The sequence below is a fragment of the Watersipora subatra genome, chromosome 11, assembly GCF_963576615.1.
Source record: "Watersipora subatra chromosome 11, tzWatSuba1.1, whole genome shotgun sequence".
Taxonomy (NCBI): Eukaryota; Metazoa; Bryozoa; class Gymnolaemata; order Cheilostomatida; family Watersiporidae; genus Watersipora; species Watersipora subatra.
Genome location: NC_088718.1, coordinates 23963724 through 24105469, shown reverse-complemented (window position 1 = coordinate 24105469; position 141746 = coordinate 23963724). Strand labels below are relative to the sequence as shown.

General features: G+C 37.7%; 6 protein-coding genes and 2 long non-coding RNA genes across 11 annotated transcripts; 6 read left to right on the top strand and 2 right to left on the bottom strand.

Moving 5' to 3' along the window:
- The first annotated feature begins 9221 nt into the window (after positions 1-9221).
- On the top strand, positions 9222-10220 carry LOC137407887 (protein PF3D7_1417600-like). The gene has a single exon (XM_068094269.1). The coding sequence runs from the start codon at positions 9222-9224 to the stop codon at positions 10218-10220; it is 999 nt and encodes a 332-aa protein (XP_067950370.1).
- A 2608-nt stretch (positions 10221-12828) lies between these two features.
- LOC137407886 (uncharacterized) lies at positions 12829-13458 on the top strand. Its single transcript, XM_068094267.1, has one exon. It carries the CDS (start codon positions 12829-12831, stop codon positions 13456-13458), a length of 630 nt encoding a protein of 209 aa, XP_067950368.1.
- LOC137407885 (protein PF3D7_1417600-like) lies at positions 13459-14808 on the top strand. Its single transcript, XM_068094266.1, has one exon. The coding sequence runs from the start codon at positions 13459-13461 to the stop codon at positions 14806-14808; it is 1350 nt and encodes a 449-aa protein (XP_067950367.1).
- Positions 14809-44129: 29321 nt separating this feature from the next.
- On the top strand, positions 44130-45981 carry LOC137408634 (uncharacterized). Its single transcript, XR_010980104.1, has 3 exons — positions 44130-44679; positions 45026-45158; positions 45408-45981. It is a non-coding gene; the product is annotated as an uncharacterized lncRNA (long non-coding RNA).
- Positions 45982-47206: 1225 nt separating this feature from the next.
- On the bottom strand, positions 47207-67729 carry LOC137408572 (uncharacterized). Of its 2 annotated transcripts, none has more exons than XR_010980097.1 (4): positions 67599-67729; positions 50085-50285; positions 49784-49904; positions 47207-47835 (listed from the first exon to the last, which is right to left on the bottom strand). It is a non-coding gene; the product is annotated as an uncharacterized lncRNA (long non-coding RNA). The 2 variants fall into 2 exon arrangements; XR_010980098.1 differs by having other exon boundaries at positions 50155-50285.
- A 13384-nt stretch (positions 67730-81113) lies between these two features.
- On the top strand, positions 81114-94200 carry LOC137408555 (uncharacterized). Of its 3 annotated transcripts, none has more exons than XM_068095123.1 (7): positions 81114-81373; positions 82392-82542; positions 82722-82896; positions 84777-84979; positions 89298-89568; positions 90782-91447; positions 93344-94200. In XM_068095123.1, exons 1-7 carry the CDS (start codon positions 81198-81200, stop codon positions 93469-93471), a joined length of 1770 nt encoding a protein of 589 aa, XP_067951224.1. In that variant the 5' UTR covers positions 81114-81197; the 3' UTR covers positions 93472-94200. The 3 variants fall into 3 exon arrangements, with proteins under 3 accessions (XP_067951224.1, XP_067951227.1, XP_067951226.1); XM_068095126.1 differs by lacking the exon at positions 93344-94200 and having other exon boundaries at positions 90782-91128; positions 91277-91420; XM_068095125.1 differs by lacking the exon at positions 93344-94200 and having other exon boundaries at positions 90782-91128; positions 91272-91420.
- A 3210-nt stretch (positions 94201-97410) lies between these two features.
- Positions 97411-130178, bottom strand: LOC137407884 (uncharacterized). The gene is made up of 37 exons (XM_068094265.1): positions 129978-130178; positions 129521-129740; positions 129091-129235; positions 128848-128986; positions 128484-128716; positions 126915-127164; positions 125241-125453; positions 124937-125126; positions 123987-124149; positions 123052-123278; positions 122756-122877; positions 122125-122242; positions 121289-121498; positions 120951-121088; positions 120687-120865; positions 118718-118837; positions 117694-117934; positions 114863-115014; positions 110506-110648; positions 110228-110373; positions 109952-110148; positions 109623-109781; positions 108855-109003; positions 107320-107486; positions 106339-106522; positions 105046-105268; positions 104708-104899; positions 104416-104500; positions 103211-103415; positions 102722-102924; positions 101983-102339; positions 101618-101787; positions 100862-101037; positions 100139-100336; positions 99408-99504; positions 98562-98764; positions 97411-97963 (listed from the first exon to the last, which is right to left on the bottom strand). Exons 1-37 carry the CDS (start codon positions 130176-130178, stop codon positions 97876-97878), a joined length of 6603 nt encoding a protein of 2200 aa, XP_067950366.1. The 3' UTR covers positions 97411-97875.
- LOC137408639 (uncharacterized) lies at positions 111818-114822 on the top strand. Its single transcript, XM_068095228.1, has 3 exons — positions 111818-112554; positions 112643-113019; positions 114806-114822. Exons 1-3 carry the CDS (start codon positions 111818-111820, stop codon positions 114820-114822), a joined length of 1131 nt encoding a protein of 376 aa, XP_067951329.1.
- Positions 130179-141746: the final 11568 nt, after the last annotated feature.

Sequence of the window (141746 nt, the reverse complement as noted above, 5' to 3'; positions counted from 1 at the left end):
TACAGCTCTCTCCTGATGAAGTGTCAACAAACAAATCATATTTGATGTCGTATCACGGATAGGACAGGTAAATGCCAGAAAATTCTCCTCTTTGTTTAGACTTCAAAATTAAATTAATAACGATGAGCGTCATTTAGAACTGAATTCTTTAACCACTTGAGCGGGCATAATTGATTGCCTCATCTCTGTTGGTCACTGAGAAACCATTGCTATATCAATTGTTTATATCAAGGCTGAAAAAAGGGAATGACCTTGCCTGAAAGGACTTTACTAGACAGAAGATTCAAGGCCATGTCAAGGTGAATGGCATCATGGTAAAACGGCCAATACTGTAAATATATAGATGTATCTAATACAGTGAAACACGGATAACTCAAACTTCAAGGGACCGAGCAAAAGTGTTCGAGTTATTAGAGCGTTCAAGTTATCAGGACAGTCATAAGTGCACGTATTTATCTGTAGATACATGTACATATACAAACTATATATCAATCAAAAGCATAGATTGCTTGTTGCAAGTTAAAGGGTCTCTCGTGTGAAGTTTTAAATATTTTTAATCAGAAAGTATAGATATTTTTCTATCACTTGAGATTTGTTTGTTGCTTTAGGTGATGTGACTGCCAGGACGTTCTCGGATTAAAATTGGCAAAACTTGATCGCGGTTAAAACGCTCAGAAAAAATACATACGTATTTTTCTACCGAGGGTTAGTAAGTCAGTAAGTCAGTTATTACAAAACTGCTTTACTATTAAAAACCCCTTATCAATTTTGCCGATATTACTTTAAAGTTATCCAAATTTTACCTCGCTTTTCTTGCTTTCGGAGGGCTTATCACTAAGCGGATGTTTGGTAAAATTTGATTTTTGCAAACCTTTAGAAAAGTCATTAATGAAAATATTTGCCGATGTTGGTAATAACGAGGCCTAAGAACTACTAAAAGTCGATGTTTATCTCTATGGCTCGGAATAAAGTGATATTCTAAAGCGATAGTAACAACCGTCTCGGTAGCCGTTTGGAAAAAACTGTTCGAGTTAACGGAGTTTCGGTCGAGTTATCTAAAGCCATTTATCATTGCGTGGGAACGGACCAAGCAAATCCATTCGAGTTAACCATGTGTTCGATATATCCGAGGGCGATTTATCCGAGTTTCACTATATATAGATTTATATAATATATAGGCCTATGTATCTAATATATAGATATATCTAATATATAGATGTATCTAATATATAGATGTATATAATATATAGATGTATATAATATATAGATGTATCTAATATATAGATGTATATAATATATAGATGTATCTAATATATAGATGTATCTAATATATAGATGTATCTAATATAAAGATGTATCTAATATATAGATGTACATGTATATAATATATAGATGTATCTAATATATAGATGTATATAATATCTAGATGTATATAATATATAGATGAATCTAATATATAGATGTATATAATATATAGATGTATCTAATATATAGATGTATATAATATATAGATGTATCAAATATATAGATGTATATAATATCTAGATGTATATAATATATAGATGTATCTAATATATAGATGTATATAATATATAGATGTATCTAATATATAGATGTATCTAATATATAGATTTATCTAATATATAGATGTATCTAATATATAGATGTATCTAATATATAGATGTATCTAATATATAGCTGTATCTAATATATAGATGTATCTAATATATAGATGTATCTAATATATAGATGTATCTAATATATAGATGTATCTAATATATAGATGTATATAATATATATCAAATATTTTTGTTCTGGTGCCCACTATGTCTAAAATTGTATCTAAAACTTTGTCGGCTCTTTATCTTCCATGACCCTACAAACTCTCTATATTCTTGATAAGGAACGCAAGGGGTAGGTTTTTGAACCTTTTAGATTATGTAAATCGTAACGCATAACACATCGTTTCACGTCGGTTATGTGAAACCATGTTACGTTTAACGTGGTTTCACGTGTGTTACGTTGTAACCACGTGTGTTACGTGGCTACACGTAACCAAACTGAAACATTTAGTACTAAGCTTGCAAAATGCACTCCATTTTCGCAACCTTTTGCTCTGGTAGACACGTAACACGCCGGCACGTATCTACCAGAGCAAAAGGTCGCGGAAATGTAGTGGATTTTGCAAAGTTAGTACTAAATGCTTCGGTTTGGTGAGTAGTTGTATAATTAGTGTACCATGTCTCCGCTTAATCAAAAGGAAACAATCCTCTGTTTGATGTGAGCCACTGGAAAAAATGCTTGCATCTCACATTAAACTTAGTTTCGCTTTTCAAAGTTTTTGTAGCTATCTCTTCTTCGCGACGATCAGAAGCTTATCAGCTACGTAGGTCTCATGATACAGCTACGTAGGTTTCATGATACAGCTACGTAGGTTTCATGATACAGCTACGTAGGTTTCATGATACAGTTACGTAGTTTTCATGATACAGCTACATAGATTTCATGACGATCATTGGTTCATGATTATTGTTTTTTGATGATTATCTATCGGGCAAAAGTAGTAGTGACAGTGAGTAGGCTTATTTATTGTTATAAGTACCTAACAATAAAGCCAAGCTATAGTAATAGTAGGAACTCGTCTGACTCCAAACATGCTTAACTTGTTCACCATGATAGTATAAAGAGGACAAAACAGTGTCCAAGCTGATTCTGCAACAGATTTGCGGACTTTTTACGACATCAAATGATGTACAATTTAATGCTAATTAATTTGGTCAAATTTTATGAGAACTTACATGTATATGCACTATGTCAAATACTTGGTTTACGGAATATTTGCTTAATAAAAATCTATTTGGTAGCGAAATAGTTAATTATAATAGTGGTAACCATTATTGCTGTTTTACTTTTATTAATAAATATGAGTAAATACCGATTCGGGCCGTTAAAATTTAGTTAGCATGATGTCATTTCATTTGCTTTCAGTCAGAGCTGGACTCCCAAGTTCTGTCAAAAAATTTGCGTTGTAGAATTGGCTTATATGCGAGATATACGGTATCTGTATATTCACTATACGTAATTCAATATACGGTATCCGTTTATTCACTATACGTAATTCAATATACGGTATCCGTTTATTCACTGTACGTAATTCAATATACGGTATCCATTTATTCACTATATGTAATTCAATATACGGTATCCATTTATTCACTATACGTAATTCAATATACGGTATCCATTTATTCACTATACGTAATTCAATATACGGTATCCATTTATTCACTATACGTAATTCAATATACGGTATCCGTTTATTCACTATACGTAATTCAATATACGGTATCCGTTTATTCACTATACGTAATTCAATATACGGTATCCGTTTATTCACTGTACGTAATTCAATATACGGTATCCATTTATTCACTATATGTAATTCAATATACGGTATCCATTTATTCACTATACGTAATTCAATATACGGTATCCATTTATTCACTATACGTAATTCAATATATGGTATCCATTTATTCACTATACGTAATTCAATATACGGTATCCATTTATTCACTATACGTAATTCAATATACGGTATCCGTTTATTCACTATACGTAATTCAATATACGGTATCCGTTTATTCACTATACGTAATTCAATATACGGTATCCATTTATTCACTATACGTAATTCAATATACGGTATCCATTTATTCACTATACGTAATTCAATATATGGTATCCATTTATTCACTGTACGTAATTCAATATACGGTATCCGTTTATTCACTGTACGTAATTCAATATACGGTATCCGTTTATTCACTATACGTAATTCAATATACGGTATCCGTTTATTCACTATACGTAATTCAATATACGGTATCCGTTTATTCACTGTACGTAATTCAATATACGGTATCCGTTTATTCACTATACGTAATTCAATATACGGTATCCATTTATTCACTATACGTAATTCAATATACGGTATCCATTTATTCACTATACGTAATTCAATATACGGTATCCGTTTATTCACTATACGTAATTCAATATACGGTATCCGTTTATTCACTATACGTAATTCAATATACGGTATCCATTTATTCACTATACGTAATTCAATATACGGTATCCGTTTATTCACTATACGTAATTCAATATACGGTATCCATTTATTCACTATACGTAATTCAATATACGGTATCCATTTATTCACTACATGTATATGTAATTCAATATACGGTATCCGTTTATTCACTGTACGTAATTCAATATATGGTATCCATTTATTCACTATACGTAATTCAATATACGGTATCCATTTATTCACTATACGTAATTCAATATACGATATCCATTTATTCACTATACGTAATTCAATATACGGTATCCATTTATTCACTATACGTAATTCAATATACGGTATCCGTTTATTCACTATACGTAATTCAATATACGGTATCCATTTATTCACTGTACGTAATTCAATATACGGTATCCATTTATTCACTATACGTAATTCAATATATGGTATCCGTTTATTCACTATACGTAATTCAATATACGGTATCCATTTATTCACTATACGTAATTCAATATACGGTATCCGTTTATTCACTATACGTAATTCAATATACGGTATCCGTTTATTCACTATATGTAATTCAATATACGGTATCCATTTATTCACTATACGTAATTCAATATACGGTATCCATTTATTCACTATACGTAATTCAATATACGGTATCCATTTATTCACTATACGTAATTCAATATACGGTATCCGTTTATTCACTGTACGTAATTCAATATACGGTATCCATTTATTCACTATACGTAATTCAATATACGGTATCCATTTATTCACTATATGTAATTCAATATACGGTATCCGTTTATTCACTGTACGTAATTCAATATATGGTATCCATTTATTCACTATACGTAATTCAATATACGGTATCCATTTATTCACTATACGTAATTCAATATACGATATCCATTTATTCACTATACGTAATTCAATATACGGTATCCATTTATTCACTATACGTAATTCAATATACGGTATCCGTTTATTCACTATACGTAATTCAATATACGGTATCCATTTATTCACTGTACGTAATTCAATATACGGTATCCATTTATTCACTATACGTAATTCAATATATGGTATCCGTTTATTCACTATACGTAATTCAATATACGGTATCCATTTATTCACTATACGTAATTCAATATACGGTATCCGTTTATTCACTGTACGTAATTCAATATACGGTATCCGTTTATTCACTATACGTAATTCAATATACGGTATCCGTTTATTCACTATATGTAATTCAATATACGGTATCCGTTTATTCACTATACGTAATTCAATATACGGTATCCATTTATTCACTATACGTAATTCAATATACGGTATCCATTTATTCACTATACGTAATTCAATATACGGTATCCGTTTATTCACTGTACGTAATTCAATATACGGTATCCATTTATTCACTATACGTAATTCAATATACGGTATCCATTTATTCACTATACGTAATTCAATATACGGTATCCATTTATTCACTATACGTAATTCAATATACGGTATCCGTTTATTCACTATACGTAATTCAATATACGGTATCCATTTATTCACTATACGTAATTCAATATACGGTATCCATTTATTCACTATACGTAATTCAATATACGGTATCCATTTATTCACTATACGTAATTCAATATACGGTATCCATTTATTCACTATACGTAATTCAATATACGGTATCCATTTATTCACTATACGTAATTCAATATACGGTATCCATTTATTCACTGTACGTAATTCAATATACGGTATCCATTTATTCACTATACGTAATTCAATATACGGTATCCATTTATTCACTGTACGTAATCACTTAAAATGTTTATTCTCATTTTTAGCTTTAAACAGATCGCATGAAATATCATTCGTTGTTAAGAGAATATTTGTTCCCATTTGTTGCGGGGCTGCACACCTGCGCACTCTATCATTCATGTTATATGATCCGTTTAGGAAGTTGCTGGCTTTTTATTCTGTCATGACCTTCAGTGACCAACCCAAGAGCCATGCAGTATCAACACTAACCAACCACTAGATTACCAACTACAATATCAGTAGGAGAGAAACCAAATATGTAAACAAATGCCTGTTGGTTCATATTATGTAGCAGTACTTCAACTCTTAGGCATGTTTGAGGCTGTAATATCAAATGTTGGAACAGAAATTGGTAAATTATTGACAAGAATATAGAATGTGTGAATGAAGTATTCAAAATCAAAATGAGACCAGCGAAAAATTGCTTATGTTCGCCAGCTGGAAGACTCCCTAAATGCTGTGAGAGATGAAGGGAACAGCGTGTTTGTATCAGGCATCACTCTCTAACAGTCTAATGTAAATCACATCTAACAATCAATACGCGGAATACTACTGGACTGTTGGTTTTATAATAGATATGATGGCTGTGTTAGCGAGTTATGTTTGGAACTATAGGGATCTCTCACCGGTAGGAGGCTCTTATTGCTACTTTGTCTGATGAAAGATGATGAAACTACATGTACTGCACTTCAACCATTGATCTTCCATGCAACATTTTGGCTTTTTAGCCTAAGTTTTTCCTATGGTATATGAGGTATGGTTTAGGGTTTCCCTATGGTATATGAGGTATGGTTTAGGGTTTCCCTATGGTATATGGTTCTAAGTATTTCAGAAATGACTACTACATGTACAAGAATCCAGCAATGAACGGAAGGTTTGAAAGGTTAAGATTAATGCTAATATCCAAGTGATGTAGTCAGCACTTCATACCAGTTTGTTATAACTAATATATTACTTAAAATAATTTCAAAATAAAAATAGAAGCTTTCAAGTTGATTAAAAGCAAACTTTTAGAGATATGTTCAACCTTGATGTACTATAGAGATTCGCTCTGATATATGCTTTGTATGCTGGAGCAAACATCCTTCTAAAAAGTTATTCGTTTAATCTGTTGCAGGAAACACAAATTATAGAATTAAAACAAAATAATGTTTCAAATAAAACTGTAAAAGCATCTAAATGTTAAAATCTAAAATATACAGACAATAAATGACCATAAAACCTCTACAGTCATACTTCAATTTACGAGCTTAATGCGTTCCGAGACTGAGCTCGTATGTCAATTTACTCGCATGTTGGTGCAATTTATTTATATATAGAACAATTAAATATATATTGATTGGTTTCCATACTCTAAAAAAGCAAATAAAACACTCAAAACAAGATATTGTAACAGAAAGAACATGTTGGTTATTGTCCTTACGTACTACATGCTTTCAAAAAGCAACAAATAAAAAATAATGCAAGAAAATGTGATTAATTAAAATGTAAAATTAAATACATACAATAGCAGTTAACACTCGCATTTGCCAGGGAGGGAGATATAAGTTATCCTTCGTTACAACATTTGACTGATAAATTTGGATTTTATCAAAGTGTTAAAAGACAAACTTAGAAGCAAACCTAAAAGCAAACTTTCATTTTCAACTAAACGTAATTAAAAATTTCTTCGGCGTTCATAGTTTGAAGTTTCTCGCTGGTTAGCGAGAAATTTTTCCTTTTTTTTCGCTTTCACGACTAGCCGGCCGTTTTAAGATAAACCTAACTAAGGACGTTTGCCTTTGTCGCCCTTGCAACATGTTGCGATTAGGACGAACACAGGTGTCGTCACAAATGGTTAATGCACGACCACTAGCCAGCTTGTCCGAATGTCTATTAAACAGTTTGGATAAATAGCGCCGGCCTTTTCACATAGCATCGTTTCAGTTACGCTGTCGCCAATTGTTTGTCCAATGCCATCAGCGGTCGTGAAGATCGCGACACCGTTTAGAAACTATGGTTAGTCCTTTTGCGAACTAAATGCCCTGAATATAATCCTTCTGTTTAATAATTATGAATTTCTGTATTTCTGTCATATTGCCGAGCTAGCTCAATCACGCATACACAGTTCGCATATTTTTCAATATTTTTCCGTTTAATATCAATTGTTATCATTTGCTTTTTCTTTGTATTATCTTTCATTTTACTGGCAAACTTTTGGTCTACGCACAGTACGTTTAATTCACATAATTCTGCAGAGAAAATCGTGCACAAAAACACGGTACAACAGTATAACCTGAGCAGTTGAAAAATACAGAGTGATGCTGTTCTCATAAAACACCTCCGGCATACTTGGCAACTGACTCAAGTGCTCGTATCTCAAACATGGCTCGTATGTTAGTGCTAAAACTTGCTTAAAAGCTGGCTCGTATCTCAAGTTTCTCGTACGTTGGAGCACTCGTAAGTTGAAGTATTACTGTATTTGAACACCACCTCTATTTGAACACCATGGCGTGTCATGTCTCAACCCTTACGCTACAGTGACATTTTATTAGAGGTGGCGTTAAAATGGAATGCCGTTGAAATTTTCGATTAGCTCATCAGAAAATTTTGGGAAAATAAATTTAAGCCTTTACCGGTGAAGCTATGTTAACTTCGCTTATATTTCACTCTCCTTCGGGCAAGTGACAATAATGGCGTCAGCCTCGGCCCTTTTGCTAAACCAGTTTTCATATACGTCAGAGTATTAGACTGAGTTAAAATAGAAACTACTTTAAGTCGAAATATTAGCCGGATGCATCTATTATTTTGATTGTGTCGCTTTCAGAGTTTAAACAGAAAACTGTAAATCTTTGGAGTTAAGAAACGGACTTCAATGCAATAACAATGGCTGCTATTACGTCAAATGGTGTTGTAAGAGGGATATCCTAGCGCTCATCGAAGTACTTGGTGTTCAGGTGAAATTGTAAAGCACCTAATGGACGAATCTGCAAACAATGGATCGGATTCAGATCTTGTTTACTTCAAATCAGAGTTCTTATGATTGTTGGGATGAATCTTGTTGTTCGTAAATATCAAAGAATGTCAAAATGGCGGTCAAATAGAAATGACGCACAATTAAATGGTGCCGCTGGATTTTTCCACTGGTCTCTTGCAGTGGCGGTTTATTAGAGGCGGAGTTCAAATAAAGGTTTTACTGTAAGCCTACTACAATACTAGCTAAAACCTGTTTTATAGTTACTTTACCGTAGAGACATGTATACAAAAGTACAGACTAGGCAATCTTCAGGTGGTAGAGAAGAGATTAATGTATGACAGACTAGGCAATGTTCAGGTGGTAGAGGAGAGATTAATGTATGACAGACTAGGCAATGTTCAGGTGATAGAGGAGAGATTAATGTATGACAGACTAGGCAATGTTCAGGTGGTAGAGGAGAGATTAATGTATGACAGACTAGGCAATGTTCAGGTGATAGAGGAGAGATTAATGTATGACAGACTAGGCAATGTTCAGGTGGTAGAGGAGAGATTAATGTATGACAGACTAGGCAATGTTCAGGTGGTAGAGGAGAGATTAATGTATGAAAGACTAGGCAATGTTCAGGTGATAGAGGAGAGATTAATGTATGACAGACTAGGCAATGTTCAGGTGGTAGAGGAGAGATTAATGTATGACAGACTAGGCAATGTTCAGGTGATAGAGGAGATATTAATGTATGACAGACTAGGCAATGTTCAGGTAGTAGAGGAGAGATTAATGTATGACAGACTAGGCAATGTCCAGGTGATAGAGGAGAGATTAATGTATGACAGACTAGGCAATGTTCAGGTGATAGAGGAGAGATTAATGTATGACAGACTAGGCAATGATCAGGTGATAGAGGAGAGATTAATGTATGACAGACTAGGCAATGTTCAGGTGATAGAGGAGAGATTAATGTATGACAGACTAGGCAATGTTCAGGTGGTAGAGGAGAGATTAATGTATGACAGACTAGGCAATGTTCAGGTGATAGAGGAGAGATTAATGTATGACAGACTAGGCAATGTTCAGGTGATAGAGGAGATATTAATGTATGACAGACTAGGCAATGTTCAGGTAGTAGAGGAGAGATTAATGTATGACAGACTAGGCAATGTTCAGGTGATAGAGGAGAGATTAATGTATGACAGACTAGGCAATCTTCAGGTGGTAGAGAAGAGATTAATGTATGACAGACTAGGCAATGTTCAGGTGGTAGAGGAGAGATTAATGTATGACAGACTAGGCAATGTTCAGGTGATAGAGGAGATATTAACCCTTTGAGTACCAAGACCGACCTTTGTCGGTTTACGAGCAATGTCTCAGCGTACCAAAACCGACAAACCCGACATTTTTGCCGTTTTCGATAGACCTTTTTTAAAACGTTGTATTTATTTTAAAAACAACGCTAAAAATTAAAATTAAAAATTTGAGCAATTTCAGTAAGTTTTTTACTACTGTTTTGAGGCTATAAATAATAAATTTTATGCGCATGTGCAAAAAGAACACGTTGTAAAGATTTGATCTTTCTTTATGGAAAGTTGATCAACATGGACGTTCGTAATTATTTGAGCTCGGCTAAAAAATTTGTTTAGAGGATGATATCGACTGGTTCGAAAGTGAAGAAGAGGATTTCAGGTCAAAAGAATGTGGGGAAGACGATGAAAGTGAGAAAGAAGATCGTCAGAGTGAATTGGATTGCGAAAGTGGGATTGAAACGGCCGGCGTTGAAACAGGGAATAATGACGGATATCAAAGAGGAGCTGATTTAAAACCAATATAATTACATTTTGATGACAGCATGGCAGGAGATAAGTTCGAATACTTAAACAGGTAAGTATTTTTTATTATTTGAAGCTTTTTATAACATTGGCCATGATAAATGTAATATTTAACGAAACGAATAAATATGGCTTTCAAAAACATCGCGATGCTTCGGAGCCTGTTGATGATAAACATATGTGACGAGTTATTGGATTAGTTTTGCATATAGGTATTCTCAAAAAGCATACTCTGTTGTCTTACCGGTCCACAATCCTTCATCATCTACGCGGATTTTTAATAAAATTGAAAGTAGAAAGAAAAATAGAAGCAAGTTTACCTTTTACAGACAATTTTGAAGACCCTGCTGGCAATAAATTGTTCAAGTTGAAAAATGTTTTTGCCACGATATGCGACTGGTTATATTCTGTTTTGCTGCCTGATAAATTTCTATCTATAGATGAAAGCTTGCTGGCATGGAAAGGACGGCTCAACTTCAGACAGTGTATTCCATCTAACAGATATGGATCAAAGTTATTTGCTCTCCGATGCTGTCTCCGGCTATGTGCACAAGTTGTCTGTATACATGGGTGATGAGCAAGTAAAGCTGAAGGTACCGGCAGCAGATTCTCTTGTGGAATACTTCTATGCGAGTCATATTTTGATCCCGACCATGCAAAATAAATTTATTTACAAATTGTATTTTATTTAGTTTCTGCAAATGCTTCCTCGCTTTGTATTGCTAGCTTTTGTATATACGTTCGCTGAAATGTCATTATCTATTGTATTTGTTGTGTATTGATATGTTGTATTTGATGCCCATTGCCCTTATCACCCACCTTATCAAAAGAGTTCAGTTCTCATATTGCTTTGCCATCTAGCAGAATGATTTCTCCATCATTTGCTGTAACTGCTCATAATAAATGTTGCTTCCTGTCTTTTGCTGCTTCACAAAATGTGTGAATACAGGCTCACCACTCAATTCTTGTGCACAACCAGTTAATCCTTGCTGCAGCACACATTGATCTTAGCTGCATCACACCTGAATCCGTGCAATGAGTTTATATGCAAAATTGTTACTTGAATCTATAATTTCAAGAAATGCACATAAATCTGCCAGTAAAAAATCATATATGTGAATATATTCATATCAAGTTGCAGTCTCGACAAGCTGCTTGAAGGAAAATGTCTCAGCTTTCAGATGCATATTCATTTGCAGTCTAATGCCAATTTTCACGAGAGTTATAGCAGAGTTTGAGAAGCCATGTCGGGTAACAGTTGCACTGCTTATCGCCATTGCGATATGAGCATTTCGAAGGTCTGCTCCCGCAATGCACAGAAGCACCTAACTCAACTTTTGATGCGATTGAATAACCCAATTTTTTTGCAAACTCTTGTAAACATATGACACCGTGCATATGTTTATCATAAACCAGTTTTGGCAGAGATATTGCTTTTAAAAATATATTTGTAATCGATATTTCATGATAAAGAGGTGACAACTTTATTAAATCAGATTTTTGACTAAAGTGTGCACAGCCGATTTGCAGGGAATAAATGACTGTCCGTTGAGAAATTTCTAAGCTTTCAAATGCATATTCATTTATAGCTCCATGCTAATTTGCATGCGAGTTATTGCCAATTTTAGTCGGCCATGTCAAGCCTCGATTTTCGCAGGTCGTTAGGGTCACGCGGTGAAAATTTGGAAAGGCGCTCCTGCATTGTAACTGAGCTCATATCTACACTTTCAATGCTCTTTGACGTCCAGTTTTTTTTTGCAAATTGTTGTAAAGATATGAATCTATGCAAGAATTATTTAGACAACACTGTCAATTGCCTTTATCAATTAGAAAAATACAATTGAAAATGACGTACAAAAATAAAAAAATCATTGCTTCAGCAAATTGAGACTTCTGTTGGTAAATATTTGCAAGCTATCTACATAGAAGAAGCATCAGCTTGTAGATAAATTTCTCAGCTTTCCTATGCATGTCAATTTATGTAACTGCCACAATTTTGATGTAAGTTACTGCAGTTTCTATGCGGTCATGTCGAAAGCTCAAATCGCGCCAGTTATTGGCTGGTACGCTAGTGGTTTTTCCATCGTAACCTCGCGGTCGCTAAAGGGTTAATGTATGACAGACTAGGCAATGTTCAGGTAGTAGAGGAGAGATTAATGTATGACAGACTAGGCAATGTTCAGGTGATAGAGGAGAGATTAATGTATGACAGACTAGGCAATGTTCAGGTGATAGAGGAGAGATTAATGTATGACAGACTAGGCAATGATCAGGTGATAGAGGAGAGATTAATGTATGACAGACTAGGCAATGTTCAGGTGATAGAGGAGAGATTAATGTATGACAGACTAGGCAATGTTCAGGTGGTAGAAGAGAGATTAATGTATGACAGACTAGGCAATGTTCAGGTGATAGAGGAGAGATTAATGTATGACAGACTAGGCAATGTTCAGGTGATAGAGGAGAGATTAATGTATGACAGACTAGGCAATGTTCAGGTGATAGAGGAGATATTAATGTATGACAGACTAGGCAATGTTCAGGTGGTAGAGGAGAGATTAATGTATGACAGACTAGGCAATGTTCAGGTGGTAGAGGAGAGATTAATGTATGACAGACTAGGCAATGTTCAGGTGGTAGAGGAGAGATTAATGTATGACAGACTAGGCAATGTTCAGGTGATAGAGGAGAGATTAATGTATGACAGACTAGGCAATGTTCAGGTGATAGAGGAGAGATAAATGTATGACAGACTAGGCAATGTTCAGGTGGTAGAGGAGAGATTAATGTATGACAGACTAGGCAATGTTCAGGTGATAGAGGAGATATTAATGTACGACAGACTAGGCAATGTTCAGGTGATAGAGGAGAGATTAATGTATGACAGACTAGGCAATGTTCAGGTGATAGAGGAGAGATTAATGTATGACAGACTAGGCAATGTTCAGGTGATAGAGGAGAGATTAATGTATGACAGACTAGGCAATGTTCAGGTGGTAGAGGAGAGATTAATGTATGACAGACTAGGCAATGTTCAGGTGGTAGAGGAGAGATTAATGTATGAAAGACTAGGCAATGTTCAGGTGATAGAGGAGAGATTAATGTATGACAGACTAGGCAATGTTCAGGTGGTAGAGGAGAGATTAATGTATGACAGACTAGGCAATGTTCAGGTGATAGAGGAGAGATTAATGTATGACAGACTAGGCAATGTTCAGGTGATAGAGGAGAGATTAATGTATGACAGACTAGACAATGTTCAGGTGATAGAGGAGAGATTAATGTATGACAGACTAGGCAATGTTCAGGTGATAGAGGAGATATTAATGTATGACAGACTAGGCAATGTTCAGGTGATAGAGGAGAGATTAATGTATGACAGACTAGGCAATGTTCAGGTGATAGAGGAGAGATTAATGTATGACAGACTAGGCAATGTTCAGGTGGTAGAGGAGAGATTAATGTATGACAGACTAGGCAATGATCAGGTGGTAGAGGAGAGATTAATGTATGAAAGACTAGGCAATGTTCAGGTGATAGAGGAGAGATTAATGTATGACAGACTAGGCAATGTTCAGGTGGTAGAGGAGAGATTAATGTATGACAGACTAGGCAATGTTCAGGTGGTAGAGGAGAGATTAATGTATGACAGACTAGGCAATGATCAGGTGGTAGAGGAGAGATTAATGTATGACAGACTAGGCAATGATCAGGTGATAGAGGAGAGATTAATGTATGACAGACTAGGCAATGATCAGGTGGTAGAGGAGAGATTAATGTATGACAGACTAGGCAATGTTCAGGTGGTAGAGGAGAGATTAATGTATGACAGACTAGGCAATGTTCAGGTGATAGAGGAGAGATTAATGTATGACAGACTAGGCAATGATCAGGTGGTAGAGGAGAGATTAATGTATGAAAGACTAGGCAATGTTCAGGTGATAGAGGAGAGATTAATGTATGACAGACTAGGCAATGTTCAGGTGATAGAGGAGAGATTAATGTATGACAGACTAGGCAATGTTCAGGTGGTAGAGGAGATATTAATGTATGACAGACTAGGCAATGTTCAGGTGATAGAGGAGAGATAAATGTATGACAGACTAGGCAATGTTCAAGTGGTAGAGGAGAGATTAATGTATGACAGACTAGGTAATGTTCAGGTGGTAGAGGAGAGATTAATGTATGACAGACTAGGCAATGTTCAAGTGATAGAGGAGATATTAATGTATGACAGACTAGGCAATGTTCAGGTGATAGAGGAGAGATAAATGTATGACAGACTAGGCAATGTTCAGGTGATAGAGGAGAGATTAATGTATGACAGACTAGGCAATGTTCAGGTGATAGAGGAGAGATTAATGTATGACAGACTAGGCAATGTTCAAGTGGTAGAGGAGAGATTAATGTATGACAGACTAGGCAATGTTCAGGTGATAGAGGAGATATTAATGTATGACAGACTAGGCAATGTTCAGGTAGTAGAGGAGAGATTAATGTATGACAGACTAGGCAATGTTCAGGTGGTAGAGGAGAGATAAATGTATGACAGACTAGGCAATGTTCAGGTGATAGAGGAGAGATTAATGTATGACAGACTAGGCAATGTTCAGGTGATATAGGAGAGATTAATGTATGACATACTAGGCAATGTTCAGGTGGTAGAGGAGAGATTAATGTATGACAGACTAGGCAATGTTCAGGTGATAGAGGAGAGATAAATGTATGACAGACTAGGCAATGTTCAGGTGATAGAGGAGAGATAAATGTATGACAGACTAGGCAATGTTCAGGTGATAGAGGAGAGATAAATGTATGACAGACTAGGCAATGTTCAGGTGGTAGAGGAGAGATCAATGTATGACAGACTAGGCAATGTTCAGGTGATAGAGGAGAGATTAATGTATGACAGACTAGGCAATGTTCAGGTGATAGAGGAGATATTAATGTATGACAGACTAGGCAATGTTCAGGTGGTAGAGGAGCGATTACTGTAGCGAGTATATGACTTCATTTTTGCATTAAATTAATTTGATTTATATTTTAATTTTGCAATTCAATTTTGACTTCTAATTAACAGCTGATATTCAGAAATTTTCACAAATGTAAAAAAAAAATAGTGCTTCAATTTTATACCGCATATCGTCCAATTTCTGTATAGAGATCGTAAATCGAGATTTGACTGTAAATAACCTTTAGAAGGCTCATCAGCATCATATATTGATAAATATAAATGCCTAAAGAAGGTTAACAAATATATAAAGTACTGTTAGTAGTTTCGTAACCTGTGAACCAACTTTGCTTTCAACAATAGCCTAGGAATTATATAAAGGTGGCCACCTCCGATTTTCTCTAACTCTAGAGAAAACGAAAAACCTCTGACGAGACAATTATTTTTGATAAGGAAAAACAGCTCAGATGTGCGACATCGTCAAAGCATACAAAAGTAGAGAGTATGATCTGTGATTATAACAACCAGCTTCTTGACATTAAAAAACTAAAAATATAATTATATCACCCTATGAAATTACTTTTCTTCTAAATGAATTTCAATGTGGTATTTAAACGGTTTTACGAGTGTAGAGGGAAGCATGTCGGCCAGTGAGAAATAGGAGATGATAGATTTGTGGTATTACTTACCCTGCGAGAGAACTCCGAAGCCTGGAGAACAAGTACTGTGTTTCTCACAGCTCAGATCGTTTGGGGATCTCAAGTAGTACCCGGATGGACACCTGCAGATGAGGTCACTAGTTTTACCGCATTCCTTGTAGACTTCCTGCTTGCGAATCCTACAGCGGAGGGTGCATGAGTTGCACTCTGTACTGTTGCTGCAAGGATTCAAAGGTAACACTAGTAAAACAACAGCATTAAGCAAACAAAATTCAAACAAATATTTGACTGGCATCAAACGTAATTATCAAGACACAAAGTTTACAGTTTCCTGAAGCACTCAAAGTGGCCAAGTACGAACAGGGCAGTCGATACTGAAGATGACAATTAAAAGTAAACTAAAAAGAAACCAAATTAATTCACACATGTAAGTAGAGTAAGTAGAGTAGGTAGATTAAGTAGTCCAAGTTGGACTAAGTTACCCAACATAATGTATTTTCACCAGCAAACTTACAAATCACCATGCGAATACTTCTGTTTGCGTGTCTCCTATGTAAAGTAATAATAAATGTGTTATATTAGGTACTTGTCTGTAATATCTCCGTATTGATGCCCTTGTTTAAGTGTTGTGTGTAAAATTAACTGCAGTTATTGTTTGTTAAAAAGCTGTCATAGGTTTTTTGGCTATGAAACAAATTCAATAGATCGATTTATTCATGAAATACATATGTTAGGCTTCATGGCCAGTCAAAACTCTACTTACAACTGCCTTAGCATATAAATAAAAGTACAGCACCTCAAGTTTCGCACAACATTACAGCTTAGGACATACAGGATATGGAAGGAGGGAGATGATTACCAAATAAAATGAAAATGCTAAAAGTTAATAAGAATAGGATTTAATTAAAGTTAATAAGTTGCTAATAATTAGCGGATATCCCAAACTTCACCTAGTTTAAATCTATGCATTGCCATGACAACACTTTCCTCCACATGTTGTTATTGGAAAGTAACAATAAAGGCCTCCTTATATCAACTACAACTATATTTATTTAGCTTTTTACATAAAATTTAGTTTTTCATGTTTGAAAATACTTTTATATCAACTATTTTTAAGCATTATCATGTCTTTGAGCGTTGGAAATAATTAAATGAACTACAGTATGTTGCTATAGAAATATACCTCGGGACATGGGATTTAAAATTGAATGTTTTTCTGCCATCACCAATGGTCTTTTCTGAGTGTTGAATTTTGACCTCTTGTTCGCGATTCAGGCACTTTAGGCGACGGGTCGGGTCGCTGTAATTCACATGACTCCACTCGGGTAAATTTTAAAAATTATTTAATTGTTGGACAAACACCTGTTAGTACTTGTAAGAGCACTAATGATTGGAAACAGCCTATACATTGCCGGCACAGACCAGGATCAAGGCACTAGAACCTTCAGAACTGTAATAATTACTTGAAGGAGAGAGACCAGAGCCAGCCAACGGCCAACTGCGTGTCTCATTATTTTACATGAGATTAGAGCACTATACCTGGCCAACACTCACTCAATCGCTTGGCCTGTGAGCTAATTACGTAAACGTGCACATGAAACAGCATTTAGTGCATTACGAGTAAGAACATAAAGTTCGCTCAGCGCTCAGCTGCATCTCGCCTAAAATACTACCAATTTAATTACACTAAAGATATTTTTACATCAGTGTTAACAAACAATGAGTATCCAGTAGCAAAAGCCGTGCAGCAAATTAGAAATAGGTCTGGTAGGATTGATGGAGAGTTAAGTGAGTTAGGTAAACACTGGCAGCGTGTCAGCTCACACAGACCTGCTCGGCTTGTCAGCTCACATAGACCTGCTCGGCTTGTCAGCTCACATAGACCTGCTCTAGCTCAACATCAAATGTTTAAAAAGAAATACAAACCATGTTATGTTTCTTGCTTTTATAATGAAATGCAGGAACTATATTCAACCTCTAATATCAAGTAGGAAGCATTCGTTGGATGTTTAACCTTTGTTAAGCTTTCTTTGAATCGGTGAATTAAATATGAAAATGTATATGCCCAAACTGAAAATAAATTTTATTGTTTGAGGTGAATGAAAATCAACCATGCAAAGTTTGAAAATATTTGAAATAACTATAGTGCCTAATAGTACTACACAGCTGAAATACGAATGCATTTACAGTCTTCTATTCCGTCAACAAAAAACACAAAAATAGTAGAAATAAACTGGCAGCATGAGACTTTTACCCGAGTTGCCTGTCTGATCTGTAATGTAACGACATCTGCAACGTATCTGCTGAACCAAGATGCTCAGGCCATACTAGATATCCTAACAGACATTTGAGAAGCAGTCCCTTTAGCGCAAACTGGTAACATACCCGATTAGCTTTGTATGTTCCTACCTCGGTGATGGGTTAAATGTTCCTACATCACACGGAACACACTGTGGATTAGGGGAAGGGCACTCAAGAAACCTTTTTGTACCAGCTGGACACGGATCACATTCAGCCATCCAAGCGGTGGTTGTTATGGGATACAGCGACAGCGCTAGAAGGAGAATCAGTAGAATGTGTTTCTCTAGCCCTCTCTTGTCTAGCGAAAAACCAAAAATAAAAGAGTTGCCCATTATAGGCGTAAGATTTCAAATTTCAGCCTACGTCATATACGTCCCACACAACATACAAATCTAACAAAATGATTTTTTCTATGCTTCTGTTTCAGGGCAACAACAAAGATAATAAAATGAGACTCAGTTATAAGGAACTAAACTCTACAAGTAGAAAGCAACCGTTGACATTGTAGTTTAAACTCCCAAAAAGTTCTCTCAAAAACATGGTAAATATGATAATACGGTAGTTCGCTTCACTTCAAATACTTGGATGAAAATGCCAAGTGTGTAAAAAAATCTTGCTTAGGCTCAAAATCAATGCCCAAATGCATTCAAAGAGATAGCCTAGCTTGGGATATTTTACTGTCTGAATTTCTGTAGCTTGCAATAGCAGTTGTGCGAGTAACTGGTAGACCAACAGCAAAAACATTTTATATATAGTTAGTTTAGATATGGCCTATAATGCAGCTGCCTGTCACTTATTTCAATTGCTACAAATCATAGTGGCTTTATCAAAAGGTTATGAGATAAATGACTATCATATCCTTCTAATGTGTCATGTATCACACCCATTAAAAGTAGGTCTAAGAATGTTTCCTTGTAGAGAAGTTTCTAGGAGCCCTCTAGCTTGCTTCCAAGTTGGAGGGCTCCAAAGTCTTGCAGACATGATACCATAGTCTAATAACGAGACAGTCTCGAATAAATCAACTGTTCAGGTGGCGTGTTCACTAATAATTTTTCAACACTGTTTGTGATTAAAATCAATAGGAAGCTGCATCTCTCTAGACTGTCCGCTTAAAATACAAGCATACAGCCAGTCAGAATTTAGTACTGCAGCAGAAATTCGAGAAAGAAAGAATACGCCAAATCGGACAAGGTCAGAAACTCAAGCATAGACGAGATGAATACAGCCTGATGGTTTGCCTTTTACATGCCCAAATCACGTGTTTAAACAGATACACAAGAGAAGCAAATTTTTTAGTTATAGATTCCATATCAACCTTTGTTTATTTTTTCATTTTTTAAGTGCTTGAGAATTAATGACCATGTACATTTATTTCATAAGCTTCATTATGTGATGGTTACAATAACTTGGATGAACATGGCTGTTCTACATATAGGTCCTCAGCGGTGCTGACTCGGTGACAACGTCAGCTCCGAGTATAGCCATCTTTTCTGCTGTTTTTAGGTTTCCTTGTTACAACTACTGAGGCAGAGCTTAATAAAGCACTATTGTGCAACTAGTCGCCATTATATTTCTATGGTACGGATTATGCAGAATTGGAATTGTGCGCACGTTGACTTAGCGTGCAATGAGTGTTTCAATGAGAATACACATGTTGCGGATTGACGAGGGCGTTAGGCTAGAAACAGTAAAGAACCCTACGCCAGATGTCACAGCGTCACATTCTTGTCTTATTTAGCAGCATTCTCTTTGAAATAGGAATGACTGAAGGGTGGGAAATGTTTAAAATCAACAGCTTGTGCGGCAGTTTCATGCAAACCAGTAGTAAGTATCGTTTCTATCTTTTGCAAGCATGAAACATTCGGTATAAATTTGCGAGTAACAAAACTCGCTTGACTTGCGGGTTTTGACCATTTCCATATTGCGGATGCAAACTTCGGATGAGACAAACTTGCGGTTTAGCAGCATCATGAAACAGTGATTGTATTATCAAACTGCATTTAGCCGCATCCGTAGAAATAGCCGAGGGCAACTTCAACAAGTTTCTCAAGAGTAATCTACACAAAAAATACTTATTGCGCTAAAGGTACTCGCAAGGGAAATTGGCTAGGACATGCGGAGTGTGTGTAAAGAAAACTTATATTTGATATGCCATAGACATTGGATTAAAAGAGCCAACATTGTGCCATGACAATATGAGATTAAGAGAGCCAACATTGTGTCATGACAATATGAGATTAGGAGAGCCAACATTGTGTCATAACAATATGAGATTAAGGGAGCCAACATTGTGCCATGACAATATGAGATTAAAAGAGCCAACATTGTGCCATGACAATATGAGATTAAAAGAGCCAACATTGTGTCATGACAATATGAGATTAAGAGAGCTAACATTGTGCAATGACAATATGAGATTAAGCGCATAAGATACCGCTATGATAGCTACAATATTATTAGCAAGCAAAAAATAACTCATGATTAGTTCGAATGTTTTATTCAGCATTCTTGCAAATGTTATGGCTATTACATTATAGTATGCGAATTCAATAAGCAACAAATATAACATAAAAACAGGTAGTTCCAGCATCTGACCAAAAGAGAGAGAGAGAGCGGAGACTGCAAGTAACAGGACTTTATACTAGTACCACTACATACATGTTCTTACTCTCTATATATTCAACACTTCAACTAACTTCTACATCATGTACTAGCCAGAAAAATCATACAAACACCATAGTAAACTTTTACTTAGAATGTTGTGTTATTTATTTCATTTAGTCGTTATTTACTATACATCAGATTTTGCTAAAAATACTATTATGGGGAGTTCAACTTTTGCTATATTTCATTTTCTGTCTTTTTATCGCAAAATAGTCACTGATAAGGCCGATCCTTCGACTACTACATCGATGGGAGTGATGCCAATTATTTCAAGGCTGACCTGTGCTCTTACGTATTGGATGGCTTTACAGTTTAAACACGCATACCAATGTATGTAGCTGTCAAGTTATTTGATAGATTAGAACACTTCCTTTTTTATAAACACAATTATATTTCTCTGCATGAACTGTTGGAAATCAATAGAGCTTACGAATGAGTCAGCTTGAGCCAACCCACGAAAGGCCATGCCAGTAGCCTAGTCATTTTCCATGGATGTCTCCATTACGCATCGAGTTGGAACCTTACACCATATTAAAACTAGAAATTCCCCTGTCATACAGCCCACGACCATGTGATATTAGAAAAAAGAAAGGGTACTGATAATTGACAAATGCAATATTAGCAGTCAAATGGCACTGCAGTGCAATAGGATAACTGCAATGGTAGCTGTAATGTACTGGGTGTGGGTGTTATTATGTACAACAAACAGCAATAATGAAAGGAAAAGATTATATGTTTATATTTTCCCCCTGCAATAGGAGAAATGCAATATTGGCCAATATTAGAAGTAAAATGCACTGATATTATTAGAATAACCAATATTATTAATATAGTAAAACAGTATAATGATAGAAAACTAATGCACAATTTTGTTTACATTTCAAAACGTCATAGCAACCAATATCAAAAAGTGATATTTATCTAGATTTTTAGAAAGTCTATTTAACAAAATTATTTACAAAAATAATAACAGTAACATATTGCCCAACATCGGTCACTATATACTTCGATCTTGTAAATTCGAATGACTATTCTTATAATTAAATCTTATAAAATCGAATAATTTTTCTTATAATTAAACATCGTACTAATATTATAAAAATCATTAGAAAAATATCATCGTCATTTCCTTTACTTTCACTGCTTTGGACATCAGTCGGAAGACCAAAGTACTCATTATAAGTGTCTAAAATGTCAGTTACTTTGAAATCGGCAAAAAAGAAAAGATTACTTTTCAGTACTTCTACGTTAGTTACAGAAACCTTCAGCAACTCGACAATGCTATAGACTGGTGAAATACACACGTTTTTCTCGTGACATGCGCACGACTTGATGGTTCTACTCTCTGTCTCACGGCCTTCTCGGCGTTTCTTTGGCCGGTCTTAATTTTGATTAAAAAAGGCTTGTCAAAGTTTTAATAGCGATTTTAGACCAAATTAATCTGTCTATTTATGTATAATCCAATCAGATGGGTAAGGTTTAGGATATTGTCTACAAATTTCAAAAACTTGGTAACATATTTAGATAGGTTTATATGCGTTTTGTTATAATCATGTCTGTCATGATCGTCTCTGTTATAATCATGACTTTAGATTGGGGACAACCAATCAAGTTGTAAAACTCAACTAACAACACTAGCCAATCAGATATTTCGTAATAAAGCATGTTAGGTTTACACCAATTTGGGTCTTGTACAAGATTTGCGTTACACAGATTTGTTTAACACAGATATATTGGCTAAGTAATCGTTACGGATACAACATTTTCGATGCAACATAGTCATCTATATCAACTGTTTAAATTGTGTTCTATACAAACTGCACCATATTGTGTAACTCAGTAGGTTGGAGAACCTACATTTACAGTAATGCATATATCCATATATATTTACATGTATGTAATATTATATAATATATATAATGCATATATATAATGCATAAGTAGATACTGTTAAACAAAACAGAGCAATAAAAACGCTATTTAGGGACAACAGCTACATGACTATTACAGCCACTAACAGGTCGTGGCCAGACATGACCAACTGTATAATCGCTAAATTTCCACTTTAAAAACTCACTCCGAGGCACGCAAAAATGAGAAAGTAACCGTACTAAATACGTAGCTACGCACTCTGTTTGCTCCTCTATGGAAATGCAGAGAAAGCCAATGCTTACACAAATGAGAACAGTAACAACTGTAACTACAAAAAAACTAACTGCACATACTGTTCAAAGGACTCAAGCCTTCTATTTTGTATCAGCCAACAGCTTTGGTCCTAACAGCTTACTTACTAACGATGCTCAGAGTCAAACTCATATAGCCTTGTAGAGCTTCCATCACCAAAGCCACAAAGCTAACCCCTTTAGACGGCTGGATGAAATGCTTAAGAATTAATTTTCCCAAAAATCTTAACACAGAAAATAGATTGCGCATATGAACACTAATGTTGGAGATGATAAACTGGAAACATCGGCTACCAATTGATTGCAACTTCAACTAATGAAGCAGAGAAAACAATGAGCAACTAAACCACACATACCAACCAGCAGTTCCTCCTTCATAGTGCAGACCGTGTGAGAGATTAGTAAAAAATTATGAGCTCTGACGCGCGGATTTGAATAAGGACCTGTTCAACACTGCTCTTTTCAATAAATGAGCCGCTTCAACAAAGCCTTACATCGTGCAATCATTAACAAGTACAGTCAACGACCGCATGAGTACAGTGAAAGCCCATATAGTTGGCTTGAATGAATTGTTGGCTGTGAAAGCAGAAGCTTCTCTCACTGAAATAAATGTTTGTATATGGCTTGGCGCTGCACGGCTAAGTGAGTGTCAAGGTTCAAGTTCAGGAAGTTTTGGAGGCTCCATTATAAATGGCAGATGAACTGCAGTTACTTTATATCCCAGATTACTTTTTAATACGCAAACTATGGCTCCAGCTATTAAGTTAGAAAGTGCATACCAACTACAAGGCAGCTTGACGATAGCAATATACGTACATAAAAAGTTATAACAATTCAGCGCAGTATGGCGGCCATGTTTTTATATGAACTATTGTTATAGAAACTTGTCCACGGTTGCTGTACAGTTAATACTAATGTACATGAGCGACTCTATTGCTACAATAAGCTTATCAGCTGCTAACAAACTGCGAGCTCTAGTGTATTCTGCCATTTCTAAAAAATGTTCTGGCACTATTGTGACATTTCAAAAATCAGTTTAAGCGATGCATTCAATGAATCAGCTATCATTGTTACATAAATAAAAATGTTGACTTCACTCTTACTAACCGATCTAAAAAAAAAATGTAGATAAATAAGGATCAAGTCTTAACTGTTAGCCACAAAAGTCTGCATGCATCATGTACAGGTTGCAGGTCTGCACTCATCGTGTACAAGTGGCAGGCCTGCACGCATAATGTACAGGTGGTGGGTCTGCATGCGTCGTGTACAAATGGCAGGTCTGCATGCACCGTGTACAGGTGGCAGGTCTGCACGCATCGTGCACAGGTGGCAGGTCTGCACACATCGTGTACAGGTGGCAGGTCTGCACGCATCGTGTACAGGTGGCAGCAAAACATGAAAAGGGCAAAGGTAAAAAGTGCCATCACGCAAAAAGCATAAAAAAACGCTCACAATGTTAAAGCACAAATATTAAGATTAAAAACTTATTTCTTGCTAAACCTTTATGTAGTCTCTCTTACAGCACTTCGTCTAAGACTGTAATATATTTTTAAAATGATGAGTTGTTTGCTAAGGATCCAGTTTCTTCTACCACAAATACCAGCTCACTTACGATGACTTTTAGTATGGATCTTTGAGGTAAATCGTAAATTCAGTTGCTTTGAAATATAGCATTAATACTTATAAAAAATTATAACAAAATCCATCAAATACAAGAAGCGTGCTATCAATCTGAAATACCTGATGGTATCCTACATTCAATCAGTATATTGAATACAGTATATTGAATATACCATATTCAATATACTGTATTGATTCAATCTTTATAAATGATTTAAGCAAAAAGACTGGGTCAATGAGAATCAGTGGTTTACATAGAATTAGGTTATAGATTATATGTGGCTACTGAGTACTGAAGGATTCATTTAATTACGGCATGTTTATGCATCAACATTGTCTGACGTCTTCCGTAAGGGTAAGACCTTTATTAAACACGAAGATGCCCGTTTGATAATAAAGCACTGCCCAGCTAGAGTCACAGAATCACATGTAAGAGCCAATCTCGGAACCTCCCAATAATAACGAGTTTATTTGTTTTTATTTATCATACAATAAAAGTGAAGCTTTATGCATTACACATTAGTTGTTGACTAGAGATTAGAATTGGCCATTTAACGGTTATATTAGACTTCAAAATAAAGAACAAATTATTTAATTTTTAACCACCGAACTAGTCGGTTCAGTTTAAAAAATCAGCCAATGAAAGTGTATTTCAATGTACCAGTCAAAATTGGCAAATTACAAAAACTTGACCATCAGGTTAGACAACATGGAGCCTTGAAGTAAGCAGAATGACAAGTGTAGCTTAACACCAGGACCCAAGTTTGCTTCCACATTTCTCTATGATGGGACCTTAAACACCTTTCATGTTTGAACATTCAATGTTTACAGCTTATATAATATAGTTGTAAAATAAAAATCTAGCATGTATTGTTAAACCTCTTAGACCTAAATAGATTGAATTCCACTTTGATTTGCAGTTTACACAATGTTATGTCAGGTGTCCAGATATTTTTGCTCAAATTTAGTCACATTTCAGCACATTTGATGAATCACCAACTTTTCAGAAAGCATGAGCATTGCATTTTCCACAAAAAATAGTCAAAGCTTAAAATAGCCACAAGGACTTTGCTAATAAAAAGTCATACACATTGATTATCTATAAGTTAGTTCGTTACTTTGACAATCAGTTTTATACCTCAGCTGGCTAATCCTCAGGTAGCTAATCCTCAGGTAGCTAATCCTCAGGTAGCCAATACTCAGGTAGCTAATCCTCAGGTAGCCAATCCTCAGGTAGCTAATCTTCAGGTGTAGCTAATACTCAGGTAGCCAATCCTCAGGTAGCCAATCCTCAGGTAGCTAATCTTCAGGTAGCTAATACTCAGGTAGCCAATCCTCAGGTAGCCAATCCTCAGGTAGCCAATCCTCAGGTAACTAATCCTCAGGTAGCTAATCCTCAGGTAACCAATCCTCAGGTAGCTAATCTTCAGGTAGCTAATCCTCAGGTAGCCAATCCTCAGGTAGCCAATCCTCAGGTAGCCAATCCTCAGGTAGCTAATCCTCATGTAGCTAATCTTCATGTAGCTAATTCTCAGGTAGCTAATCCTCAGGTAGCTAATCCTCAGGTAGCCAATCCTCAGGTAGCTTATCCTCAGGCAGCTGCTCTGCTTCTACGTATAGTACTACTATTAATTTTCAATTCCATAATAACCTGGTTATTTCACGTTTGCATTAGTAATCAATATTAAAAGTGTTGAAGTGTCAAGGACAGTTTAGTTTTGCCACTATCTACTCCTGTTGATTGAATAGCAATAAGTCTGTTGAAGCAATGAGATGATGCGGAAACAAACATAATTGTACCATAGAGTTCTTATAGGTTAGTCTATGAAAGGGGATTATTGGCTATGCATATTCGGTTTGTCTGACAATTCTAAGTATAAGTATTTCAGTTGAGCTTGTTTTGTAAGTGTCTTAACGGCTTGTAATAGGAAACAAGTTAAAAGTTGAGGAATCCTAATTAAGTAAGCATCATCAGTTCTTCCCTATAATCCTTCCTAATTCTACCTATAATCCCTACCATGTGCAATAGACGCCATTATTACATGGAGTGTCCACGTTAGCAGTAGTGAAAACTTTTGCTTTTATATTATAAGGCAGTCTTGGCAATATCTGCATGCTAATTCTTATTTTTAATCGCTCTTGGAAGCAAGAGTTCTTAGTTATATAAATGCTGTGAAAAATAGTGATAAGGTACGACAGCGATAGAAAAAGGTGGGGTAGATAAAGTGCATTAAAGCACAATTAGCACAAACCGACAAAGTGTGTTGTGATGGCGATGACAACATGTTATACAGTATACAAGATGTTACATTAAGATGCCACGACATTTTATATAAAAATAAATTCACTTGTAACAGATATTGGAAAACCACCAGTATAAGTTACAACATTTTACATTACTCTTTTGGTAATTAATTCTGTCGAAGCCGTTTTTCTACAGCTTTAACACCGTCATGAATGGAGTATTTTTATATTTTATTATATTTGTTCTCATCATTAATGTGCCACATTTTTTGAGCATAATATAACTAGAAATTCCACTGTCATACAGCCCACAACCAAAGTTATATTGGAAAAAAAGAAAGGGTACTGATGGTTGAGAGATGCAATATTAGCAGTCAAATGGCACTGCAGTGCAATAGGATAACTGCAATGGTAGCTGTAATGTACTGGGTGTGGGTGTTATTATATACAACAAACAGCAATAATGAAAGGAAAAGATTATATGTTTATATTTCTCCCCCTGCAATAGGAGAAATGCAATATTGGCCAATATTAAAAGTAAAATGCACTGATATTATTAGAATAATCAATATTATTAATATAGTAATAAAATAAAACCAATGCACAATTTTGCTAACATTTAAAAACGTCATAGTTAGCGATATCAAGAAGTTGTGATATTTATATAGATTTTTAGAAAATCTGTACTACGTAGTCATTGTTCTGTAGTCATCCAAACTTATAATTAAATATCGTAATCATCTCATAAGAATCGTTAGAAAAAATATGGTCATTTCCTTTACTTACACTGCGTTGGACATCAGTTAGAATACCAAAATACTCAAGTGTCTAAAATGTCAGTTTGAAATCGGCAAAAATGAAACGATTTCAGTACTCCTACATTAATTACAGAAACCGTCAACAATGCCATAGACTGGTGAAATGTGCACGTTATTTTTTCGCGAAATGCGCACGACTTAATCGTTCTATTCTCTGTCGCCCGGCGTTTCAATTTCCGATCTTAACTTTTATTAAACCAAGCCTTTCAAGCGTTTTGTGACGATTTTCGTCCTAATAAATCTGTCTATTTGTGTATAATCCGATCAGATGGGTAAGCTTTAAGGGAATTTCGATAATTTACAAATACTTGGTAACATATTTAAATAGGCTTATATGTGTTTTGTATACTACTGTTTTGTATCATTATATTTTAACTAATCTACAAAACGATGGTTAAATTTGTTGATGAAATTTCGAGACAAGGGTTCATCTCAGTGTTGATGAATAATTTTCGTAAGTTGTGTGCACATGCATTTATCATAAAAACTCTCATACTTCGCTTCCGCTCATTTGTTCGTGGGACAATGCAAATATTTGCACAGATGATATTACTATTCCAAATTGTTGATGATTCATATTAGATAATAAGAATGCTGACGATAGTTTAATGACAGCACTAGCAAATTCAGCAAGAACGTCAAGGCCTTCACATGACTGAAATGAATTCTCATTGGTCAATCTAATTGTCTACACGACACATCCTTTAGTAGCACCTATTTGTGTAGCCACAGCGAATACCTACGCTATGCATTTCGCCAGAATGTACAGTCAGGTCTTTAAACTTATTAACATGCTAATAAAACAACAGCTAACAAGTCTAATGTCAAGGAGATCCATGGATCCCACCAAGATCAGCGCAGCTAAGTTGACATGCATTGCCATAAAGTTTTAGGCCTTCAATTCCATGTAACAACTCAACGAAGAAATATTAGGTCACTTATGTAAAAAACACAAAAAACAATTGTTCAAGCCGGAACTTCAATAATTGTTCAGAAAAGAAGTTGCAGTCTGATAGTATAGATAGTGATAGTATTAGCCAAAAAAATGTGACAAAAGCTAGTAAATAGCATGTTTGCTTCATAGCCTTAAAGATGAGGTTATATAAGGCCGTTCAGGTAAAAACTGCACGAAAACCATAAGAAAAAATTACTCCAGGGTAGAAATGGCCTAAGTCATAGATAAGCTTTATGAATGCGGAACAAATGAGTCATGGAAAACATCCCTGAAATATTGACCAGATGCCAGTATTTCCTAACTGATAAAAAGAATAAACATGTATTTCAGATTAGCTGTCTTCGCCAATGCTAGCAGATAATGAAATTGAAGCTTGCAATGTACAGTCAAACATGGATAACTCGAACTTCACGGGACCGAGTGAAAGTGTTCAAGTTATCAGAGCGTTCAAGTTACCAGAGCACTGTCACAAGTCCATGTATTTATTTATTAGTAGATACATGCACATATACAAACTATAATAGAAATCAAAAGCATAAATGGCTTGTTTAGAATTAAATGCTTCTAATGTAAAGTTTAAAACTTTCTTATCAAAAAATGTAGGAGATTTTTCTATCACTTGAGATTGTTTTGTTGTTTGAGGTGATGTTATTGCTAGGACGTTTTTTAGATTAAAATTGGCAAAACTTGATTGTTGTTGAAATGCTCAGAAGAAAAGACATCTTTTTCTTTTGAGCGTTTTAACCGAGATCAATTTTGCCGATTTTTCTTGAAGTTTATGCGAAGGTCACCTCACTTTTCCATGCTTCCGAAAGGCGATCGCTAAGCAGATGTTTGGTAAAAATCAAAATTCACCAAACCTTTAGAAAAGTCATTGACAAAAATATTTTGCCGACAGTGGTAATAACGACGCCTATGATTTACGAAAAATTGAGGTTTACCTCTATGACTTGATTTTCTAAAGCGATAACAACCGTCTCGGTAGTCGTTGAGCAAAAAACTGTTTGAGTTAACAGAGTTGAGGTCGAGTTATCTATAGCAATTTATCATTACGTGGGAACGGACCAAAGAAACAGTTAGAGTTAACCATGTGTTCGAGCTATCCGAGAGCGAATTATCCATGTTTGACTGTAGTTGAGAGAATAATAAAAGAAATTGTATGTAATCTCATGAGAATCACTCGTCTCAAGATAGGTAACTTTAGTCTGAACAACTATGAAGAATTAAGCAGTTTACATGAGTGAAGTACATGTATTAGTAACAGCTAGTCGATAACTGAGAGACTAGGATGCAGCCAAGTACCCTATTGAACTAAAAACAGCCTAAATTAGCCTCAACTGACAAGAAAACAGAAATATGTGCTAGTTAAAGATTTGTAATAAAATATAGCAAGGGAGGAAAAAACATACATATGCGTAATGGGTGCCTTTAATATCTTTAATCACACCACTGAGATTCGTGTGAATAGAATATCCACCATTGAATAGGCTATGCAATGAAGCAGATGTCAAGGCCTGTGTGAATCGATATAGATATAACTATTCCATAATCCATACCCACTGCTTTCACTGATACTCAATTGAGATGGTACATTGTTTACCAATTACAACACAAACTAATTATAACACAACACTAAACTACAGACCAATTCTACTGAAGCATTTTTATATTTACCGAACATGTCTGTTATATGTTAGTAAGTCACTCACTGTATCACACAAGTGTAAAATATCTTCGAAGACCTAAGTTCATGGTTACCTGTTACGCCAAATTTGATTCAACTAAAAACTTTCCGGGGATGTCATAAATATACTCCCCAAAATTGATTAATCAAACAAAGAGCTCTAAGGAGACAAAGAGCTCTAAGGAGACAAAGCTACAGAATACAACCGAACAAGTTAAACAAATGGAATGCGAGATTAGACTAACGAATATACTGATCAGCAAGTATACCAGAAACTATACCAAAAGTGTTAACTAGGCTAAAGCTCTACAACGAGTATTAAAGTTAAGAGAAGCTAGCTATTTTCTGAACTACTCTGATCGCAATCATTTATGATGGTATCAATTCATTCTTTCTTCCTGACCATATGACAATAAAGAAGACAAACGATATTATCAAAGGCATCATGCTTGAATGTTGTTGTGTATAGCTGAGTCTAAACTGTTGCTAGCGCTAAAATCAGTATCTAATAAAATACCACATGATATAGCTTCTCATTGAGCGATGAGAAAGTGGTCATATAAAAAACCAGCTACTAAAATACTACGATTAAGGATATGAATGAATTTCTTGCTGAAGCTTTTTCAGCTTCATAGGGTAGATGAAGTTAAACAAAAAAGAAGCATAGTCACCTGTCAGCAAGACTTGTAATTTGATGGATAACGTATGACAATAGTAACTGGATACGAGTCTATATTCTTCTATATAAAAACTGATGTTGCACCGCTATTGATTGTACTTAAGCTGCTGATTAGTGACACCCAACTATATGACTGATGAGTTCCTGATGGTTACTTCCAATAGTCATTAAGCTATACAGAACTCAGCCGGTGTGACAGCCAAACAACATCAAAGACTAATATTTCGATGTAGTATGTAAACTATTTCAAGATCTATTGATCGGCTAAATTTGAAGGGAAGTAGCAATTTTCCGTGATCATGTTGATGAATAATAAGGCTATTGACACGATAATTAAAGCAAACATTTACAGGTTGTGTTCGTTGAAAATTATTGATTAATTCTGCATTATACAACATACCAACCTATATATGAGATATAGTACTACCAAGCAGATATTCGCTGATCAGTACAGCACGAAACAGGTGGCTAGTTATTATTGACAAGCATACAATCAAGATGATTTGATACGTTAAACTACGTTTTCAAGCCCGCTTTCAATTTTCAAGTTTTTGTATGTCGGTAAAACCATGTTTCAATAGACTCCAGGATGCTACGTCGCTATACCGCACCTTCCAGGTGTTCAAGTCCCTTCACATGGTTCGTCTATATAGATGCGATGGTATTTCTACAAATACTAGTATGCAAAAAAGATTTGGTATTAAAAAGGCAGAGAGCGTGAGTTAAACTTAGTGTCAGCATAGCATACAAGTAGCATTATTAAAGCTGAAAAGGCAATGTTTCTCAACCCAGCCTTTTGATACTGCACGCCAATCTAATCTATTTACACTTATAACCACAGTATTGGTTACTACCGTTTCATACACCGAAGAGTTTCGTGTGATTGTTATTATCTATGAATTAAACATAATTGTGAGTAAACGCAATGCAGACAAAATCGAAAATTGTGAAATAATACGGTGGATTAATGTAGATATTATTATATAAAGTGGATGCCCATACAACATAAATAACTCGTTTCGAAAACTCTTACGTTATACGGTATATATGTTTACATATACATTTATATATTATTGTATTTATATATTATACCATAAATGCTGGTTTTTATGCCCAAAAATTTAACACCAAATTTTAAGCTTAAAAATCCATCCTTGACTTATATGGCAGTGACGATTTCCACGACACCAAATTTAGTATAATTCAAACTCGATAAAATCATTACAAATCAAAACTATATGATAAGACGTGAAGGGATTTATCTATGGAACAATAAAATACTAGTAATCCTACTGAACATGAGATGGATCAAATGATAAGTTCCATTCTTCACTATTCAATTTGTCATTGCAATGATCCTCTTTTGAAATTTGCTTTTCGAATTTAAATTCTTTGTCCGTAGTAATCCGCCCATGAGCCACCACACTTCGATAATCTATTTGACACTTCCTCTATTGTCCCTCCACTTTTCTCTTCAAACATGTTCAAGCACATACAAGCATGTACGTACTTGTAAATTCTCATACATACACATACCTGCATATACATGCAGGTACCTGCGCGTACATACATGTTTGTACATGTACATGCTTTTACATACACATACATACTCGTACATTCATGTACAATCACATCAATGCATGAACATACTTGTACATACCCATACATACATTCGAATACACGAATCATTATTCTTAGATAAAACCTGTCTTGCAGTATTGCTTTTCCTTTAGAGCATATAAATTACATAATTTTTTTATCATATATTTCAATACATCAGAGTTTTGGCTTTTGAATGAGCCATTGTGTGACATGGTGAGACAGACAATGGTTGGTGTTTATAGGATTTCCCCAGAGCTCTAACGCAAAAATGTTCAATGGTATAAGCTCGAAAATTGTGACGTCACAATTTCTGCAGACAGGTGTGCCATCTACTACGACACACAGCACACACACATAATAAATAAACACCTTCATTTAAAAATTAGACTGGTGAATGTTGTATATATTGATTAAAAAGTACAGTGAACCCTCAAGATACGATTATCTTGATATACGACTTTTTTCACTTCACCTCACCTTTTTACTTTCATCCTGTCGTGTCACTGTCACATGTCCTGTACGAATCTTTTATTACTAAAAATTTTTACATATCAGTTTCTGTCTACGCTTTCACTATAACTTTTAGCGAACTTGTTGAAAACCTCTTTAATCTAGTTCGGCAAGAAAGCCTGAATGATACGATGCTGCTTTCGTAATGAAGTAGAATTGTATTAGCAGGTTAAGGGAAGTTGTCTGACCATTGACTTGTTTGAAAGAATCGCAACTCCAACTTTGCTACTGGTTTTAAGAGTTTTATAAATGAGAATTGCTGAACTGAGAGCAATTGGTCATTGCATCTTTTTCGGGCGTTGTGAAAATATTTTTGGTGAACAGCTTTTCAGTGTCTTTGTCTTTTTGACATCCGCAAAAAGCACACCGACTTCCAAATTTGAACTCGGCAAACATTTTGTTGAATTCGTATGGTGAAATAAGATTTGTATGGTGAGGTGAAAAATGATCATGTTCCACTTCGTAAAGTGAACAAATTATATGACAGAGTAATTGTATCCTGAGGATGCGCTGTATCTAGATATGCCTGACCAACCGTATCAATCGCAACAAAAAATAATGGGCTCAAATATTTCATAGCGCCTTTTTATGTCTTCAACTTTTAATCGCTTTTTGTGTAAAATTGCTAGTAACTCTACTCGGCTAACTTACATGTAGTTTGCCCATGGCAAGTTTATATGGCTGTTGAATATAAAAAATTGTCAAATTAAAGCATGCGGTCACTAATAATGAAAAATGGGTTCACCAGTATTTTGATGCACAATGCAGACAATTTGCATGAGCAAAAAAATTGAATTTATTAAAAACATGGCAAGTGTTTAAGATCCGTGACAGGAAGTAGTGTTTTATTTCCTAAAATTGGTGAATACGAACATACATATAAAGGCATAACAACAATTCTGATGAATATTAAATATCGTAACAGCAAGCATCGAAAAAAATCTGATCTTTCCTATTTAAAAGAGTTATGTTTTTGCTCCATCTCTGAAAGTCCCAGATACTGTAGATTTTACCAATTTGGTGCTACATTAACGATCTGCTAGCTGGCGTGACAGCGATCATGCTTTGTAGCAATGGATATAGTATAGATTGATGGTAAACACATGTAGTAAACCTAAAAAACGTGAAAAATGAAAAGGGCCATGGGAAACAACTTCATGCAGTAGGCCGGACTGGAATGAGGCATTAATTCCCGATAGACCAAGGAAAAGATGAGACAACTGAGCCGTTATATATCAACTAAGGACTTTTGGAACAGAGGTTGACCTAGAAAAGACAGATGCTTTTTATCGAGATTTATAGAAGTTTTCACACAATTGACAACTATTAACAAATGTGTTCACATTGATTGCATGTTCGTAAACATAAATTATGTTCGTGATTGGCTGTCAAAAAATTGTAGGTATTTTAATTAGTTGCTAGCTGCTTGCAGATCTTGATGTACGATTTTTCTGTTTTTGTTTATATATTTTTTTGAGATAAGGTTTTGTGTTTATTTATTTTTGTTTTGAGTCCATGTGTTAGTGTTTCTCAATAGTACCGTTCTATTTCATTTTTCACAGGCTTCTTGTTGGTGTCTAATTAGTTGCACCATAAAGGCTACTTGTCACTAAATAATTTTTTGTTGTTGCTACTGCAGCAGTCAACGAAATGATGTAATTGGTCAATTTGACCAATGAGTGTTAAGCCCTAGCCTATTCGCTTATGCAATATGAATCCTGTCGCAATTTCTTATACAGGGCAGCTTATGTTTAGCTTTTAAAAAAGACACATGATGTTATTGCTATAATGGAATCATTATTCCCTGGAAAGTGTCACTTTTGATTGTTATTAAATGACTAGCAACAAGCTTGGACAGGATTGCAACAATAATTAGATAGCTAAGAATTATTATTCCTAAAGAAAGTTCAATTCACTCTTGTTAGATTCAGCAGGTTGTATTTTAGGAAGCGTCGGGCTCAGCGCACTCTGTTGGTTTCAGCAAAGCACAAGTGAGTTGGTTTCTGCTCCCTCCTGTTGGTTTCTGCAAGGTTGTTATGTAGGAAGTGTTAAGTTCTGCAGACTGTTGGTTTCAGCAGAGCATAGGTGAGTTGGTTTCAGCATGTTTTATTTTAGTAAGTGTTTGGTGTAGCGCACTCTGTCGGTTTCAGCAGAGCATAAGTGAGTTGGCCTCAGTGTCTTCCTGTTCGTTCCAGCAGGTTGTATTTTAGGAATTTTTGTGTTCAGCGTACTCTGTTAGTTTTAGCAAAGGATAAATGAGTTGGTTTCAACAGGTCGTACTTTGGGACGTTCTGGGTTTAACGCACACTGTTGGTTTCAGTGGAGCATAGGTCAGTTGGCCTCAGTGCCTTTTTGTTGGTTCCAGCTGATTGTATATAGGAAATTTTGTGTTCAGCGTACTCTGTTAGTTTTAGCAGAGGATAGGTGAGTTGGTTTCAGCAAGTTGTACTTAAGGACGTTCTGGGTTTAAAGCACGCTGTTGGTTTCAGCGCAGCATAAGTGAGCTGGTTTCAGCTCCCTCCTGTGAGTTCCAGGATTTGTATTTTAAGAAGCATTGAGTTCAAAGCAATTTGTTGATTTAATGAGAGCACAAATGAGTCAGTTTCAAGAACGAATCATACATGTAGTTACGCCAAAAGGTGAGAGTTGCCACCACCACATTCTACTGAGTTTTTTTACACAACAATTACAGTTGCCGAATGCTGCTCTCAAAACCAGACCAGTGTTGACGTAGAACAATACAGCAAAAGGTATTCATGACATCATTTAAGGCGCTGGGAGTGGAAGCAATCAACTTAAACCTAAATTTATTTAATGACATTACCCCATTACATCGAGAGAACTCTTAATTTACGGCAACTACGTCCTACAAAACTATAGAATTAAAATTCAAATGCAAAAACCCGTTTGGATAAAAAAAACTACATTATGCATGCTATTGTATCATGTATGAGGCCGTGTTATACGTAGCAGTTAGGTTTCTTATACATGCACATTAATCTTGACGGCTGTCTGCTCCGCTGAACTGTCTTCGATTTAGTACGTGCTTACACTGTGTTCTTATCGAATTTTAAAACTAATGCGGTAAGACGTGTAAAGTCGAATGAAAAGCTAGAATAGGAGCTACGCAACGGTCGCAAAATATGCCGAGTCGTACACGCTATGGAAAGATGGGGCCTTGAACTTGCTGTTTTTTGGTCAATGTCTCATCGGTACATTTCGATCATAGAGTTAGCAGTTAATTCTGATTCTGATTCTGATTAAAAAGAGTCTCGAGACCTCAAAAGGAGGAAGTGGAGACCGTTTGCATGGATTGTATAAGAATAAAAATTTATCTATTTGAACAAGTGAATTTAAAACATCAATTAATAAAACTTTCCTGTTCTAATGATCTCCCAATCTAATATCCCGAGAAGTTCGTGGAATGAAGCTGTTAAAATATGTGTTTGTGTTGCAGGCGATTGCCTTTGGAGCGTTAGACCGAGATGATCTGGTGTCATACTGGTGTGGTTGGGACATTAAAAAATTAAAACTTTCAATTAGCGCTGAGTGTGTGCTATTAGATAAAATGTTTATTAAAAGGTTGAGTCTTGCTCGTTTTCTTCTGATCTCTAAAACTTCCAACTGGATATTCTCTCGAGCTTCCGTTACACTAGCAACTCCTTTCAAATTACATATAAATCTCACGGCTCTTCTTTGTATAAATTCAATTTGAGATATGTGTTTGACTAAAAAAGGGTCCCAGACCTCACAAGCGTACTCCAAGGCGGGTCTACATAAAGTCAAATATGCGATTTTCTTTACTTTATTAGGAGCATTAAAAAGAACCCGTTTTATCATTCCCAAGGTTTGTAATGCTTTGGTACAAATCGATGTTATATGGTGGTCCCAGCTCAATGTATTTGTAATAATCACGCCCAAATATTTAAAGCTATCCACAACTTCCAGATTGGTATTATAAAGGTTGTACTCAGCTGGGACGCCAGAGTCTGACGTGAAATTAAAATTTACAATTTGACACTTTGTTACATTAAAAATCATTTTGGACTCAGAGGCCCAATTTTCCAAGGCAGTGAGGTCAGACTGAAAATTTATGCAATCATGGTGATTATCAATTCGACTGTACAGAAGAGCGTCATCAGCAAACAGTCTGATGGTGGAGTGTTTTAAAACTGATCCGACATTGTCAATATATATTAAAAAGAGTGTGGGCCCCAAAACGGAGCCCTGCGGCACTCCAGAGTGGACTTTTAAGGGTGCTGATGCATGACCGTTTATAATAACTTTTTGAAATCGGTTGCTTAAAAAATTTTGAATCCAATAAACAATCGATTGATGGACCCCAGCACCTAAAAGTTTAACTATAAGCAGAGAATGTGATACCTTATCAAAGGCTTTCGAAAAGTCAAGAACTGCAGCGTGTATTTGCTGATTTTCATTATTTGCATCCATAAGATCATGGACAACAGTGACCAGTTGAGTGGTACACGACAGTCCATGCCTAAAGCCGTGCTGATGCGAGGAAAGATTTAGGTTCTTATTGATATAGCTCAAAATGATGTGTTCAAGCATCTTGCACGCTATTGATGTTAGTGAGACAGGGCGATAATTTCCGGCGAGAGTCTTATCGCCTTTTTTATAAACTGGTGTGACATTGGCTAATTTCCATGCAGAAGGTAAACTTCCGGCATTTAAAGAGTATTGGTAAACCAGTGTGAGCATTGCTGACACTGTGCTGACGTCAACCATGAAGTCCTCTTTTCTTAAGCCGTCGGGCCCAGGGGCTTTGCCCTTTACAAGACCTACGATCATTTTCTCCACGCCCTCACAAGTGACTATTATTGGACTGGTGCTGGTATCCGGTAAATCGTATTCAGGAAAAAATTCATCTGCCTTTGTGAAAACACTTTGAAAAAACATGTTAAAATTATTAACCATCTCCGACTCTGATTGCATATTAGCTAGTAGGGCGGAGGGGCTGTTCTTGCGACCCTGAGTGCGCCTCATAAAAGAGAAAAAAGGTTTGCTTATGCCAGCCCGGAGTGGTTCGTACAAAACTCGATTATAAAAATCCTGCTCAATTTTGCGAAACATCTTTTTATTTTCGCGTCTCATAATTTTGTATTCGGCCATCAAGTCAGGAGAGTGTGTTTTTTTAAACTTATTGTATAGTTTTCGTTGTTTGCACACAGCCTTACGTGCCTGAGAGTTGAACCATACTGGTTCCCTGTTATTTCGTTGTTTTATTGTCTTTTTAGGAACAAAATCATTGACAGCAGATTTAACGGCTTTCTCAAAAATATTCCACAATTGGTCAATATTGTGTCCTGTTTTTATCGCATCCTTGATGTCTTCCAAAGCTTGAAGTAAAAATTTCCTGATTGCCATGGTATCTGCTTTTTCATATACAAAATAAAAATCTTTGCTAGCTACCTTGTCAGTTTTTGATATGTTGAGCTCAACTTCTACTAAAAAATGATCACTCAGACCAGGTTCCACAACCTCAACTTTTTCAATAAATTCTGAGTCCGATGTTAAGACCAAGTCTAAAATATTTCCTTTAAAATGTGTCGGCCTATTGACCATTTGTCTAAGATTATACTCCGCCAAGCAGTTCAAAAAAATTTGATGACAACCTTTATTGTTTGAGCTTATTTTTGTCGAATAAGACTCCCAATCAATATCGGGAAAATTAAAATCACCCATGACTAATATCTGTGATAACGGAAAATGTGAAAAAACAAACTCAAAAAGCTGATTCAGGCCTTCAACAGATCTAGATGAGTTCCCGGGTGGCATATATACGCATACGATGACCAAGTCTAGAATAAAAATAGATTGCTTGGGTATGTGCACTGCGACAACTTCAACAGGGTATATCGACAAACTCAAAGGAATCAAACTCGAATCAATTTCCTATCAATTAAGATAGTGAGCTAACAATAGCCTAGAGCGCTATGTAATTATCGGGTGACGGCCCGTGACGGCTCACATGGTTGGCCCCAGACATTTGTTTACCCTATGAACTACCGTTGATAATTCATAATGGAACGCAGGGAGCTTGTTAATTTAGTACCCTCAGTGTCGTATAGGGAATTTAGTACCCTCAGTGTCCTTATCTGACACCGAGTACCCTGACCGTCTAGGAAAAATATACATGTAGTTCCCATCACAAAGTCCTGCAGTCTCGGTGTACGGTATAAGAAAAATCTGTTCACATCAGAAAGGTCTCTCAACAACCAGTTTTTTTCTTTTTCAATTCCATCTTGCGTGTACACGTACATGATTGAGAAAAAGATAGATAATCGTGTTTTATTCAGAATAGTGCATAATATTTATTTCGCTACCATACCGAACTGAGGTGAGTAATTCATGAGTGGAGCCTTGTTTTAAACTGATGAAACAACAACAACCAGTACATGACTAGCCTCTGCCCATACCTGCCAACTCTCACGCTTTGGGCGTGAGACTCACGCAATCGCCCCAAAGAAAAAATGAAAATGCGTGAGATTTTTGCCCCAATTTCCACAATCAGACAGAACAGCAGCCCATGGGCACCGGCTCTGCTCACATTAAAACTTTTAGCTCAGTAGTCAAATCACCAAATCAGCCTGATGCCACACTAGTGAGCCATCCAAAAACGGCTAAACTTCGTCCTAATAGAGTGGATTTTGATCCCAGCAAATGTGTTGTTGTACATAGCTTTGGCAACAAAGCTCTGGCGCTCAATCATGTGGCCATCAGGCACAGTATCAGCAACCTGTTAGACAATCCGATTATTATGTTTTTGAATCGGTTTGAACATGACAAAAACGACCCTAAACTAATGATACAGTTTGAGAAATCTTCATCTGTTGATCAGCTACTGGAAAAATGGAATCCCACAACTGAAAATTGTAAGCTAAGACGCCCTCAAAGACCTTCACCGCGCATGGAAGGTATTTGCTTTGGGGTCCCTGAAAATATTTCCGAAAATGAATTACTCGATTATGTTAAGTTAACTTACCCTTCTTGTGATAAGGTTGTCAGATTTATGTCTAGGAACAAAACAGCTTCCGGTACCGTAAAATTTATTTTTAAGGAAATGAATGATCTGCACAATGCAATTGAGGATGGAATTTATATCCAGCAACTTTGCTTAAAGCTAAATGTCGAGAGGGCCCGTCCATCCAAGCCAAGGCCTCTTCAGTGCTACAAATGCTGGGGGTATGGCCATCTCGCATCAAAATGCTCTTCTAACCAAATTTGTCGCCGTTGCAGTGAGGAAATCCCTCCAGAGAATGACCACAAAAATTGCACTAACCCTCTAAAGTGCTGTAACTGTGGGTCGTTGGATCATGATGCAACGAGCCACAGTGACTGCCCCTTGTTTGAGAGGGTTCTCCAAAAATTATCAAATAGGGAGACCATTAGAAATACTCAGCCATGACATTGATTTTATGGAACTGCAATAGTATCCGAAATAAAACACACTATTTGGAAACCCTTGTCCGAGACTACAGTCCACTTGTCATCGTACTCACTGAAACTTGCTTGGATCCACTGGTCTCTAGCAATGAGCTAAAGTTAGGGGATTATGAAATTTTTCGCAGAGATCGGCCAACAAAAGGCGGTGGCATTTTAGTCGCAATAAAATTAACTAAAGATGTCCAAGTATTGAGTTCCTTCATTGATCCCCTTGAGGAAATGCTTGTTGTCAAGTTGATCATTTACGGCATCCGTGTTTGTTTCGTGGCATACTATCGTCCTCCAAACTCAACTCAAATGAGTTCGCTTTTTAATTTTTTTGAGGATAGTACAGATAGTAATTTTGTTTTACTGGGTGATTTTAATCTTCCCGAGATCCAATGGACCCTTGATGAGCCGGTCGTTTCGCAAGGTGGCCGAGGGCTAGCCAAACAGTTTTTATCTTTTGTTTCAAAATATGATCTCGCGCAGCATGTAACTTTTCCCACCCATAGCAGAGGCAATATACTTGATTTGATTTTTTCGAATTTTAAGCCCTGCCCTATTTTTAAGGATGCCGATGTTGGCCTCTCGGACCACACAACCTCGTGCTATGATTTTTCTAGTTTTTTGCCACAAACTGTTCCTCAGGTTTCCCGCACGACTAGAATGCTTTTTGATTTTGGCAAGGCTCAAGTAGTTAGCATAAGGGAACAAACAGGAAATCTTTATAACCATCTTCAAGCTCTAGTGAGTTCAAGTACAACAGATTTTTTATGGAACATTTTTAAGCACAACATTTTAAACATAGCTAATTCACTAATCCCAGAGCGGAAACCAAGAACTAAGAGATTTTGGCTGTCACGAGAGGTCAGGACAGTGAGTCGTAAGAAAAGAAGACTCTTCCACACTTTCAAAAAGTACCCTACCCCCAACAATTTACAACAACTAAAAGCGATTGGCAATTTATCCAAACGCCTCATTAAAAGGGATTACAACAAATTTTTAGAATCACACATTACTGAAAGCCTTAATAATGGGGACTCAAAGCCTCTTTTCCAACTCGTATCCAAGGCAGCAAAGGGGGGAAATAGCTCAAACATAAATCACTTACACAATTGTGTAACTGATTCAGATATGGCAATGTGCTTCGCAGAGAATTTTAAATCCGTTTTCACTGTCGATGACGGCCTCACTCCTGAGGTCTCGGCCACTATGTCTGATAGGGCTGTTGACTCGCAGGCAGATATTGATATTGGTGAGGAAGGTGTTCTGGCCATCCTGAAATCTCTCAACCGCCGTAAAGGCTCAGGCCCGGATAATCTCAGTCCTGCACTACTTAATTTTTTAGCTACAGACATAGCTCCTACTTTGACACTAATTTTTAAACATTCCCTAAATACAGGGTGTGTTCCAAGAGACTGGAAATGTGCAAACATCGTACCTGTTTTCAAAAAAGGCGACAGAAAAGCACCGCTTAACTACAGGCCAATTTCTCTGACTAGCGTCCCGTCGAAGTTAATTGAGCATATTATTGCTCACAGCATACGCAACTTTCTCGATCATAACAACATCCTAAGTGAAACTCAACATGGTTTCCGCAAAAAACACAGCTGTGAATCACAGCTTATTCATACAATATCAGATTTAGCTTCTTATAACAATCACAATACTCAAGTAGACGTTTTAGTTCTAGATTTTAGTAAAGCCTTTGATACGGTCCCTCACAATAAATTATTGCATAAACTTATATACTATGGCCTAAATCCAAACATAGTGGCATGGATCCGAGACTGGCTCTCGGGTCGAACATTCAGGGTCATCGTTAATGGTTGTCTTTCTCAGCCGACCCAGGTGACCTCGGGTGTGCCTCAGGGTTCAGCGCTCGGACCACTACTTTTTCTCATTTACATCAATGACCTGCCAGATGCTTTAAACTGTCCATCAACATCTATACGCTTATTTGCCGATGATGCCATCTTTTACAGGCCTGTTAGTTGCGTGTCCGACAGCCAAGCATTGCAGGACCAGTTGAGCAGAGTTGCTGCGTGGGCCGGATCTTGGCAGCTGAAATTTAATGTAGCTAAATGCACATCCACGTCAATGGAGCTGGTTAAATTTTTGCATACATACAGTTATGGAGGCACTCCGCTTATTTCATCCCATTCCTTTGTATACCTGGGCATACAGGTTTCTAAATCGCTCAATTTTAGTGATCATATAAATTTTATTATGCGTAAGGCTAATGCCACCCCTTACATGCTTATGCGAACTCTCAAAGGAACTTCCCATGCTGTTAAGAGAACGGCTTATTTTAGTGTATGTCGTCCTTTACTGGAGTATGCTTCAGAGGTGTGGAGTCCACATTTTATGCACATCATTAGGGATTTAGAAGCCATAAACAGAAGAGCGTTCAGATGGGCAAACGGTTTTAGAAAGTATGACAGTATTACATCTTCAATGGAAAACATGTCTTGGCACACTCTTGAAGAGAGAAGATGCACTAAGGATAAAAACACTTTACTGAAAATTTTAAATCAAGACCTTATGGTCGATTTTAAAAAGTTTACACTGTGCAACTCCGCCTATTTTACTCGTGGGTCTAATATTAGGCACACTATTAATACAGATGCCATGAAGTTCTCATTTTTTAACCGAGTCATGAAGTTTTGATATATATATGGAACAAGCTCAATAGCAGATTTTATTTAACTCTCGATTTTACAAGAATATCTGATCTCTTTTATCGTTATAGTCGCATCTTATCTCTAAAGGCTTATCGGGCCACAAGAGATATTTTATCGAGATAGATAGATAGAATTTTATATATACTATCATTGATACATCAATCGCCCCAAAACCAAATCTCACGCATTGCCCCACTCTTGGGTCGGCAGGTCTGCCTCTGCCTGTATATAAACCCCTGTTTGGCTTGCATATAGGCTAGTTCATCACATGAAGAGAACACAAAGTTCAGCAACAATTGTTATTGAACTTTGTGTATTTCTTCTGTGATAGGCTGGTTTCTTCGTTTATTAGGCCTATTTATCACGAGAATCATTTTATTACCGAATATTTGCGTTAATATCCCAAACCCCTACCTCTTTTCTTCGTTAATATTGTCATTTGTTGTGTGAGAGGTTGCTTGTAATGACAAACTTTTGATTGTGACTGCATAGATTTATTAAGACCAAAAAATGGCTTAAATCTCAGTCAATTGATAAGTAGGGCAGGCCTTGCTGAAAACCAGGAATAATATTGTTCCTAGCCAGAAGTAGGTACAGTTTATCAGTGTTTATACGCTGCACATTACCAGCTAACTTTAAGCAACTGCGCCTTTTTCTGGTCAGCATAACCCCTTAATCCAAGTTGACATGGCTCTGTAAATATGCAGTATGTATAGATGTTTGTTAATAGTAGTCGGAGCGAATTACCGATATGTATTAGTTCCTAAACTACTGTTACAGTACTCATGCTGTATGTTTCCAGCTTAAAGGTGGTGTCGACTCCATTAGGATGTATACTGTAGGGCCATTCAGCAATTTAGTTGATCTCCAAGAATACCTAAAATAATATGAGCTGAAACACACGATGAAATATGTAGTCAAACAGCAAGATGAGAGCTTTACCCCTTTACTCAATGCTGGTACGCTCTGAATGCTCTGAAACTGTGGTTATTTACTAGTTTGAATATGTAAACACACACATATATACATGTATATATATATATATATATAATGTTTAATTAGGCCTACCTTGACTAGCCTTGAGTCATGAGTGACAGACTTTATTGCATGTATAGCTAGTGTGATTGATCAGCCTTCTGTTTTTGTTTAGTGATATTACACTAGGTTTTTTAGTTTAGGTACTAATAGCGTACGAATCAATGAACCCTAAAAAGATTACGCAATGTATAGATATATATATATATAAGCCTTGCTTCTGTTTGGGGCACTCTAATTTTTCTTGTTCAGTTTATCTTTTTATTGCAGAATGTCTTACAAAAAAGGTTAAGGCATTTCATCGTAAAGGTCCCAAGTGAGACTATTGGTTTGAAGATAATGTTATGCAAACATGGCCAAGATACCAACAGAAGGAAGAAGCAGCAATACAAAAAAAGTGCAAGTGAGTGACAGCGGTATCTTCGTATTTAAGGGAATGACGTACTGCACTTATATATGTCAATAGCAATGGTAATTTTCTACATATATCAGACTAGTCTGTTTTTTCCTTACCAAAATTATAATATGCATTTTGTTAATATTTGTGATGAATTGCTATTTTTTGTTGTTTCCACGTAGTCTCTGTATTCGCTTCTCTCACTACATTCATGCTTTGTTGTGTCATATGGAAATCTATACAACTGTGTTGTAGAAAGAGATTAACTCTGAACATTTCATCAGTGAGAAAACAGTAAAATCTGATTCAGGGCACAATAAAGATGGATTGCCCTGCCAGATTGACAAAAAGAAGTCAGAATTGTGCCCTTCAAAGTTACAGATGAGACATTGTGGCTCATGAGCCTAACAACAGTTTAAGCGAGCACCACGGACCTATAATATCACTATCAACAACCAAATCTTACTGGACAGTATCTACAACCTAACATTGTCTCCTTTTTGTTTGCATATATGGAAAATCATTTGCTTGAAAATAGAATATGCATGTTAGACCAGCGTAACTCACACAATATCGGTGCTATGGATGACATTTTATTATTATAAATTCAGCTCGTTACTGTTTCGTAGAGCGAGTTGCGTTCATAACTAATATATTAGCAGGCATGCACACGGTCTTCTTTGGATAAAGAAACATCAATTATTACCAAACAGCAATTTTTATATCTACCCTGAGTGTGGGGCCAATGACTCAACCTCACTCTTAATACCTTAATTATGCAATCTGTGTTATACCCACAATAATATATTTTTTATTTAATATCAAGAGAAAGGCCTCATTCACTACTTCACACATAAAAAGCCTAAAATACATTAAATTACCAAAAGATGTATAAACAAGTACAGTCAAACATGGATAACTCGAACTTCAAGGGACCGAGCAAAAGTGTTCGAATTATCAGAGCGTTCAAGTTATCAGAGCACTGTCACAAGTCCATGTATTTACTTATTTATTAGTAGATACATGTACATATGCAAACTATAATATAAATCAAAAGCACAAATGGCTTGTTTCAAATTAAATGCTTCTAATGTAAAGTTTAAAACGTTTTTATCAAAAAGTATAGAGATTTTTCTATCACTTGAGATTGGTTTGTTGTTTGAGGTGATGTTATTGCCAGGACGTTTTTTTAGATTGACATTGGCAAAACTTGATCGTTGTTGAAATGCTCAAAAGAAAAGACATCTTTTTCTTTTGAGCGTTTTACCCACGATCAATTTTGCCGATTTTTCTTGAAGTTTATGCAACTTCAAGAAAAAGTTACCCAAGAGAAATCCCTTACTTTACCTGGGATTCGTTAAGAGCAACACTCCGAGGCAGTTCAATTAAAAGTTTTACGAGGTTTAACGGTACATTGTATATCACTCACGCTTTTTGAATGGATACTTATTGAATGTACACACGTATTCTGTGTTTAGGTCAAACGATGAATAGTTTTTTTAGCTAAGACAACGTATACGTTTAATAAAAACAATTTTTAAGACGTTTTAAACATTCAACATTCCGACGTTGATTCAACACGGAATCAACGTCGGAAAACTATTCGTCACGGGCTAGCCGGGTCACGCACTCAAGGATTTTCGCCACGCACATACAAAACAACATGCTGTTTTTGTTTTGTATGTGCGTGGCGAAAATCCTTGCGCGCGTGACCCGGCAAGCCCGTGCTATTAATCGTATAGCAGTATAAATCAAATTTGACCAAACCTTTAGAAAAGTCGTTGACAAAATTGTTTTGCCAATGGTGGTAATAATAACGCTTATGAATTACGAAAAGATGAGGTTTACCTCTATGGCTTTGAATAAAGTGATTTTCTAAAGCGATAACAACCGTTTCGGTATCCGTTGGGCAAAAAAACAGTTCGAATTAACAGTGTTGAGTTCGAGTTATCTATAGCAATTTATCATTACGTGGGAACGGACCAAAGACACTGTTCGAATTAACCATGTGTTCGAGCTATCCGTGGACGAGTTATCCATGTTTGACTGTACATGTATTCTAATGTCTTCCAAGATGTACATGTATATACCAGAAACATAAAAAACATTAAACATACCACACCGATGGCTTGTGTTAATCGGCCATGATGGAATCAGAAAAAGCTCCTCCTTCATCATAAAAATGAGACATTACAATATATAAACAGAAACGATACCTGTTGATGAAGGCAGAATTTAAACTTCATCATGACCATGTAAAACAAGTTCATATACCTTTATACATATGCCATAACGTAAATCTTGCATTATGTATGTAAATAAAAAACTTAACCTAGAGGATCACAACTGCATCGCCATTCATGATTCACAGCACCAGCGAAAGAGTCAAAATCTGTTGGTTTCATAATGATGTGCCAACGATGAAACCATTAGTTGCAACTGCCACACAATACCATCTCGTCACCGGATTCAAGTATGCAGATGTGTACAAGATCAGTGTTGCATCTAAGCAACGTAGCTCAACACCATAACGCTTCAGTATATGATGCCGATCGCTGGCCTGGTGCACAAACAGAAAGCTATGAGTCTCGCGCATAAGGCCTGAAGTGAGTTCGATCTTCAAAGTCTCTTTGACCAGCCTTCTACCAGTGTGGCACAGCTATCTTGGTCACTGCCGCTACCCCTATAACAATGATGGTAACTGGTAAAAATTTACATACATAGATTAGGCCTAGTTATTTTCAGCACAAACTAATTTGCCCATATGCAAATGCAAACGCAAAATTATTGATCATGTGGTTTTTAGGCATTGTGGTGAAAAATTCATGCAAACACCCAATGATAATTTCAGCTGTAGAATGAATACAACAGAAATTCAATACTAACACACTGGAGGAAAATGCACACTGTATGTGATTGGCAATGTCACAATTTATAGACCAATGTCTTTCATTAGATTTGTTAGGAAGGGCATCCTTGAACATGGCTTGAACATATTCCGGTACATGTGGCCTCATCTCAGATAAGAAATTAACCCCTTGGGACACCATAAGACGAATGTGACTCTTGAATCCATCATCGACATGCACAAATTTATTTATAACATGTATAGACTGGGCCCAGTGAATAATGTGTAATAACGTAATTGCAGAGTTATTCTATATATTACGGGAGCCAATCATACGAATATATTCAAAGACATTAATTGTGAAGATCATACCTTAACATACATTGCCAACTGGGTGATTTTTATAGCATTCCACTTTGGGTAGACTGAGTAAATAATACTCCTCTAGTCTCAATGGCCACACATCCTTCATGCACTTCAGCATCAGTTTTCTGTGTTTTGACGGAAGTGTTTTCAGACATCGACTTCAACTTAGAAACATATACAGGTGACGGCTGTTGTTGGTATAAATTCTATCATTGACAACTGCACAAATGGCCCTGATCAGACTAAGAAGCACAAATAAGTGCTCAATATCAATAATATATTGGGAAAATGTTGATGTACATGTACGAGGTCTGAACCAAAAATTCCCGGAATGGAATTGTATACACTTGCATATTTGTACGATGGAAAAATCCATTGCAGCGTTTGCTAGAAAGCACCTTCGGAGTATTGTCACAAAATTTCAGGTTGCTATGACAACGCGTTATCACATGAGCCGACGATATGTCAAAGTCTGTCAGGTGCCTTCGGCAATTTTTTAACAAATTTATCGTCATGTCTAATCAAATGGAACAGCGTATTTGCATTAAATTTGTGTGAAATTAGGAAAAACAAGTACTCAGACAGTTGAAATGGTAAATATTGCTTTTGGAGATGCTGCTCTAAGAAACACAACTTTTTGAGAGGCACAAACGTTTTTGTGAAAGTAAGACAGCACTGAAGATGATGCGAGGTCTGGCAGACCAGCGTCAGCAAGAACTTGCTTGTCAGACGACAGTGTGAGGTCACTAGTCATGGCATATCAACGTTTAACAATTAGAGAGATATCTGGAGAAACTGGACTTAGTTTTGGAACTGTTCAAAAAGTTTTAACCAATGATTTAAACATGAAACGAGTCGCAGCAATGTTCGTGCCACGCTTGCTAACTGATGACCAAAAGGAGCTCAGGATGCATGCTTGCAACGATTTAAAGGAAGCTTTCAGGAATGATCAAAACTTTATTTCGAAGGTCATTATATCGATGTTTTCCCTAATTTCACATGAAAATTAATGCAATTACGCTGTTTTGGTTTATTAGACATGTGACGATAAATTTTTTTTAAATCGCTGGAAGCACCAGACAGACCTTGACATATCGTCGGCTCACATGAGAGTGCGTTGTCATAGCAACCTGAAATTTTGTGACAACACTCTGGAGATGTTTCCCAGCAAACGCTGCAATGAATTTTTCTACCTTGCCAATGTGCAAGTGTATACAACTCCATTCCGGAAACATTTGGATCAGAGCTCGTACATAACTGACATAGGACAACACCTAGAATTTTAAAGTAATAGCATGTGATTTGTTTCAATGTTGGCACTGCTATTTATATTAGTGAATAGTTACGAAAAAGATTTATGCTGGCATTGTCACGTCTAACCAAAATTTAAAATGTTGGTCAACTTTGAAACACCAACCTAGAAATCAGGATATCTGATTATTCTTTTTGTCAATCCAGCAGGGCAATTCATCTTTATCGTGGCCTGAATCAGATTTCACTGTTTTCTCACTGATGGAATGTTCAGAGTTAATCTCTTGCTACAACACAGTTGTATAGATTTCCATATGACACAACAAAGCATGAATGTACTGAGAGAAGCGGATACAGAGACTATGTTGAAACAACAAAAATTAGCAATTCACCACAAATATTAACAAAATACATATTATAATTCTGGTAAGAAAAAACAGACTAGTCTGACATATGTAGAAAATCACCATTGCTATTGACATATATGAGTGCAGTACATCATTCCCTTAGATGCGAAGATACCGCTATGTCACTCACTGACACTTTATCTTTGTATTGCTCCTTCTTCCTTCTGTTGGTATCTCGGCCATGTTTGCATAACAATATCTTCAAACAGTCTCACTTGGGACCTTTACGATGAAATACCTTAACCTTTTTTGTAAGACATTCTGCAATAAAAAGATTAACTGAACAAGAAAAATTAGAGCGCCCCAAACAGAAGCAAAGTTTATATATATATATATCTATACTTTGCGTAATCCTTTAAAGGTTCATTGATTCGTACGCTGTTAGTACCTAAACTGAAAAACCTAGTGTTTTTCTGATTTAGATTGCAACAATATCATCTATGAACAGAAAGAGGAGAGTTAGGATTACCAGTCAATTGCACTGATAATCTGTTCAATTTTGTAACACCTGTTACAATTCCATGACCATATACCGGTGTATCTGGATATGAATACATGGAATATCCATTCAACATCTAGTAGAGCATATTTACAGAATGCTTTCCGATTGTTGAGAAATCGTTTATATGAAATTTAAAAAAATGAGCTAAATAAACAGCTATCCTCGGAGCAGGGAGTAGCTGGACGTGTAGTAGTAGCTGCCTTCTTCAATTAAACGCTGACCCCGCAGAGAGAAATCATTGTGTGACTCGGAGGGAGCTGCTAGCCGTGGACAAGGCCGTGAAGCACTTCCGGCCATACCAGTATGACAAACAAAACCTCCTATGAACGGATCACGCCTTTCTGCAGTGGCCGTGTCGCTGGAATAAGCCCTCCAAGCGAGTAGCCCGGTGGTTAGAGATCCATGTTCTGCGCTGTCGAGCGGGCCGAGGAGCCGACTCGGGAGCAGCTGGAGCTAGGAGGCCAAGAACTGCCAGCTGCATAAAATTTGTCTGTTCCCCAGGCTAGGTCCGGCGGGGTACTGGAGGCCCGGACCTCCAACCATGGCCAGTCGTGATGGTGTGCAGTATGCTCACCAGCCATTAAAGAGACAGCCATCTGGCAGACTCAGCTTTTGCTCATTTTGGGGTGGGTAGGATGATCAGCCGGCTGCGACTGACCTGGTACTGGCCAGAGATGACAGCCATAGTATGAAGACTGATCAAGGGTGGTGATGTTTGTTACGCATGGGCTCTATGCCAGGCGCTTCTGGCCGACCATAACCGTGGACCTGGTGGGACCAATGCCATAGACTTGGAAAGGGAACAAGTGGATTATGGTGTTACCAGACCATCCGAAGGCTACTGCTGCAGCAGTGGCGAGTGCATTGGATGAGCAGGTGTTCTATTGCATGGATTCACTGAAACAGATCTACACCGAAGAGGGTACACAATTCGAGAGCCAACTGATAACCAAGCTGCGCCAACTCTGTACCAACTCAATATGCACACGACACCCTCTTACCCGCAAGACAATGATGTGGTTGAGCGAAACAATCGACAGTTGGGTGACTCCCTGTAAACACTACTGCTGACCAGGTTTCAAGAGGAGTGGGACAGGTTGCTCTTTCAGCTGATACGAGCATACCATGGACCGCCACACTCAGCCACTGGAGAGATGACCAATCTGCTGATACTCGGACGAAAGCTGTGACTTGCTAACCAGCCGAAGATCAATCCTCCACCACCAGAGGCCTAGCCCTGTAATGAATATGTGGTGAAGACACTGAAAAGGCTGGAGGAAGCACACGCAACCCTCCGAAAGGAGCGGATGTTTATCCGGCAAGAGGACCAAAAAGAGCCTCCCCTATATGCACCGGGAGCTTGAGTCTAGCTTTTAAATAAAAGAAGATGAGGGGACAACCCCAAACTGCAGGTAAAATTTGTAGGGCTTTTCCAAATTAAGAAGGTCTGGCCAAACCATACGTGCTTAATAGAACGACAGGGCCAGCTCTTAGTGCAAAATGACAGGAGGCTAAAACCATTCAATGCCTGTTCAATGCCTGTTCGGAGGAGTTTGGACAGGCACCAGCCTCCATAGTGCCGAGAAAAGGACCAAACATGAAAAGGACAAGGAGACAGAAAAAGCCAAGCTGGAGCTGGCAAGGCCAAAGTAAGAGGCACCTCTGTATTCAGCAAAGAGCTGGAAAGCCGGCTGCAGGAGCTCCGAATGAGCCAGGGATTGAAGAAAAGACTGGAACAACAAGAAATTTCAAGAGCCATTTGAGCCCGCAAGCCCAGCACCAGTCCAGGTTATTAGCCCAGAGAAGAAAAGACCTGGGGTCATTAGGTACAAACCCCCAGCTAGCTAGAAACACTCGACCAGCTGAACATTACGGAAAGTGGAAGTGGTCAGCCGTGGTGAAAGCCAATGAGGAGCACAACAGGGACAACGCTGTCAGAGCCCAAGTGAGCAGGAATGTTGATGACATTATGCTTTATGTTTCTGCACTGTCAGAGCTGCCAGTCAAAAGCTGCTTTGCTCTTGCGAACAAAACCACTAAAAATTTTAGGGATTTCAACATGGTAAGCTTCGGAAAGGATTTCTACTCTCTAACGGAGACGTTGAAGAGAGTAGACTCTACTAAAAAGGAGCTGCTGGCGGGTCTGCTAGACTCAAAAGAAGAAACTGGGTTTGTGTATCAGAGCATGGGCTTGGCTACCCTCGCGAGTACAGCAGAGCCCCATGGCAGCTCAGAGAAGGGCTTTAACCAGACTGTCTTCTTGGACCAATCTGCTATCAACAGCAAAGCTTGAGTTGAGACACACATGGTCGGCACTCTAGCTACGATACAGCAGTGAATTCAGGCATGCATGCCTTTAAGAAAATGCCGCAAAGCCCATCTGCCGAGGCACCGTTAGAGATCCACGAGCGGCTCAACTGGGTGGAAGAAGTGGGGAGGGCTGAATTGATCACCAAGCCGGTTTAGGTCTCATGTGTTACTGGGACTTAGCCCATTCGGTCGCCAACCCCTACACAGCCACCCCTTTGGATCGGAAATTCGGCATTAAGCTGGCCCTGGTCCAGCCACAAAAAAGGAGACCGTGCAAATGGAGTGATACGTCAGCAGCAGTACCTGGAACTGTTTGGAAGACGCATTGAGAGAGCTGGGTACTTGTGGTATGTGTGGCGTCATGATGAGTGCACGCAAGAATAGGCAACACGAGATACAGCATTTTGCCGTATACGCCTGCCCCTGCCGTTATCAGCATATATCGAAAGACCAGCTGATGGCTCACAAGAAAGCCCACTGAATGGCCGAGTACGGCGGTGCAGTGTACCTAGTCGAGCAGGCTCGCTAGCGATTCTTTCTGTGTGCCAGAAAGTTGCCGGTCGACCTGGAGATACTGCTCTGACAACCAAAGCTGATCGTGACTGATCGCCCCCTAAAAAACAGATGGCCGACCGACAGGAAGAGCACAACCATAGGCCTCCTACAGGTCGTGCAGTAGCACAGCTGTCCCGAGTCCGACGAGACAATGAGTCCACGACTCTCCGCACAGGAACAGGTCAGCTAGAATGACGGTGATGTTAGAAAACGGACTTCTGGCAGTATGTATGTTCTTGGTTGCATGAATGTATCATTATATATACAGTGAAACTCGGCTAACTCGACCTTCACGGGACCGAGAGAAAGTGTTCGAGTTATCAGAGCGTTCAAGTTAGGAGAACACTGTCACAAGTGCATGTATTATTGTATCTATCAGTACATATACAAACTATACATAAATCAAAAGCATTGATTGCTTGTTGCAAGTTAAGGGACTTCTCGTGTAATGTTTTACAATTTTTATCAGAAAGTATAAATATTTTCCTTTTATTACTTGAGATTTGTTTGTTTGTTTTAGGTGATGTGACTGCCAGGACATTTTCAGATTAAAATAGGCAAAACCTGATCGAGGTTGAAACTCTCAGAAAAAAGACATATTTTTCTTTTGAGCGTTTTAACAAAAACTAGTTTTGCCGATTTTTTCTTAAAGTTTATCTGAAGGTCACCTGGGTTCTCCTTGCTTGCGGAGGGCTATCTCCAAGCGGATGTTTGGTAAAATTTGATTTTTTGCAAACCTTTGGAAAAATCGTTTACAAAAATATTTTGCCGATAGTGGTAATAATGACGCCTAAGAACTACTAAAAGTTGTTGTTTATCTCTATGGCTTGGAATAAAGTGATATTCTAAAGCGATAACAACCGTCTCGGTAACCGCTGGACAAAAAACTGTTCGAGTTAACGGAGTAAAGGTCGAGTTATCTAAAGCAATTAATCATTGCGTGGGAACGGACCAAACAAATCCATTCGAGTTAACCATGTGTTCGAAATATCCGATGGCGAGTTATCCGAGTTTCACTGTATATATATTTATTTAGTAAATATATATACAGTGAAACTCGGATAACTCGCCATCGGATATTTCGAACACATGGTTAACTCGAATGGATTTGTTTGGTACACCATAAGATGTGTGTATTTTGTGTGAACAAAGCAACCAAAAATTGTTAAGCAGCATAAAGCTTCAATGATGGCACACCAACCTCTCCATTGTCATTATCATTAACCACATAGTGTTACCTGCCCGTATCACAATAGCTACAAGCAACCTCTTGGCAGTCCCCACTACCATCGCTTGTGCACAAGCCAATAAACGCTCTCCAGCCTAAATTGTCATACGATGGTCTCTGTCTGTCTAGATCCTCCTCGCTGAAGGTTTCCTATCAGCGAAGGAGAAAGGCATGGCAGCTCAGTAACTCAGCTCACATGTTCTGCTTTCTTCACAGAGGCTTCTCTTGCAACACTGATTTACTGCTGTATATAAAATGAGTGCAGCTAAAACTGCCCTGGCTTTGTGTAAAAGCCAACTTTTGTATTACAAGTATTATTTGCATAATTGTACTCGACCATCACATGAAGGCGGAGTCGAGAAAAAAAAAAATCTATCTATTGTTCCACTTCCTAATATACTACCCAATACTGCCTAACACTGTAAAGGAAACTGCCCATTCCCTTTATTCTGCGCAAGGCAGTCAAACAGCAACACCGAGTGTTAAGTGCCAATGTAATAGGATATATATTTATTTAGTAAATATATAGCCTATTACATTGGCACTTAACACTCGGTGTTGCTGTTTGACTGCCTTGCGCAGAATAAAGGGAATGGGCAGTTTCCTTTACAGTGTTAGGCAGTATTGGGTAGTATATTAGGAAGTGGAACAATAGATAGATTTTTTTTTTTCTCGACTACGCCGTCATGTGATGGTCGAGTACAATTATGCAAATAATACTTGTAATACAAAAGTTGGCTTTTACACAAAGCCAGGGCAGTTTTAGCTGTACTCATTTTATATACAGCAGTAAATCAGTGTTGCAAGAGAAGCCTCTGTGAAGAAAGCAGAACATGTGAGCTGAGTTACTGAGCTGCCATGCCTTTCTCCTTCGCTGATAGGAAACCTTCAGCGAGGAGGATCTAGACAGACAGAGACCATCGTATGACAATTTAGGCTGGAGAGCGTTTATTGGCTTGTGCACAAGCGATGGTAGTGGGGACTGCCAAGAGGTTGCTTGTAGCTATTGTGATACGGGCAGGTAACACTATGTGGTTAATGATAATGACAATGGAGAGGTTGGTGTGCCATCATTGAAGCTTTATGCTGCTTAACAATTTTTGGTTGCTTTGTTCACACAAAATACACACAAATACTTATACATAAACCTTTCGATGGATAAATGGAAGAACTTATAGTCACTTATGTACAGCTTTGGGCAAATTTTGTTGGCAAACCTTAAGCTGGAAAACCCAGCAAACTATTTGAAAAAAATTAAACTGAGGTTATAAAAGTCAACACTATCCAAACGACGGCGGTCTCGTGTGGCTGTGATTAACTGTTCGTCTTTTAGCTTTTAAGAGCGTGTAATCACATTCCCACATATTTTGCACCTACAACACAACAGAGTAAGACATGGTGAATCTTTTCATATCAAATAACTGTAATGTGAATTTTGTTGCAAGTCAACCTTTAAAGATTGGGACAGACAGGTTATGGTTAGAGCTGACAGGCGTCAACATCGCCATGCAGCAGAGAAAGATAAGAGAATGGTTATAAATTTATCTTTACCTATGAGTATCCTTTGCATATATTCTAAACTAATGGTAATAATTTTAGTCGTCATGAATACATCTACTAATAAGTAACATTATAACTTTTTGCTCTCACGAATCATCGTTTCACAACTTTTTATCAATTCATCTAGCTATAACATTTGCTTAAAATTTTCTTAGGCATTTTTAGCTAGTACATTAGATTTATGATTAGAATTTATGTTCATTTCTCACTTGTAGAAAGTGAGGAACATCAATTGATCAATGCGCACCTTCAACTCTCAGAAACAAAACTTTGAATTACTGGCTTTGCGTATTTATGCTTTTGTTGAACATTTACTCATTTTGAAAATTACACTCGCAATCTAACTCCCAAATTGAAAGCTTTCAATATATACGCATTAGAACGACGTATATATGAATGACATTTGTTTTATTGTTACAATATGTTTATGTGGTTCACTAGGGGAGCAGTCGAGTCGGTCTGGAAACTGCCAAATATGGGAAAAAGAGACACGAATGTGTGCAGCACAAACCATAATATGTTTTGTTTGAGTTTGCTGCAGTAGATTAATTTGTCCTATTATATGAGATGAAACAATGTGAATGGCCACGACTTGGATGGATGGTTTAATAAAAACTTTATGCTGCAACAAAAACTTTTTGGCTTGTAAAAATTATATAAAATAATATTGTTGAAGACAATGCAAAACAAGATTTGCAGAACATATTGAACACCTCATAGCCCTGTTGTCATCTGTGCTGAAATCTTCTCTGATGAATGGATTTATGAAGTGGAAGCCGAGCTATATTGGCAGGTACTTCTGCATAGCTCGACTCAATTCCAACAGACTAAATATTAAGTTCAAACATTTTTATGCTCCGCCCTACTAAGTGAAAACAGGCGAGTCCACAAACTGCCAACCAGGTGCAAGAATGGCTTTAGAAATCCTTTGCCAGAATAACTGGGTTAATCGATTTCAAAGAAATTGACGTTGCTTTGCGTTCACCATTTCGGGCAACTCATAAAACCATTCGTTTTGTACTTGAATTAACTAATCAAATGTGACCAGCAAATTCTTTCAACAAATTGATAATGGTACTAGATGATAATGACTAGATAACGTTGACTATACATGACTTCTTGGGATGCAGTTGGTTTCGCTATATATTCGAACATATTATTTTCAAAGATGGCGGCGTGCTTATTTTGTTTAGTAGCTAGTTTCTGGTGTGAGTAGTGTAAGAGGTGTCTGATTGGTCAGACTAACCGGATGCGCATGAGAGGACGGAGATCGGGCTATGGAGGCATTCGTCAACCTGGAGGCTTACTAGGAGGACATCAACGCTAGACTACTCCTAGCTGTTCCATTCTATCGAGTTCGTTTTGCAGCATTTCTTTTTTCGCAGCCGGTACTCTCTTAGGAACAGTTTGAATGAATGGTGTACAGTTATTTTCCAGAGTTATTTTCACCTGAGCATTCATTGTTCCCAAACCTTTAAACAATTCTGGGTAGCTTGCAAGCCAATGTATATCTGTTTCCACACTATCAGTGAAATTAATAAGACCTAATTTAGAAATAGCTGGCTTTCCGAACAGCGGCGTCACCAAATTCTTAGCAAAATAAACTGTTTCACGAACTTTCATCTCCGAAGAGGACAATGTTACCTCCGTTTGGCCTGTAACAACCAATCTATGGTTTCCAGCGCCTCTGAGGATTTTGTTAGAGTGATTAGCCATATACGCAGGCACAGCTGTATCTGCGGCTCCTGTGTTTTGTTTAAATTTCACATGATGTGAACTAAGTTTGAGGTTCGCGATCCATGCTTTTGGAGTTTCGGGAATATTTTCAATCGTCATTTCGTCTAATCATTCCGAGTCAGAGCCAAAGTACAAATTCTCCAGCCCCTCGGACTCCTTCGTGAGCTCGCTAGTTATATTTACCTGTGATCCTTTTTTTGCTTTACATGCCTTAGCTCTAGCACAGTGCCCTTTCTCTTTGCAGATATAACAAGTAGCGTTGCAAGCAGGGCATCTCTCTCTCAGATGTGAGTCTGTTACAAAACAAACACTTTAGTTTGACCTGTTGACCGTAAGTTCGCTTTTTGAATTTGTCGCTAATTGCAGTATAACTTTTTACCGCATCTAAATTATCATCATGGGTTTCCCCTAATAACTTTGCGTCTTGTGCATGGTGGAATATGAAGTGCTTAGCTTTTCGAATGCAAGCCACTAAGTCTAACGCTTCGACATCAATAATTTGTTCTCCGAGTTTGTTATCAGCCACTCCTACCACAATCCTGTCTCTTATCAACTGGTCACACATGTTGTCGTAGTCACAGGTGTCTGCATGACATGAGTATGAACTTCAGTGATAAATTGGTGAATTGACCTAGTTCCTTGTTTAAGACTGTTGAATTTCACTCACTCATAAAGTAAATTTCTAAAAGTTCAAAATGATTGTCAAACATGGCGATTACATTCACCCATGTTCTTGTTGTACCTTCTTTTGTCGCATGAAAATTAAACTGGTCATAAATAGGAACACTGTCTGATCCCATTAGCATTAGTAGGTTTGCAATTTTCTCTACTTTCTCTATTTCACCATACTTTTTGGCTATTCTGAGGATATTAAATTGTCTTTTGAATGTTTTCCATGATACTGAAAGGTTTTCATCTTTGAAATTTAATTTCTTTACAAAGCGATCATCTTTACTTCTTTCCGCCATTATTTATTTAGATAACTGGTTTCTAACAACTATTTACTTAATTATTTAGTTCCTAGAATTCATCCAAACCCTCAACTTAACTCAAAAGTACCGAACAATGCAGACTATAGTTAGTATTCCTGGTAAGATTCAGCCAAACCTTCACTACTAGACTTAAAGGTAATTAACAACACTAGCATGGGTACGCTTATTCTGACACCATATAGGACTACTCGAGAGAGAGAGATATACGTGTTATTCGAGCGTTGATGTCCTCCTAGTAAGCCTCCAGGTTGACGAATGCATCCTACCTCGAAATCTCTTATGTCTTTCCTAAAGATTTGCCGGTCAACCAACATCTGGGCCCAAGAACCCTGTTTTCCTAGAACTTCTGGTAATGGGCCCCCTGACGAGATTCACACCACCAGTTCCTGGGACTCCAGTTGAACAGAGATTACACAGACCCATAGAACAGCTAATCAGTGACACTAGACCATTGAAATCTCCTGAGAATCTCTCACTTAAATCTCCTGTTAAGAGGAGCCGCTATGGTAGGCAATTAAAAAAGCCCACTAGATTAAACTTATAGTTGCAGTCATTATATCCACAGATTTGACTCTAGATATTATTTATCCCAGGAATGAAGACGCTGGTGCTGGGCAATTCCATTGTGACGGAGTTGAATGACTCCTCTTGGACAACCATTTTCATATCAGGAGCCGATTGAATAGATCTGCTTGAACACATCTTTAATAATGTAAATACTTTCAGGGATTCGTTCACATACTTGCACATAGGTCCAGTGAGATTCACTAAAATGACACATGAAAGGAAATGTATGCTTATTGACCGCCCATATGGTACACCTAAATCAATACTACATCCATGGTTAAGGGCACTCCGGGCTAATAATATTAACATAGTGCTCTGTACAATCTACCAGGCTTGCTTCAATAAGTACAACAGGAATTCTGCTATCAAGCATGAGAACAACACCGAACTGCTCAGAAGCCTAATCGTTATTGAAAACCAGTTAATAGTTGATTTTAACATGCAAACTAATTGGGCTACGCCATACCTACATAAGAGAATTTTTACTAGAAGACATCACTCTTATGCATTCAGAAACTATTTTTTGAGGGATGGGCTTCATCCTAGGAGACAAATATCGAAGGAATGGATTAAAGAGGTAAAGCGGGTCAACCCTACAACATTTAAGGGTGAATTGTCGTTAATGATATGTTATAGCTAACAAAACAAAAAACAATCAAATATCTGACTCACCTCTCATAGAACTGTATATACAACTAACATGCTCCACCATTAACTTTATCTAGCCACCGCAAAAAAAACATGCACATGATACTGCTGTTCGCATGTGAATTTATTTTAGTTATGGTGTGGGTGCACCTCTGACAGAAGACAACTCCACGTCGGAACGAACTTGGAGGGGAGGTGTAAGAGGTGTCTGATTGCTCAGACTAACCAGATGCGCATGAGAGGACAGAGATCGGGCTAGGGAGGCATTCATCAACCTGGAGGCTTACTAAGAGGACATCAACGCTCGACTAACAGGTATCTCTCTCGAGTATTCCTATATGTAGTAACTGAGAACTTACCCGATACAAAGGCCGCGATAAAATAAGTTTAAGTCGACAACCTAATTACTGTGAACCGGCAGAATCGTAGTCGGTACTCAGATGTTTACACAGCATTTAGAGGAAGCTAATATGACAAGTTTTTAATTTCCCTTATTTGAGGCGTTTGAGGCATTCATAATAATGTATTGGTAACTAGATTTACAATTTTAGTCTAGCCAACATGAGCAAATGCAAAATAAAATTTATGCAAATAGAGCCGCGTAAGACTAGACTTTTATCGCAATAGCCAATGTGAATACGAGAGATAGAGACAGGTTGTATCACTCGTTACATCATTTTGGGCAAGTTTTTTTGGCCTGAGCGTTTTTACCGCGATCAATTTTTTTCAATTATAATCTTTAAATATCTTGACAATGAGATCGCCTAACACAACATAAAACTTATCAACTGATAGACAAAGAACTTCTTACCTTTAAATCAACTCAAATTTGATGCAATGACATCTTTAATTAATCAAACCTAATTTACAATTTTTCTACAATGACACAATAGTCTTACAATAATCTAATTATGTCCAATAAACTTATTTGCTAGTGATTAAAGAAAGAGTTTAAGCATATACATGGTAACGAATATACGGTGTAAGGATATATTTAAGCATATAGCATGGCTCAAAACAAAAAGAAAAAAAGAAAGGACATGTCGTTTTATGGTGTTGTATGGAAATACTGCAAAAACAAGATACCAACAGGGAATGCAGCCAGACCACAGGATAAGCATATAATACCTACAAGCAGCAGGATGTCTAAAATACATCAAAAGATCCAATAATTAGAAACATCAAAAGAAAATTAGAAACTTCAGAATTGGAAGAACTCAGTCATGGAAACTGCGTCAACATAGCCTGCGAAAACCGCCAAAGGGAAGTGGAAGCAATTAAACCTACCAACCACCATCATCAAAAAGCCACCAGAGAAACATTACAGACAAGTCAAATGAGTCGCATTCAGATCTGCCATCCCTGTCAAACATGACCTAGATACCAGGAGTAAGTCACGAGCTCCACCCTACACACCGACATCACGTGCACCAGCTGGAAACTTACGCAAACAAAATATCTTCATACGCCTGACAGAAAGCATTGAACCTTAAACTCAACCTACACACAGGCTAACCATTTCACATGCCAGCCATCTATAAAAAAGAACAGCTCCAATGACTCAGCATCTCTATCCCTATCTTTAACGCTATCTTTTTCTCTTCCTGAGGACCTCCTTGGATGCTCTCCCCTAAGCCTGCTAAGGAGCCGCTCTCTCTCTTCTCTACCGATGGATCCTCCTTCTCCTTCATCAGCTGAGCCTCTTCTACACCACTATCTCAACTGCTGACACTCTCGACATACGGCCTCTCACGATTCTCGTTTGATTGTCAAAACTCACAGCTGTACAGGACTGATCAACAAGCATAGACGACCCTTGGAGTAGGGATGTAATTTTTATTAGCTCTCTTAATTGTTTGTCATTAATATTATTGTTTTAGAATTTTGTTAGTTGTGCATTTCATCGTTTGACTTATAGAATAAAGAAGTAACTCTGACTGGTAGATATGAGTATTGCTTACAATAGTTTAACACCTTCACTGTACCCAATAATATACAGGCCCCCATTGTGGGGGCCCCAGTGAAAATTGTATATCCCCCAGTGAGGGATCAATCCACCAGTGGAGAGATCAATCCCCCAGTAGAGATTGTATATCATTGCTGTACCTAAACCGGTAATAATTAAATTAGTTCCCACAAGTTAAGCAGAAGTGCACAAACTAAACATACTCAAAATAGAAGAATATGACAAGCAAATTCAACACTGATGTTGTGTGTGAATTCGGATTAGTTATGCGTGAAATTATTTATCCACAACCACACATAATAGTCTGGTGGCCACAGGGCATTATCGTGTCAACAGGTGGCAGAAGATGGAGTCTATGGTAACTTGACACTTTTAACATGTTTCTAATTTATTCATTACTAATTTAGTTTCCTACCGGTATTTTAGTTGATAAGCTAAGAGTAATTTGCCATTAAATGGTGAGTAGTTATACAAAAATAAATATTTTCTTACGCCGTGTGCAGTCAGTCGGACCAGCTAATCAGAGCCGTAGACCAACATTTACCTCATGTTGTAGTACGGGGGTATTAAATTACCCTGATATCAATTAGGTTTGTTGTCAGTTTCCTGTCTCATTGAGCGACCGCCGGCGTTTGGAGTAATGATCAAAAACTTTAATTTACTAATTATACCGATTTTCAAAGCTAGCTGTCATGGATTACATAATTCAATATAATCAACTACTACATTATATTAGATGAAAAGTTGTTCAACGCACTAACACGTTCAACACTGCATCTTTATGGCAAGTCTGATTCTACAAGTGAAGCCGACGCCAGATACAGGTTGTTCTCATCAAGGACATCTTATGAAAAAAAACCTTCCACCAAGAGGGTTCTCTCCGTCGGCATTTAATGAGGGTCAATTACTAAGCAGCAATACAGCAGTGGAAAATTCAACCATTAATGGTGCCCCCAGATCCCACAAACCATATCTGGAGTAAAGATGATGATGAGATTTCTGGGCAATGCTTTCCTGATGAGCAAAGAGCTATTCCTAGGCAGCTTGTCCAATGGACCAGTTGCTCATGCAAAAAAAAAGAGTTTGCAAGTCTATGCGGCTGTGTAGAGTGCAGTAATGAAATGACTGACGAGATTGAGGATGGTAATCAATTAGACGGTGATGATGAGCTTTAAGATTATAATTATGTAATAGTTTTATTAAATACTTTGCAATATGCTTTCTAAAAGCAATTAACAGTTTTTGATGTATCATGATAAACAGACTATGTACTTTGGTAAACATGCTATATAATAATCATACTAGTCTTCATAAGTCTTCATAGTCTTCATACTAGTCATCATAAGTACTAAGATACCCATACAAAGACATGATATTAATTAATCATCCAGAAAGTTGGTTGTCATCGAACATACTGCACCACACATTCCATCATACTGGTTACATTCAACATTTCAACCATAGATGGTTTCAAAATACTGCATGGTTTTAATATGCTACCAGTACAATAAATCTAAAGCTAAGCCAGAAATTTCGCATATTGATGTCAGTTAAATAAAAAAGAAATAATTTTAATAATAATAATTTCATTTAAAAGATTAAGTTTACATTAGATTGTTAGTTAGTCTGCGTCACAACCAGTGTACCCAATGAGGTATACAGTATAGCCTGTCAATCAGTAGTTGTACAGGTATCAATGTAACGAGTATGAAGAGGGTTTCTGGCAGATCAGTGGCTAAGTTGATGGCGAGAAATGTTTGTCATATCAAGTCCCTGGCGGCCGACTACAATGTAAAGAATCGCATCCATTAGAGACAATGCGTTCAAAATACAAAATGATCATATAGACATATAAGAGCTGACATACATTTATGGTGCAATATTTATCGATCATAACCTACCCGAAAAACGATCTATCAAAGCATGTAGCAATAAATTTAAAACTTGAAAATAGGAAAAGCTACAATACTGATTCGAACGTGTACGCAATGTGCATAACCCTACATAAAAGTAATAGATGTACCCCCTTTAGCTTTAACCACAACAATAATTAGTTAACTCATACATCGCATACTTCTGTAAGGTAATAATTGATATGTGAGTGCTATAACAATACAATATAATACAATTGATTAATGAAATACAACAAAATATGTATTAATATATATAATATGACACAACATAATGCAACATATCAGTCCTATAGCACAATTCAAATCAGTTCAATACAACATAATACAGCTATTATAATACAATACAATATAGTGTAATAACACAATAATACAGTACTGATAAGTTCTGCATGACACAATATAGTAACTTAAAATTAACCAAACCATCAGTTAAATAACAATCATACATTTGCATAAAGGTACTACACTTTGTGTTGATATTGGTTTGACGTTTCAAAGAGCGATACAGTCTCCAATTTTGTAAATAGGCGAGCTAAGTCTTAATAAAAATCAGCAGAGGCATTCTATATTACAAATAGTCCAGTATTACTGGTTTATTAAAAAAAATACCCAATCTTGGTATTCTAGTATAAGTAAGTATAAGTAATATAAGTAGCTTATAATGTTATGTAGTGCTACCGTTTTAGCCTAAAAATTAAACAAATTGAGTTAAGCTATTGAGTGTATGAAACAGTGAGTGTCTGAAGACACAGCAACAATACCTACGACAGAGATTAGTTTATTGTATAGTTTGTAACCAATATGTAAAATCTGGACTGAGAAGTTTGACTTGAGAGTTTGATTCATTATAATCAACACCTATCACTCATTGATCCAACTGACTACAGTACACAGTGAAGGAAACGCAAGATTTTCAATAAAGCAATGCATTTAATCTTTGATTAATTATTCATAAATATTAAGTAAATGAGTTTGCTATCATCTCACCTTATTTTTTTCAGGGGTTTGAGATTCTTTGCAACTTGAGAAGCTCTTTGTTATTTCGACTCACTAGCAATCTTCCTCAAGCATTCAGTGTGGCATTTACATACGACTAACACTGCGAGCTGCGATCTGACTGTTTGTAGATGGTGCTCTACATCTCATAAAAACTTTGGATTATCGCTTTTTTCCGTTAGTAAAACTTTGTTGACCTCTTAGCATGTAAAACTTGATTATAATGAATTATGTAACTGATAATAGCTAGCTGTGGTAATCAATTTAAATAGAAGATACTAAATTTGCGCTACTACTAACCGACGTATACGGCAGTTTCTAACACGGAACAGCGGAAACAGACTAAGGGCACAAATGTTATCGGTGAATGCAAATACACCCCGTATTAAACAAATGCATAGATTTATGTTTACCTAGCTGATTTGGCTAATTGCGCATGGCGCAAGGGAAATCTCATTTATGCATTTCTACCCATCTTTTAATGACAAATAATCACTGCTTGACAAGAATAATTCCGGTAGGTATAATAAAAAAGTTAGGAGATATTTTATTCTATCCATTAAATCTAAGATTCGTTATACCCCATTGTCGTGCCACCTTGGCAAAAAAAACGACACAAAAATGCCCTGTGGCCACCAGACTATAACAAGAGCTCAAGTAAACACATCTTGTTCGCGAAAGCCGGAATCGGAAACCAGAAAATATATCCTATCAATTTTGGCATGTTAGCATACCTGCCAACTCTCCCACATTGGGCGTGAGACTCACGCAATCACCCCAAAGAAAAAATGAAAATGCGTGAGATTTTTGCCCCAATTTCCACAATTTTATATATACTATCATTGATACATCAATTGACCTAAAACCAAATCTCAAGCATTGCCCCAATTTTGGGTTGGCAGGTCTGCACCTTAGAGGACTCACTCATTAATACGTCAAGAATTGTTATGGTATGAGTAGCACACAGAATGATGTAAACATCAAACAACAACTTGTAATGTGTGCGAACAGGGTGATGACATAAAAAAACGATTAATAGCACACAAAATAATCAATGATGTAAACTTATATGATGGTGTGGCATATACACGTAAGTAGCCATGGGTTTTAACCATTGAACTCAAAACCCCTCAAAATGAGGTTTTAAGTTCAATGGTTTTAACATTCCTATACATTCAGACAGTGACATATAGTTTCACACAGTATGTGCAGTGTTGTATAGGGAGAGCTACGCCACCAACGGAGCCTATACAAACACATCGAAAGTTCCTAACAAACATCGGCCACGCCTACTTTTATGTAGAGTTACAATGGACTGCTCTTACCTGTCTTTGTTTATCAGTTAACAAAACTACTTTGGGTAACCTTAGAGCACTATCAAGTATACCACAAGAAAGCTCAGGTTTTACTCTAACTCACATAGCAGTTGTAAAAATGAGAACTCCATATTTACAGGTTTTCCGCTACTTCATAGTAAATACCTTATATTTTCTGCACTAGAATGTCTTAGCTAAATTGTGTTTACTTGCAATTTCACAACTTTGGGCGACAGGCCTGTATTCACTGGTTGCAAGTTGGGGCGGCTAATGTTAGGCAACTAGTTATGAACACCTAGAGTGTGGAGGGGGGCGGTGTAAGCTTCCAACAGGTTTCTCTCATGTAGGGCCTCAGCTGGGCCTCTCGTATGAAGTTTTAAAAAAATTTTATCGGAAAATATCAACATTTTTCTATTTTTTGAGATTTGTTTTGTTTTAGGTGATGTGACTGACGAGACGTTTTTAAAGTAAAATAGGCAAAACTTGACCGCAGTTAAAACGCTCAGAAAAAAAGGCATCTTTTTCTTTTGAACGTTTCAACAAAGATCAATTTGCGGATTTTATTTCGGAGGTTTTACGCCTTTGATGGGACATGGCCAAGCGGGTTTTGGCAAAACTTGATCTTTTGCAAACCTTTATAAAAGTCGTTAAAAAGAATATTTTGCCGCTAATGATGATAATAATGACGCCTAAGAACTACTAAAAGTTCATGTTTGTCTATATGGCTTGGAATTAAGTGATATTCTACAGCGATAAAAACCGTGTCCATGGCCATTGGGCAAATAAATTTTCGAATAAATGATGTTGAGGTCGAGTTATCTGAAGCAGTTTATCATTGTGTTGGAACTGACCAAACAAATTCGTTCGAGTTAACCTTGTGTTTGAGATGAAATGTTACAGTTTATCCGAGGGCGGGTTATCCGAGTTTGACTGTACTTAGCTGTAAAACATTCTCAAAAAGCTGGGACGGCTCAGCCGGCCAGCCGCCCCAGGGAATACGGGCCTGTTGGGCGACAAAACAAACAATTAAATGTATTCACAATGCTAATTATATTTATAATACCATCACTTGCCAATTCTTTTGTTCATGAAAATTATAAACAGGCTTGTTTTATGCAAATTAATGGAGAACCACAAATTTGACTCCGTTCACATAGGCCTGACACGGCTGTGAATAATAGTCTACAACTATCCTTAGCTTTCCTACTAATCAGTTCAACATTAAACTTATAGTAATATCTAAATCTATACAATTGCAAACACTAAAAACAATGTGAATCTTACCTGCCCACTTTAACAATCCATGCATTCCTTCTTTCAGGATCTTTTGGGAATTGAAAAACCTGTAGGCATAACTTGTGACTTGGAATACGTATCATATGCTTAGTAGGATTAGGTCTGTCGTTAGGTATGTCATTTATAATTGTTTCAGCGCTGACCTACACTCCATCATCTATTAAAGTAATCACAATATGTTTTCGTCATTAGTCTTGCCTAAGGTATGTTATGGTATGTTATTATAAAGCAATTATGCTGTGGTTTTCGCAGCTGTTTTTGCTGTTGATGAGTTATGCTAGGAGCATTGTGTTGCTGGAGTCAGTAAAATATGTATGCTTCATCAATAAAGGAAAGTATCACAACAGAGCTGTAGTTGAGAGGCATTTAGTAAGATTAGTAGAACAAGATTCAGAACTTACAAGCTATTTCGGCTCAACAATGGCATCAGTAAAGCTGTCAGATATAATCACCAAGTATGAGGACATCTCCAGTGGAGAATTCAGTGAGTGGTTGGATAAGCTAGAACTGGTTGGAAAATTACAAAAGATTACAGATCGTCACACATTTCTGCCCTTGTTTCTTGCTGGACAAGCCTTCGCAGTGTATAAACAACTGCCGGACAGTGAAAAAGAGGATTATGATAAGCTAAAATCTGCATTGCTGATGGCTTTTGGAGTTAACTGTTATGCAGCTTATGAGCAACTGCAAAAAAGAGTGCTGCAAGAGGGTGAACCAGTTGATGTTTATCTGGCTGAAATCAGAAGGTCAGTAGCGTTAGTGGAGCAAAATGATGCGGAACCAATCATGAAATGTGCTTTCATGGCAGGGCTGCCAATAGATATTTCTATTCAGCTAAAATCCATGGCATCAGTAGAAAAATTAGGTTTGAGTAAACTTGTAGCTCGAGCAAGAATGATGCTGAGCACCAAAGCATCTGAGATGGCATGTGCAGCAGGTGCAATGATGAAACACAAACGAGGTTGTTTTACTTGTGGAGGCTCAAATCATTTTGCTCATGATTGTCCGGGTAATACTACTCCTAGGCAACAGAAAAGAAAGCCCCAGGTATGTTACACATGTGGTGAGCCAGGCCATCTGGCAAAGCACTGTGCTGTTGGCAAGGAGGCTGCACAACAGGGAAATGGTCCGGGGGAGCGTCAGCACGTGATGTTCCTCCACAACGTAAGTAATCAGTCAGGTGCTGCCATTTATCACCATCAAAATACAAGATTGCATGAAAAAAACTGTAGTGGACACTGGATGTCAACAGCCTGTGCTTATAAGTCAGCTTTGTCAAGAGTTGGGCTTGTCAAAACGTGGACCACAAACGGTAGTAAAAATGCTAAATGGTGAAAGTACAAGATGCTGTGGTGAAGCACTAGTACATTTGTTGGTGAATAATACAAATGTAACAGCTAGATGCCTGGTTGCCCCCCAGCTTGTGTGTGATGCCTAGATGATTATTGGAATGGACATTCTAACCATGCTGGGAGGAGTGTATGTTGGAAGTAATAATGATGTGCGGTTTTGAGGACAGCACTGTGCAGCAGGTGCAGTGACAGAAAATGATCCAGAGCAATTGAAAATGGATGAAAGTGACTTTACAGCTGTGTTTGATGGTGTAAAGTGGACGATGGAGTGGAAATGGGAAAATGGTGAACCTACAATGGCAAACCAGTGCAGTGAATATGCAGTGCCCAACGATTGTAGAGAGATCTTTGATGATGAAGTAAGTCAATGGATAAGCAATGGATGGCTTGAAAAGTTTAACCCCTATTTTCAAGGCAAAGCAGATAGTGTTATACTATTAATGGCTGAACGGCAGCCTAACAAGCCAAAAAAGGTCAGACCGGTCATGGATTATCGACAGCTCAACACTTTTTTAAAGAGTAACCCCGGAATTGATGTGGCAGTGTGCTAAGAAAAACTACGGGCATGGCGTAAAAGAGACAATCAGGCTTCAATTTTGGTCTTGAGGAAAGCATATCTACAAATACACATGTCATAACAATTGCAAAGATTTCAACTTGTGAAGTTCAAAGGACAACTATATGTGATGAAAAGAATGGGTTTTGGCTTGAGTGTTGTCCCAAAAGTAATGTCAAGGATAATTGCGAAGGTTCTCGCCCAAGACAGCCGCATATCAGAGGGAACTGATCCCTACATAGATGACATTTGGGTGGACGAAAGTGTCGTTACAGCTGAAGAAGTCAGATGGCTCTTGTCAAAGTATGGCTTGGAGACAAAAGAGCCTGTGCCGTTGACCAACTCCCGTGTGCTAGGCCTGAGAGTAACCAAAGACCCAAATAACCAGTACAAATGGTACAGAGATGGTGTAGTTCCCATATTACAGGAGATTCCAACAAAACGTGAGTTATTCTCTGTGTTTGGGAAGTTTATTGGTCATTACCCAGTGGCAGGATGGCTGAGACCTGCCTGCAGTTACCTGAAACGACAAACTAATGAGATAAAATGGGATGAAGAGATTCTAGTTCCTGTCAGACATTTGCCAGGGAAGTCATGAACAGAATCTTGCAGCATGATCCAGTCACTGGGCGTTGCAGTGTGAGCAACGTTTTAGAAGGTGTTGTGTGGTGTGATGCAAGCAGTTGGTTGTTGTTTGGAGATAGATGGAAGTATCGTAGAAGATGCTACATGGCTCAGGAAAGTTGATGGGTCACATATCAATGTTGCTGAGTTGGAAGCAGTGATAAAAGGGCTGAATATTGCCCTGCGCTGGGGGATTGCTAAACTGAAAATTGTACCTGATTCTGCTAGTGTATACGGCTGGGTGTGGTCAATATTAGTGGATAGTAAAAGACCTAAGGTCAGTGGCCTGAGTGAGATGGTGATCAAGAGAAGACTCGGGATCATTTCCCAATTGGTAATGGAGTATCACATCAAAATGACTATTCAGTTGGTGCCTTTAACATCTAATAAGGCAGATGTGCTAACCAGGGTACCACAGAAGTGGCTAAACAGCCCGTGCCTAGCTGTAGTGACATTAGATGATAAAACCAAGGAAATAACAAAGCTTCATGGTAAGCAACATTTGGGAGTCAAGAAGACCCTGTATTTGGCCAAGAGGATGTGTGGACAAGATGTGGATGAGAAGGTCATGAAGCAGGTGGTAGATTCTTGCAATCAGTGTTGGCGAGTGGACCCCGTCACAACTAAATGGAATCACGGACGGCTGTCGGTTGACAAAGTATGGCAGAGTGTGGCAATGAACATTGCGTAAAGTTAATAAAAGAGCTTTCCTGACTCTGATTGACTGTGGACCAAGTCGCTTTGCTATGTGGAGAAGACTGCCAAATGAAACTGCTTCCACAGTAGCCAAGGAGTAGCATAGAATATTCTTGGAACGAGGAGCTCCAGACGAGGTGCTATGTGACAATGGGCCATGCTTCAGAAGCTCTGAGATGACTCAATTTTTCAAGGAGTGGGGGATAATGCAGGTTTTCTGGTGTGCATATAAACATTCAGAAAACGGCATAATAAAGCGCAACCACCGTACAATTAAAAGAATGGTTGCCCGAACTGGTGGTCGGGTGGAAGACATGGTCTACTGGTACAACTCACCCAACTTTGACAATATAGTTCTTGCAGCTAATGTGTATCAGTATGAGGCCAGGCTATTAGGAGCGCCTAAGGCTATTGGGTTACCAGGAGAATTGCGGGATACAAAAGCCAATCCCTATCAGGCGGGCGACGTGGTTTATGTGAAACCGAGGAACATGCAAACTGTTTACGACATGGAAACAAGCTAAAGTGACAAGAGTGGTAGCAGATCATGTAGTTGAAGTGGATGGTATAAATAGACAGGTAGCCGATGTAAGACCTGTTATAGCTGACTCGCAAATATCACAGAGTTGTGACTGCCTGGTGACCAATGGAACTGTAGAATATTGCGTAGAGGATAGTGATGACCAAATCAGTGACTTTGATGTTAGTGAGCCCAGCAATGATACTGACAATATTGAGAGCAATAGTGACAGTGATTTACATGAGAATGATACTTTACCCTAGGGAGAGACAGAAGGCTACCTCCTTACTTGGTAACCATGATTTCGTTCTTTACTGACGTTGCAGGTACATTTATATGATCTATAGATCAGGGGAGAATGTGAATTGGAATACGTATCATATGCTTAGTAGGATTAGGTCTGTCGTTAGGTATGTCATTTATAATTGTTTAGCGCTGACTCACACTCCATCATCTATTAAAGTAATCACGAGATATGTTTTTGTCATTAGTTAGTCTTGCCTAAGGTATGTTATAGTATGTTATTATAAAGCAATTATGCTGTGGTTTTCGTAGCTGTTTTTGCTGTTGATGAATTATGCTAAAAGCACTGTGTTGCTGGAGTCAGTGAGCCACATATGCTTGAACAATAAAGGAGAGTATCACAACAGAGCTGTAGTTGAGAGGCATTTAGTAAGATTAGTAGACCAAGATTCAGAACTTACATAACTCTGATCTGCCTAAGCATCCCACAGCCTAACAATTAACCATTATGATTAAGATGCTGTTTAGATCACAATAAAATTTAAAATTATAAAAAATAAAGGGGAAAGTGTTGACGCAAAGATCGAAATAACTCCGCGCTGGCAGATAAAAGTTATTTTGATTTTAGCCTGGTGTAAATCTAACTAACCACAAATAAGATGATCGTGTTCGGTATCGGTATCGGTATAAATAGATCCTGCAGATATTCATATGAATATATTGTGCAGGCCTCAAGTTTGTACAATCAAAAGTATAGACTAAAATTACAACCTCAAAAACAAAAAATAAAAAAGCTTATTGTATGACATATATATCTCCGAGTTTCATATCTCGTATAGTTCTCGGAAGGAAGCTATTATGGTACTTGTTGTTATTTGCGGTTAAATTCATGGGCTGCGAGGCACGCTGACTTCTAGTGGTACAATGATCTTCATTTTTATTTTTACTAAAAAGCTCAGGAAACTTGTGTGATATTGCTCCTGGAGACTCGGAACAGGCGTCTCTGATCATTTTATATAACAAACATTTACGCAAGTTGGTTCTACGTTCCTCTAACGTCTCCAGGTTCATGTCTTTAATTAAGCCAGTTATACTAATATCGCGACCTTTAACATTGCAAATAAATCTTACAGCCTTTCTCTGAACCGCCTCAACCTGGTCAACCTCGTATCTCTTGTACGGGTCCCACACCTGGCATCCATACTCCAAAATAGGTCTAATAAAGGATTTATATGCAAGTAGTTTGAGAGCTTTAGGTGCACTAGATATGGATCTCCTTAAAAATCCTAGCATTTGACTGGCCTTTTTAACTTTGCAATCGATGTGATACTGCCACGAAAGGTCACTAGATAGCCACACTCCCAAGTATAGTGAATGGGTTTCAAACTGTAACAAACTTCCATTTAAAAAATATGGCAACTGGTCGTCAGAACATGCAGAACCTGAAAAACACATCACCTTACACTTTTCAATATTAAATTCTAGCTTCCACCTCTGAGACCAATCGAAGACAGCGTTTATGCTATTCTGAAAGTCGACAACAGTAAAGGAATTATCAATTGAGGCATAAACTATAGTGTCGTCCGCAAACAAACTAATATTACAATCAACACATTCAGACAAATCATTAATATACAATCAAAACAATTTAGGCCCCAAGACAGAACCCTGGGGTACCCCACTTGTAACACAACGACTCTCACTATTTACCCCTTTTATCGTAACTCTTTGAGTTCGCCCGGTTAAAAAATGTTTAATCCAGTCAACTAAAAAAGGACTAAGATTGTAGCGTTTCAGTTTATTAATTAAAAACATGTGAGGGACCTTGTCAAAGGCTTTTTTAAAATCTAAAATTAAAGCATGAGTTGGTACTTTTCTATCCAAAGCTTTTGCAATTGAGTGAATGGTAGATGTCAGTTGAGTCTCACAGGAGAGCCCAGCGCGGAAACCATGTTGAGAGGTGCTAATTATTTGATCTAGTTCGCTATTTAGTTTATGTAAAATGATGTGTTCCATAATCTTGCATGGAATGCTTGTCAGTGATATGGGCCTGTAATTCCCTGGAACTGTTCTGTCACCCTTTTTATGAAGGGGTACCACACTAGCCTCTTTCCATCTTGTGGGAACTCTACCAAGCCTCAATGACTCGTTAAAAACAATAGTTAGGCAGTCTGCAGTTTTTTCGGGCTGTATTTTCAACATATTACCATTAATACCATCTGGACCGGGGGCTTTTTTGATTTTAAGATCGTTAATCAATTTTAAAACGCCCAAGGCTGTAATATCGGCGGCCCAGTTTTCACACTGTTCGACATGCAACAGTTGTTCAGACTGACAAAATTGTTGCTGAAAAAAATCATTAAGCAGGTTTGTAATCTGTGGCAAGTTCTCTGTCAACTCGCCATTTGGTTGGGCAAGAGACTCAATGCTAGATGTATTGGTTTTCAAAGATTTAATATGTATAAAAAAGGGTTTAGAATTACCCTGTTCCAATGGTGCAAAAACTTTAGTTTTTAGATAGTCATTTTTGGCTACTTGTATACTCTTTCTATACTTCCTTTGTTCATTTCTGTATTTCTGCAACAAAAAATTATCACCCGATTGTTTAAACCTCTTCCAAAGTCGTTTCTGATTACGAGATTTTCTCCTTATACTATAATTCAACCACAAATGTTTTTCATTCCTTATCTCTTTAGTTGGAACCGATAAGTTAATAGCTTGGATAAAGCTCTTTTCGAACATGTCCCATAGTTCATCAATTGAAACACTAGTGGTAACTGCATGTTTTAAATCACGCAAAAGATGATCAAGAGACTGCTCGTATTGAACCAAGTCACATTTATCATATAATAGGATGGTAGTCTTAGCAGCACTTTTAATTGATCTTGCACATTTGATTGAGAAAGTAATGATGTTGTGATCACTTAAGCTATTAGGGTATATTTCTAGATTTTCCACCATGCTTGGGTGGGTGGTCATCAGCAAGTCAAGAGTGTTTCCCTTAACATGGGTTGGATCAGTAACTAGTTGAGTATATCCTAATGAGAGTGTGTCACTGACAAATTTGTTGTGAAGAACCTTATTTGCGGTCTTTGGCTTCACTGAAGCAGGGTCTGTTTGCCAGCAAATTCCAGGAAAGTTAAAGTCGCCAACTAGCAAACTTTCTTCAATACCGCTACAATCCTCCAAAAAGTTTAAAAAATCGGGATCGATGCAAGTTGGAGGCTTGTAGATACAAAACATTAAAAGCTTTTGCTCTGTGAATTCAATCGCTACTGCTTCTGTATCACAATTTAAAGAAACTGCTCTATGAGAGATTCCATTTCTGACAGCAATCAACACACCACCTCCATGAAGGTTTCGATCTTTTCGGTGAACAGTAAAATATTGACTATCAAAAAGTTCACTAGAATAGACCACGCTGTCCAGATGAGTTTCAGTAAAACATAAAACATCATACTCCATCGAAAGGTCCGATATATCGGCGGCTTTGCCCCTTATTGATCTAATATTGGTGTAGAAAATTTGAAAACAGTTTTTAGTTTCCCCTGGTCCAACACCTCCACAACTTCCCAGTTTTTTATTTTGAATGTCTTTTCCTGTGATTGTTGCCTAATTGCCTTCAACTTATCTACCAAAGCTCTCTCAGTTTTTCGTTCTTCCTGAGTTAAGTCAAGTTTCCCAAATACCCCTCCTGGCTTTATGGAGTTGAGCCTCCTTAAAAATGTCCATTTGTCTTCCTCACTTGGGAAGGAGACTTTTATTGGTCGATTATACTTGCTACTGTTTTGTGGCTTGCCACCAAGTCTCATGGCCGATTGAAATGTTTTGTCTAGTGACAGTTCATCTAAAAGTTTGTTCATCAGTGTTTCCACTGAATCACTGTGATCTTCCTTTACATTGAATACAATCGCATTAACCTTTCTATTCTGAACTTCTTGTTTGTTAACAGTGTTTTCTACCCTCTTCGCTATTTCATTGATTTGCTGAGTGGATTTCACCACTTCAGCGAAACTATTTGTTTGGACTCCAAGAATCTTTTCATCAAAGGAAGCAATAGTTTGTTCCTGATGATTCACTTTTTTTTCAATGTTTGCTACCATGGTCTTAATCTCTAATAAAGTGTCCTCATTGTGAGCTAACTTTGTTGCAGCTGCACTCGATTTAAAATTAGTATTCCTACATGTCTTGCATACATACAATACTGCATCCGGTTGGCTGCGATGCATTTCTGCATACAGCTTAGCTGACACTCCATCATCACATTCAAGGTGGCACCAAAGGTCACAAAAATCACACAGCAATGCTTTTTGACTGGGGAGCACAGAAGTTTTGCAGCCAGCCAAACACACTGATTTAGCAACACTGCCATTACTAGAACGAGGAGAGTTGCATGGAGAATCTCGACCATTCTGGGAAACTGAGCCCCTACTACTAGTCCTGCCCGTAGGCATCATCATATGTCAAAACAAAAATCAAAAAAAATTTAAAATTTAAAAGCAGTGCCCAAAGCGGCCGAACTGCCTGTCCACAGTAAAGTATCATGTGTGTTATACATGAAAAGAATGAGAAAACTCTGACGATCTTTGTGGTATATAAAAAGGCTAAGAAAACAGTGATTTCGACTGTGTATAAGTCGTATTTCTGATTCGATACCTTAATTTTCAACAGAACTTTATATAGCAAAGCGAGTTTGTTTGGAACGGGTGCCAGAGATTACGCCTACGAGTGATTTTGCCTACAGGAGATTACGTCTACAAGTGATTTTGACTACAGGAGATTACGCCTACAAATTTGAACTATCGAAAATGACGTAACTCCAGTTGGCGTAATTTTCCCTATACTGAGTATGTGAAACTATACGGCTCTGCATTAAGACAGCGATTATGGGGACGAATTGACGAGCGCCGATATTCGAGTAAATATTAGTCTGAATATGACGTAACGGATTTTCCGTTTTCTAGGAAAGGCTTGAGTAATGTTAGTGAGCGTCGGAACTTCGTAGGGTTCTATAATGAACCCGAAAAAATTTTGTAACTCCTAAGTCTTGCCTTGATTAATTTGTTTTTAACTATTTAATAAGCGTAAAAATATTGTTTTGGACTAATAAGTACTGCAATAGGAAATAATACTGTGACAAAGCCGCCTTGTCTGAATTTACGGTTTTTTGTCGTAGTTCTCAACTATTGTTTACCAAGTTTAACAAGACGGAATATACCTACATACTTAAAAATAAGACTGGGTAGTTTATTTGTTTATTTTATTGAAAATGAATCGCCTTATACCATTAAAACGAAAAATGGAAATATCAAAAGCAAGTTTTTTTACTTTGTTTGCTTTATGTTTGTACAAGAAACAATTGTCAAGCTTTATTTATGTGAAATTAGGCACGTTTATATGCATACCATATTCATATCTCAAAGTCATATTTGATTGTATATCACTGTATTTGGTTGTTGCTTACTGTTGATACTGCAGTCGATAGCGCTAACAACTATATCTCACAAGCAGTCCGTTAAATTGATTGAAACAATTTCATTTCTGCATGAAAATATTCTTGTTCAAAGTGAGGTAGTCTATTTATTCATGATGGTGGTATGGGTAGATATGAAGAAATTAAGTTATGCATAGCTAATTCGAAGTCACACACAACATCAGTGTTTATTTTGCTCTGTCATCTCATTCTATTTTGACTAGGTTTAGTTGGTGAACTTGTGCATAGCTTGTGCAAGCTAATTTGATTATTACTAGTTTAGGCATTAGTGAAGGTATTAAGCTACTGTAAGCAGTGTTGATATTTACCCATAGATATAGTAAACCCTAGATATGCGAATAATCAAAACAAGTGAGGCCTATAATTAGCATGACGCAACGTCATGGTGATGTGCAAAGCGAATCAGCTGATCTATTAACTCCTATTGACTTAGCACTAAAAACTGCTCAATTTTTCCATAGTTTGTGCATCTGAGACTGCATATTTTATTGAAAATATCTAAAACTTGTATACAGTAATACTTCAACTTACGAGTGCCCTAACGTATGAGAAACTTGAGATACGAGCCAGCTTTCAAGCAAGTTTTAGCACTAACATACGAGCCATGTTTGAGATACAAGCACATGAGTCAGTTGCCAAGTATGTCGGAGGTGTTTTATTAGAACATCATCACTCTGTATTTTTCAACTGCTCAGATTATACTTTTGTACCATGTTTTTTGTGGGCGATTTTCAGTGCTGAATTATGTGAATTAAAAGTACCGTGCGTAGACCGAAAGTTTGCCAGTAAAAGGATAGATAATGCAAAGAAAAAGTGAATGATAACAATTGATATTAAACGGAAAATTATTGAAAAATATGCAAAATATGTATGCGTGATTAAGCTAGCTCAGCAATATGACAGAAATACATCCACAATTATCAAACACAAGGATCCACATTATCAATTCAATGCATTTAGTTTGCAAAAGGACTAACCATAGTTTCTAAACGACGCAGCGATCTTCATGACCGCTGATAGACTGCTCAGGCTTTAGATAAAAGACAAACAATTGGCCGGTGACGGCGTATCTGAAACGATGCTACGTAAAAAGGCCGGTGCTATCTATCAAGACCATAAAAAATAGACATTCGGACAAGTTGGCTAGTGGTCGTGCATTAATCCTTGGTGACGACACCTGTGTTCGTCCTGATCGCAACATGTTGAAAGGGCGACAAAGGCAAACGTCCTTAGATAGGTTTCTCTTAAAACGGCCGGCTGGTCGTGAGAGCAAAACAAAATTAGCTAACCAGCGAGAAACTTAAAACTATGAACGCCGAAGAAATTTTGATTACGTTAAGTTAAAGATTAAAGTTTGCTTTTAGGTTTGCTTTTAAGTTTGTCTTTTAAGACTTGGATAAAATCCAAATTTATCAAAGTCAGCTGTTGTAATGAAGGATAACTTATCTCTCCCTCTCTGGCAAATGCTAGCATTAGCTGCTATTGTATGTATTTAATTTTACATTTTAATTAATCACATTTCCTTGCATTATTTTTTATTTGTTGCTTTTTGAAAGCATGTGGTAAGTTAGGACAATAACCAACATGTTCTTTCTGTTACAATATATTGTTTTGAGTGTTTTATTTGCATTTTTAGAGTATGGAAACCAATCAATATATATTTAATTGTTCTATATATAAATAAATTGCACCAACATGCGAGTAAATTGACATACAAGCTCATTCTCTGAACGCATTAAGCTCGTAAGTCGAAGTATGACTGTAATGACTTTGGATGAGAAAGGCAAGAATCTTAGACACATGGTAATGAATAATACCAATGATTTAGAAGCTTTTATATCATTGATAATACAAAGAGTGGCCAAATAGAAATTAAAATAATAACAAACTAATGAGTCGAATGAGATTTAGAAGCAGTTACGTTGGACCACTGTATTAAACACCCATTAGACATGACTGAAAATAACTAGACGAGATAGTTTTTGTCTAAGGTTGGTTGAACTAGATTCCTGCTTTGAAGCGGCATAGTGTATTCTGATTTTAGTATAGCGATTTACTATAGTTTTGAGTAGACTGTTGGCATGCACTGTACATGTAAAACCTTGATTGAGGTTATGTAATAAGACATATATGTTATTGTCTGTGATGTTACTTGTTTAAAAGCTCTCTGTGTGATACCACAGCTCTCCATGTGTGAACGTAGGCACTTTTCTGCAGCAATACATATTCGACCTATCAATCTGGTCACCAATCCTCCTCTGTTTTTAACTGAGATTAAGGTTATGTCATCACTATTTCTAGTTCCCACTACTTCTACATTGGTTGAGAACTTGATACACTCATCACATTTGAGTTAAAAAACAATCCTCATCACCAAACTCCTCATCTTCACCTTCCTCAGCTTTTGTCTCTTCTTTCTTTTTCTTTCTAGCCAGAGAATGTAGCAGGAGTTGGCCAGTTTTTTCAGCCCTGCTCACATCCAGATCAATACAGTTAACATTGGGATGTGGTGTGATATCTGCTTTTATGAACAGTGCTCGAATTGCAGATCTAAAGCACTGCACATCCGGGTTATTGTTATAGCCACCCTTAGATCATATTGTGGAAAACAGAATCTCAATGTGATCCTGGTTGATCTTAAAGGTTAGGAAGTAGTCGATGTAAGGGTAGTTGCTGAAAAGATATTGAGCAATGCCATGTACAGATTTGGCTGCTGACTGAAAACCAATGACGAAATGATGATGATTTTCCTATTATTTTCCACTAGCAGCTTTCAGCTTGGTGTCTTTAATCGGCATAGATAGCTTATGATATTGTTGAGAACTTCTTGTTTTGAGTTGAAGTTCTGTCTTGTTATGGGCAATTCAGGATATACCTGGGGTGTTGTGGTCTCTTCTGATGACATTTCACTAAGAATTTGGTCTTATTGTTACGTTTATGACTTAAAAACTAGCATGCCAAGCGTGCTTCCACTACTAAACTTATTGCTCAATTGAAGGTTTTGATGCTGTGATGCACATCACTACGAAACATCACTTGAAAACAACAGTCAATTATAGGCCTCACTTCTGCTCCATTGCAGTGATAGCTATTCGCCAATCTAGGGTTTACTATATCTATGTATTTACCAGTAAAAGCTCCTTTATGCCGCAAGTCAAGCAATTAAAATTCGCAACTAACTGAATTCTAAACAATAATATTAATGACAAAAGGTTTAAATAGCCAATAATAGTTACACGTTTACTCAAACTGTCATCCATGTTTGTTGCTCGGTCTTGGAAGGCTGTTAGTCATGACATTCAAACGAGAGTCGTGACAGTCCTTAGATATAGTCTCGGCAGTTGAGATAGTGAAGTAAAAGATGCTTTGCTGATGATGGAGAGGGAGGCTTCATAGGTTGGGAAAAGATAGAGGCTCCCTAGGTAGAGAGAAAAGAGAGGAAGACTCTAGAGGCAAAGGAATGTGCCTCAGCAGGCAAGGGAAAAGGTGGACTTAAGCAGGCTTTTGGGAAGAGAGAAATGCTGAGTTGTTGGAGGCGTTCTCCTTTATAGATGTCTCTGTGAGCCTGTGAGAAGATGTCTAGGTGCTCAGGTTTTGTTGTTTATGTTGCAGAGGGTTAGTATTTAAGTGGACCTGTTCTAAGTACATCATTGGAGTGTGCGGAATGAATATGATGACTAACTCCTATTGTTTTGGTCATGTTTGGTAGAGTTCTAATTACTTTTTGATTGTTTACTGGCACATCAATTGATGTCTTTTTCTTTATGGGCTATTTCCACAGGAGGTTTCTAAGCTGCTTGTAGATGAGTATCTTTCTATGAGAGATGACCGTCTTTATTGCTGGTCCTCTGATGTATTAGATGTCATGTGGATTGTAATATTGTGTACATCACCGGTGTTTAGGCGTTTCTTTTTTTGGATCTCTCATCAACACTAAAATAATATTACCACATGATACTGCATGTTTCACTTGCCACCTTAGAGTTGTCCTTTGTGACTTGCTCAAATAGGCATAGCATTCGCATTGAAAATGTTCACTATGCTTGTATTATTTGTAACCTAATTTTTCTCGAAACACCATAGCAAAACCACTAAAGCTAAAATGGATGGTTTAAGCCTTCCAAAATATAGAAACCAGAGATGTAGTTTCTGCTGCGAGCTCACTCAAAACATGGTGAATATAATGGTGTTGCCATGTAAACATATTTCTTGCAAGCCATGCATGGATGAGTACTCGCTCGTGTGTCATGATAGGGAGATGAAATGCAGCCAATGCAGGTAAGTGGGAAATTGTCCTATCTTGAAGTTGCCTCTCAAACGGTGCTCAACAGTTTTTAACTAACTATTATCGTTTCATTCATAATCCTCATTATGGTGCATTTTATACATTGCTTGGACTTCTTTTAATTCGCTCTTCAACATTTTTCATTCCTGGTCAATATAGATTTTACCAACGGTGCTTTACTTATGACTATTATTGGGAGATTGCTGGTTTGAGGCGAGGAACTAAAATTTTCTGAGATCATAACTAATGAATTTGCTAAGTAGAAGCTGATGGCCATCTTGATTTTCAGTTAGAGACATCATTAATGGTAGAGACTTATTATAAATGATAGAGATTTATCATAGATATAGAGACTTATCATAGATATAGAGACTCATCATAGATTTTGAGACTTATCATAAAAATAGAGACTTATCATAGATATAGAGACATCATAAAAATAGAGACTTATCATAGATATAGAGACTTATCATAGATATAGAGACTTATCATAGATATAGAGGCTTATCATAGATATAGAGACTTATCATACATGGCAGTTGTTTTAATAAGGTCTTAGGTTTCAGTGCATCAATTGATAATTTTTGGTTTGAAAGCCGATCTATAATTGTATATATACCATAACTCATATTGAAAATATATGGTATTGCAAACTTGGATAGGTCTATTTCATTTGCCAATTTTGTAAACAATAAAAATTTAATAAATAATTCTTGAATTTGATTTTTTGTATATTAAGATATAACAGTGTGAAAAAGCCAAAACCAATAATAGCTAAGTTTCTTATATATTAGAATGATGCTGTTTACGTATTGTCTGCGAATCAAAACATAGATTTGCTTCCAAACAAATTAATTAGATAAATCAACCGCTACATAGGTAGAGCTGCCTAATTTATGATTGATCAGACAACTCTGCGTGTTGCATTTTGTATGCCTGAATAATGAACTCACAACTAACTATTAGCTGGTCTCTCAGAGTCAATATCACTACATCAGTACTTGTTTGCAGTAGAACTTTCACTTTGAGCCAACTTGAAGAAGATGTTGCAGATGAAAGCCAAGCGGATAATCTAAAATGTGATGAAGAAGGATGTGGAGAAAACCCAGCCATATCATATCGTATATTGTGCGATAAGAAGTGTTGTATATCTCATGTACAGGTAATTGTATACAACGTGGTGCTGTTGATGATTCTATAGAAGTCTTACTTTTTATACCATGTTGAAGTATTGATCGGGAGAACTTTTTAGAACAGCGTGATTATACTTATCGATGCTCACATCGCAGTACTTACGTGGCTCTGTATAAGTACTAATTCATAGGCAGCTTATACTTGTAGAAGCATGAGCTGCAGCATGCTGGAGATGTGACCTCCATAGATGAACATGGAAGGCTAGCTCTGCAGAAGGTAGTCTTCAGCGACATACACAGCGGCGAACAACTGCAAAAGGCTTGTCAAAAGCGCTGCCGGCTGGAATGCGCTGAGTGCCAGACTAGCGAAGAGTTATGCCCAGGTAACCAGTCTCAGTTCTTTACCATATAGCAGCATTGATAATAAATGTTATGTATATCAGATGCCGCTCGGCTGACGCTGCCTGCCAAAGGCTGCCTGATTATGTTAAGATTTAGTGTATACAGGTGGTAACACCAGTAAGCACTTTAAATACTTTAATCTTACATCTCATCATATTGCTTTGTGTTAGGTTCATAGTTAGCATAGTTTGTAGTGGATTCATGACTTGTATTAGGTTAGTAGTTAACATAGTTTGTAGTGGATTCAACACTTGTATTAGGTTAGTAGTTAACATAGTTTGGAGAGGTTTTATGACTTGTGTTAGGTTAGTAGTTAACATCGTTTGCAGTGGATTCAAGACTTGTATTAGGTTAGTAGTTAACATAGTTTGTAGTGGATTCAAAACTCTGTATTAGGTTAGTAGTTAACATAGTTTGTAGTGGATTCAAGACTTGTATTAGGTTAGTAGTTAACATAGTTTGGAGAGCATTCATGACTTGTGTTAGGTTAGTAGTTAACATAGTTTGTAGTGGATTCAAGACTTGTGTTAGGTTCGTAGTTAATATAGTTTGTAGAGGTTTCATGACTTGTGTTAGGTTAGTAGTTAACATAGTTTGGAGAGGTTTTATGACTTGTGTTAGGTTAGTAGTTAACATAGTTTGTAGTGGATTCAAGACTTGTATTAGGTTAGTAGTTAACATAGTTTGCTGAGGTTTCATGACTTGTTATGAGATTTCTCACTGGTCATATATTTAGTTTTTACATGGTGCTTTTGTGATCTAGATAAAGGTTTCCTGTACCACAGAGAATATATCTTGGTTTGATTGAGACTGTCAGGTCATAGAGGCTAGACTTTTGTTGAATTAAACGTGTCAGGTATGATGGAGGACATGTTTTAAAAGAACTAAGACTGTCAGGTGTAATGAAGAACAAATTATGGTTGAATTCATAATTTTTGGTACCTTCTTGAGCATGTTTCGGTTGCATTGTCAGTTGTTATGTATTATCCATATTGATAGTTACGTCAGGCGATTTACAGAAATTTTACATTTGTCAGCTGTCATGGTTTATAGCAAGAAGAATATTTACCTAAGATATTAGTGAAGTCTCAGTGATATCAGTAAGTGAAGTGCAATAAGTCTCTTACTTATAACACTTTAGACATGTCCATTTCTGATTTATAATATTAGCAATATTTAGGTTGCTAAAAGCGTTATAACTTCCTTATAATGGAGGGTGTCGAAACCAAGTTATCAATAGACGTCTAATGTTTTGATGTGAACTTCATGAGGTTTTGGATCATGCTATAGACTGAACTATCATGCTATAGACTGAACTATCATGCTATAGACTGAACTATCATGCTATAGACTGAACTATCATGCTGTAGACTGAACTACTTGTCATTTTAGTCTGTGATTCCATCCGGTTGTAATGGACATAACTTTCACTAGTATCCTGACGAATAAAAAAATAAGAGTTATCACCTAGTAATATCATTAGAAGCAGGGTATTAGGCAGAGAGAGGAAAGTCCTTGATGTCTCTGAAGGTCGGTAACAGCATTACCATTAGTTTATAAAAGCTTGCCGAGGTTCCATTTACAAAGAGATAGAACGCGGTGCAAAAGGACTTTGATAAACCTTCTAAACACATACATTATTACTACATTATTACAATATTATTATTACTACACATACCATGATTGTTTTTATAATACACTAGGTGTGTTGTAAGACATACAAGTTATCGATATAACTAACTATGACTAATGTAAGGTAACATAACTTTTGTGTAGATCAACAAACCTGTCGGATAAAAGGAGACGTCCAGAGATTACTACGGCTACATTTTAAAAGTTCATATTGCTATCTCGTTTACAGGTACAGATTCAAAGCATGTATTTGAAGCTATAACAGCAGTAGCAGAGGCGAGGACAGCAGACTACAGAAAGCTGGTAGATTTGCTACAGGCTAGAGTGTCAGAGATTTGCAAGTTGATGAAAGAGGCATGGAATAAGTTAGATGAAGCTGAAGAGTTGTGCACTCGCTCCCTGAATGACATAGAAAAATTTAAACAGCAGGAAGTAAGGGATGATTCATCTGTGTCTTAGAAGACTCAAAAACTAAAAAGCCAAAATATGATCCATGAGTGGCTGGTTGTAATTTGAGACTAACTCGCATTGCCATCCTAGAGATTGACTAACAAGGTCCACTGTACCATATGTATACTGATACGCATTACCTTCCTAAATAATGACTAACAAGATACACTGTAACATATGTAGACTAACACACATTGCCTTCCTAAAGAATGACTAACAAGAAACACTGTACTAAAGTCTGTACTGTCAATCTAAAATTTCAAAAAGACAACTAATAATAGTGACTAAATAGTTTTTTGTTAGCTCACTTTACAGACACTTGAACTGATTATTAGTTTCCTTATTGTTGGCTCACTTTAGAGACATCTGAACTGTTCATTAGTTTCCTTATTGTTAGCTCACTTTAGAGACACCTGAACTGATTATTAGTTTCCTTATTGTTAGCTCACTTTAGAGACACCTGAACTGTTCATTAGTTTCCTTATTGTTGGCTCACTTTATAGACATCTGAACTGATTATTAGTTTCCTTATTGTTAGCTCACTTTATAGACACCTGAACTGTTCATTAGTTTCCTTATTGTTAGCTCACTTTAGAGACACCTGAACTGATTATTAGTTTCCTTATTGTTAGCTCACTTTATAGACACCTGAACTGGTCATTAGTTTCCTTATTGTTAGGTCACTTTATAGACATCTGAACTGACTATTAGTTTCCTTATTGTTAGCTCACTTTATAGACACCTGAACTGGTCATTAGTTTCCTTATTGTTAGCTCACTTTATAGACATCTGAACTGATCATTAGTTTCCTTATTGTTGGCTCACTTTATAGACATCTGAACTGACTATTAGTTTCCTTATTGTTAGCTCACTTTATAGACACCTGAACTGGTCATTAGTTTCCTTATTGTTAGCTCACTTTATAGACATCTGAACTGATCATTAGTTTCCTTATTGTTGGCTCACTTTACAGACACTTGAACTGATTATTAGTTTCCTTATTGTTGGCTCACTTTATAGACACCTGAACTGGTCATTAGTTTCCTTATTGTTGGCTCACTTTAGAGACACCTGAACTGATCATTAGTTTCCTTATTGTTAGCTCACTTTATAGACACCTGAACTGTTCATTAGTTTCCTTATTGTTGGCTCACTTTAGAGACACCTGAACTGTTCATTAGTTTCCTTATTGTTAGCTCACTTTATAGACACCTGAACTGTTCATTAGTTTCCTTATTGTTAGCTCACTTTAGAGACACCTGAACTGTTCATTAGTTTCCTTATTGTTGGCTCACTTTATAGACATCTGAACTGATTATTAGTTTCCTTATTGTTAGCTCACTTTATAGACACCTGAACTGTTCATTAGTTTCCTTATTGTTAGCTCACTTTATAGACACCTGAACTGTTCATTAGTTTCCTTATTGTTGGCTCACTTTATAGACACCTGAACTGTTCATTAGTTTCCTTATTGTTGGCTCACTTTAGAGACATCTGAACTGTTCATTAGTTTCCTTATTGTTGGCTCACTTTAGACACACCTGAACTGGTCATTAGTTTCCTTATTGTTGGCTCACTTTAGAGACATCTGAACTGATCATTAGTTTCCTTATTGTTAGCTCACTTTATAGACATCTGAACTGGTCACTAGTTTCCTTATTGTTGGCTCACTTTAGAGACATCTGAACTGTTCATTAGTTTCCTTATTGTTAGCTCACTTTATAGACACCTGAACTGTTCATTAGTTTCCTTATTGTTGGCTCACTTTATAGACACCTGAACTGTTCATTAGTTTCCTTATTGTTGGCTCACTTTAGAGACATCTGAACTGGTCATTAGTCTCCTTATTGTTAGCTCACTTTAGAGACATCTGAACTGGTCATTAGTTTCCTTGTTGTTAGCTCACTTTAGAGACACCTGAACTGATCATTAGTTTCCTTATTGTTGGCTCACTTTATAGACACCTGAACTGATCAATAGTTTCCTTATTGTTAGCTCACTTTAGAGACACCTGAACTGTTCATTAGTTTCCTTATTGTTGGCTCACTTTATAGACACCTGAACTGATTATTAGTCTCCTTATTGTTGGCTCACTTTAGAGACACCTGAACTGTTCATTAGTTTCCTTATTGTTGGCTCACTTTATAGACACCTGAACTGATCATTAGTCTCCTTATTGTTAGCTCACTTTATAGACACCTGAACTGATCATTAGTTTCCTTATTGTTGGCTCACTTTAGACACACCTGAACTGATCATTAGTTTCCTTATTGTTGGCTCACTTTAGAGACACCTGAACTGATCATTAGTTTCCTTATTGTTGGCTCACTTTAGAGACATCTGAACTGTTCATTAGTTTCCTTATTGTTGGCTCACTTTATAGACACCTGAACTGATCAATAGTTTCCTTATTGTTAGCTCACTTTAGAGACACCTGAACTGTTCATTAGTTTCCTTATTGTTGGCTCACTTTATAGACACCTGAACTGGTCATTAGTTTCCTTATTGTTAGCTCACTTTAGAGACACCTGAACTGGTCATTAGTTTCCTTATTGGTAGCTCCTTTTAGAGACACCTGAACTGATCATTAGTTTCCTTATTGTTAGCTCACTTTAGAGACACCTGAACTGATCATTAGTTTCCTTATTGTTGGCTCACTTTATAGACACCTGAACTGATCAATAGTTTCCTTATTGTTAGCTCACTTTAGAGACACCTGAACTGTTCATTAGTTTCCTTATTGTTGGCTCACTTTATAGACACCTGAACTGGTCATTAGTTTCCTTATTGTTAGCTCACTTTAGAGACACCTGAACTGGTCATTAGTTTCCTTATTGTTAGCTCCTTTTAGAGACACCTGAACTGATCATTAGTTTCCTTATTGTTAGCTCACTTTAGAGACACCTGAACTGATCATTAGTTTCCTTATTGTTGGCTCACTTTAGAGACACCTGAACTGATTATTAGTTTCCTTGTTGTTAGCTCACTTTAGAGACATCTGAACTGATTATTAGTTTCCTTATTGTTAGCTCACTTTATAGACACCTGAACTGGTCATTAGTCTCCTTATTGTTAGCTCACTTTATAGACACCTGAACTGATCATTAGTTTCCTTATTGTTGGCTCACTTTAGAGACACCTGAACTGATCATTAGTTTCCTTATTGTTGGCTCACTTTAGAGACATCTGAACTGTTCATTAGTTTCCTTATTGTTGGCTCACTTTAGAGACATCTGAACTGGTCATTAGTTTCCTTATTGTTGGCTCACTTTAGAGACATCTGAACTGTTCATTAGTTTCCTTATTGTTGGCTCACTTTATAGACACCTGAACTGGTCATTAGTTTCCTTATTGTTGGCTCACTTTAGAGACACCTGAACTGGTCATTAGTTTCCTTATTGTTGGCTCACTTTATAGACATCTGAACTGATCATTAGTTTCCTTATTGTTGGCTCACTTTAGAGACACCTGAACTGTTCATTAGTTTCCTTATTGTTGGCTCACTTTATAGACACCTGAACTGATCATTAGTCTCCTTATTGTTAGCTCACTTTAGAGACACCTGAACTGGTCATTAGTTTCCTTATTGTTAGCTCACTTTATAGACACCTGAACTGGTCATTAGTCTCCTTATTGTTAGCTCACTTTATAGACACCTGAACTGTTCATTAGTTTCCTTATTGTTAGCTCACTTTATAGACACCTGAACTGATCATTAGTTTCCTTATTGTTGGCTCACTTTAGAGACACCTGAACTGATTATTAGTTTCCTTGTTGTTAGCTCACTTTAGAGACATCTGAACTGATTATTAGTTTCCTTATTGTTAGCTCACTTTATAGACACCTGAACTGATCATTAGTTTCCTTATTGTTAGCTCACTTTATAGACACCTGAACTGGTCATTAGTCTCCTTATTGTTAGCTCACTTTAGAGACACCTGAACTGATCATTAGTTTCCTTATTGTTAGCTCACATTAGAGACACCTGAACTGGTTATTAGTTTCCTTATATTGAAAGGGCTGTGCAGACAAAGAGAAAAAGTTGAAGCGTCTGTTTCACGATCTTGTTTTCCTTTAGATCCTAAAAGTACACAAATAGAGAAATGTTTTTATGAAGAGATGATTGAGAATGATCCATTGGGTGCACTCAGCTACAGTTCGAATTATGTGTAATGTGGTTCTTTTTGATGCTCGGGCAGATTATATATATTTTTTTTCTATTGCTTCAACGACCTTTGCCGATATGAGGGGATAACTAAATATGTATTGGTTTTTCTACGAGAGCATTTTGGTATCACAGGCTAATGCATCACTCATAGATATTGAGCAAGCCATACACGAGGTGGAACTATATAGAAACGAGTTTCTACCCAAAGTCGCAGCTTATGATGAAGAGCTGACGATAAAGCAAACTCTCTTTTCATCGCTCATCACAAAATTGTGTAAAGTCATCAGAGGAGACCCTATGTATAAGGTCATTCATTGGCAGAAACTTAAAGGAGATGCTCATCAGCTTCTGGCAAAGGAACCGATAGGTTGCAGGATGCGCATGAAGCGACTAATATATAAAGGTGAGGGTGAAGAAGCTGGCTATGTATGTCAAGCATGTTGCAGAGGCTAAGTTCCCTATAAAAAGGACAAATTTTAAACTTCAGGTATGCCTTAGCACTCATGTTCCAGAAATGTATGCACATGTATATTGCCTTTTCAACCTGATCAAGTAATTTCTGAGTAGGATTGAAGCTGGTTCAATTTATTTCAATGCTGTGAGACATAAATGAGGCTGTCGAGTATTAGTAAGGAGCAGGTATCAGACAAGTGTTGTAGTTACAGGGCATTACAGGTCAACTAACGGGCAATACAAATCAAATCAATATCAGTCGAGGTTAAATAAAGGCTAATACATGCCAATTTCCGGGCAGTACAGGTTTGTCTATTACATAACTATATAGGTCTAGTATAGGTAGCGCATTGCAGGTTTCGATAGGAATGAGAAAGGTTGATTAAAAAGTAAACTACCGTAAAACCTCTATTTGAACGCCAAGTCGTTATATTTTTCAATCCTTCTCTTAGAGTAGCACTTAGTAAGAGGTGGCATTTAAATGGAGGCTGGCGCAGTATTTTTCAACTAGCTTGTCAGAATGTAAGAAAGATGAATTTAAAACTTTTACGGACGAAGCGTTGTTAATATCACTTATATTTTACACTCTGCTTTGACCAAATCGACCTCAATACCGTAGGCCTCAGCATTTTTGCTAAAACATTTTTAATATGCGTCAAATTGTCCAACCGATTTAAATAAGGAACTACTTTGATTATAAAATGCTAGCGTGGTACTGTTATTAATTATTTTGATGGAGTCCTTTAATTTTAATCAGAAAGACTTTGTTTAAGAATTGTTTTCATATTCAACCATAATGTGGTTCACCTGATGTGATCTTACCTAAAAATTTTCGAGTGTTTTGATAAATGATGAAAAGCTTTTTAGGAACACCGTACCATGTAATAGTAGCCATCTTTATGGCGTATTCTAACTTTAAAACAATAAAAATGTCTTCAAAAATTAAATGTTACATTCATTTTCTAAAGCCAAAGCTGTAAAGCTTTGGCTTTAGAAATAAAGGTGACATTCAAGTAGAGGTTTTGCAGTATGCGCATTACTTGATCAGCTGTAAAAGAAAGATATTTTATCTGTTGGCAGCCAATGATATTATGTAACAATAAATACTTGGAGCATGTTTATTAGTCTTATTAGTCTTCATGTAATTATATTCTTTGTTGTAGCCCTGCCTGAAAAAACTGTAGCCTTTGTGGATGTGCCAAGGTCATTAACGCTCATCTCATCACACGAGGTGAAGAGTTTTTGCTATTCCGCATGTCATAGGAAAAATGGGGACATCCTTATTGGCTGTGATCGCGGGCTGTGGCGTCTCAAACCAACGGAAAAAGAATTAACCCTGTATGATCTTCCTATGCGTCGAGTAAGCTCAATCGTAGAGCGCAATGACCATGTGTATGTTTTGCATGAACACGCAAGTTTGTGTATTGTGGACGTGTTTGAACATGACATGTCAGGCAGGCGTGAGCTTTTTTCCTATGCAAACACAAGTGGACGATTGTCGTCTATGACGGTGAGTGATAAATTCATACTCGCCTATTCTCCTAGCCTTGCGCCACACAAAAGGCAAATTATTCTCCATAATATTTCTGAAAGTTTAACAAACTCACAATACGGTAGCCCTCCAGCTCGTTCTCTCTTTCTCCCTGATGGAAGTTTAGCGGTTGTACGGATAGATGAGCTGCGCTTGTGCCGTCTGCAGGGGATAGAGTTTGAGACAGTCTGGAGCTGCAAAAACTTAGATCACTTACATAGAGTGACTCTAGACTCTAACGGACTACTCTGGGCGCCCACGTATGACAAGGCCAAAATGTATATCATTTCTCCCCAAGGTTTGTGATCTCTTTTTATTTTCCATGAACTTTTTAACACGGCGGCGATCCTATTTTTATTGTATAAAGTCCACCAGCTGTCATTTAGCTTATTTTTAGCAGTAGTCTAACTTCATAGAATTACAAGTACAGCCAGACCTCAACTTACGCAAAGATTTAACTGTAAATTCATTTGGTGAGTCAGCTATTCCTCATGCGCAATAAGAGCCCTTTGAAGAAGACTTGCTACTCCGCTGTCATATTGCAGATTAGTCATAAATAACATTTTACAAATATTATTATTACAAGAAAGCCACCAAGCCATAAATCTCCGATTGTGCAGCCATACTTGTATACGCACGCGATAAGCATTCACTTATCCTCCTAGAGTTATCCTCCAATTCACAAGTTTAAAGTTATCCTCTACATGCTGCTTTTATTAAAAAGGTTGACTTGCAACAAAATTCACATTACAGTTATTTGGTATCAAAAGATTCACCATGTCTTACTCTGTTGTGTTGTAAATGCCAAATATGTGGAAATGTGATTACAAGCTCTTAAAAGCTCAAAAACGAAAAGCCGCCGTAGATTGGAATCTCTTCATTTTCGAATTTTGGTTATCATCTTGTCACGTATGTTCTCACGTGAATTGAAAGGCCAATACAAAGTTCAATATAAAACTTATCGTAGCACTAGTTTATGACAAACACTTCGGGTTTTACCGAAAACCCCGTATCAAATATAGATGCTCGCTACTTTACAGTTTTGTATCGGCATTATTCAATCGTCAAGTTGTAATCTGATCATGTGACCTAATACTTCGCAAATAATTTTTGCAGCACTTTTCCATTATCACAAGTGACCAACAGGCTCGTCATGATTATCAGACAATGATATGTACTCATTCGAGCTAAAGTTAAAAAGTTTAACGATTTTTTACGGTAAGTTATAAGATACCAGTGCTAAAAGTGACAGCATTACAATGACGATAAAACAGACGCGTAAGGACAATAGACATAGTTTTATTGAATGCGTGAAGTATATTTGTGATAATATTTCGACGAATAAGGTTGCAAGAAAGTGTAAATAGAAACCATCTCTCACAACTACATCACATTTGAGCCGTTTTGGAAAGGGAATCCAAACTACAGCGGTCTCGTGTGGCTGCGATTTTTTGTTCGTTTTTGAGCTTTTAAGAGCTTGTAATCACCTTTCAACATATTTTGCACCTACAACACAACAGAGTAAGACATGGTGTATCTTTTCATATCAAATAACGGTAATGTGAATTTTGTTGCAAGTCAACCTTTAAACTATGACTGACACAATAATAACTCTATGGATGACTTACGAATGACTCCAACAATACACTTATAGCATACACTAAATGCGTTTGTTATAAGGCAAGTCCTTTATTATTTTAAGTTGGTGCTAATGTGGGTCACATACCTGCTAGTTGGTGCTAGTCTGGGGTATGTACCATTTAGTTGGTGCTAGTCTTGGTCATGTACCTGTAAGTCAGTGCTAGTCGTGGTCACGTACTTGTAAGTCAGTGCTAGTCTTGGTCACGTACCTGTAAGTTGGCTGGAATCTGAACAGTTTGGATCAGGCTCACTTTGGTTGGCCAGATACAACCAGAGCTCGCATTTGATTAGACAATTTATTATTACTGAATCTATTATTTATTTCTTCACAAATAAGAACCATCGTGAACCATCACGACCGACCTTGGTAAACATTCAGCAAGTGCGAGTTAAGGAACAACTAAAATTCTGTCTGATAACTTACAGTTGATAGACCGGACTCGACTGCTAGCCGTGGAGAGTCGGTGCAGGGCTTCCTACGGCTCTATAATTCTCAATGAATTCATATTAAAAGTCCTATACTAATATATAAATTATTCCCTCTACGATTTAGGTGAGAGGCTTGGGACAATAACAGATCTCCCTTCTTTCATCGGAGACGTCAGCATACAAGGTGACCAAATTGCCGTGTCGACCTGGCAGAATAATTGTCTTAACTTGTACACAATCAACTATATCTGATGTGCTGACTTGTACACGATCAACTATATCTGATGTGCTGACTCGTACACGATCAACTATATCTGATGTGCTGACTTGTACACGATCAACTATATCTGATGTGCCGACTCATACACAATCAACTATATCTGATGTGCTGACTCGTACACGATCAACTATATCTGATGTGCTGACTTGTACACGATCAACTATATCTGATGTGCTGACTCGTACACGATCAACTATATCTGATGTGCTGACTTGTACACGATCAACTATATCTGATGTGCCGACTCATACACGATCAACTATATCTGATGTGCTGACTCGTACACGATCAACTATATCTGATGTGCTGACTTGTACATGATCAACTATATCTGATTTGCTGACTTGTACACGATCAACGATCTCTGATGTGCTGACTTGTACACGATCAACTATATCTGACGTGCTAACTTTCCTTTTTACAAATCAAGGAAACTTTTGCTATTGCAATCTGTCACACAGTAGGATGTGTATATTATACATGTATCTGCCACACAGTAGAGTGTGTATATTGTACATGTATCTGCCACAATCAAATGCATTGATTGCTGATTCTATCAGAAGTTTAGAATTGCTTACTCATGTTGTCCATATGCATTCTATTATTTTTTACGTGAAACTTATTTTATGAATTTCAAATAGTAGACAGAGTCTTGCACAAAGTTGAGCGTAAACTCGATTTTGAATAAAACTGAAACTTGAGTGTTGATGCTGTGAGCTTTTGTTGAATCATGTGTTAATTTTGTGTTCCCAAATTTGCTATTTACAGAGATGTTAACCACATTGCGCAGCTTTCTTATGCGAGAAAGGATAACTCATTATTTGATGTTGTGCTAGCCACATAATACAGTATTCTCATCTGAGAGAAGACAACTCATTATTTGTTGTTGCGCATCAACTTCTATTTATAGAAACTAGCACGCTGACAGTCTGGTGTGCCATGAGAGATCATCAGGTGTAATAGCTATATACGTAATTATTCTTCAATTCGGCAAGGCGGTTGAGTGGTGCAGTTGGCGCTCCTGGCTGCAACACGGTATATCAGAGTTTGATCTTCTGTGTGACGTAATCTTTTTTCTTAACACTTTGACCATGGCTACAGATGAACACAGCTTGTATTATAGTAAAGACTAGCTGTGCTTCCCGGCGTTGCACGGGTATTAAAAATCAGCTTTTAAACAATTGAGAAGTAATGATAGTCGCCTGCCACTTGCTATTAGCCTGGCACATAGTCAATGGAAAATTTTAGTAAGCGTTGTAATAATAGCTAGGGCTTTTAAAGACAGTACGCCATGACACAAATAACATGACTGCGTCATGATATTTGCTCTCATATAGCGATATATAAGGCATAGCTAGTCTATCAAGCTCTGTGGCTGAACCGGTACAGCGTTGGATTCGTGAACCGGAGGGTCAGGGATCAAGTTTTCTTTGGTACAGATTCTTTATTCCAAGATTCTAATAATAGTTAAAACTGTACGTACCGAAAACAGACTGAGAAATATATATTTAGATTAGTGATTTCAATACTGTATAGTGCAAAGCAAGCAAATTGGTAAAAATGAATTGACCTTGGACCAGTGCACACGAGTCTAAAACTCTGCTGTGGTCTTTTGTTTTTTTTCGCATCATGTAGAAAGAAGCATACTGGCTCTTTTGATTAGCTCAGGATTTTCTTACGATTTAATTTTAGTTCAGACAGATTAGTTACTGCCTACTAGTATAGGCCTGTAGTTATTCGATTGCCTCTAATTGTGCTATTAGTTGATAATATAACTCCAATTATTCAGTTTGCTGATGACATAACTTTCACTGTAAAGTTACAAAATACAACATGCCCTTTTTCCTTTTAAAATAAAAGATCCTTTTTTAGTGGCTCATCTACCGATGAGTCCAGTTGACTGTACATGCACATAATCACATCACTACATGTAATGACTCTGTTGCCTAACTCTGTTATGGTCGTCTCCTTGGGCTGTTCTTATGCTCAGTCAGACCTTGTGCCACCGCTAAATTTACCTACCGTTTTAGTGCAGCCACTCCGACCACCATCCTCCTTACTAAAGTCACTACAGTCTAGCCCAGAGCCTGATGGTTAGGCCAATAATGACTCCTCAACCATAGCTACACTTTTCTTGAACCACAACGTGGCTTCCGTATCATGCCATGAGGCTTTTCACCTCACAAATGTTTTGGACGGTCAAATTTCTAGTGGTTTCTGCTGCATCTTTTTGTCACATCATTTTATCTACTTAACAATCTATTTTCATCAGCTCCGCAGGGCCATATTCTCAACCTATACCACCCTTCTTCACTATCTATCTTTCCATCTTAAACATGGCAAGTCGATTCAGCAGTAATTGGCCTTGGTAAAAACAATCTAACTGGTTTAGCAGCTGTTAATTCTTGAATAAACAAGTCTGACACTGGGACTCTAACTCTGACACTGGGACTCTAACTCTGACACTGGGACTCTAACTCTGACACTGGGACTCTAACTCTGACACTGGGACTCTAACTCTGACACTGGGACTCTAACTCTGACACTGGGACTCTAACTCTGACACTGGGACTCTAACTCTGACACTGGGACTCTAACTCTGACACTGGGACTCTAACACGCTGCTTGTGTCATTAAAACCATCTTTTCACTCCGTAACAAGCTCGGGTTCACTCTCGCATAACGCATTTACAACAGACAGTCATTTCAGCTGCTTCAATTCAGTTATGCCCAAAAATTTTGTTCTAAATCCGTTTACTACATACTGTATGTATTTACTTTCCAATTAAATTACTGTCATTCTACCTGTGTTTAACTCACCATTCTCAGCACCTTCTAAAGCTGTCAATGGCTTATTTAACCACAATGGCAACCTAATAAACTACTCCCCAATTTCATAATCTCGTCATTTTAAAATCTGGTTTCTAAAAATAAAAGATTCTTACCATCTTCATCATTTTGATGCCTTTGAAACGTATTTCCATAGTTGCTGTATCTCTCCTCACAGCTACTTAGTTATAATGTTGTTTGGTGACAGCTGCCACTTAGCAGATAGTGCATGGCATAAGACTCGCCTGTTATATAGCATTATTGGTTGATGTCACAACTCCAAATATACGGAATGGTCAGCTATCCTTGTAGATTTATTTGAAGACACCAAAGCCATTGAACAGTATACGTAGAGACTGGCAAAGATCTTCATCCATTTACACAGTAGCATACTAATAACAAGTTCTATTGTGATGGTAGTCAACACCTTAGTCCTTGCGATTGAGTTCTTGACATTAGTGCAATAATAATAACGATGCGGCTTAAATTCATTTACTGTATTTGCACTGCCATCTATAAATACTGATGACCCAGATCAAGGGCCAGTTGTATTTTTCCCGTTCAACCACCCTTTAGTCGCTACAACATTTGTTACAAATAATAAGACAATTTGCAAAGTTCAGTAGATTTGAAATAAAATGCTTTTTGTAAAAGTTGTTCGCATTGCTAGAACATAACAATACCCAAGATAAAAGGAGAGCCTTTTGCGATGACAAAATAATAAAAACGAAAAAGCTAGCAGACTGTCTAGTAATTTAACTGCAACCCGCCACTTCTGTGATAACTTGCTGACTGCAGTTTACACTTTGTTTGCTCACTTTTAATGGAGTCACTTTCGTTATTTTGTTGTAAGTAAAAACGAGTAATGATTGACAATCGACCAACTTCACAAAAGAGAAAAACTCAAGTTTAATGAGTGAGATTGGTTGTATTTAGCATAAAATATATATATATAGCAGCACATCATACCAGAGGCTCACTTTACGTTAACTGCTACTTGCTAAGGCTAAAATGTGTCCTTGACTTGTTTAAAGGCTCTTTTAGAACCATCCGCAATATCACTGAAGTTCACAGAATCCTTTTCCAAGCCAAGCATACAAAGCCGTCATTGCAATGCATAGCAAAGGGCTATCACTGGGAACACAGCGCACTTGGTGAATCCTGAGACGGTCATAGTTAGCTTCAGAGCCTAATTCCTAGAGTAGGACAGGCTCGTCATTGCTTTAGAGAGCAACTCGCGTCCCCGGCAGCGCAGCATTACTCTGATTTACTGCTTTAAAATGTACACACAGTAATTTAAACTTGAGCATAAAAGAAGTGCGACATTCGCATTATAGTGCGACATTCGCAAGGTAGTACAACATTGTTTATGTCAAAAGTGAAATAAGAATAGCAAACAAGAAAAAGTCAACTTTTGTAAAAATATATAAACAGAGCAAAACTGCTCTTTCTATGAGATTTTCAGATCACAATACAATAAAAAGATACCAAAATAGAGTTTAAAAACTTGGATGGAAGAAATAAAGGAGGTTCTGATAGATTCAAGCTTATGCTTGTTGTTGCTGTGTCTGACGATAGCTTCCTTCCTGCTGTGATTGAACGTCATCAGCATCACTAGAAGCCACCTTCCTGGGCCTGAAATAAAGTTGGTTCAAGTTGAAGTACTGGACAGGCTACTATTTTAAAAACTTAGATATAGCTGTTGGGACACACAGTATGTGTCGCTGAAGTAGTGGAATTGCTGGCGTTGCACTAATATTAAAAATGGCTTATAAAACAGAAAATGTAGTTGCCTGCTACTTGCCATCAGCCTGGCACATTGCCAATGGCTAATTTCAGCATCTGCATGAATACCTCTACATAACAATCTTTACGAATACCTTTACATAACAAGCTGTATGAATACCTGAACATAACAATCTGTATGAATACCTATACATAGTGATCTGTATAAATACTCATATATAACATATATTAAATACTTATACATAGCAATCTATATAATTACCTATACGTAGCAATCAGTATGAATACCTATACGTAGCAATCAGTATGAATACCTATACGTAGCAATCAGTATGAATGCCTATACGTAGCAATCAGTATGAATACCTATACATAACAATCTGTATGAATACCTAAACATAGTGATCTGTTTAGATGGGTAACAAGTGGTATTGCAGGCATATCATTGTTTGATTGGTCATTAATGAGTACAAAACTGGTAACTTACCTCTTCAAAAGCAGAACCACAACTACGACAATTGCAGCGACGACAACAAGCGATGCCACAACAGCGACTGGTATGACCCAGCTAGCCAACTTAGCAGGTGGCGCTTCTGTCACACCAGCGGTGGATGATGATGTGATTGCTGATTGGTCGGCTGTAGACACCTGTGCGCTGGTTGAAGTGGGAGCTGGAGTAGTTGTCGTCACCTGCATAGTATTAGAAGTAAGATTCAAGGCCTGAATGTTACTGCATATTCATCCATTTTTAGCCATAACTCAAATACTACACAGAAATAATAAGGATAAATGATGAAGTATATATTATACATGATCAAATAAAAACAACACAAACTAAATGCAATGCTAGATGCGATTGTGATATGATAAAAATAAACTAAATATTAAGATAAGCTAAAATAAAAGAAGTTGTCGAAACAAGATCTCAGTTTTCAGAAGCACACCATATGTTGACCTTGACCTCTTCACTATTTGCTAAGTATTGCTTGGAAGTGATACCTCCACATTCAACCCTTTAGGAGCGATACCTTCACATTCAACCCTTTATGAGTGATACTTTTATAATCAACCCTTTAAAATGAATACCTTCAATTAGGTGAAACAAGTTTGAATGTTGCCCACAGCAATTTTAATTTTAAAGCTATCCAAAAAGAAAAGCACTAGTTTATTTCGATTTGCTAGAAAAAAACAAAGCAAAATGTACAAAATATCTCAATATCAATAAGATGGTCCCGCAAATTTAAACGCGCCCCTCAGCTCATAAGAACTCTCTAGCTAGTCGCACAGTCAATGATATAAAAGTTTGTTCACTTAGAGCACCGCTTAATCCTACCTGCTGAGCAATGCTTGGCGTAGGTATGGCTCCAACAATTACTGTAATGTTTGCTGCGGTCAGCGCTGCCTGAACCGTTTGCTGAAACTGTGTCAGCCTGCAATAGAACATGGGCACTAGCGATGGGTGTGCGTTCAGAAATTGTAACTGGTATGTGTAAAACAGACTGGAAAATGTATTTGTGTATCGGCACTGACAATCATTGCTGGCAAAAAGGTGTTATAATGTCAATACAACTCATAGCTCTTGGCAATTATTTCAAATTTTGGGTAACTATTTGGATTTCAATACAGTCTCATTGCCGAACCACTTCAACTGATATAAATGTTTGTGAAACCTACACTAGTTTAAGGGGTTTACTAGACTTACACTAGTTTAAGGGGTTTACTAGACCTACACTAGTTTAAGGGGTTTACTAGACCTACACTAGTTTAAGGGGTTTACTAGACCTACACTAGTTTAAGGGGTTTACTAGACCTACACTAGTTTAAGGGGTTTACTAGACCTACACTAGTTTAAGGGGTTTACTAGACCTACACTAGTTTAAGGGGTTTACTAGACCTACACTAGTTTAAGGGGTTTACTAGACCTACACTAGTTTAAGGGGTTTACTAGACCTACACTAGTTTAAGGGGTTTACTAGACCTACACTAGTTTAAGGGGTTTACTAGACCTACACTAGTTTAAGGGATTAATAAACCTACACTAGTTTAAGGGTTTACTAAACTTACACTGTTTCAGAAGATACAATTGAGAGGAGAAGGTCTTGCTGCAGATTGATAATTGCTCTTTTTCGTCGAGAGCCGACTGCACTGCACACGTCATTGCCGCTATCAAACTCAATTGTAATGACAAGCATACTTCCTGCTGAGGTGTCCAGAGCAAGAACTGACACTTGACTTGCATCGACAAAGGTTTTGTTCACTGGCCTGCAGCAAACATAACAGCTGCAACTGTTTCTAGAGGTTAAGAGTTTAATAGAATATTAAGACTGCGAATGGCAATTAATTTTCTTCTTTAGGCTAGAGTATTCGAGGGAATAATTGAACACACGTATAGAAACTTTACCAGAATACGATAGTAATTACACAATTGCTGGATGCGTTCTTAGATGTTCGACTCAAAACATCTCATCAAGCAAATGATCAGTTTTAGGAGACCGTTTTATCCATTGTGATTCTTAGAATGCAGCAGGGATACACCTGAACTAATAATTGTGCTCCTAGTAAAATGTACCAAGGTAGCGGTGACCTTAACAAAATGTACCAAGGTAGCAGTGGCCCTAATAAAATGTACCAAAGTAACGGTGACTCTAGTAGGATGTCCCAAAGTAATAGTGACTCTAGTAGGATATACCAAGGTAACATGAACTCTAGTATGATGTGCCAAGGCAACATTGACCCTAACTTGACCCAGTACTGACAAGACTTAAAGTGGTAAGAAGCGATACGTACGACTCGAGAGTGTTATTCGTGTTGCAGCACTGTTGAGCATTGCTGACATCCAGGGTACAGTAGCCATTGATAGCAGTGGCAGCAGCTTCACTGAAGTCTGCCAAGGCGTACGCAAAATTGGCAGCAGACACACCGGAAAGGTCAAGGGTTACCCCATACTCGAGATCATCAGGGCACTGAAGTAAAAAACAATTCCAAAAAGCTGAGAGGAAAGATAACACCGTGTTACATAAAATTGCCTGCAAAGAAGAGTGGGCTATTTTGCAAATATTCTTATTGGGCTAGAACATTGAGTTCTGATGAACACACATGTGTTAGTCGTTCCAAAATTCTGTTGATTATGAAAATGTTGAAAGATATGCGTGGCTCACGGACAAAGGTTTTTCTCAAGTTTCACAAGTAAACATTTTTTGTAAACACTTTTTTACCTTTGAGCTCGTCATAATGTTTGACAAAACTGGTATGTCTATAGCTGCCTCTTTAGGCACAACAAGACCTACTCTTCTTGTTGGACATAAAGGCATACTTCTTTAGGCACAACAAAAGCTACTCTTCTTGTTGGACATAAAGGCATACCTCTCTACGTCCAACAAGAAGCTTATGCTATAGTATACACTATAGCATAAGCTTCTGTAAAATGGCTGTCCATCATGATCTGAAAAACATAATTTTTTGTTTGCCAAAACTCACTTGCGTGCGTATTGCAAAAAATAATTGGTAGCAAAGTATTTATCAGAATGTTTACAAGAGATTTACCAGTATGCGATTGCAGGGAATTTCCAAAACGTAAGGACCATCGCAGTCAAGTCCATTTCCTTCACGTGTCGGGTTGGTACATGTTCTATTCTGATAGGACATTCCTGTTGCACCACACTGCTCTGTGCAGTTACTAGGAGATGAGTAATTGCTGAAACCTCCATTTCGATCTGCCAAAGTCATTGACATGCATACCTCATGCTGGAAATGTCTTCATGCGGAGTCAAATATTCGTTCACATTGTACATTGTATGTTACGCCAATCGTAAATAGAGCTTTAACTTTATAATATGATGCATTTTATAAGTAACAGGCAGAGGAAATAAACATAATAATATCAAATAAGAGGAAGGCACAAATCATACCGTCACATTCATTGTTTGGTCCAAGGATGTAGCTGTCGCTGCAGGAGCAGTCGAAAGATCCGACAGTATCGTTGCAGTCACCCTGGCAGTTGTCCAAGTCACGGGCACACTCGTCGATGTTGATGCATGATAGGCTGTCGCTGGGGCTCACTTCGAAGCCAGACTCACACGAACACGTGTCATTTCCATTCAGCTTAACGCAGCCATTAGGGCAGACGACAGCGTTGTTGGCTTCGCACTCAACCTGAGGGGTACAGGAAATGCCATCCACGTCAAGAGAGAATCCACTCTGGCAGTCGCACTTGAAGGAGCCGGGAGTGTTCACGCATGTCTGGGCACAGCTCACATTGTAAATGACTAAAACATTAGTGAATATCATCTTATTATCATGCTAGTTAGCGTATAGCATATTAGATTAATACTAGGTTTCTCTAAGAGGGAGAATATAATAGAATAGCTGTGTAGAATAACATGCAGCAAGATCACACCGACAAATTATATGAATACAAACAATGGATATATTTAAAGAAAGTAAAAACAACTGTCTAAAGAGAGTAGAGTAAGAGAAAAATGACATCGGTGACACGACGTTAATTACAATCATATACTCGCCTTTTGGCAAAATGATTATTGACGCAGACTCGGACTGTCTAATGAATGACCAACGAGTTGAGACCCAAGCGTTGATTGGTCTATCTAATGCGTGACTATTACTGCTAATAGTACGAGCTATACTTACCTAAGTTCATACATTCATCTATGTCATCACAGCTCTGCGAGGAGGTAATTACATAACCTGAAGCGCAGCTGCATGTGTAACTACCATCGGTGTTGGTACAGATTCCTCTCTCTGCCCGTTCGTCACATTCATTGTCAGAGATGCACTCATTTATATCTGTGCAGGTGATTCCATCACCCTCGTACCCTTCGCTACACTCACACCTAAAAAACACAACCAGCTCCCATCTATACTTTGTATGGCAACCCTAACCAGCAAATGGATGAAGATGAAGTGACTGTTTCATGTAGCTGTAATGTCAGCCATAATCAATGTAAAGTAGTATTGCTCATTTGCCAGCAGTTGTGGCATCCAATGAAGTCGACTATCATCTTTAGTATGAAAGCTACTCACGTATAGCCCCCTTCAGTATGAAAGCTACTCACTTATAGCCCCCTTTAGTATAAAAGCTACTCGCGTATAGCCCCCTTCAGTATGAAAGCTACTCACGTATAGCCCCCTTCAGTGTTCGTACAAGAAGCGAGCGTTTGGAGGCAAAGGTTAGTATCAGCAGACGCACACTCATTCACATCAACACAGATGTCTCCACTGGGAGTGAATCCGGGAGAGCAGGTGCAATTGTAGCCATTGATGATGTTCTCACAGTAACTGTTTGCGGGGCAAGGTGTTGGACCGGCAGCACACTCATCTACGTCTGCATTTTGTAAATAGCAAGCATTATGGTCCTTTTTGCTAGCATATATTAACAAGTTCAAATACTAACCTTGCGTTAGCAAATATTCTCAGGGTGATGGGTAATTAGCAAGTGAAGTCCGAATTGAGTTGAATGTTTGCACTTCCACCACTGCTACCTAGTGTACAGAGCTTGTACTCTTAACTAACTACTGACTAGTGTACAGAGTCTGTACTCCTAACTACTGACTAGTGTGCAGAGTCTGTACTCTTAACTAACTACTGACTAGTGTACAGAGTCTGTACTCCTAACTACTGACTAGTGTACAGAGTCTGTACTCCAAATTACTGACTAGTGTACAGAGCTTGTACTCCAAATTACTGACTAGTGTACAGAGTTCATACTCCAAATTACTGACTAGTGTACAGAGCTTGTACTCCAAACTACTGACTAGTGTACAGAGCTTGTACTCTTAACTAACTACTGACTAGTGTACAGAGTCTGTACTCCTAACTACTGACTAGTGTACAGAGTCTGTACTCCTAACTACTGACTAGTGTACAGAGTCTGTACTCTTAACTAACTACTAACTATTGTACAGAGTTTGTACTCCAAATTACTGACTAGGGTACAGATTTTGTACTCCAAATTACTGACTAGTGTACAGAGTTCATACTCCAAATTACTGACTAGTGTACAGAGCTTGTACTCCAAACTACTGACTAGTGTACAGAGCTTGTACTCTTAACTAACTACTGACTAGTGTACAGAGTCTGTACTCCTAACTACTGACTAGTGTACAGAGTCTGTACTCCTAACTACTGACTAGTGTACAGAGTCTGTACTCTTAACTAACTACTAACTATTGTACAGAGTTTGTACTCCAAATTACTGACTAGGGTACAGATTTTGTACTCCAAATTACTGACTAGTGTACAGATTTTGTACTCCAAATTACTGACTAGGGTACAGATTTTGTACTCCTAACTACCGACTGGTAAAGGGGTGGGTAGACACTCACCAATGCACTTGGCAGATTCTACTTGCGTGTACTGGGCTGATACACAGATGCACTCGTAACCACCCAGAGTGTTGGAGCACTGTACCTGCATTGTGACAGACAACATGTTCATATTAGCATATGTAGGGCAACTACATTCTCGATGTAAATGTGCAATGAAAATAGCAATTTTTTACAAATCTCCCAACAAGTAGTGTAAAGTCATATTTCATAGAAACTTTAAAGACATTCTGCTAAGATACGAGATGGAAGGAAGTTCCTAGACTCAAGTATACATGAGAATACAACTCACATTATTCTCCGAAGTGCACACATCCGTTCCTGCAGCGCACTCATCAATGTCAATGCAGGTGACTCGGTCGGTGTCAAGGCCGTAGCCCCGTGGACACTGGCAAGTGTCTGTGCCGTTTATGACAGAGCATGTCTCTGTACAATTGTTGTTGCTCGCACATTTGTCTATGGATTCACAAGTAAAGCCATCCGACTATAAGAAAAGACAACTCCAAGGGTAACAGTGACAAAGAGAACGATGTATGACATTACATTACACTAGTGGACAACAGCTATGATCATTGACACTATCATGCCTCAGTTATGACACACTACTGTACACAATTGAGCATGTTTTACCTTGAGAATGAACCCAGTAGGGCAGGCGCATTCATAGCTCCCACTTGTGTCAGTGCAGAGGCTATCAGAATAACAGTTATGTGTGTTGGTCGATGCGCACTCATCAATGTTGTCACAAGAGGTCAATGTAGTAGCATTGAGGGAATATCCACTTCCACAATAGCATGAGTAACTACCGATGTTGTTTGAACAGCCCTGCATACAGTTTCCTCTATCCGCTGTGCTGTGATCATAGACACAAACCTTGCAGTACTTAAAATGTGGCTGCATACAAGAGAGTACAATTCTTAATTGCTTTACATAAGCAATTACACTGTAAATAGTTTTTATTGTAGGTTGAGGCCTACACTCGTCTATTATTATAGTAGGTTGAAGCCTACACTCGTCTATTAATAGAATAGGTTGAAGCCTACCCTCGTCTATTATTAGAATAGGTTGAGGTCCACATTCGTCTATTATTAGAGTAGGTTGAAGCCTACACTCGTCTATTAATAGAGTAGGTTGAGGTCTACGCTCATCTATTATTAGAATAGGTTGAGGCCTACGCTCATCTATTATTAGAATAGGTTGAGGCCTATGCTCATCTATTATTAGAATAGGTTAAGGCCTACACTCATCTATTATTAGAATAGGTTGACCTCTACACTCGTCTATTATTAGAATAGGTTGCCGCCTACACTTGTCTATTATTAGAATAGGTTGACGCCTACACTTGTCTATTATTAGAATAGGTTGAGGCCTACACTCGTCTATTATTAGAGTAGGTTGAGGTCCACATTCATCTATTATTAAAATAGGTTGAGGGCTACACTCGTCTATTATTAGAATAGGTTGAGGCTACACTTGTCTATTATTAGAATAGATTGAGGCCTACACTCGTCTATTATTAGAATAGGTTGAAGCCTACCCTCGTCTATTATTAGAATAGGTTGAGGTCCACATTAGTCTATTATTAGAATAAGTTGAGGCCTACACTCGTCTATTATTAGAATAGGTTGAGGCCTACACTCGTCTATTATTGGAATATTGGCAATGTGAGGATCTACATGTAGATATGTGCCTTCAGATGGTCAAGATTTGCCCACATAAATAATAAAAACACTCATTTTGAGGAATGCTGACTGAATTGCTGACCGAATTGCCGAGACCTAAATTTGACCTCTAGCTTGGGGCAAACTGAAGCCACTAAATAAGTATGCCAACACCTAATGCACACCTATCTAATGAAATGAGACTAGCAGACTTCAAGTTCAATTCCTCTAAGTAAAAGCAGTCATTCTGAGAGACACTTACTTGCACTCATTGAGATCAGTGCAGGTGAATCCATCATTACTGATGACATAGCCAGCTTCACAACTACAAGTGTATCCAAGAGGATATGAATCGCCCTTGTCCTCGTCGATGCAAATACCATATAGAGCATCACAGTCATTGGTTACGTCTGATGAACACTCATCAACATTTGAACAAGTTGTACCTAAAGCAGATCACAATTTATTACTAGAACTACACAATGCCATATGCTCCTCTCTGGCTATCATTCCCTACATATAGTTGTACTAAGGATATCATTCACTACATCAAACCGGACAAGGATATGTTCATTTAGCCTCAGCTCAACTAGCAATCGTTCAACTAGCTATAGTTTAACTAGCCTTAGTTCAACTAGCCTTAGTTCAACTAGCCTCAGTTCAAGTAGCCTCAGTTCAACTAGCCTTAGTTCAACTAGCCTTAGTTCAACTAGCCTCAGTTCAAGTAGCCTCAGTTCAATTAGCCTTAGTTCAACTAGCCTTAGTTCAACTCAATGATGTAGGTAGGCTAAAAGTAGAACATGGCTAATGACTAAATGTATTCAATCCAACTTGTTAAAAATAACGAATCAAGTTTATTTACCAAATCAAACATCTGCATAACAATGAAAAGATACGGTGAATGAACGGACTTACCGTCAGAAGAAAGCGTGTATCCTGATTAACAGCTGCACACGTAAGAACCAACTGAACAGATACGGTGAATGGGCAGACTTACCATCAGAAGAAAGCGTGTATCCTGATTAACAGCTGCACGCGTAAGAACCAACTGAACAGATACGGTGAATGGGCAGACTTACCATCAGAAGAAAGCGTGTATCCTGATTAACAGCTGCACACGTAAGAACCAACTGAACAGATACGGTGAATGGGCAGACTTACCATCAGAAGAAAGTGTATATCCTGATTAACAGCTGCACGCGTAAGAGCCAACTGAACAGATACGGTAAATGGACAGACTTACCATCAGAAGAAAGCGTGTATCCTGATGAACAGCTGCACGCGTAAGAACCAACTGTGTTCAGGCATTCACCCTCACAACCACCATTGCTGACCAGACACTCATCGGTGTCTTCACAAGTCACTCCATCTGATGATGTTTGGAATCCTTCATTACATGTGCAAGTGTATCTGAAATAATTGAACTATGATATGATCTCTATATTTAGACTAGGGCTAGAAAATATGAAATAACACTGGAGTGAATGATTTAATTCTAGCAATAATGTCACATCAAAAGAGCATACAAAATATTTGTGATTTTCTAGCACGAGAAGATGACTCACAAGAACAACATTGAATTACCGGTAGAGTTGCCCCGATTTCAATATTGGAATCGGTATCGGTGCCGATATGGGTATTAAGTATCTGAATCGGTATCGGCCGATCTTTTCTTAAAAATCGGACACTTCAGATACTTTTTACATATCAACTATTTAGCAGAAACCTGTATTTTAGCCGGCTACTTTAATAACAAATCATCAGCTGCAAGTTCCTTGCTTTTATCTAATGATTTCCAAGCCTGTCACACAATCTATTTCATGTCTATACCTCTATAGCCTCTATAGCCATCCACACAGCTGCGCAATATTTTGGCTTTAGTCAGGACGTACTCACTAAGTGCGGTATTTCCCAATTACAGCGATATGATTTGTTGCAGCCAATCACGAACAAGAGAACCATAATGAGCAACAAGAATGCGGTGTAATGTTTCTATTTACTAGCATTGCGAAAGTAATTTGAGCAGTTGATGCATAAAGTTATCTATCTCTCTTTCTCTTGATCCTGACGATATGATGTATCGCTTGTATCGCATAAAATAACCTCAGTGGCTTATCGGTGTTTAGCCTGCCCTCCATCATCTGTAGCGTGCGAGTCCTTCAGTACGACTGGCTACATCGATAGTGATAGAAGATAAAGACGTCTCACTGAGATAATTGAATCACTAACGGTAATTAAAAGACGCATTTATTTGCTTTAGACTTGTACAGGCGCAGCAGTTTGTTCAGCAGTAGAAGAGAGACTTCATTATCACAGAGAAAACTGTACCACTAACTGTAATTACCATTAATAATAACATATTTCAAGAAACATGGACTGTTCTGTTATTAGATGCACGGTATGTCAGTATGTGAATATATATACATGTATATCTTTTTTCATAAATACAAACAAATAAATACATTAATATTTATATTTTCTTTGCATTATATTTATACTTGCATAATAAAATGAACAACTGTCTATGCAACACAAAAGAATCTGAATCGGTATCTGAATCGGATTATTTTTCATTAAGAATCGGTATATCGAATCGGTATCTGAATCGGCTGGTGAAATTAGAATCGGGGCATCTCTAATTACCGGCTGAATGAGGGGGGCAAGTGATCCAACCCTAACACACAACAGCCTACTTACTGCCAGCTAATCATCACTTATCATCTCTTGTTACACTGAAAAAGATTTTGTTAGCAGGAAAGAAAAATATCTTCTTCTTACCCTTGGCCATCAGGCTGATTCACGCAGGTGCTTGTAACTGAGCTGCAGAGGTTGTCACCCGTCGCGCATTCGTCTGTATCCTGGCAGACTTTACTGCTGTCTAGTGTGAAGCCTTTGGGACAGAAGCACAGCACTGCTCCAGTTGTGTCCTGTCAGTCAGAAAGGTACTCAAACGGTTAATGATAGTAAGTGACCATGGAAAGGCAGGGTCAGAGTTATGACATAAATCAGATTCAATCAACCGGTCGAACTCATAATAGTCAAAAATTGGAAAGCATTCCAGATGGAAGACTTAAGAATACACCCAAAGATATTTTTTCCTTTTATTCTCCTTTTTCAATAACATCCTCAGTTGAGCACCTAAACACTATTTCACTAGCTCAAGTTTTAAATAAGGACAACCTCTCGCTCTCATTATCCTTTATTAAATCGCAAAACCTTTTTGCTAAAAACAAAAGAACAAGCCTTTTTATTAATTCTTAGTATTGTTAGCCATTAGCTAAAATAGCTAAATTAGCTATTAGCTATGGGCCATTGAAAGTATTTTGTAGCTCAGTGATTAGGTGTACAGAGTGACGGAGCAGCCTCAGCTTGGTAAGGGAACCTCAGGTCCTCAGGACAGACAGACAGACAGCAACACATTCGAATAAGATTGTGAGTAGTGCACTAGATTAAAGAGCTCTGGTCAACTGACAAAAAAAAAGTTATTATTATTTGTAATGTTTTGCGGATAAAACTAACAGATATGTAAGTACGGCAAAACTGTACCTTCGCACATGTAGACCTCGAGTTTCCATTGTCACAGGAAGTGATGTCAGCAGTGGTAGTGCAAACTTGGTCGGCGACACACGTGGCTAAGTCGGTCTCATTCAGTTGGAAGTTGTCCTCACAAGCGCAAGTGTAGGAGCCTATGTCGTCGACACAGATCTAGAAAAGAAGGACAACTAACTTATCAGTGGTAGTCTTGATTTCTCCATCAAAGTTTTTTCTAAATACTAAAAATATCACACAAATTATGAATAGAGTATTTTATAACAGCACGTTGATGAATATTTGTGTAACTATACACTAGCTAGACACAAGCAAAATGAACCAACCTGCTCACAGATGTTACCCAGTCCACACTCATCAATGTTTTCACAGACATCTCCGCTCGCTTTATAGCCATAGTCACAGGGGCAGCTGTATGAACCAACGGTGTCAATACAGCCTGAGTTCTCTGGACAATCAAATGCGTTTGTAGCGCACTCATCGATGTTCTGACAGCTGCCCAGAGTTCCTGACCCTTCATAACCTGTATTAGAAGTGTTGGAATACAGCGTCCCTCTCCACATATGCCATGCATATTTCTAGCGAGTGAATGCAGCGCTTACCTTCGTCACATGTACAGTTCCAACCACCAACAGTATTGGTGCATGTTGCCATGCTGTCACAGTCATCTTGGGACAGCAAGCACTCATTTATATCTCCACACGATCGGCCATCAGCTGCCAGAGCGTACCCCTCATCACATGAGCACCTGCATAGGTTGACGGTAAGATTTGACATGAACACTGGTGGGTAGAGCCGACTGGACACCGGAAAGAGCTCAACTAAACAAACTAATAGTAGCCATTGACTCAAATATTAAACAAACGAGAATATTACTAACAGGAAAGAGCCAGCTGTGTTTTCGCATATTTGCTGGCAGGGCGATTCAGTGATGCATTCATTCACGTCATAGCAGGTTTGGCCATTCCCACCAAGGCCGGCTGGACAAGGGTCACACACAAACTCAGAGCCCTGGCTTTCCACCTAAATGAATCAGAGCACACAGTGCAAGCATGCAAGATGATATAGGAGTAACGCTACTTGTTAGGAGTTATCGGCTCCAGTTTAATTAAATTAACTGAACAGCAATCCAACTTCATGGTTTCAACTATAGCGGCTTCGATGTATCACGGGCCTTTATTTTTAAACACATATAGAAATACACTGTCAGTCTCCTCAATGAAACTATTCATGAAGTATAAATTGTAAGGATCAAAAGTTATCCCCTCTCTCAAATGTACAAACACGTGATTTCCTTCTTACAATGAAACCAATTAATCCCAAGCATATTCCGACCGGCCAAGTGCATTATGTGGCTTGAACTACTCAGACTGACGTTGAAATATGAACTGAGAGTCTATCAAAAAAAACGTCAACTGAACTCCTTCTCATTTGTGAAACTAACTTAATATGCAAATAAACAAAGCCTGATTGCGGAGAGGACATTCGAGAACATTCTATTCACATGAAAGTCCTAATTGAATGAGCTGGTTGATGTCAGCTGTAAGAGTAGAACCTCTTTTAACGATTCAATACTACTTCTCGACCACCGAGCGGAATTTGACCACCCTCTCCTCCTTCCTCTACACATAATTACCAATAAGCGCTTTCTTATCATTTTGTTATCCTGATGCTGATTGGCTCAAGAATATTTATCATTTCCTTTGTTTTTTTCACTCTTAGCCCGGTCAATCACAAGCTTTCACAATCACAATGATGATTGTGAAAGCTTAGAAAAAAGTTTAGGTGATCTGAAGTGCTGAAATTATGGCTTATATCTTGAAGCGAAACTAGTTTTCATTTCAAGAAAATTCCCATTTCGCGGATTGTTCTGGAACATAACACACACGAAGAAGGAGCCATTACTGTGTTTGTAATTTGCAGTAACAAGCAATTCAACGATATCTTATACAATAGCACTATGTAGGAAGTACGAGACGGTTACGTATAGACCGAGTACAATAGAAAAAAGCTCGAGCTCCCACAAAACAAAGTCAAACCTCTATGACTCTCTTATGCCCTTGAATCTTTCGTATTTTTTCCTCAACACCAAGAGATTTCAGCTACAATATGAACCTATTGCATATTATTCTTATTCTTCTTATTACTCTTACGATTGTCTATGATCCTTGAGCAACACGTACCTTATCAACATGTACCTTATCAACACGTACCTTATCAACACGTACCTTATCAACACGTACCTTATCAACACGTACCTTATCAACACGTACCTTATCAACACGTACCTTATCAACACGTACCTTATCAACACGTACCTTATCAACACGTACCTTATCAACACGTACCTTATCAACACGTACCTTATCAACACGTACCTTATCAACACGTACCTTATCAACACGTACCTTATCAACACGTACCTTATCAACACGTACCTTATCAACACGTACCTTATCAACACGTACCTTATCAACACGTACCTTATCAACACGTACCTTATCAACACGTACCTTATCAACACGTACCTTATCAACACGTACCTTATCAACACGTACCTTATCAACACGTACCTTATCAACACGTACCTTATCAACACGTACCTTATCAACACGTACCTTATCAACACGTACCTTATCAACACGTACCTTATCAACACGTACCTTATCAACACGTACCTTATCAACACGTACCTTATCAACACGTACCTTATCAACACGTACCTTATCAACACGTACCTTATCAACACGTACCTTATCAACACGTACCTTATCAACACGTACCTTATCAACACGTACCTTATCAACACGTACCTTATCAACACGTACCTTATCAACACGTACCTTATCAACACGTACCTTATCAACACGTACCTTATCAACACGTACCTTATCAACACGTACCTTATCAACACGTACCTTATCAACACGTACCTTATCAACACGTACCTTATCAACACGTACCTTATCAACACGTACCTTATCAACACGTACCTTATCAACACGTACCTTATCAACACGTACCTTATCAACACGTACCTTATCAACACGTACCTTATCAACACGTACCTTATCAACACGTACCTTATCAACACGTACCTTATCAACACGTACCTTATCAACACGTACCTTATCAACACGTACCTTATCAACACGTACCTTATCAACACGTACCTTATCAACACGTACCTTATCAACACGTACCTTATCAACACGTACCTTATCAACACGTACCTTATCAACACGTACCTTATCAACACGTACCTTATCAACACGTACCTTATCAACACGTACCTTATCAACACGTACCTTATCAACACGTACCTTATCAACACGTACCTTATCAACACGTACCTTATCAACACGTACCTTATCAACACGTACCTTATCAACACGTACCTTATCAACACGTACCTTATCAACACGTACCTTATCAACACGTACCTTATCAACACGTACCTTATCAACACGTACCTTATCAACACGTACCTTATCAACACGTACCTTATCAACACGTACCTTATCCACATGTACCTTATCAACATGTACCTTATCAACATGTACCTTATCAACATGTACCTTATCAACATGTACCTTATCAACATGTACCTTATCAACATGTACCTTATCCACATGTACCTTATCAACATGTACCTTATCAACATGTACCTTATCAACATGTACCTTATCAACATGTACCTTATCCACATGTACCTTATCAACATGTACCTTATCAACATGTACCTTATCAACATGTACCTTATCAACATGTACCTTATCAACATGTACCTTATCAACATGTACCTTATCAACATGTACCTTATCCACATGTACCTTATCAACATGTACCTTATCAACATGTACCTTATCAACATGTACCTTATCCACATGTACCTTATCAACATGTACCTTATCAACATGTACCTTATCAACATGTACCTTATCAACATGTACCTTATCAACATGTACCTTATCCACATGTACCTTATCAACATGTACCTTATCAACATGTACCTTATCAACATGTACCTTATCAACATGTACCTTATCCACATGTACCTTATCAACATGTACCTTATCAACATGTACCTTATCAACATGTACCTTATCAACATGTACCTTATCAACATGTACCTTATCAACATGTACCTTATCAACATGTACCTTATCCACATGTACCTTATCAACATGTACCTTATCAACATGTACCTTATCAACATGTACCTTATCCACATGTACCTCATCAACATGTACCTTATCAACATGTACCTTATCAACATGTACCTTATCAACATGTACCTTATCAACATGTACCTTATCCACATGTACCTTATCAACATGTACCTTATCAACATGTACCTTATCAACATGTACCTTATCAACATGTACCTTATCAACATGTACCTTATCAACATGTACCTTATCAACATGTACCTTATCCACATGTACCTTATCAACATGTACCTTATCAACATGTACCTTATCCACATGTACCTTATCAACATGTACCTTATCCACATGTACCTTATCAACATGTACCTTATCAACATGTACCTTATCAACATGTACCTTATCAACATGTACCTTATCAACATGTACCTTATCCACATGTACCTTATCAACATGTACCTTATCAACATGTACCTTATCAACATGTACCTTATCAACATGTACCTTATCCACATGTACCTTATCAACATGTACCTTATCAACATGTACCTTATCAACATGTACCTTATCAACATGTACCTTATCAACATGTACCTTATCAACATGTACCTTATCCACATGTACCTTATCAACATGTACCTTATCAACATGTACCTTATCAACATGTACCTTATCAACATGTACCTTATCCACATGTACCTTATCAACATGTACCTTATCAACATGTACCTTATCAACATGTACCTTATCAACATGTACCTTATCAACATGTACCTTATCAACATGTACCTTATCAACATGTACCTTATCCACATGTACCTTATCCACATGTACCTTATCAACACGTACCTTATCAACATGTACCTTATCCACATGTACCTTATCAACATGTACCTTATCAACATGTACCTTATCAACATGTACCTTATCAACATGTACCTTATCAACATGTACCTTATCAACATGTACCTTAACAATGTAGCCAAACCTTGTTCACTTAAAATCTATAAGGGTATTACAAATGGTAGGATTAATTGTGACACGGTTAACTATGGAAGAGACGACTACCTTGCTGGCAACCACATCGGTGCAAGTAGTGAAACAGGGGCTCTCAGCACATCCGTCTATATCCACCTCACAAAAGTCTCCAGTCCACCCGGTTGTGCATTCACATGGTTTGACATACCAAGAGGCGGTGCTCTCTACAGACTTGCATACACCTGCCAACCAGTGTAATAGCAACTCGCTGAAACTTTTCATGGCTAATATTTTAGCCATATATAATGCTCGAGTCTGGTAAAATAGCAACCCGCTGAATGTGTCACAGCCATGTAGCGGGATAATAACCGCTATATTTTATTTATCAATACTGGTACAATGTTAGCTAGAAGAGCATTAAGCACTAGAGCTGTTCTCTTCCTCAATGGCTTATTTCTGCAACACGCATGAGAAAACATTTAGTTTAATGTAACTAAATTCTTCCTAAGGATAATAGAAGCAAATCATTTATATATTGTTTCATTGGCAATAGTTTCATTTTAAACAGAAATGTTTTCCAAATTAATCTTAAATTAATTTGGAAATTAATTTAAGACGAATTAATTTAAGACCAAATTAAAACAATAATCTTAAAACAAATAGAAAAAAGGGCAACAGATAACCACTAAAATTAACTAACCAGTTTTACATAGAGCATAAATATATATAAGTGGCATATACCGACATAAGTGAAACTAATCTTTCCAGCTGAAAACGATAAAAATATACCTTGCATCGGTTTACTGAAGCATTCAACTTGTCAGAACATGACGTAACGATTTATCAAACGCTGCTAATTCATGCCAATCAGACAACTGAGGAAATGGGCATAGGTATCAGTCCTTACAAGCTTTGTGATACGAGAGTTGTGCCCACCTAGTCAACATCTGACTCACTAGCAACAGAATTATTATTATAAACTTCCTTCTCAAAATATAGCCAGTATTCTTGCCACATTGACTATGTTTGATACGTGTTTGATACGTGTTGACAAACCATACTAATGTAGATTACCCACTGAGACAAAGTTCATGACCTTTAGAATGGTATGACCTTCATGACCAAGGAATGGTTTCCATTTATTATTTAGTATTGTCCATATAATGAAACCTAACGACAACTCTAATAACACCAGTGACTACCATTCCCTCGCTTGAACAGCAACGTTAGCATGGACTAGATACTACATCGTTTGACACTTGAAACTTTTTTTTAATTGATCAGTCAGAAATGCCGACTTATTTTACCTACTTTTAATCAATAAGATTTTTTTTAAAGTTTTACCTCTTATTTTTTGCTTAACTATTATTATTATAAAAGTACTAGAGCGCCGACCTTGTTTTTAACGACACTAGCATATCCCTGGGTGATAATCTTTTTAGGAACACAGACATTCAAGGAATATGAAGTGAATACATTGGCAAATCCATAGACCCTGATGCTTCCAGTAGAGAATTTGTGCGCATTAAAAGTGCTTGATGTTTACTGATGCCGCTCTGTCGGGATTGGCTAGCTGATGGTCAGCGAATATGCTTTAAAATAACATCCTCAACTCAATTGAACAGAGTTACTTGATTTATAATAAAACTCAACCTTTCTAAAATATCAATAAAAAATACACTGCAATTCAGAATGAAACTATCTTTGAAAATAAAATTCTTAAACACAAATACCAACAAATACACTCGCGTTTAACACTCATGTTCGACCTTCGCGTTTGATGCCCAAGTCTTCTTTTTTGAGCACCAGTTTTATGGTTGATGCTAGTACTACAAGCAAACTTCTCATTTGCCCTCACATGCGCGTCAACCTTCGCAAGTGATTTCTAGTTCGACAACATAGTCAGAAAAAGGAATAAGATAGAAATTTTAAATAAAACTACTGCCAAATTAACCTTTTTTATTTTCAGCTGCTACACACTAATAGTGTATGGAGGATTTGATGTTACACATGTAACTATGGCCTTGTCAAGTTGACACATGTAACTATGGCCTTGTCAAGTTGACACATGTAACTATGGCCTTGTCAAGTTGACACATGTAACTATGGCCTTGTCAAGTTAACACATGTAACTATGGCCTTGTCAAGTTAACACACATGTAACTATGGCCTTGTCAATTTGACACATGTAACTATGGCCTTGTCAAGTTGACACATGTAACTATGGCCTTGTCAAGTTGACACATGTAACTATGGCCTTGTCAAGTTGACACATGTAATTATGGCCTTGTCAAGTTGACACATGTAACTATGGCCTTGTCAAGTTGACACATGTAACTATGGCCTTGTCAAGTTGACACATGTAACTATGGCCTTGTCAAGTTGACACATGTAACTATGGCCTTGTCAAGTTGACACATGTAACTATGGCCTTGTCAAGTTGACACATGTAACTATGGCCTTGTCAAGTTGACACATGTAACTATGGCCTTGTCAAGTTGACACATGTAACTATGGCCTTGTCAAGTTAACACACATGTAACTATGGCCTTGTCAATTTGACACATGTAACTATGGCCTTGTCAAGTTGACACATGTAACTATGGCCTTGTCAAGTTGACACATGTAACTATGGCCTTGTCAAGTTGAGACATGTAACTATGGCCTAGTCAAGTTGACACATGTAACTATGGCCTTGTCAAGTTAACACATGTAACTATGGCCTTGTCAAGTTAACACATGTAACTATGGCCTTGTCAATTTGACACATGTAACTATGGCCTTGTCAAGTTAACACACGTAACTATGGCCTTGTGAAGTTGACACATGTAACTATGGCCTTGTCAAGTTGACACATGTAACTATGGCCATGTCAAGTTGACACATGTAACTATGGCCTTAACCATTTTATTGACACCTACCACTATTCTCGCAGTAACACAGAGCCACTTGTGGAGTAAAGACAGCATTAGCTGAACCATCAGAAACGGTGATGACGATGGAGTCATTGGCAGAGTACTGAACATCTGTCCATGAGACAACCCCTGCTGAGCTGACAGATAGGCCACTGGGTCCGGAGGTTTTGGTGAATGTGATGTTATCACCATTTTGGTCAGTTGCATTTATAGTAAACAAATCCGTAATGGTATCTCCCACAGTTATCTGAAGCCGATGTGAAGAAATAACTTTAAAAGCACATGCAGCTGACGCTATGTTAGAAGTCTGCATAAATCATTTCATGCAAAGATGCAATTCACGTGGCCTTCGTTTAGACATAGCCTACTCTAATCATTGCTATCTTCTGCATTACTTTGCACCACAATATCTTGCTATGCATTACAATATCTTGCTATGCATTACGATATCTTGCTATGCATTACGATATCTTGCTATGCATTACAATATCTTGCTATGCATTACAATATCTTGCTATGCATTACAATATCTTGCTATGCATTACAATATCTTGCTATGTATTACAATATCTTGCTATGCATTACAATATCGTGCTATGCATTACAATATCTTGCTATGCATTACAATATCTTCCTATGTATTACAATATTCTGCTATGCATTACAATATCTTGATATGCATTACAATATCTTGCTATGTATTACAATATCTAGCCATACATTACAATATCTTGCTATGCATTACAATATCTTGCTATGCATTACAATATCTTGCAATGCATTACAATATCTTGCTATGAATTACAATATAGTGCTATGTATTACAATATCTTGCTATGCATTACAATATCTTGCTACGCATTACAATATCTTGCTATGCATTACAATATCTTGCTATGCTCATTTCAATTATCTCAATGATATCGCTCTGATTACTTTGTACTAACTTTCATCTTGCCATGCATTTTCTTTAGATGCCCTTGCCTACGTGCATTATGCACTACCTTGTAGCGCACTACATGAAACCTACCATGAATGTAGCATTGTTGTTATGGATGACTGGTGCAAAATTAGCCAGAGCCTGTTTTTCAGTTGCAAGGTCTTCGGCAGCAGAAACTGTCGCCTGCGCCGCTGCTTCGTTGCCAGTCACCTGCAACAAACAGCCAATTGGTTTCTTCAATACTCGAAAGTGGCAAAAATTGTCAAAATATTAAGTATTGCTCACGGTCATACAGTATCAATGTACCAGGCAATCAATGTATGACTGATAATGTACCAGGAAGAATTTTTGCCTTCGACTCGACTGCAAACTGAGTAATGATGTACATGTATATATGATCATGTGCAAGCATTTAATGAATGATTGTCTCCAAGTGTTTGGGATGGAATAATTGTTTATTGATTTTCCTACAGTTAAAAATTAATAGTAAGAGAACTTGTAACAACAAGAAGTGAATAATGCAAATGAGAGTGTAATAATGCTGTATGTCTGGCCACATGTTTCTAACAAACATTTGTATGCATCATCTTTCAATGACAAACCATTTTAGCTTAATGCTTACGATCTAAGCGCAATACATATCAGCCTTTAACTGCAGCATGCACGAGTAACCCAATAAGGCTATCACACTAGTAGTGATTACATTTGACTTATGAGTAACCCAATAAAGTTATCACACTAATAGTGATTACATTTGACTCACGAGTAACCCAATAAGGTTATCACACTAATAGTGATTACATTTGACTCACGAGTAACCCAATAAGGCTATCGCACTAGTAGTGATTACATTTGACTCATGAGTAACCCAATAAGGCTATCACACTAATAGTGATTACATTTGACTCACGAGTAACCCAATAAGGCTATCACACTAGTAGTGATTACATTTGACTCACGAGTAACCCAATCAGGCTATCACACTAGTAGTGATTACATTTGACTCACGAGTAACCCGATAAGGCTATCACACTAGTAGTGATTACATTTGACTCACGAGTAACCCGATAAGGCTATCACACTAGTAGTGATTACATTTGACTCACGAGTAACCCAATAAGGCTATCACACTAGTAGTGATTACATTTGACTCACGAGTAACCCAATAAGGTTATCACACTAGTAGTGATTACATTTGACTCACGAGTAACCCAATAAGGCTATCACACTAGTAGTGATTACATTTGACTCACGAGTAACCCAATAAGCTTATCACACTAGTAGTGATTACATTTGACTCACGAGTAACCCAATAAGGCTATCACACTAGTAGTGATTATATTTGACTCACGAGTAACCCAATAAGGCTATCACACTAATAGTGATTACATTTGACTCACGAGTAACCCAATAAGGCTATCACACTAGTAGTGATTACATTTGACTCACGAGTAACCCAATAAGGCTATCACACTAGTAGTGATTACATTTGACTCACGAGTAACCCAATAAGGCTATCACACTAGTAGTGATTACATTTGACTCACGAGTAACCCAATAAGGCTATCACACTAGTAGTGATTACATTTGACTCACGAGTAACCCAATAAGGTTATCACACTAGTAGTGATTACATTTGACTCACGAGTAATCCAATAAGGCTATCACACTAGTAGTGATTACATTTGACTCACGAGTAACCCAATAAGGTTATCACACTAGTAGTGATTACATTTGACTCACGAGTAACCCAATAAGGCTATCACACTAGTAGTGATTACATTTGACTCTCGAGTAACCCGATAAGGCTATCACACTAATAGTGATTACATTTGACTCACGAGTAACCCGATAAGGCTATCACACTAGTAGTGATTACATTTGACTCACGAGCTAGTCTGTTATCACAAGCTCAAGGGTATGGATTAAAAGCTAGGATGATGAAAAGTAACTGTAGAAACCGTTTCTGCAACTGAATTAGAAAACACCTGAGATAAATCAGGGATTACGAGTTTTCATCACCAAAATTGTTCACCCACTACAGCCTGACTAGGCTTACCAGATAGTCAAAGTAACATTCCCTTCTGTCTTCCGGGGTGTCGTCAGTATTACTACCTCCATTGCAAAGATTAATAGCCTGAGTTCTTTTTGCTGAGTCGGGAAACATGACAGTCAAGTCAGGATTGAAGAAGACTGGCACAAAGCTATCATTATTGTAATCTGACCAGCTTCCTGTACCTGCATGAGGATAGTGATGTTACTATTGGCTATAGAACAAAAGAGCAAGGATGTCTAGAGTATGATAACAAGCATAACGACATACTGTAAGAGAAGAGGCTGTTGCTAGAATTTGTCATCCAAGAGAGGCCCCATGGGTAGATCTCTTCTTCGGTAGAGGATGAGTTTAGAGTGCTTCCATTAGGATAGAGGAAGTCATCAGAGCTGTCTCCATTAAAGTTACCTGTAAATTTGAGCAGAAAATGGAGAGGTTATGTGAAAGATCATGGGTGGTCTGAAGGAACACCTCCAATCTTGATTTCTACCGACTATACAAATACACATCTAATCTTAGTGTCTACTGATTACACAGATACACATCCACATTTGGTGTCTACCGACTATAATACAGATACACATCAAGTGAGATCATATAATCAGTACCCATAAGTCCTTCAATGTTGCCTTCGAGACTAGGAGCCATCACAATGTTGACAGTCATGAGCTCAAATTCAAAGTTAGCTGTGATCTTGACCACAACCCCGTTAGAGAAGGACAAAGCATAGGCCCCTGAGTCATTGAAGACCTTAACATCACCATAGTTGTTCAACACAGACCAGTCATTTGATGTTAGAGAATCGTCCACATAAAATTCTGCAACAGAAAGTTGCCATGGATGGTTTCAACAGAACTTCAACATCTTTTATGGTGGATCCCTTGCTCATCTGACCAGCAATCTAGGCATGGACCAGAGTATATCTACACTTGACACTACAAACACGACTATTACAACGTTTCAACTGTTTACAAGGGTTGCTGCAAGTCATTTTAAATCAAGGTAATATATATGCATATTTTGAATCGCATCTGATAATGCTGAAAAAACAGCAAAGAAAAGCAATCGCATCAGTAGCTATCAGCTGAGAGTTCGATCAACACATTATTTCTTTGCTAAAACCAAATTAGCTGTTAAAAGAATTGACAGCCAATGACAGACAGCCATCTGACAGCCAATGACAGACATCTGACAGCCAATGACAGACATCTGACAGTCAATGACAGACATCTGACAGCCAATGACAGACATCTGACAGCCAATGACAGACATCTGACAGCCAATGACAGACAGCCATCTGACCGCCAATGACAGACAACTGATAGCCAATGACAGACAACTGATAGCCAATGACAGACAACTGACAGCCAATGACAGACATCTCAAAGAGCCATTCTATTGACTACAGATCCATGCTACCTGCTCGTCTAAACAAACAACTTACCAACTTCAGAGAAATCATTGTTGAATGAGAGTTGAACTTTGGTGCCAGATCCGAGCATGCCGACGAATCCCGTAAAGACAGTTGCTTGACCAGTACTATTCACCCTCGCTGTTCTTCCCTAAAATTAACTTTTCAAATAAGAAACCAAGAAAACCAGATTGTTTTGACAGCAAAAAGTGTAGCACTATGTAACCTTGTTCTCAGCTAGCTTTCTAATAGAGCTTTAGAAGGTGTGGAGAATATAGCTACCGGCTATTAAAAATATCCTACCGATTCTCTCGCAACGCTTGACTAGTAGATGAGTAAGACCTTCCCCTTACTCTTTTTAGAAGACCCTTCTCCTTACTCTTTTTAGAAGGTTTCATGAAAGATTGTCCCAATTGCATTTTAATCTGAAAGGCTGTCACAACAATCTTTACTGACATTTACCAGACTCCTTTTTCAGGTTTAGATTAATTGTCATTGTTGAGAAGATAGGGAGATGGCGTGCCAGATGCCCTTTTGTCATCGACTGTCGTAACAAGAATCTAACCTGTTGTAACAGGTATCTGTTGTTCACTGGACAGCAGCTCTAAAACACTAGACTACAGGAGCTCATTGCCATAAATAAAACTCAAACTAGCGACTCTACCTGCAGTAGAAAGTCTGTGTTGTCTGTACTTCGGACCATAAAGAACTCTCCGTGCCCGTTGAACGTATAAGTCAGATCATCAAGGGTAGTTATATGTGGATCTCCTCTGAGTTGACTCATAGCTATACATGAGAGAATGCAGAATAAAGTTTGCTATAGGTGCTATACACGCTATATGTTCCATATTGCTATACTTGAAGGAAAGCATGATTACATGCTGGTCTTACAGGACAAACTTACTCATTTCATTTTTTCCAACATAAAGCAAGAACTACACCTAACGAATATGGACGTACCGAGAGCGACGAAGGACGTCGATGTACAGGCAGGTCGATACTCCAGATATCTGTCGCAGAGCGATTGCACAGCTTCTCCAGAAGCTAGTTTAGCCTGGCTACAGCAGGCTGAGTAGGCTTCAGTTGTGTTGGCATCGTCAGATCTGTAGACGAGGGAGACACCATCGACCAGGTCGACTGAGCTTTGCTGAGCAGTGAGCAAAGCGCCTTGATCATCATAACAACATCTGTGATACAAATAATTCAACTCAACATTTGTTCTACATAGAGCTGAGACGTAAGTAAGATGACAAAAAAGCAAACACACAAGTAGCCAGGTACAACTAGTGGCGCTTGCCACTACTAGCTCTGTACTGCATATATAAAATAATATGCAGTCCGCAATCATTCTGTTATTTTTATGATTCATATCTAGCTGATGGTTACATAAATACGTATTAATAAATATTCGCTAGTTATATATATCATCTTTATTCGGATTTTCATTTCAAATATTAAAAATCAAAATATGAACCAAAGTGTAATTGTAATTTTATAACTATTATTGGCAATGAATGACAAAACAGTCAAGTCAACCTTACGGGGCCTCATTCTGCAAATACTTCTCCTTACAGGGCCTCCTTCTGCAGTTACTTCTCCTTACAGGTCCTCATTCAACGGTTACTTCTCCTTACAGGGCCTCAATCTGCGGTTACTTCTCCTTACAGGGCCTCATGCTGCGGTTACTTCTCCTTACAGGGCCTAATTCTGCGGTTACTGTAAAAAGTAACCGCAGAATGAGGATAGTTTAAGGAGTTGTTTACTCATCGCAACTCCTAGCCTGAGGCCCTCCATCTGCATTACCATTTCAAACACCTTGCTGAGAGGTCTCGTCTCTATCGCTAACTAAAGACTAGCAATAGGTAAGTTTATGTTGTAAGAACATCAGGGCTAACCTTGCTGACGCACTGTAGGCACCACTTGTAGCTGTAAAATCATCCTTGTAACATTTGATACGATCATCTGTCTCTAACACTAACTCATAGTTAGCTTCTAGAACCGTTTCTATCTGAGAGAGGGTGCTTGCGCATGTCTCCGATACATTCTTGAACTCCCAGTCTAGCAAATATTAATTAACAAGATAGCATTTCTTAGAGCTAGTAGGGGGTATAACATGTGTTATAGTTTTACATCTTCAAATTTATTACAATTAATGTACATGCCTCTTATTGTATACATCATCCATTGTATACACCTCACATTGTATACACCTCACATTGTATATACCTCACATTATATACACCCCACCTTGTATACACCTCACATTATATATACCCCACATTGTATACGCCTCACATTGTATACACCTCACATTGTATACACCCCACATTGTATACACCCCACATTGTATACACCTCACATTGTATACACCCCACATTGTATACACCTCACATTGTATACACCTCACATTGTACACACCTCACATTGTATACACCACCCATTGTATACATGCCACATTGTATACACCTCACATCGTATACACCTCACATTGTATACACCTCACATTGTACACACCTCACATTGTATACACCTTACATAGTATACACCTCACATTGTAAGGTAAAGTGTATAAAGGTATTTGTGATGAACAACTACGGTTAACAGTACAGATAGGATAGAATTAATAATCTGATAGCTGAAGGAGGAAGAAAATAGAAACCATAAAACATAAAATCATCCATGATTAATTTCATAGAAGAAACATACATTGACATCTCTAGTAAATTAATGCATACATTGACATCTCCAGCGAATTACTCATATCAAATGCTTCCTACTTTACTGGACAGATGACAGGTTAACAAGGCTATATAGCATATCCTCAGCATCATCAAGCAAAACCCACCTGCAGATGTTGTCTGATCGTCAAGCCAAGTTTGACAAGTGATGCTAGCTGCTTCCCTCTCTTGATGAGTTATATTGTAGAAAAACCTGCCAGCCACTCCAACATTGCCGACCACCGCTTCTACGGTGTACTTGTCTGGCTGGGAAATCTGTGGTTTGTATGTGCTTAACCAATCAGCATAGCTGTAGTCCTGGTAAAAAAAAGGTTGGAATGTCATGGAGTTGGAGTTTAATTCTGCAATAGATTCATGATAGGTGCTATTAAGGAAGTTACTATTGATCGCTATAACTTGTTTGGTTCTCACATTTGGATCTATTCCAGAGGCATCGTACTCATCCGCTATGGCAGCACCACCACGGGAGTTGAACATGGTGCCAATCCTTGCGGGATAGAAACTAAACGCTGGACTGCCATGAACAGCCAAATTCCAGTTCATCGCTTGGTCTTGGTAGAGGTAGAGTACCGCAATCAACCTCTTTGCTGCATCGCCAACAACAATAGCCTGGTAGCTGTTTAGCTGCAAGAGATCAATTGAAGCTCCCAGAAAACCGAATGCAATAGCCGGAATGTCTGTGCAGAATGAAGTGGGAAGAGCCTAGCAACTTGTAGTGGGCAGGGTATAGCATCTTATAGTGGGCAGGTTATAGCAATTTATAGTGGGCAGGGTATAGCAAATTATAGTGAGCAGGGTATAGCAACTTATAGTGGGAAGAGTATAGCAACTTTTAGTGGGCATGGTATAGCAACTTATAGTGGGCAGGGTATAGCAAATTATAGTGAGCAGGTATAGCAACTTATAGTGGGAAGAGTATAGCAACTTTTAGTGGGCATGGTATAGCAACTTATAGTGGGAAGGGTATAGCAACTTGTAGTGGGCAAGGTATAGCAACTTATAAGCTGCGAAATACTGCAACTCGTAGTAGGTGAAATAGCGTTATAGTATTGTGTGCAATTGTAGACTGGAGTAAAATAGATTTGAATTCCTTTGCAATACGCATTTATTATTAATTACGAGTTCAAATCTGGCACGCGGTTATCCTTTTTCTCCAAACTCTAATCATGGCATCGGACAGACAGACCTATTTTTATAAAGACCTCCTATTATAATAAAGACTAGCTGTGCTACCCGGCGTTGCCCGAGTAATAAAAAAGTCTTTGGACAGAAAATTGATTTGTATATAACATATAGCAACATTTCCCATTGTAACTTTCAAACTACATATCATGAGAAAACTAAGAGAGAAAATAAAAACAACTTTAAAGGTTTTCAAACTTCATCAAACAACTTGCAACCTTCATATCACAAAGGTTGAAAGTTGTTTGAGGAAAAATGTTTCGTGCGGGTCAAATAAGTGAAAAAAAATAAAACGACTATAAAAAGGTTTAGATGTGAATGTGAAATAATTAGCAAGTAATAGCTAAATTAAGTCGGTTTTGGTACGATTACAATAGAAGATGATTTGGTAATGATACAATAATTACAAACTGAAAAAACAAAATAAAAATCCTGAATATGTTGAATTAATAATAACAATTCTTGCATAGAAGTGTGTGGGTATAAAAAGGTTACTGTTTCACTGGAAGCTATCCATCAAAACTTTGAATACGACGATACGGAGACGATATAATTGTCAGCGTGACAAGAATTGGCCTTGACCCCAGATATAGTAATCGAACTTTACGAAAAATATTTCTTAACAGGAGCATCGTAATGCGTGACCGCTTTGGTAAAATAACCAGCGCGTGCTATAGCTATAGACGGAATGACAGACAGATAGATCCACACATACTTTGAGAAATATACACACTGTAGATTCATTGAAAAACTACTTCAGATCCAAAGGAAGTTGTCTACCTCTACCTTTGTAATTAAATTAAATAAGGGCAGCGAGTCAGCTGGTACAGTTACAAAAAAATGAAAATGATCAAGTTTTATACTGAAACTAATTATTGAGACAGTAAACGCATAAAACTGTACCTCAGTTTCATAGACGTTGTCGATGTTGGGCTTCATGTTTTTCCAGGTGACAACATAAGCCCAAGCTGATGTAGGATAGACGGAAAGAACGAGAGCTGATGTCGCTGTGTCATTGGCTGCAAGGTTTGGAATCCAAGTCGTGTAAAGTCCGCCATTTGATGATATAACATTGTCAGCCCAGTATACTGCAGCGACCTTTACTATTTTGCTGTCGATTGTATTAAGCTTGTCAGAGCTCCATCCTGACAGACTGGAATGAGAACAGACAGACATCCTGACAGACTGGAGGAGACAGCAAAAGATGAAGTATCAAACTAATGGGAGTTTATTACTTGAATTAAAGCTACGGGTTTCTCTCCCATTTCAGATAGAGAGTGGAGTCAGGGAAATGCCTAACTATGACCAAATTAAATAACATACACAAAATTGTATGCATGCATATGTATATACATATGTATGTACATAGATATGTATATAAATATGCATGTACATAGATATGTACATACATATTTACATACACATGTATGTATGTACACATGTATGTATGCGTGGACATACATATGTTCTTACACATCATGCATATGTACATACATATGTACACGCATGCACGTGTATGTAAATATGTATGTAAATATGTATGATATGTAGGAACATATGTATGTCCACGCATACACACATATGTATACATGTACGTATGCATTTGTATGCGACAAAACTTCGTAAATTTACTCAGTCACACATTTACTTATTTACGCAGTTAGTCAGGCGTATATGTCCATATATCTATACGTATCTATGTACATACATTTATACTTAAATGCATACATCTGTATGTACATATATATATATATATATTTGAAAAATTATTGCGAAAAAAGTAAACTTTTAGCATTTGCGTTACAAATTTGTTTCGTGCGAAGCACTCCTCAGACGCAATTGTACTAAAATCTTTTGTACTAAATTGTACTAAAATTTTAGTACAATTGCGTCTGAGGAGTGCTTCGCACGAAACAAATTTGTAACGCAAATACTAAGTTTACTTTTTTCGCAATAATTTTTCAAATATTTCATACTCCACTAATAATCTTTTGGGTTTTTAGTGTAGAGTTCTCTTTTTATATGCTTTTGCACTTGCTTTTAGTTAATATATATATATATATATATATATATATAGATATATATATACAGACTTAGCACTGCTGCAGTTTATATTTTGTCATTCTTTAGCTAATGTCCTCATGATTTGAATGGCTAACAATTCATGAGGCAGGTTCTACCGGCTATAAACTAGCTGGTACGCAGTATGATTCACAGGCTATAAAGTTACTATTATGATAACAAGACGTATGTAATGCGGACAAGGTCACAGAGACCAGTTAAGAACTGCGCTAAGTCAGGGCAGTTATATCTCACAAGAGAAGCAATGATTTGAGTGTGAAGAGAAATAAATAATATACAGCTTGTATGTCAGAATTATCTCTCACACTCTTAAATGAAACTCTTTAAAGCTGTCATGAGCTCCGACACTACTGACGACAGAATAATCAGTCATCAACTGAAATGTCTTACGTGGAGTCATCCGGCCTCCGTAAGGCGGCGTAATAGACCGATTCTCCGCTCTTATAGCTTGTGAATACTATCAGCCCCGACTTCGTTGCATACATAGAATTAATCACAGAACTGTCATCATCTGAGGAGACGAATCCTCCACCAGGAATGAAAACCGCTTGTGTTGTAGCAATTGTGTTGTCAGTGATGGATTCACTGGCTGCAGTTTCAAAATCTGGCAGCACGAACCGATTCTGTCAAGTGAAAGAATAAGAGACATGAGCTTTAGGACTCATATTAAGATTAGGAAATTAAATTCTGCCTAAGAATCACACCTTTTTATGGCTACCAAAAAAAATGCTCTAAATGATATATATATACTTACCATGACACAAGTTCGACCATCTCCTGTAAATCCATCCTTGCATTCGCATGTGTAGCCGCCATTTGTGTTTACACACATGGCACGAGTCGAATCGCCACAGTCATGGGTACCAAGAGAGCATTCATCATCATCCACGCAGCTATAAAAAGAGAAAGGTGAACAGGCTAGTTCCTGTTTTGCCAGCCGAGAGCTGTTGTTAGCAGGATATGATGACAATGCTGCATGACATGTTAGCAAACTTACGTCTTCCCATCAACACTGCTGTATCCATCATTGCATGTGCATTCATAACCTCCGGCAGTGTTTCTACATGCTGACACTGAGGCAAGTAGGTCAGCAGAGTTTGGTTGAAAGCACTCTATTCCGACCTGCTGGCACTCATCAATATCTAAGGCATATGAATTTGAGGTACAAGTGCTCTCTTTTATAAAAAACAGAGTAAACATAGGTTCACTCGCGTATGATAATAATCACAAAAGGCATTAAATGATATTTCCACTAAAGAAGACCCGCTGGCACTTGTCAATACCTCAAGTAAATGACATTAATGTACAGGTGATGTGCCTTATGAGAGGTGGTTGAAGAAGAGTTACGTTGCATATGACAATATAGGTGTCATTAGGTGTCATTTCATTCTCATAGTATAGCAAGCAACAGATAAGCAAGATCATACCGTAGCAGTAGTCAAGCCTGTTTTCTGAGCCGTGGTCATATCCTTCACCACATGTGCACTGGTAGTTGCAAACGGGATTGTTAAAAGAGTCTACCCCTGGCACCTCAACGCAGACGTGCAGAGCACCTCCTCCAGGATTGCAAGGCCCATCAGTGTGGTCACCATTAGAGTCGATACACGGGTGAACCGCACAGGTGCACACTGGCAGGTCCGTACAAAGCTAAAATCAATATGTTCTACCCATTTTGTCCCAGTGACTACCAAAATAATCCTGAGTGAAATTGAGCATTGTTCTGTAAATACTAAGATATTACAAATATTTCAACACCATGAGAAGGTGACGGTGCCAACCATCAATTTGTGTAGATGCGGTGTCACGCTATCAACTAAAAGCCTAGCATATACAGATGCAGTCTTATTTAAACAACGTTAAATTTAGGACTTACACTTGTCTCACTAGAAAGGCCGAGGGACTCGCAATTGTCCCACAAGACAGAGGCATTCTGAACATTCGAGCAAGACCGAGTTCTTGTTTTCTCTGCACCTGATCCGCAGCTCTGTGTACAAGCACTCCAGTCAGACCAGCGAGAGAGGGAATATTCACAGCTATCTCCACTTCGGCCAAGGTCGCAGTCGCATGAGGCCTGATTTGATGCATCCACAACACACAGCCCAGCACTTGAGCAACTTACATTGGCACAAACCGATTCTAAAATTGTTGAACAAATTAAAAATACATACAAATACAATACAAAATACAAATACAAAATAACAATACATTGATCTGTTTACCAGAGAAACCTGACAAAAATCAAGTTGTTTTGAATCTAAGGCAATGGCCAAAAATAGCACAACCTTACCTGTTGTTGTTGTCGCTGTAGTCGTTGAAGTGCTTGTGGTGGCAGTAGTGATTGGATCAGAAGTAGACGTGGTAGATGTTCCGGCCATGGTTGTGCTGGTAGATGCTGCAGCCATGGTTGTGCTGGTAGATGCTGCAGCTATGGTAGTGCTGGTAGATGCTGCAGCCATGGTTGTGCTGGTAGATGCTGCAGCCATGGTTGTGCTGGTAGATGCTGCAGCCATGGTTGTGCTGGTAGATGCTGCAGCCATGGTTGTGCTGGTAGATGCCGCAGCCATGGTTGTGCTGGTAGATGCTGCATCTGCAGTTGTACTGGCAGATGACAGTTCTGCAGAGGGTGATGAGGTGGTGGAGTCTGTAGAGAGAGTTGATGTGTTGGCTCCATTTGCAGAAGATTGAGTGGTGACAGTAGAACCTGAAAACACCATGACCATTGAGCAAAAAACTGATGTATATTAAGTAGCATAGGACTTTTAAAGCAACCACTAACAACCACTAGCAACTGCAAACAACCTCTAATAATAGCTAACAACCTCTAAAACCCGCTAACAACCACTAACAACCACTAACAACCGCTAACAACAACGAACAACCGCTAACAGCTGCTAACAACAACTAGCATAAATGTGTAAAAGATCAGACATCTCTGAATATCAATTATTCTATAAATAAAATGTAAGATTATAATAGAATCTAAGATTCTTCTAGATAACTACGACACTGATTTAGCCCTGACATATATTACGCATAGCCTACCTGTAACACTAATCATCACTTGTCATACCTGTTGTCATCTCTGTGGGGTTAGATGTTGTGTTGTCAGCCATCATTGTTGTTCCATTAGCCGTACTGTAAGATACAGTTGTCATGTTGGACGTTGTAGAAGAGCTCACTGTGCCATTCATGGTAACGGTGGACATCGCTGTTGTTGACACTGATACTGAATCAGTAGTCATATTTGATGCATCTGCAGTGGTGGAAGCAACCGTAATGTTGGGCTCGGTGGTACCATTCACCATCGCCACGGATGTGGTGGCTGAAGCCATAGTAGAATCAGAAGAATTGACTGTGTTGCTTGAAATGCTAGTTGTGTCTACCGTTGTTGTATCACTGTAAGAGCTGGAAGACACGGTGGCATGGACTGTAGTACTACTTGTGGATGCAGATGATGATATCCCCCCTAAAACAAACAAAAAACATACATAAACTCTGTCATTGGATTGTGCGCAGCTGTTAATGCTTTATGAAGCTTCGAGAGTCAAAAAGTAGGACACAAACTGTGACTAATGGTCAGAATTCAACCAGCTCTGTTTCGCAAAGACTACATATTTAATCATAAGTGACTCTTAATATACAACCTTAATATGCGGTTTGTGTGAGACAAGCGAGTGGATAAGACACATGTATCAACACAGTCACAAACAAACATTTATCATGCGTGGCTACGCACCAACACTAGATTCAGGATTGACAATGCTAATGACAGCAATAATTAGGTACTATCGAAAGACTTCGAGACTCAAGGAGACATTTATGGAGATGACTGGAAAACGAACTACAGGATAGTAAATGAGCCGTAAAACGGGAGAACTCAAGATAGTTGCGAGGAGAAAAGTTTGAGGATTGAAACAAATAAAAACTGTGCAGGGGAATAATTGTTGGTGCAGTAAACAGCTGGGAAGTTGGGGTGGCGATGATAGCTCTTATAATGACCTGTTACTGTTTGGAGCACTGCTCCTGCTGATAAAGACATGTCTGGTGAAGAAGGAATAGATGTGGTTGGGTCCAACGAGTTTAAGATTTTGCTTGAGAAAGACATGTTAGGTGAAGAAGGAATAGATGTGGCTGGGTCCAACAAGTTCAAAATTTCGCTTGAGAAAGACATGTTTGGTGAAGAAGGAATAGATGTGGTTGGGTTCAACGAGTTTAAAATTGTGCTTGAGAAAGACATGTTTGGTGAAGAAGGAATAGATGTGGTTGGGTCCAACGCGTTCAAAAGAGAAGAAAGAGAACTTATGTGAGATGAAACAGAAAGTGTTGGTGATGCATCAATAGGGCTAACAGGTAAACTTGGAGACTCAGGAGATGAACTGAAATACTCAGGAGACGTATTAGAGCCATTTGAAACTCGAAAAGTTGTAGTAGAATACAGAGTAGAAGTCAAATTAGAACTACGAGAACTTTTGTCGAACGAAGGAGATGGCGAGTAGGAAACAGAAGAGACAGAGTCTACGAGAGATGGAACTGATATTGTTTGAGAGGAATTGTATAGAACTGTAAAAAGGCTATGAACGTTAGAAGATGGTTGGAGGCCACTAGACAATTTTGCAGATGTTGTTATAGAAGTATTTGCAGTGACAGAGGGAGTGTTCAGAATGTCAGTAGTTGTTGAATGGATTAAAGTGACATTATTTGTCAATACATCAGTAGATGAAATCATTGGGGAGAAAGTTGTTTTTGAAAAAGAGAGTCTTGTTAAAAATCCTGATATATTTTTTTCTGATAAAGTATCCGTTGTTGAATAATTAAAATTGGATGGTGAAGAAACTAGAGTTGAGAAATTCAACTTCATCATCCCTAGAGAATCGCCTGATGTTGAAATATTTGATACGGAAGAAGAATATTGTTGTGTAGTAAATGAGCCATTGGCCAAAGAGTTTAGTGAAGCAGCGCTTATCTGAGTTCTATTGGCTTGTTCCAAGAACTTGGAGACTGATGTTTGATAATCAGTAAAATATGTTGAAAGAGAAGATGTAGAGTGTGAGACCTCTGTAGTAGTTGGAAAGTTGTAATGATTGTGAGACGGAGGAAGTGAAATGTTACTGGATGATGAACTAGTAATAGATGAGAGGGAGAGAGCTGAAGATGTAGTCGATTCTAGATCAACATCTGTAGTGCTTTCGATACCTGAATAAAATAAAGAACCGCAAACTGCATAAGAGACATGTTCCTAGAACTTCATGTTATTCTGGTTAGTATGGGTCTGCTGCAAAATGACACAAGGTTAGTTACCACATACTTGTTTGAAAGTTTAACGATGAACACAGGCTCACCACCAAGGCCTTACAAATTTACAAGGTCAAACAGGCTTTTACCTCGACTATATGATTTCTGCAAGTCTCCATTATTGTTTTTGTTTGTGCCTTTTTTATCAAGACTAGACGATGTTTTCCAAGCTCGACTAGCGCTTTCTGTGCTTTCATAGCACATTATCGATGGTGTACTTTTGAAAGCTTGCAAATCAGACTGCTCTCGTCTGCCAGGCATGTCGGCAGAATCGGTGGGTAAGCACTCAAGGGCCAGTTCAGTGGTTTCCTTCTTAACCTTGTTTTGTTCATAACCGCGGTTAAAATCAGCTACTTTTGAAGTAGAACTTTCAAAATTTTCGTTGAACACCCAACCAGATTTGTAAATAGAGCTTGACTCTTTTTGTGAACCGCCACGAAAGATTTCATCACTAGCTTTTGTAACTGTCTCCTCGCCGTCTTGCTTATTGTCATTGCGAAGTGGCCTAGTATCTTTTGATGTTGAGCCTTTCACATTTTCCCTAAACATTCCTTCATAGTTGGAAGTAGTCTGAGAATCATTTTTTGAACGAGTGAGGACAGATTCATCATTAGCGTCGGTAACTCTCAACTCGGAATACCGTCGTTCATTGCTATGGAAGGGCCCAGCGACTGTTGACCTTGACTTCTCAAGATCTTTGGTGGACCTCATGAACTGAGTTACGGAATTTGAAACCGAACTATACGATCCACTAAAGTTTTCAGTAGAGTGAATGGATTTGTCAGTTTCGTTGTAGGCAACAAATTGGGCAGTTGATCCGTGTGAAACTACGAAGCGAGTTAAAGTGGTCAGTTGAAAACAAAATGAGCAAGCAGTAAAGAGAAAATTGAGATGGTTTATAAACCACAAATGTTTAGTTTAATGCTCTACTAAAGGCCATGAAAGTAAAGAATAAACTGATTAAAAACACTTGCTCTAGATGTGATCTGATAGGTGAGACTAAACCCTTGACTTTCGCTGAAACTACTAAAACAAAATATTACATAATCATTACATAAGAATACGCTAAACATTTTCATTCTACGCAGTGTGTTAATTTTTTATTAAATAATCTAACAGAAGATGATATAGTTTGTTTCCTGTGACATTATTAATATATTTAAGATTTAGCCAAAACAATAGAATTTTAAATCTACAAAACTTTTCCAGGAGGGAGAGTAATAATATGATTGAGGCATGACAGACACAATCAGGCCAACTGGTCTGATGTTGGAACCTTACCAATGGTAATGACCAGTAGAAGCCATGCTGATGAACTCGCCATCTTGGCTTGAATAAGAACAGGGATTCACTCTTTGACTCTTTGCCTACAAAGAAAGTAGAATTTCAAACAAACGAGTCTGGAGTGCTATAATTATCCGAATCATCACATTGAAAAACAACGAGAGTGACATAGTGGCCATTGAGAGAGAAAGAAGGATGAGGAGTAACAACAACCACACATGTATAGTTGTTCTAAATCTATTTCAAGTTATGTACAAACTCACTCCAAATAATATCATCTATACCTGACTTACACATTTGTGTAGTGAAAGCTATAGCCAGCCAGTTGGCTGTAGTTAAATGACATAGCATAAAATACGGTGTTAATAGTTACTAATGTTACTAGTTACTATGTTACAAATTTAATAACAACCAATTTAAGATGCATCAAATGTTAAGGTTATAGGTATAATTTCAGTAAGCTTTAAAGAAAACGATTGCAAAATGGATTGGAGTTGTCACTCTTGAAATGTGATGATTTGTGATTATTGCATTATACTCAGCATTGTTGCATAAATTATTTCTTAAACACTTATCACTCTATTTTTGTACGCGTTGCGTTATTAAGTAGCGAATGATTCCCGTTTATGATTCAAACAGGCGCTATCACATTTGCACACAAACTCCTATTTGTAATAATATATTAAAATTGTCTCTCCATAGTTATTGTTGCAGGGATTTCAAAGGTTTCCTACGTAGTTTACGCTTGCATTCTTAAAACAGCTGAAAAGCTCCCCGTATCGTTAATACCTAGCTTCATTTTAAGTCTATGGTAGTTTGATCTACAGATTATCGCAGAGTGTAGTGAATTGGGAGTGGGCTTCATCGAATATTTTAGATTTCAAAGATGCAGTCGGGGTTTGAGTTAAGACCTCAAAGCTAAAATCCATGGCGACATTGAGATCACTTTAACCAACTGCGTAATTTGTTTATTGAGCTGAATGTAGCCTGTCTTGACAAACTGTTGTTTTTGTGGAGTTGTCCCCCCCCCCCCCCCCCCGTCGAGCAGGCGAGCAACACAACAGTCTGTCACAGGACGTACTGCACCCGATGTATCAGCTGCACTTATAGGGAGTTGTTCTTTTCCATCTCTGCGGCTTGGTTGCGATGTTATGTCGGTCGCTCCATTGGTAACCATAACAAATTTCGCGCAAAATTTATGTAGAAAAAAATAAGATTACGTTTAACCAGTGACCAGACTCTGTGGTAAACTTTAGTAGAACTTGAGAATAAAATAAATTGAAAATAAAACCCATAAGAACCAATAAAACTGACTGATACAAAAATAGAAATTAAACTGACTGAGCTCACAAATAACATGTTTAGTCGCTGTTATTGCTTAAGTTCTCAAGTTCTACTAAAGTTTACCACAGAGTCTGGTCACTGGTTAAACGTAATCTTATTTTTTTCTACATAAATTTTGCGCGAAATTTGTTATGGTTACCAATGGAGCGACCGACATAACATCGCAACCAAGCCGCAGAGATGGAAAAGAACAACTCCCTATAAGTGCAGCTGATACATCGGGTGCAGTACGTCCTGTGACAGACTGTTGTGTTGCTCGCCTGCTCGACGGGGGGGGGGGGGGACAACTCCACAAAAACAACAGTTTGTCAAGACAGGCTAAGCTGAATGATGCGCCGGCAAGGCCATACCAAGCCTCTGTTGGGATTATGAGAATGTTAATAGTAGATTATGAAAGTTGACGACAGTAGAGCTCAGCTCTTATCAGCATATGGGTCTTTTGACTTATAGACTTTCAAAATTGCCTCGAGTGGGGGACACACCAGCTGCCTCCTAGTAGATAATTCTAAGCCACAATGTACTTGGTTGCCATCTGCAACTACTACATGTAGATCTGCACATTGGGTTACTTCATTTCGACCTCTTCAATATGTGTACAATACTGAGTACAAGCACGTATGTGTACAATACTGAGTACAAGCATGTATGTATACAATACTGAGTACAAGCATGTATGTGTACAATACTGAGTACATGCATGTATGTGTACAATACTGAATACAAACATGTATGTGTTCAATACTGAGTACAAGCATGTATATGTACAATACTGAGTACAAGCATGTATGTGTGCAATACTGAGTACAAGCATGTATGTGTACAATACTGAGTACAAACATGTATGTGTTCAATACTGAGTACAAGCATGTATGTGTACAATACTGAGTACAAGCATGTATGTGTAAAATACTGAGTACAAGCATGTATGTGTAAAATACTGAGTACAAGCATGTATGTGTACAATACTGAATACACGCATGTATGTATACAATACTGAGTACAAACATGTATGTGTACAATACTGAGTACAAGCATGTATGTGTACAATACTGAGTACAAGCATGTATGTGTACAATACTGAGTACAAGCATGTATATATACAATACTGAGTACAAGCATGTATGTATACAATACTGAGTACAAGCATGTATGTGTACAATACTGAGTACAAGCATGTATGTATACAATACTGAGTACAAGCATGTATATGTACAATACTGAGTACAAGCATGTATATGTACAATACTGAGTACAAGCATGTATGTGTACAATACTGAGTACAAGCATGTATGTGTACAATACTGAGTACAAGCATGTATGTGTACAATACTGAGTACAAGCATGTATGTATACAATACTGAGTACAAGCATGTGTATGTACAATACTGAGTACAAGCATGTATGTGTACAATACTGAGTACAAGCACGTATGTGTACAATACTGAGTACAAGCATGTATGTATACAATACTGAGTACAAGCATGTATATGTACAATACTGAGTACAAGCATGTATGTGTACAATACTGAGTACAAGCATGTATGTGTACAATACTGAGTACAAGCATGTATGTGTACAATACTGAGTACAAGCATGTATGTGTACAATACTGAGTACAAGCATGTATGTATACAATACTGAGTACAAGCATGTATGTATACAATACTGAGTACAAGCATGTATGTATACAATACTGAGTACAAGCATGTATGTGTACAATACTGAGTACAAGCATGTATGTGTACAATACTGAGTACAAGCAAGTATATGTACAATACTGAGTACAAGCATGTATGTATACAATACTGAGTACAAGCATGTATATGTACAATACTGAGTACAAGCATGTATGTGTACAATACTGAGTACATGCATGTATGTATACAATACTGAGTACAAGCATGTATGTGTACAATACTGAGTACAAGCATGTATGTGTACAATACTGAGTACAAGCATGTATGTGTACAATACTGAGTACAAGCATGTATGTATACAATACTGAGTACAAGCATGTATGTATACAGCACTGTGTACAAGCATGTATGTGTACAATACTGAGTACAAGCATGTATGTATACAATACTGAATACAAGCATGTATGTATACAACACTGAGTACAAGCATGTATGTGTACAATACTGAGTACAAGCATGTATGAGTACAATACTGAGAACATACATGTATGTTTACAGCACTGAGTACAAGCATGTATGTGTACAATACTGAGTACAAGCATGTATGTGTACAATACTGAGTACAAGCATGTATGTATACAATACTGAATACAAGCATGTATGTATACAACACTGAGTACAAGCATGTATGTGTCCAATACTGAGTACAAGCATGTATGAGTACAATACTGAGTACAAGCATGTATGTATACAGCACTGAGTACAAGCATGTATGTGTGCAATACTGAGTACAAGCATGTATGTGTACAATACTGAGTACAAGCATGTATGTGTACAATACTGAGTACAAGCATGTATGTATACAATACTGAGTACAAGCATGTATGTGTACAGTACTGAGTACAAGCATGTATGTGTACAATACTGAGTACAAACATGTATGTATACAGCACTGAGTACAAGCATGTATGTGTACAATACTGAGTACAAGCATGTATGTGTACAATACTGAGTACAAGCATGTATGTGTACAATACTGAGTACAAGCATGTATGTGTACAATACTGAGTACAAGCATGTATGTATACAATACTGAGTACAAGCATGTATGTATACAATACTGAATGCATACAAGCATGTACAGAGAATAAATACATTTTAGTTGTGGCTAAATAAGTAGAGTGACCAAACAACGACAGCCACTTAAACAGAAATTAAAATAAAAGATAAAACATCATTTTAAACCGATGCATGGAGAATAGATCAACGAACTATATATGGCTGAGGTAACTGGCTTGGCTGAGGAGAGTTACATGGGCTAGACTCAGATCCATGTAACGTAGCATTTTACAGACAATAATATCATTGTCATCATCTCAACAAGTCCATCAGAATCTTAAAACACTCAGAATCAATATTGCTACATCATCTCTGTAGCTTGTGACTCCGATAAACAACATGCTACACGTTTTTAATTTTTCTAAGAAGAACTTTTTGAAGAACCACAGGCTTACATTAAATCAATACTTTGCCCACACGGGAGCATGTAATCAGAGTTAAAGAGAGGTGAAAGGAAAGGAGTGTATAAGGGTATCCTAGCGACTCAACAAACTTTGGATCAGCAAAACAATTACGACGGCGGCCACTCAGCGACAGCGAAAAAACTCTGGGACCAATAACTAAGCTTCTTGATTGTGGGGGGAAAATATATAAACGAATGAGTGTATCAGTCTCTTGGATTGAAACCAGATAAACCTGTTCCACGTTTTGCTCAGCAAAACAAACTGACCATTAGGTTATGCTAATGAGGTTTGACTTGGTCGCGATGAATAGAAAATGAAAGCAAGTGAATTGTTTAGGCGTTATGTGTCAAATTAGTCGGTTATCTACATAGACATGTCTAAAGTAAGCATAACAAATATTATTTAAAAATTTCAAGTACATTTTTAATTGAGTCAGTGAACTATTTCATTAGAGCCACACATTGGTATCATCTGGCGTTGGTTGGCTGATTGTATCAGCTGCGGCAGTTTAAGAATAATAATAGAGACCAACATGAGAATTTTGGTAACTTTAACCATGAATGATAAATTGTTTGTAAGGATTATCTCACTCTGTCTGCTAAAAACCTATAATGGAAGCTTGACTTTAACTACCAAATATTATACCAAACTAATTCTGTTAGAATTCTTGACTTGTCTACCAAATATTATAGCAAACTAATTCTGTTAGAATTCTTGACTTGTCTACCAAATATTATACCAAACTAATTCTGTTAGAATTCTTGACTTGTCTACCAAATATTATAGCAAACTAATTCTGTTAGAATTCTTTAAAACCTTTTTGCATTCTTCTTTAAAATTTAAATACTTTTTTATAATTTCGCAGAATGGATTTTCAAGTAATAAAACTCAGCGACTTTTAAATGAGGTTTTACAAAAATACTATAAAAAAAAGAATTCGAAAATTTGCTTTAAATATGTCATAATTCTATTTTGGGTTATTTTGAGACTTAGAAAAACAACATCAAAAGAATATCATGCGCATAACAAGAAAGATTAGATGCTCACTTGTTTCCTTTCAGCCGTCTCTTGTATGTGGCAACCAACTGTCTTCACTTCTTTTGTCCTTCTTTTCTTTCAGGTCACTTCTTGTTGAATGCGCCTCCGCTCGCTAAATGAAGCACCTTCGGGGCCTGTCACCTTAGACAACTGACAGCTGTAGGCAAGGATGCATTTCTGTGACCATGGCTACAGCATAACAAATGCCTGCATTGGACACGCGGGGCTCTAACGTCACGGAATATGGCAAATATGACATGGATCATATAATCGTTTGGTAGTATGCACAAGAGAAGCAATGTACACACTGGTTTATTTAAAGAGGCCTCACGAATATTAGATGTCTCGGGCGCAGGGCCTTAGTGAATAATGCTAGGCAATAAAAATATCAATATACAGCTATACACAACATTCTCGAGTAGAATTATTTGTGAAACAAAAGGAGCTGGCATCTATAAACAGGTTGCTATTTAATAGCAAAGAAACTGAGTAACATTAAAAAGTGTTTTAGTCCAAATTGGAAAGTTTTCTGCAACTAAAGTTTATAGCATTTTTTTACAATTTAAGTCAAAATATGCAAGACCGTGCTGAAATATTTACACATATAGCCACATTGTACAAAAAACATCCCCAGAATTAATATGCTTAGACAATACAACTTCTAACAATATCATACATACCTTCATATCACATTCAGGCAGCTTCTTCGATTTGTTAATCATTCCTCCATCAGCGATGCAGTTTGTTAACAAACTTACCACATGCCAAGGCATCATGACAACAAATATATGTCCCCTTGTATAAGGAATGAAATATAACCTTTAGTGACAAATCTTTTCATGGGAGAGAAGAGCGTTTGCAGATGATGCAACAGCATTGTACGTTGGGCTCAAATCACAATTCCAACAGTTTTTCAACACACTAATATTAATATTCTAGAGACCTTTCTACACCGAGTGAACCATGATATATAATTCACTCCAGACAATATATGTGAGCTGTTAGAAGTGTTGGTGATGACAAGCTGTCAATTGGAAACATGCTGCCGCTGGTCTCTCCGGTCCACTATTTAGTACATTGAAAAGCATACTACTTTAATTTCGTGACTGCGTTGGACCCGAGGGAGCAATACAAGCCTTGACGTAGTTGATCAGTTCTAAACATAACTCTCGCTAGAAATATTACATGAGCCAAACAGCGGCCATTTTACACTAGTTGATGAGGTGCTCATTCTTCATTCTACATGTATGATAAGTTAAGGGAGATTCTAGGACTGCGCAACACTTTTACTTACAATCATTCTACATGTATGATAAGTTAAGGGAGATTCTAGGACTGCGCAACACTTTTACTTACAATCATTCTACATGTATGATAAGTTAAGGGAGATTCTAGGACTGTGCAACACTTTTACTTACAATCTCAAACAAAGTTTACCAAATTACTCTTTAGCAATCCATCGTTTTTTTACGTCATCAAGTCGTTTGCACATGCACGCGTTCACGAAAAAGCCGCCATATTTGTGGAAAACAATC

Bases quoted from the DNA above. Each gene is read 5' to 3' on its own strand.
- LOC137407887 (XM_068094269.1), top strand. From the start codon at position 9,222: ATGTATGACAGACTAGGCAATGTTCAGGTGGTAGAGGAGAGATTAATG.
- LOC137407886 (XM_068094267.1), top strand. From the start codon at position 12,829: ATGTATGACAGACTAGGCAATGTTCAGGTAGTAGAGGAGAGATTAATG.
- LOC137407885 (XM_068094266.1), top strand. From the start codon at position 13,459: ATGTATGACAGACTAGGCAATGTTCAGGTGGTAGAGGAGAGATTAATG.
- LOC137408555 (XM_068095123.1), top strand. From the start codon at position 81,198: ATGGATGGTTTAAGCCTTCCAAAATATAGAAACCAGAGATGTAGTTTC. The intron at 81,374-82,391 runs GTAAGTGGGAAA...ACTTGTTTGCAG, and splicing joins ATGAAATGCAGCCAATGCAG to TAGAACTTTCACTTTGAGCC. The intron at 89,569-90,781 runs GTGAGGGTGAAG...TCTTTGTTGTAG, and splicing joins GAAGCGACTAATATATAAAG to CCCTGCCTGAAAAAACTGTA.
- LOC137408639 (XM_068095228.1), top strand. From the start codon at position 111,818: ATGTACCTTATCAACACGTACCTTATCAACACGTACCTTATCAACACG. The intron at 112,555-112,642 runs GTACCTTATCAA...TACCTTATCAAC, and splicing joins AACACGTACCTTATCAACAC to ACGTACCTTATCAACACGTA.
- LOC137407884 (XM_068094265.1), bottom strand. From the start codon at position 130,178: ATGCATCAAATCAGGCCTCATGCGACTGCGACCTTGGCCGAAGTGGAG. The intron at 118,838-120,686 runs GTAAGCCTAGTC...TGTTTGTTGCAG, and splicing joins AATGTTACTTTGACTATCTG to GTGACTGGCAACGAAGCAGC. The intron at 110,374-110,505 runs GTTAGTAATATT...CAACCTATGCAG, and splicing joins AACACAGCTGGCTCTTTCCT to GTGCTCATGTGATGAGGGGT.